Source organism: Leptodactylus fuscus, chromosome 1 (genome assembly GCF_031893055.1).
Source record: "Leptodactylus fuscus isolate aLepFus1 chromosome 1, aLepFus1.hap2, whole genome shotgun sequence".
In the NCBI taxonomy this organism is placed as follows: Eukaryota; Metazoa; Chordata; class Amphibia; order Anura; family Leptodactylidae; genus Leptodactylus; species Leptodactylus fuscus.
The window spans coordinates 137,026,218-137,157,302 of NC_134265.1; the positions used below are offsets into that span (position 1 = coordinate 137,026,218).

The following is a 131,085-nucleotide window of genomic DNA, read 5'->3' on the forward strand; positions in this document are numbered from 1 at the left end:
CAATCAACCAAAATCCGGCACTTCTGCCCATTTACCCATCCTTCAAGGGTCAACCCAGCAGTCTGAGTACAGGAAATATGCACACCTCCCTCCTTAGTAGGTTTTCTCCCTTTACCCTCAATAGACCTGGGGTTATTACTCTCCTTGGCGAACCATTCTCTGGAGGGGCATACCCTTGCTACATGTCCCATCCCTCCACACACAAAACAGCGTACTGTGCGGGACCCTTCACTCTTGGGTCTAGCACTTCGCACAGTGGCCCCAATCTGCATGGGTTGGTCCCCCGGGTCCTCTCTAAAAACGGAGAATTGAGGAGGGCTAAGCCCCCCAGGACTCTTGTCTCCACGCTCCCGGAGGCGCCGTCCAACTCTAATTGCCAGCTGCATGGCCTCATCTAGATCTCCCGGAACAGGGTGAGAAACTAGATGGTCTTTAACCTGGTCCGAGAGCCCTGTCTCAAACTGACTAAGTAGAGCGGGGTCATTCCAGTGTACTTCTGCTGCCCACCTACGAAACTCTGTGCAATATTTCTCTATAGCGTGATCCCCTTGCACCACACGTCGTAGGTTATACTCAGCCGTGTGTACCCTGTCTGGGTCGTCATACAGTAACCCCATTGTGGAGAAAAACGCCTCTACAGTTAGTAAGCAAGCTGAGTCGGCTGGTAACGAATGTGCCCAGATGAGGGGATCATCTCTCAATAAAGTAATAATAATCCCAACTCTCTGTACCTCAGAACCGGAGGAAAACGGCCGTAGCCAGAAATACAAAAGACAGTCCTTTTGAAATCGGAAAAAATCTGACCTCTTACCTCGGAAGGGTTCAGGTAAGCTGACTTTTGGCTCCAGAGGCCGACCCACAGGGGCGCTACTCACCTGCCTCTGTATGCCCTCCACCTGAGAGGCTGTGTGTTGAGCCAACTGCTGTAACTGAGATACGCCAGAAGCTTGGATGGCATCCATTCGTAGCTTGATCCCCTCCATCTCAGTGGAAATCTGCTGCACCGCCTGGTACAACTGTTTCAGGTCCGTCATAATGCAAACGAACCTTTTTTTTTTTTTTTTACCGGCTGAGTGTACTGTTATGTCAGTCCAGGTAGCTGCAACGGGGCTAAGGAATAGCAGTAGGAAATCTCGCCCTGCACTACTCCCACTAGCTATCCCGGTCCCTGCCTCACGGGTGTGGGTCGGCTGTACTCAGGCTAAGCCTGACCCCGACAGCTCCTCTCTCACTGATACCGTAGGCCTAGAGGGAAGTGGGAGAAGGAATGCCCTATAAGATCTCTAGGGACTGGAGACTAAAGGGGGTCACCCCTAACGAACAAGTGAAGCTGCTACTGACAGGGACTGACAAGGGTGTGCGCTGACTAACAACACAAGCAGCACACAGGAAAAATGTGGGAAAGGATTCCCCCAAACCAATATGGGAAGGAACCATACACTAGGAAACAAACACAGGGAAACTGAGTAGAAATCAAAGGATAAGGCAATTCACTCACACAGTCAATTATACACAGAGGGAGGATTGGTGAACACAGAAGGGAAAACACACAAACCAACTCGTTCACCCAAACCTCCCAAAAATCAACCACGGAACTTCCTCTATCCCAGATCACCACCTACTCCTCCTGCTAAGGCCTAGCTCTGTAAAAGAGACACTCAGCACAGAACCATGGGAGGCATGGGTTTAAATACAGAGTAGAGACCACTCCTCCCAGGTGCAAATGGGAGGACAGACTAATCAACCAGGAAATAAAGCTGCCTACCAGCAGTGCGCGCGTGCAAGTCAGAAGGTGTGCACCAATACCCACGACAGGACAACCCCGCAGCGCCAGGATGCCACCCCAGACACTGCGCAGCCAAAAACTCCCCAGGTAAGAAAAATAGAAAGCAATGAACCTAAATACTCCTAACACAAAAGTGTTGGAGAAGCCGATGCAGTGGGTGCAGATCTATTGGCTCTTACGTAGCACATTTCATTTTCAACAAGCCCCTGGCAGAAGAATGGAAACTTCTGGAAAAGCCATCGATCACCCTGGAGGCAGCAGCTTGAAAAAGGGCGTTGTGCTCGAAACGCGTAGTGTGTTCCTCTAACAGAAAATAAAGAATATTGTATGACCGTTGGCTGAGCGCGGTGATCCTTTTCGAAATCTGGTCCTCCCATATTGAATGACACCTAAGGTGGTACGGATCCTGCTGTCTCGTCACCTGGAGCGGAACCCTCCCTCCTCAAGTGGTTCAAAAGCCTAACTAATGGTTGTGTTATACAACCTTGCAAGGTGAGAAGCTCTCATACTACTAATTGAAATTTATCATACGGTACCTCACCATATGCAGCTCGGTGCTGTTCTCTATTTTTGTTTTTGCATTGAGACATATAAAGCTGTGGTAGAGAGGATTGTCAAAGCTTTACATACCCAGGTTGAACAAGAGCAATTGAAGTATGGTGCTAGCATAACTAGCGAGGAAAGGGCAGCACTAACATCTCTAAACAGAATTAAAACCAGAAGAAATAGGGAGACCCCTTGTGGTAATGGACAAGAGAGGTTATCTTGAAGAAATTCATACACAATTATCAGATATACTTACTTATAAACCCCTCAAAACAGACCCCACTTTAGACATTTCCCATAATACTTATGACGGATGTTAAGTGTCCGCAATTTTTTAATATTAATGTCTGTGGCTAGCAGACGGTAATGAATGGTTGTCCTGTCTGTTATTAATGTCCATTTTTTTCTGTGCTTGCTCAAAAAGTAGAACAAAAATAAACAAAAAAAATTTGTTTCAGGTTGAAGCATTTCGGTATGAATCACAACCTTAAATTGGCTTAAAGTATGGTGTAGACCACTATCAGGGTTCCTAGCTCTTTAAGGCTAACACAGCCAAAGTTATGCAAAAGTGGATATGACATGTATCTCTATGAAAAAAGGAATGGTAAGCAGAGAATATAAACTATGAATTTAAAGGGATCCTATCATTCACACACTATTTTTTTCTAGGCACCTCGTCGGAACAAGAAATACAGTATTGTAAGTGGCAATTTTCTCGTGGCCTGTGAGCATGCACAGTCTGCTCTGCTCATGGCCCAATGCCTAGAAGTTACAAGCCACCGCTGGAAGAAAAGGCTGAAGAGGACTCTCCTGACGAAGATGGAGGCGGCGCTGGAGAGAGTTCTCTTGCAGCATTAGGGACACCCCCAGTGCTGTCTGAGCGCTGGGGCCTGCCCCGCAGTGCTGCGAGAGAGCTAATTTGCATACCGACAAGAACCGGGATTGTGGGCGAATGGCGGCACGGAGAAGACAACGAAAGGTAGGAGACGAATAGCCTTTCTTAAGGCTATTCCAACGTAGTACTTAGAAAAAAAATAGTGTGTGAATGATAGGATACCTTTAAACATATGCTATATGTTTGTCATATAAAAAAGTAAGAATTTTGTAGAAAAATTAGCACGTTTGATGACTTGGAAGTTATACAGTCTTATTGTTATTTGAGAGACATATTTGTGGCTGTGAGGCAAGTTGAAAAAAAGTAATGAAGATTAGGCCAGACCACAGGGCATGTCTGCCTGAGTGGTGCAGCAGTGGTAACATGTGTAGCCATGTGACAGGCCATAATATGATGGACCAAGCTGCAGGACATGTATGTCTGAATGTTGGCAATCATAACAACATGTGTGGCAGTACATCAGTGAGTAATATGATGGACCAGGTCACAGAACATGTCTGCATGAGATGTGTCAGTGGAGGTGGCTGGGCAACATGTGTGGCAGTGTAGCAGGGCATAATATGATGAACCAGGCACAGGACATATCTTCCTGAGTTCTGGCAGTGGAGGTGGCAGGACTTAATATGGCAACATACTGTATATGGCAATGTGTCTGGGTATAAAATAATGGAACAGGCTGCAGGACATGTCTGGCTGAGGGGTGACAGTGGCAGAAGCTGTGATAACATTTTTGTCAGTGTGTCATGGCAAAATATGATGGATCAGGCTGCAGGTTAAGTCTGCCTGAGTTGTGCTAGTGGCAGTGTAGCAGGGTGTAATATGAGAGATTAGGCTGCAGGATATGTCTGCCTGAGTGGTGGAAGCTGTGGCCACATACGTGGCAGTGCTCCAGAGCATAACATGATGAACTAGGCCACAGGACATGTATGCTTGAGTGGCAGCAGCTGGGGCAACATGTGTCAGTGCATCATGGCATATTATCATGAACAAGGCCACAGCACATCTCTGCCTGAGAGGTCGAAGCTGTGACAATATTTGTGTCAGGGCGTCATGAGTAAAATGATGGACCAAGCCACAGGGCATGTCTGTCTGAGAGGTGGCAATGGTGATAGCTATAGCAACATGCATGGCAATGCATCAGGGTGTTATATGATGGACCAGGCTGGAGGACCTTTCTGTCTAAGTGGTGGAAGCTGTGGCAACATGTTTGGCAGTAGGTCAGGGCTGAAAATGATGGCCCAAGTCAGAGGACATGTTTTGCTGAGTGGTGGCTGTGGTGTTAGCTCGTCACAAGACATACCTGCCTGACTGGTTGCAATGGTGCTAGGTGTTTAGGAGTAGCAACCAGCATCAGCAGCAGTACAGTAAATGGAAGATGATGATAAAAGGAGACAGTGATATCACTTCATGCTCATTCATTTTGACAAAAGTAAGTTCTTCCATGCTAGACATGGACAGTTTCAATCTTTTTCGTGTTACAAGGCCAACAGCGACACTGAATACCCTCTTGGCCATTACACTTGAGGCAAGACAAGATAAAACTCCCATGGCAAACTGAGCTAGTTACTTCCACTGCTTTAACCTATTGGCCCAGAATTCCACAGGGTTAAGTTATTTGCTCGACTATAGGTGTACTCTAGGTATGACAGATGGGTGTCAGTTGCCTGAAAAATTTGTGGTTCATCACCTTCTACATACTGTACAGGACCTGTGTGCTGCTTTTACTCCCCCTGACACTGGTGGTACTGGCGAAAGAGGTGGGAGCACTGGATGAGTGAGGTGGACTGGGAGTGGGCAGAGGCCATCTGAGTACTTGTGTGACTGTCATTTGCAGTGGTCTCCATAAATACTGCAGCATGTTGGGTATACAACCTAGCCTGATAACATTCAATTGTTTTTCCATTTGGGAAGCGGGGAAGAATTCTCTTATTTTGAATTTATAGTGCAGCCAATAGTCTTCCCTCTGCCCTATGCTAATAACTCGCTTGTCGCGGTGTAATCTTGCCCATGAAACTGGGGGGCAAATGAAGGGGAGGGGGGAACGGCATGACACTGTGGAAGATGAAGGGGGTGGGGAGAGAATGGCATAACACTGGGGCAGATGAAGGGGGGGAGAATGACATTACACTGGGGCAGATGAGGGGGGGAGAATGGCATAACACTGGGGCAGATGAAGGGGGGAGAATGGCATTACACTGGGGCAGATGAGGGGGGGAGAATGGCATTACACTGGGGCAGATGAAGTGGGAGAATGGCATGACACTGGGGCAGATGAAGGGGGGAGAATGACATGACACTGGGGCAGATGAAGTGGGAGAATGGCATGACACTGGGGCAGATGGAGGGGGTGGGGAGAGAATGGCATGGACACTGGGGCAGATGAAGGGGGGGATGGCATTACACTGGTGCAGATGAGGGGGGGAACGGCATGACACTGGGGCAGAGATGGGGGGACATGAAACTGTGGGCAGTTGAAAGGGGGAGAACAGCATGAAACTGGGGACAGAGATGGAGAGGGGGACATGAAACTAGGGGCAGATGAGGGTGTATATGAAACTGGGGGAGAGATGGAGGGGAGGCATATAATTTACAGGTGACTGTAGGAGGATTATACTGTGTGGGAGCACATGAAAATGAATGAGAATGGGTGGAGTCAACAGAAAAGTGGGCGGAGCTAAATTTGTTGTGGCGCGCAGAGCAGAGGGGGCAAGTCACTTAGGGTGTATGGGGCCCCAAAATTCCTGGTGGCGGCCCTGGTCGCGAGGCCAGATGGAGTTGCCCTGTATCTGGGAATTTGATTGTCATCTGAGAGATGTGGCAATAATAAATGCACTGCTGCAGAAACCAAAACAAAATCCACTAAAACTTGCTGTATGGTGTGGAGACAAGAGAAGTAGTGCAAGCACAAGTTAAAACCAGGAGAGAACATAATATTCAAAATCAGAAGACGAAAACAGTATCCAGAAAACAAGCCAAGGATCAAAGCAAATGAGCATGTTAAAGCAGAATCAGGAGGCAAATATAGAATTCAGGGAGCAAGCCAGAGGTCAGTAAGCAAACAGGCATACCAATGCTTGCCTGTTTGGATTTTGGTGCCATCCTCAAGCTGCATGCTACGGCGCAGGGTGCGTGTCTGGCTATGATTCCTTGCTTTAGTTTATTCTTCAACTGGCTGAACACTGTCCTATTCTCTCACTTCTGTAATTGATTTTCTACCACACCCATCTCTTACACCTTTGTTTCCCTCTACTCCTCAAATAGTTAATCTCACTAATATTACTTATGTGACTGACATCTTTTCCTTCCAATCAAGCTTGGGGTGGGTTCTTTCCTCCTATATATTGTTTTCTCACACTACCCTTTGTGCTTGTTATTTGCCTTTCTCTGTGTGTTGGCTCAATACTATTACTGTTTGTATTTGCATTTCTGACCTTTGGCTTTTCTTGTGACTATTCTCGTGGATTTTGATTCTGCACTGCACTGCTCAACTGGTTCCGACCCCTTGTGGTTAGCTGACCTCCTGTTTGTTGTTGTTTATCTTGTCTGCATTCTGTGTTATCACCTATACCATAAGAAGAGTCTTCTGCCCAGTTGTCCTCTGCCACCTAGGGCACTGAGGCAAGTAGGCAGGGACAGTGGATGAGTTCACTGTCTTGTCGTTCCTTCCCTGCCAGGGTTCACAAGCAGCTACTGGGGAATTGTTCTTTTAACAATTCCCCCACATATACACAGATAGTATGGAGAGCCAAACTAGGAAGCAATCTAATTAGTTGGTGCTTGTCAAGAGGGTGGGGTGTTATATAGGCCTCCTCAGCTGCTAACTGGACCAAGCCAGGAAACCTCTGAAACTACAAAAGCTTCTCAGGTTGTCATGGTATTATTAAAGGTTCAGCAGCTGAATAGAGAATCTGAACACTCTTGGCCACACATTCCTTTATGGATGACTCATGTTGGCATTGAATAGGAGTAGGAGAAACAGATGGTGATGGTTGTGATAACAATGACTATGTGCCAGGTGTAGATGTGGCCTTCCTACAAGAAAGATCACAGGGAGGAGTAAGAGAACTGCCTTGTTTACTTTCCCTGCCACTGCCGCTGTCAAGTCTATTTTTCCAAATAAAAGAGTGATGTCTTTTCATTTGACATCATAGATCTATTGTTCCTACATTTGTTCCTGCACAGTCATGGCTAAGTTTCTGTGTGCAGGTCTTGCACATGTAATGGATTTATCTTTTGGCAATGAACAAAATAATTCCCACACTGGAGTTGACCGCATGTATTTGCTGCCAGCATCAACAACAATTGAAACATGTCTGCCACTCCCACCCCCAGTGCCACTACCCTCACCCTATGATGTCCACAAAAGTATCATCATCAGCAATGTCATCATCATCTTCCCTGCTGCTTCCCTGCTGTCTTTTTCCTCTGCTTGCAAACACTCCTGACTGTTTAAGCTTATTCAGTTCATCAAGAAGAGGAGTAAGACTGCTTTTACTTGGAGAAATAGATTGCTCAGCATGTGTCTAATCACTACCAGGATTTTGTGTCAGTGAAGAATGGTAAGGAGACATAGTTGACAGTCCAAAAAGGCCCCGTAGTAAATTACGTGTTATGTTGGAGGAGGAACACACAGAAATCTTATCACATCACTTCTGAATGAAATATCCTCCTGCGATTGAGAAGAACCAGATAAATAATCAAAAACTTCATCTTCATTCTTAGGAATTCCAACAACTACTGATGTGCCACCAAAACCAGAAGCAGTGTTGCTCTTGCCACTCACATTCTTAGTACTTGCACTAATGTATGATTATTGTCAATGAAAGGGTTAACAACAGCAGAAGCACAGATTCCCCCAGTCACTGTCTATGAAACTATCTTATCACTATTGAATTCTAGCACTAATCTGCTTGTGTAATTATTTGATTCTCTAAATTCTCCTAGTCCTCTAATCATGGCTGGATTTCCTATTGCTTTTTCTGAACTGCACTGTAGCCTATGATGCAGTAAGGTGGATAGATTTATTTGCATGTCCACCATTTACAAAAACTAAAGGTTGATCAACTGTGTATAAGCTTTTACATGACCTATGTCCTATGTGAAAAAGTGAAGGGTGTGGTCTGGGAAGACAGGTATGTCCCAGCCAGGCAGCTAAAGGGTGTTTGGTAAAGATTCACACCAGGGAGGTCAGCTGACTAATCAGGCCCTAATAACAGTCTTAGTGAGAAGACTAGCATTGTGGCACCACACTGAGTTGAACTGTCCAGACTGGACCTCCAAAGCAGGTACTGTGCCACCCATTGTTGTTGCCAAGGTGGGAGACTGGTAGCCAGTCTCCTGTATAGTCAGGGAAAAGTTTCCTTACGTTTAAGTTAGTTTCTCAGCTGAGAAGGGTTTTGTTTTGTTTTTTTCTGTGGCTTTGCAAAAGCAGTGTATGCGCTACATGTGAATAAAGCCTGAACTTGTGTGCAATCCAGTGTCTGTGTCCCTGTTTCCTGCACTGCTACAAGCATCTACCTGAGCGATTCCCCACACCTATGACATCAGCACCATGAGGTTCACCTACCATTGTGTATTGACTGAGAGGCTCTCAGGTGTTACTACAATGTCACAGTGACTTACAGACAGAGTCTGAGTTTTTGCACATGTGTCTCCCTTGAATTTCCTGGTCAAGCATGCAGCATCAGCCATTTTTTTGTAGTGTGGCCATTTTTATTTGTTTGAAGCGAATCACCATTTGTTCAATTGCATTAAAAAGTGAACAATGTGGAATATTCGCCTCAAATTTGGTTTGTGAGAAACTGGCTTGCCCCTCGCTATATAACATTAGTTTAATGTAAAGACTGACTTATCCGTGCTTTTTCATGAGGCCCTACTTGAATTTTTTTTTGTTTTTGGACATAGGTCTTGAAATTCTGCAGACCACTGTGGCCTTCGCTGTAGTTATCATTGAAAATCTCAGTGTCACTAATTGTAATGTGTTTTTACAGTCGTTTGCAGGCTATTTTAGAGGAAATTGCATTCTGATCATCAATCGTCTTACAGCATTTTGTTACTGCCTGAGGCCTGCTACTTTGTGGTACATATTCCTGGCTCATTGAGCTGGAGGGTCCTAGCTCACGGCAAGAGCCAGGAACCAGCCTACTGGTATGATCCCAGTACAGAAACAATGAGATGCAGCAACTCTACAATAGCCAACTGCTGAAAAATAAATTTATGTTGATGGACATTTTAGAAATTCGCCATTGAGTGTCAGGTAATATTTGCATGCAGTTGTTTGCACTAGGTTTCCCAAACTGACACTGTATACTGCACAGTCCAACATCTTCATAGTCCATCATCTTCTTTTCTTCGGATCAGACACCATTGTGGTTTTTAGTTTTATCTTTCTGTATACTATACTTTAATCCAATATAATGCATTAGAACAGCCCCACATGGGCAACATAAGGACAGTGCCATCTCTGTCTGCTGGGTGACAGGAGCACTTGCCGTACCTGTGATAGGAGTTTTAGTGACCTGTGTGTAACAGCCTTTCATACAGAATGTGAGACTGTAAACTGTAACTTTAGGACTACACAGACAGTAATCTTATGAACATTTACAGAAAGTCTACAAACATAGAAGGGGAAATACAGGCCTCTGGAAGTTGAGTAAGATGCCACATGATTTCTGCTAAAAGGAGCTACAAATGGATACTTCGCAGTCTCTAATTTGACCAGTAAATAAATATTCCATCAAATATTTCATCAAACACTTTTCATCACTTTATTGTGTCATATATATTTATATATAAAAAAAATTCAACAGGGAAATAGTCTGTTATATTTTAAAACATAACTATTGAGTCCATTATATAGAAATTTTCATCGCTTGTAAACTCTTATAGAGTAGCACAGTTTTTAGCTGTATAATTTACTTTATATTTCTAAAGCTTAAGTTTCATACAAAAGCAAGGCATGTAAATAAAAATAACCGTGTCTACATTCTTCTTATTCCGGGGAAGCAAATATGAGGAAGAAACGAGGTACAGGAAATTCTTACAGGAGCTTACTGAGCAATATCATAGTAGTAATTTCGGAGTTGAAGCTCAACGTTCACAAAAGAAGGACGATCTTCAACCCTGCAAAATAAAAAAGGAGAAATTAAAAATTAATTGTTTGTTCTGCTTATTTTTGCTTCACACATGCCTGTTATACACACACAACTCTACTACAGTACCTTCATGTTCTACCCAAACACAGCTCTGCTACCTCCACATACAATACCACAGCTCACATAATTTCCTTCCAGCACATACAGTCCTGCTATCTCTATGCTCTCCCTAAACCCACATTACTACTACTTTCCTGTTTCCTCACTGCATACAGCCTGTTCCCTCCATAAATTCAGCTCCGCTGCCCTCATGTCCCCCCACACACTCAGGGCTGCTACCTCTACATTTCCCTCTACAGCAGTACATCTTTGTTACATGCAATTATCCCATCATGGGAGCAAATGTGAAATCAAAATGGTTTTGGCATTGAAAGCTGCAATGGCACGTTTTGTTTTGTTTTTGGCAGTTGGACTTTTTCAATAGAACGTTATTATTTTTTATACCAACAATGGCACCAACAGTGTGGTAAAGTGCAATATGATGGAACATTTTGTGCTGAGTGGTGGCAATGGTGGAAGCTTTAGCAACCCTTATGGCCAGTACCAGCGCCGCACCTCCCATGAGGCGACCTGAAGCGAGTGCTTCAGGTGGCGCTATGCCAGGGCCCCAGGGAGGGCGGCATTTTTGATTACATAAGCCAGTCCAGGACAAGCTGTCCTGGACTGGCTTAGCACCGAGCGGTGGACTGGGAAGGCCACTGGAGCAGCGCTGCTCCAGCAGCCTCCCCTCACACTCAGGCACACCGATGAGCCCCGCCCCTTCACTTAGCCCCTCCCCTCCACTCCACCACGACCCTCCTCTCGGGGAGGGGGGGGGCGGCTTTCTGTCGTTCGACTCGGGCGGCGAAAGGGGCAGGTTCACCCCTGAGCAGTACAGCATGGAATAATGATGAAGTAGGCTGCAGGACATGTTTGGCAGATGGTGGCAGTGGTTGTAACTGTGACAACATGACTGGCAGTATAAAATGGATTAATGTGATTGATCGTGCCTCAAGAGATGATGTCCAGCTGTTTAGAAGTAGTAGGCAGCATCAACAGTACAGTACATGAAACATGATAGAGGGAGACAGAGGCATCAGCCGGAGTTGTGTAAAAATCCTCAGGGATCCATACCTGATTAATTTTGATTCAATTTGTTCCATACTAGTGGTGGACAGTTTGGTCCTTTTAGGTGTTACAAAAAAAATTTCAATTCTTACCTAAATTTCCACACTGCTATAGGCCTTCACATTACAGTCTGTCAATACATTGTCATACTAGGCTCAACTCCACATTGCTACACTACCATAAAATCAAGCTCTCCTCTGCATGTGACTTCGCTTCTTCATCTTCCTTACCCTCTCACTTCTAATATTCTTCAAATGATGTGACAAAATGATTTCAAAAATTGTTAATGCCAATTCGACAGTATTGAAAAGTGATAGGAAATTTGGGGAATGAGTTTTCAAAGAATGGACATTGTCTAGCAGTTTTAGTCAATTTAATGTGCCATATTTAATAAAAGGCAGGTACCTTTTAATACATTTGTTTTAAAATATAGCTTAGAATAATCTAAGGCCTGCTAGGAACTTATCCATCCAATTTCTAGCTCTCTAAGGCAAACACAACTGAGGTTATGTCAAAGTGAAAAGCGACATTGTTATTCTCTGGGGTCTCTTCATATCCAGAATATAATAGAAGGAGGCCCACAAGAGGTGTAAAAAAACAAACAAAAACGACAACGAAAAAATTCATACTCACCTTCCATTACCTCTCTTGGCCTTCCTTATGGGATCTGATATTCTTCTGTGATATCGTCCCAGGAGGCTCGGCTGAGGCCTGTGATTGGGCCTCCAGCAATCACGTGGGCATAGCGAGTGTTATGATGTCATGATACTTGGTGTGCCCAGTTCCCTGCTGAGGTCAATCATAGGCCTCAGCACTGAACCCTGGCCGATGATGTTACCGGACACAGTAAGGAAGCCCAAGAGAGGTAACATAAAGCGAGTATGAGTGCATTTTTATTTTTGTCACCTCCCCTGGGCCTCCTATTATATTCTGGGGTCTGAAGAGATGCAGAGTATAACACAGCAGCCATTTTAGTTCATCCAAGACAAATCTTCATTTGCTTAGTTTCATTAAAAAAAAAACAACTATTTGTAATATTCAGGATGAACCCACCTCATTACAAGACAATTTGCCCATCTCTAACTGTAATGCATGCCATTATTGGGTGCATACTCACTTATAGGTCCAGCATAATTTCATTAGTTCATAAAGTTCTGGTGGGCACTTGGGTGGGCACTCCATACGTTTTCCACTTTCAATCATCAAGGACACTTCTCCACCTTTCATTCCCTAAAGAAATACATTTTCAAATGAAAATACACACAGATGTTACTAAATGTATTGTATTTATATTGCAAATATAGATAGATTAGTATTCTTCATAAAATCCTCTCATACCCTCTTTTCTCAAGATTGTGATAAGCTATCAGAAAAATGACATTGAATGTCAATGTATCTGCAGCAGGACATCTAAATGTGGTGTTCGTAGGCTACTGGACCTGACATTCTACTAGAAAGTGTGTTTATTCATAAAACCAAAGGATTTGCATAATACTAAATATATAAAGTATGTGTAATGTCTCTGCCTGTTCTGGTCTCTGCGCCACCCTCCGCTCGCACACAGAGGCGCAGGAGGTGTGTTCAGTTTGATTCTTTGCTTAGCGTTTTTCTTTTCAATGATTTTTATTAATTTTCATTATAACAGACAAAACAAGGATAACATAGGTTACAGAAACGGGAGCACGCAAATAAGACTGTATTTGGAGAAATTATACTATCGAAGTATATTATTAGTTAATTTACGAGGATGAACAATTTAAGTCCATCAATCATCAAGTGGAGGTGTTTCGCGGTCGTTGAAAGAATATGGCAACCTGTAGAGTGAGGGTTAAGTGGGGAACAAGAAAAAACAAGGGGGATAAGGAAGGTCCATACCAGCTGAATGCGAAAGAATATTGATGTTTCACATTAGTGATATCCGATGCTCACAAATATTGTATGAAGGCATTAGATAATGTTGGCTGAAGAATTTACAATGTTGATGGTTAGTTATGAGGAAGGGAATGGTGTGCCAACCAAATTGACCATTGAGAAGAGAATTTTCCAATTTTACCTTCACGGCAGGCTGACGTGTTCTTGTATGCAATTGTGTGTCGTAATGGATATTATTTCAGTTAGTGAAGGTATATGAGAGGATTTCCAATGTCTAGCGATTAATAGACGTGTGGCGTGAAGGAAGTGGCATATGAGGGTACTGCATTGCGGGGGATATTTGTGAATTCCCAACAGGAGTAAAGCCAAAGGGGCGGAAGGGGGTATTGTATTTTGAGTATAAAAGCTAAGTGAACTAAAGGCAGCATGCCATAGTGGAATCAATCTTCGGGCATTCCCAAAATATGTGATATAATGAGCCAGTTTGACCACATCCTCTCTAGCAGAGAGCTGAGGTGTTTGGATAGAACATGGAAAGTTTTAGATGAGTGTAGTACCATCTTAGTAGGATTTTATGATACTGCTCCCAGTGGGAAGCATATGAGGTTGCTTTGTGGGCCCATGGTAATGCCTTGTTCCATTCTGTTATATCAAACCCACATCCCAGGTCAGATTCCCACTTTAAAATGGTGGGAGTCTTTGTAAAGAAAAGGTCTTTAGTTAATAAAAGACATAGGGGTTGTACGCCTTTAGTTTTAGAAGTCGATGAGGATTGTAGGAAGTCATTTAGGATTGTCGGGATGGAAGAAGTAGTTGGGAATTTAGATGTTTCTTGGAAATGTTTTGTTTGAAGATAACTAGGTAATTCCTGAGAAGGAAGTTTGTATTTCGATTGGATTTGTTGAAACGTTAGAACAGATTGATTGTGAAATATATCCGATACGTTTTGGATTCCGTAAAATGGCCATTCAGATATCGGATTACTGGGATTATGAAGTGATAAGGTCTGTATAGGAAGTTTTAAGTTTATTTTAGGAATTGAGGAGTCTTGTGCAGCGACTAGGCATCCTGCTTTCCAAGCTTCCAGTAAGGCTTTAACTGATGGGAGAATAAAGTTTGGATGGGGAATTTTATTGGAGGGTGTAGTAATAATGCTTTTAGGTCAGGTATATTGAGTATGTTAGATTCCAAAGATGTCCATATTTTTCCCTGGATGGTGTTCCACCAATGTTTTACATAACTAAGGCCGGGTTCACACGGAGTATTTTGGTTTGTAATGTGGAACGTAGACGCCGCGGGAGCTTTTGCGGGCCATATACGCTCCCATTGTTTTCAATGGGAGCCGGTACTGTATACGCGGCGCTATTTTGCGGCCGCCGCAAAATCACGGCCGCAAAATAGCACCGCGTATACGGTACCGGCTCCCATTGATAACAATAGGAGCGTATACGGCCCGCAAAAGCTCCCGCGGCGTCTACGTTCCACATTACGAACCAAAATACTCTGTGTGAACCCGGCCTAAGGGTGAATGCAAGATGATATTGTTGTAGGTTGGGAAGACCCATGCCGCCATGTTTATTATGTTTAGACATGATAGAGAATGAGACACGAGGTTTCATCTCTTGTCACACGAACCTGTTCATCTGTTTGTGCAATGAGGAAAATATTTTCGTGGGAAAGGGTATCGTTAGGGTTCTAAAGTAATATAGGATAAGGGGTAGTATTAGCATTTTGTAGAGGACAATCCTACCCATCCAGGAACATTCAAATTTGGCCAGTCTGGTTAGTTCGGTTTGGATGGAAGAGATGAGAGGGGGGAAGTTGGGGGGAAGTTGGCCGAAATTAAGGAATTTATCGAAGGGGTCAGGTTGATACCTAGGTATGGAATGGATTTGTTCTGTTGATTCTGTTTTTCATTGCATTGTATCTGTAATTGAATTTCCACCACACCCATCTCCTGCACCCTGTTCGCTGGTTCTGCCAGAGGCTCGTCTGTGAGGAGGCGGAGTCTAAGATCGGACCACAGCAGTCTCCACTCCTCACAGACGAGCCTCCGGCAGAACCAGTGTTGATTGGCTAAATGCTGTACACTGGCCAATCTACGCTGGTCAATGCATTCATAGGACAAAAAAGTCAGCTCCCTTGTAACAGCAAATTGCCAGCTCTCCCGACTAGCAAGGACGAGCCTGCTGCAGAACTAGTGTTGATTTGTCGCAGGCTCTTCTTTGTTAATCGGGAGAGCTGGCAGCTTGTGGTTACGAAGGAGATGACTTTTTATCAGCGCAACTGCAAGCTCTGTGCAGTTAAAGCGCACGGACCCTATAGACTATAATGGGGTCCGTGCGCTTTAACTGCACTTCGCTCCTCCTAAACACTCTCCTACTGCTCCTTGTGGACTTGGTGACTCTCCTTTAGTTGAATAGTGGTTTCCCCTGAAACGAGCATTTTTTCCTATAGACTACAATGGGATTCGATATTCGATCGAGTAGTCGAATATTGAGGCTCTATTCGAAACGAATATCGAATATCGAATATTTCACATTTTGCTCATCTCTAGAAATAAATCCTGTGGACCAATGAGGTTAAATAAAACTCTTTGGCCACAATGATCAAAGATATGTTTGGAGTAAAAAGGGTAAAGAATTTCAGGAAAAGAACATCTCCCCCAACCATTATGCATGGGGGAGGATCAATCATGTTTTGAGGTTGTGCTGCAGACAATGGCACAGGTAGAAGGAATAATTGATTCAATGAAATTTTAGCAAATTCTTGAAGCAAACTTAACTCCATCTGTAAAAAAAGCTAAAATAGATAAGGGCCCCTTCACACGGCGTAAGCGCTCGGCTCATTCCGAGCTGTACACGCGAGCGCTTTTAAACACTTGCCATTCACTTCAATGGGAGCACTCGTAAAGCCGGCTTTACGCACGCTCCCATTGAAGTGAATGGGTAGTGTTTAGAAGCGCTTGCGTGTACGGCTCGGAATGAGCCGAGCGCTTACGCCGTGTGAAGGGGCCCTAAGAGGAGGATGGCTTCTAAAAATGGTTAATGACCCTAAAGACATGTCAAAATCCACCACAAACTACCTAAAAAGGCACAAGCTGAAGGTTTTACCATGGCCCTTACAGTCCCCTGATCTGAACATCATTGAAACATCTGTGGCTAGACCTCAAAAGAGCAGTGCATGCAAGACCACACAGGAATCTCACAGAACTGAAAGACTTTTCCAAGGAAAAATGCATTCAAATCCCTTATAGAAGAATTGATAGACTTTTGTCTGGCTACAAAAAGCATTTACAAACTGTAATACCTGCCAAAGGGGTACTGCTAGGTACTAACCATGCAGGGTGCCCAAAATTTTGCATCAGTCTGAGTTCATTTCTTGCTATTTTTAAAAATATAAAATATGATTTTTTTTTTTTTTTTACAAAAAGATACATTGGGAATGTGTCATCATTGTTATTACTTTGAAGATCATTGTATCTTCAACTTGCTTAACTGTTTACAGTATCAGCCATTTTGACAAGGAGTGTCCAAACTTTTGTATGCCACTGTATAAAAGAAAGCAACAATAAGTCTGATGTGTCTGCTTTGTCAGATTTTGCATCAATTTTTGACAAATAAATTAATGTGATGGGTTTTTTGACACACAAGTCACGATAAATCTGACTCCATGTTTTTTTATTGTCATTCATAGCTGTCTCCCATATTATCATTCATAGGCACTGTCTCCCTATTTACATCTTGGGAGACAGATTTGCATATTCCCAGCTGTTACAGTGTAATAAAGTTACTATACCAGCCATGGTTTGGTATAAATAATGTATATACACTTTAGATATAATTAAAACTTACTTTATATGGTTTTTGTCCATATGAATATGCCTCCCACATAAGTACACCAAAACTCCATACATCACTCTTGCTTGAAAATTTATAGTAGTTAATACATTCTGGAGCATACCACTTCACTGGCCACTTTCCACAACTTTTTGCCTTTAAAAAATAACAGATAAACAATTGGATTAGACATTCATTTTTTCACAAATGTCTGTAACTATTCTCCTGGTTATTTGCATTTTACAGATATAATTACTAATACTGGGATCCTGTCTGGACACAATAGACACATTTGTAACCAAATGCATATCCAAAAGATTTGGAGACAGATCCCATTTTTTTTAATGTAAATTGTGAGCCCCATATAGGGATCACAATGTACTTTTTTTCCTATCAGTATGTCTTTGTAGAATGGGAGGAAATCCAAGCAAACACAGGGAGAACATATAAACTCCTTGCAGATGTTGTTCCTGGCAGGACTCCAGCGCTAAAAGGCTGCAGTGCTAACCCCTGAGCCACCGCATTGCCCCAGATTCCATTCTTATATATTGATGTGTGTTTTATATATGGATGAACATGAACATAGAATCATCAAACTATCACAATTTTACATACAATTGCAGATAGTCGTATGGGAAACAAGTACTAATGTAAACCAGTGATGTAGCTATAGGGTGTGCAATGGTAATTGGGCCCTGAGCCTGAGGGCGCTTAAGGGATTCTCTACAACATAAGAAGACATCATATGACACATCTTCACATGGCAAAATCAATTTTGTATGTCAATAACTGAATCTGTAAATTCACCTCTCATGTCTTTAATAGCACTAAGGTTTTAATTTGACTATGTAACCTCATATATCATAAATACTATTACTGTATGATACATTGAAACTCACTTTATAGTAATTTTCATCAGAGCCAATTGCTTTAGAAAGCCCAAAATCACTAATTTTGGCATAATGTTGAGTCACCAAAAGCACATTTCTTGCTGCCAAATCCCTGTGGACAAAATTTTTTTCTTCCAAGTACTTCATCCCCATGGAAACTTGATGGACGAGTTCTGTTACATTTTTTTCTGAAATGTCCCTAAATGGCACAATAAAAAAATATATTTTATTAAAAATGTAAAAAAAAATTATAGCTTTTTAATGACAAAACATATAAATGTTTCTTTTCATTAATATTGCATGCTAGCAGGCATTGTAACAAAGAAAAAATTACACCATATATCCCATTATATATTCCATTTCCAAATGTAAAATTAAGCAAAATGTTATCCTTTCCTCACAATTTGTATGAACAGACATAAAGATCGATAAAGCATAATTTTAAAAAATGATAGCAGAGGTAGGATACGTTCACACTAAAGTTATTAATATCCTTGTAGCAGAGTGGACACAGGCTCTGTCTGTTCCCGTTGAGTCTAATGTATGATGGATGCTGTCTTCTGCCATCTTTGTTTACTTTTTGAACAGAAGAAAAAGTCCTACATGCAGAAAAGTAAAATATATGATGGAAGAAATCTTCGGTTATGTTTATTTGCATTGGAGTGAATGCAGCCGGACACCCAATGGAGGGGGCTTCTTCTGGATTTGCCATTTAATGGCCATTGTTTTCATCCAGTAACAGAAATATCAACAGATTACAGCTATGAATTAATGTTTCATGTTTGGTGTACATACTGAGAAAGGGACCCGCTGACCTGGTAAGAATGTATAGAGTGTTGTTTTTCTTCTTATTATTATGTATGGAAAATTTAGCTGACTATATAATAGAGATTAGAGATGAGTGAACAGTGACATATTCGAAATTTGAAATTCAATTCGAGTAGCCGCTCAATACTCGACTGTTCGATCGAATATCAAACCCCATTATAGTCTATGGGGAAAAAATACTCTTTAAGGGAGAAACCACTATTTGACTCAGGAGCGTCACCAAGTCCACTATGACACCCGAGGAAATGATGCCAACACCCTGGAATGCAACTGGGACAGCAGGGGAAGCATGCCTGGGGGCATCTAACATGCCCAAGTCACTGTATTACGTCGGGATCCCTGTCAGCTTGCGATATTCGGGAGCTGACTTTTTCCCATAGGAATGCATTGACCAGCGTTGATTGGCTGAATGCCATACAGAGTACAGCATTCGGCCAATCAACGCTGGTTATGTCGGAGGCTCGTCTGTGAGGAGGCGGAGTCTAAGATCGGACTAGAATGGAGACTGTTGTGGACCGATCTTAGACTCCGCCTCCTCCAGCAGAACCAGCGTTGATTGGCCAAATGTTGTACTCTGTATGGTATTCAGCTAATCAACGCTTGTCAATGCATTCCTATTCTGAGATGTAGAAGTTCTGGCCATGCGCTCAGCTCAGCTACACCGGAAATGCAGCTGAGCTGAGTGCACGGCCAGCACTGCTACACCGGAAATGTGAACCCTTCTGCACACTCAGCTCTGCTGAATCAGAGATGTAGCAGAGCTAAGTGTGCACTGAACCCTGCTGCGCACTCTACTCTGCTGCATCTCAGCAGAGCTGAGTGTGCATCAGGGTTCAGCGCACACTCAGCTCTACTGCATCAGAGATGCGCTGAACCCTGCTGCACACTCAGCTCTGCTGCATTTCAGCAGAGCTGAGTGTGCATCAGGGTTCGGCGCACACTCAGCTCTGCTACATCTCCGGTGTATCAGAGCTCAGCGAACGGCCAGCTCTGCTTCATCTCTGGTGTAGCAGTGCTGGCCGTGCACTCAGCTCAGCTGCATCTCTGGTGTAGCCGAGCTGAGCACACGGCCAGCACTGCTACATCTCGGCATAGGAATGCATTGACCAGCGTTGATTGGCCAAATGCCATACAGAGTACAGCATTCGAGCCAATCAACGCTGGTTCTTCCGGAGGAGGCGGAGTCTAAGATTGGTCCACAGCAGTCTCCATTCTGGTCCGATCTTAGATTCCGCCTCCTCACAGATGAACCTCCGGCAGAACCAGTGTTGATTGGCCAAATGCTGTACTCTGTATGGCATTTGGCCAATCAACGCTGGTCAATGTATTCCTATGGGAAAAAGTCAGCTCGCAGATATCGCAAGCTGACAGGGATCCCGACCAGATAGAGCCCCAAAGAGCTAGGTGAGTGAAATTCCCACCTAAATAAAGGTAATCCCTAGCTAACCCTGCCTGTAGATCTATCCCTGTCTCACAGTAACATAGTTCACAGTCTCATATGAACCGGATATTAAATCTCCGCAAAAAAAGCACCAGGGAAGGTGGGAGGGGAATCGACTGGTGTTCGACTCGAATCGAACATCTCGAACAGCCTGATATCCGATCGAACATGTACACGATCGAATGCTGTTCGCTCATCTCTAATAGAGATATATCAGGGAAAAAAAAATGTGTTCTGCATGGTATTTCTTTTATTTTTTTTACAATGAGATTCTTTGGGTCACATACACCTTGGACAGAATGCTCAATAATAATGTAAACACCACTAAATTGAGGAATGCTATTACAGTTTTTAGCATTAATGTGTAAATAAAAATCTTTGAATCATCATTTTAATACCTGTTTTTAGTCAAAAATTTATTCAGGGGTCCAAGCTCTGCCAGCTCCATAACCAACATCCAGAACTCAGCTTCACAAATGCCAATCATTCTGACAATGTATGGGTTATCCAGTTGCTGCATCATTGTAGCTTCTCTCAGAAGTTCTTCTTGAACAGAAGGGTCGTTGCTTTCATTTTTAAGAATTTTAATTGCAACTTTTCTTTCAGATCTGTAGATATTGACAAAATTGTATTAACTCAGGATCCAACTTTTTGATGTAAAATCTAAACATGCAGCTGATAACTTAAAAGGGTTGTCCAGGATCAATTGATACTGGTGACCTATCCACAGCTGATGCCACTGTTGGAAACGCTCATAAATTTGAGGAAATATGGCATGATGACGGGAGACAACTTAAACTGCTTTGTAGGTGACTCAGACACTTAGATTTTTTTCTATTACAAGATTAACTTTGAGATAAATATTTTTAGATTTTAATAGTATGTTCATTTTCAGACATAGGGACATCTAAAATGTTTATTTCTTCTTCTTCTTAAATTTAGATTCATGAAATCTTTTTTCAGCTTCTCTAGGGGGCTTGAACTTGCGATCATTAGATGGCTTTTACCATAGACTACAATCTACTGTTATGCAGTCTATGGTGAAATTGCTATTTTATGTTGGATGTATTAAAGGGGCTAAAGTAGAAAGAAAGGCCTTAGCTTTAAATGTACCGCCCTCCTTCAAACCTTAGTAAAACAAATGTCAATAACAGCTATTTTTCTAATGGCAGTATGCTTGGCAGTGTAGTATATATTAGATACCTACCTTGTCAATTTTAAAGTCCCTTTTTTCACAGTTCCAAAGTTTCCAGAACCCAGTTCAACATCGTCCAAAGTAATTTGTTCTCGTTGTAGCTTGACTGTTTGAGCCCTTAGCTCATCTGGATCTTCATATATTCCACGATATACATCAGTGTCCATTGGCATTGAATACATTGATGAGTCTGTACCTGTGGGTGTAAAGGTATAAGCAAATTATAGGCAAACCTTCTTACTGTATATCTCCCTCTACTCCAGCACCATCGTTTTTTTACTTGGTTTACATTTGTTTGTATCTTTAAGTTCCTGGGCTCAAACTGTATTCTAAGCAAAATTTGTGAAAGACCCCTGCCCCCCATGTGCTATTTCTAACACCGATATCCTCTTATAAGTGTTTAAAGAGAACCTTTCAAATCCTTGGGCACCTGCAGTTTTATACACCGCTAAACTGTTCACTGAATTCGGCATTCCTGTTATGTGCCCCTACTGAAGAGCTATCGGTGCCATTACCATAGCTCTTCAGTGTCAGAAGAGCGTTTCTGATAGTCTGTGAGGAACACCCCTCCTGACAGTAGAGTCCATAGTGTTGTACTATGAGAGGGAGTGTTCCTTACTAGAGATGAGCGAACAGTAAAATGTTCGAGGTTCGATATTCGTTTCGAGTAGACCCTCAATATTCGACTACTCGAATCGAATATCGAACCCTATTATAGTCTATGGGGGAAAATGCTCGTTTCAGGGGCAGGCAATGTTCGATCAAATTATACTTACCAAGTCCACGAGTGAGAGTCGGGCTGGATCCTCCGAGAAGTTTTCTCCTTGCAGGGTCCCCGCGGCGTCTTCTGGCTCTTCATTCACTCAAGCGGACATGCGCAGTTGGCTCTACCCAGGCCCGATGCCTGGCAGAGTGAATTCAGAGCCGGAAGACGCCGCGGGGAAGCTGCACGGAGAAGACTTCTAAAGGTAGGAGAAGAACCAGCGTTGATTGGCCGACTATATAGCATTTGGCCAATCAATGCTGGTTCTGCATCGAACTTTTACATTCGAATAGCGAGTGGTACTCGATCGAGTACGAGTATTTCGAATACCATAGTATTCGATTGAATACCTACTCGATCGAGTACTACTCGCTCATCTCTATTCCTTACTTCCCAGCCATGACACTGAGCAGTGAGGAACGCCCTCCTGCCTCCTGACTGTACTCGTCCATAGACTAATACTGGAGGGGCATTCTGAATTCAGTGCACTGTCACCTTTCTAGTGGTATATAAAACCACAGGTGCCCGAGGATCTGAAATATCCTCTTTAAGGAGCCCATAGGCTCCTCTATGGATTGCTAAAGGGACATTAAACACTTGCTGTCAAGTTTACCCGCAAATTATTATTATTATTTTTTTTTTTTAAATGTAGATTGTGAGCCCCACATAGAGCTCACAATGTACATTTTTCCCTATCAGTATGTCTTTGGAACATGGGATGGAAATCCATGCAAACACGGGGAGAACATACAAACTCCTTGCAGATGGGTTTTTGCCCTTGGTGGGATTTGAACACCAGGACTCCAGTGCTGCAAGGCTGCAGTGCTAACCACTGAGCCACCGTGTGGCCCCATTTACCTGAAAATTAGACCTGATACTGAGGGATCCCTACAGCATGGGAGTGGCACGGCATGACCTTCAGGACCGACCATATTTAACAATATTTATGGACAAATAGTACCTGAAATCTACTCTAGCTCCTGAAGTTGGAGTAGATTTCAGTGTCTGGCACACTGATTTTCCAATGTACACCACAATCATTAAAGATAGACTGTCACCAGAACAGTCAATATTGTGCAGTCAGATAGCTGGGATTTACCAGAATAAAACACTTTTTTCCACTTCCCGATACCTCGGTTGCTGAGATATTTCATTTTTTCCCCCTTGTATGTTCGTGAGCTCCTTTGTGCAACAAGGGCATCACCATTGCTATTTCCCTGGTAAGATTGGCAGGACTAGGCACCATACATCAGTCATGGCACAGAGGAAGGAGGGATGGAGGGACTGGTCTGCCTAAGTACAGCTCTTTGGTGTTATGAGAGGAATGTTGAGGCCCTCGCTGTATCAAACAGCTCATAAGCATATCAGGAAAATGGATAATGTCTCCCAAATGATGGTACCAATCCAGAAGCAGAAATTAAGTATTCTATTCATGTCAGCCCCAGCTATCCAGCTGTACTTGTAGTTCAATAAGAACTGTAGTGGTGACAGGTTTCCTTTAAGAAGCCTGAGCGCATCTGAAGCCACTGGATCACAGAATAAGACAAGAGAATAAAACATTGGTCTACTGAATGGCCCCCAAAATGTTTTGTAGACATTACATGAATTTGTAGCCTACCTCTTTCAGATAGTCTTTGTCTGGAAACATAAGGGTTTGATGAAGATACACTTCCAGCTCGTGTAACATTAACGGTCTGGTAGAGTAAGTATAAATAGTGAGTAGTGTAATAATCTAAAGCAACATGCCTTAAATCATAAACATTATGGTTACATTTGAAAAATGTCTTATGTCTTGATATCAAATCTTACACCAAATATGTCAATGTACTTGAAAGGGGTTTATGGAGTGATGGTATACAAGCTTAGCCACACATATTTAGGAATTGTCATCCAACAATAAAGACATAGATTTGCAAACATGTTTTTTTTGTCAGTTTGTAAATATGAGCAGTGACTAACCCAAAACCTTACTTGGGTCTGGTGTAAAGTTCATGCTTGGCCACCACTCCATTCACTTCTACAGGATTTCCAGTGAATGCCAATTGGGAAATTCCAGTGAATAGAACATGTGCACCACGGATCCATTTACATTCAATCTATTTGCATGATTGCTGGGAATTCCAAAAGTCGGACCCCAAAGATTACTCACTTATCTCCCATTCTAAGGATAGAGGATAAGTAATATTTGTGGGAAAACCCCTTTAGGCCTTGGGTACCAATGACACTGTCACCAGTTCACCCGTCGTCCTCTCTTACTGGCCACTGTATACTGAGAACTCCACACAAGACCTGCCATTTTGGAAATACTCCGACCCACTTGTTTAGCCATCACAATTTGGCCTTTGTCAAGGTCACTCAATGTTATGACTCATGGGTGTATATAAAGCACTACATTTTAACCGCTTAGTTTTTTCAGAATGAAGTTTGCTTTCAGTTAAAAAGTTAACAATGGGGACCGAAAACCAGAAGTGGTCTACTCTGTATACAGAACTGAAACAGAACTAGATTTAAAGCAGTCCATATTATTATTTAAGTCAGACTCTTTCTACTATATCAGCTATCATACTACAAGATTTCAGGACACCAGTTTTTTAACACCATTTTTAAGGTCCTAAGATCTGTTTGTATTTGTTGTAAAGTAAATAACTAAAAACAATGTATACAATGTCACCATTTGGAACCTGCAAACAGTGTAAAGCAAAAAATCCCGGAATTGCGCGCCCACTGGCCGCTTGTGAACAAATATCAGTAGGATGATGGTGGCACTAGAAATGGATTGCCAGGGGGAAGATGGGGAGTATACAGTTTTTTTTCCTGTTTACATTTACAGGAGGACAATCCTTTTAATGCGTATATATTAAACAATAATATATAGTGAAAAATGTCAAGTGATATCATAGATTATTAGAGATGAGCGAGTAGTATTTGTTCGAATATCGAATCCTATTATAGTCTATGGGAAAAAACGGGAATGTTGTTCCGGTTTCCATGGAAACCAAAGTTCGACACCTTGGATCCTCCAAGTTCCGGAAGTAGCAGGATGAGGAGCATGAGGAGGTTTTTGCATTGAATTCAATGGAATTTTCCCGCGTGGTATTCGACCGATACGAGTATTCGATCGAATAGTATTATTCGATCGAATACTACTTGCTCATCTCTATAGGTTATAACTGATCACACCTTTACAGTACTATATACAGGAAATTATGTACACTCTCAAAACTTGAATACCTTTATACTGTACTTACATACCTGGTTGCTTGAATTCAGTATTAGTCATAGTGTAATGGAAATACAATAGAATAGTAATATTTGTAAATTTACAGGGACTATGAAAAGTATTCTCATCTATCTCATGGATTTTTTCCATGTTTTATTGTTAAAACAACACTAAATCCTAGTGCATGGAATTTGATTTATCTGACACTAAATAAAAAGAAAACGTCATTGGAGGACTTTACTTTTCAAAGAGAAGATAAACAAACAAGAAGAATTCTTCAATCTAGTTTTACATTTCAATGAATGATGACTGATGCTGACAGAACGTGCTCCATCTGCATCTGTCATTGAATTAGTTTAGCAGTCCGTTGTCCTTTTCCTATGAGGATCAATACAATGGGCTTAAAAGTAGCTGATATGAATTTAGCTGACTATCCCATATAGATCAATATCTGGTTTTCCTAGTGGCATTCTGGTTTGGATTTATTTCCAGATTATATCTCCTCCAGCCTGTACCCTGCCTGACATTGATGAAAGGCAATAACCTCGAAACTGTGGACGGGTCTCTCTTCCTTTAGGAGGAGATATTCTGGCTTTGCTATATCACCAGATTATTCCACAAGGTTTCAGGAAAACCCAGCATTCATATATAGGAAGCTACCTTCTAGCACCAAAAGTTGGTGCTAGAGCAAGTTCCCCTTTGGCACCAAGGAGGACTCCTGGACTCCAATCTGAAATGGATCACCTATGCAGCTTGTACCATTTAGAACAGTGGTATATTTTATGTGGTGGAGGGACCTTTGAGACCACAACAGTAGTAGCAATGACTACCTCTCAACCCCTTAAGGGTCCATTCACACAGAGGAAAATGGTGAGGAATTACTTTTTTTTTTTTTTTTTTTTTTAAGTAGATTGTGAGCTCCATATAGGGATAACAATGTACATTTTTTTTCCCTATCAGTATGTGTTTGTAGAATGGGAGGAAAGCCACGAAAATATAGGGAGAACACACAAGCTCCTTGCAGATGTGGTTCCTGGCAGAATTCAAACCCAGGACTCCAGTGCTGCAAGGCTGCCATGCTAACCACTGAGCCACTATGTTACCCCCTAAAATGGTGAGGAATTTGTTGTGGAATTTCAGCGCAGAAAAAAAAGCCTCAGATTGACTTCAATGGGTTCCTTTTTCTGATAGCAGAAAAAGGAACCCATTGAAATCAATCCGAGGCTGAATCTGACACGGATTCCACATCAAATTCAGTGCCATTTTCCTCCATGTAAATGCTCCCTTATAGCTACATTTCTAATACTCACCCAGTCAGGAGTGTTCTGTGTTCTGTTGAATTGTCTAATATAAGGCACCCCCAGAAAATAAGGCATACCCAAAACTCTTTGCAGCCGACTGACCACTGTGCGATGTGCTCGGTGTGCACAGTAAAGCCGGCTGCTGCCTCTGCTATTGTATCCACTGTCCCTGCTGCTGTAGGATTAGCTCTCCCAGCTCATCCGAGAGGCAGAGGCAGCAGCCGGCATACAGAAGAGGCAACAGCCGGCTTTCCTGTGCACACGGAGCACAGAGTACAGCATCCAGGCGGCTGCTGTGTCAGTGAAGTGATGATCACTAAGCCCAGCCAATGAAAGGCCCGCTAAGCCCCCCCTCTGTTCGCTAAGTCCTGCCCACCACTGCCGGGACGAACAGCAGCACCAGCGATACTATGGAGATGGGAAAGGTAAGTATGATACCTTCCTCCCCTCCCCTACACTACCTACAATCAACAGTCATGCTGATGCTCCGCTAAGGAAGTGCCGGCATGACTGCCAGTTGTCATAAGACGTCCCCCGAAAATATAACAGGTCCTATATTTAGGATGGCAATTTAATATAAGACACTGTCTTATTTTCGGGGAAACACAGTATGTCAGAATCCTCTAATGCAGAGTCCATCTTTCAACATTTTTATCCGACGATGTTGTTGATAAATCAGATGATCAACAGACCCCATACTTCATAATAGTCCTTGGGATCCATTGTGGTCTGTCAATAGATGGATCAATTTTATTGTTAAATTCATTCATCTGATCCTACACAGAGTAGAAGAATGGATTAAACAGTGCAGATGTGAACACATCCTTAGTAGGGTTGAGTGATCGAGATCGGAAAAGCTCGGATGCCAATCGGCGATGAAGTAAATTTCACAATCGCGATCGGGTTCCGATCCTGCCTAAAAAAAATTTTTTAATTACTACACAGTGTGGAGTCTAAAAATTAAAGTGTTAAATTTTTGGACTTCATGCTGTGTAGTGAATAGGATCGTTTTTAAAATATGATCTTCGATTATTAAAAAAATCCCATTGACTTGCATTAGGAGCGGAATTGGGATCAGGATCGGGTACGAAAGGAAAATGATCAGAAAACGGATTTTAAAAACGATCCTGAAATCTGAAGATCGGCTCAACCCTAATCCTTAGGTCTTCTTCGCTCTTCAGTGTTTAGGCCAGTGATTTGAATTGAACTGTGTCCCATTCCCTGGTTTTGGCTTAAACAATACATCAGAAATACATTGGAGATTTTTTAATATATGCTATGTGTGAAACCAGCCTAAAGAGGTTTTCTCTTTTTGAACAGTTCAATGAAAAGCCTTCAGAACATGCACTATGATTCAGTGTTGTTACGCAATGAAAAACCAAGCTGGTGAATACATTTTACAGACAATGTAGGCATACAAAATAAACCTTTAAACATAACAGGATCCCATTCACATGTTGCAAAAATTGGCTAATTGTATTTGAGCATGTTGAGGATTTTCAAACCTGCTGAAAGCACAATTCTGTGGCAGATTCCTTGTGGAAATGCTGTGAATTTCACCCATTGTATGGAAATGAGTGAAATATGCATCAAATCTATATCAAACTCAATATTTCTATTGCGGATTTTGAGCCTGATATAAGACATGTTCAAATATTGCAGATATATGGGACAGTTGCAGACATTTCTGCAGCAAATCTGCCATGTTTGAACGTATACTTATAGAGGATTCTTTCACAGCAAATTCACCACTTATGAATGTGGTCTAAAATATTTTTAAAGCAAGTTATTAGGGAGTCACAAGCTTAAGCTGAGAGGATTTAGTAGTAAACCACACGGTTAGTATAATTAAAGCAGCGTTGCTGGTTTCTCCAAGTGTATAAAGATTATAGTATTGCTTAAAGAAGCCCTTTCACCACCTCCAACAAGTCCAACTCTTCACCTCACACCCGTTTGTCAACAATCACTGCTGTTAATTTTGGTGCCTGATATGCTAGTAATGGTAGGTTCACACTCTCTGTTCTTTGGGTCTGCTTGGGGACCCGAAAAACAAAAACTCTATCCACTTAAAAAGAGGTTACTGATAGAGACCCGTGGACCCCATAGACTTTAATGGGATCAACTTGCAGGACAATCCACATATTTTAAGCAGAAGGAAGGACGGTGTCCCCAAATGGTAACACACTGCTAGTGTGACCATAGCCTTAGGCTTTGTACTATCAGGAGTGTAGAATCACACACCCCTGTTTGACACTGCCCTTCTGACATTACAGGTCTTAAATAGCACATTGGGCACCAAAACTACCTGTGCTTATTGCTCAGGAATGGAGGAGACTGAAAAGTTTCAACTGTGCTGGAATAAGTGGAGCAGGGTCTATGAACAGATTGGTGGAGGTGGTGAAAGGTCCATATTAAAATGTTCCCAATGTCCAGTATTAAACATTGATAAGATGTATAGAATCCACTGAAGGACTACCAGTGCTAATACACTATAAAATAATGTCAGAGATGACTACTTACTAAATATCTACCTCTTATGTTAATAGAGGAGCCACATTTATATACTGCCTCATAACTCATGTATCTTATAGAAGAGGCACATAAAAATATACCTTTCTTCTAATAAATTATTGATCTTATAAATTCCCATAAGATTATTTTCTCTAAGAACAGATCTTTTTTAAGTGGGCAGCTGAGCAGGATAACATGCCTTTTGGGTTAATAAAATAAATGTTACTTGTTGCATCTCCCGTTCCAATGCTTATCAGGTCCCTGTTAGTTTTTGATTTCATGGTCCCATTTCAACATTCAGTTAATGGCTGGAGATTACTCAACCAATTCATGGCTTCGGTAGGTCATCACTAGGGCCAGTGTTTGGCTTAGTGGACAGTCCCTGGCAATTCTAGGTTGTTAATCAGGAAGTTGAGTTAAGCAGGAACCAAGCAAGCAGTATAAGGACAAATGTGGGAAATCAGTAAGGTGAGTTTATTTTTATTTAATCCCTTTTTGACTATTAAAAAATATCCTGTATATGGTACACCCACTGTAAGAACACAAAAAGGTCTATAGAACACACCTTTTATAACAATGTACTATGTCCCATTTTTGCAATATATTGAGTTCCATGTGTAATTTTTGATAAATCCTGCAACGCTGCTTTAATGCAAGCTGTATAAGCAAAGCAGCCAAACCTGCTAGCAACTGGCAAAGCTTTGGAAGAGCATGAACTGTGCACCTTTTTGCTGCCAGCCTTGGGAAAGGAGTAGGATTTGAATCTTGAGATTATTCCACCTGCTGACCAATTCTAGAAACCATAATGTCAGAGAGGAAAAGTAAATGTGCTATGAAAACCCTTTTACAAAATGCAGTGTCATCACTATGGTAATAAGACGCGTCCAGTAATGTCTGATGTGTTTCTATTGCAGTATATAGTGTTTCTTAAATAGTTTTTAATAAGCCGCAGATTTCTACATGATAAAAGTGTGTAGGGGAGGGCAAAGTGTAGATGTGGAGACTGTAACCTAGACAGTTATAGACAAACAAAGATCCAGGGCTGGGCCAAGTGATTCCCCACAGTATGTTGCTGCGAGGTCGGGACTCTTAGCATTAAAGATAACTAGGATGCGTTATCCCTGTAATATCACTAAGTGGAGTCTATATGTGAATTAAAATCTCTTGATTTTTAATAACTCTGGCTCCTACTTTTTTGACCATTTAAAGCAGTGCTCAGTCATATCCCGTTTTTAACACTACATGTCTGTTTCTAAGCATACAAACATGCAAATGACATCTAGTTTTGTGATGATTTCTATCAGTATTTGACAGTCCTCCATCTATGGATGCGCATAAAGAGATATCTTTCAACCACTGACCCCCTCCCCCCCCCCATGCCCCCACGCACCAATTAATCATAGAAAGAGCAATGACATGTATTATATTTCTATTGACTCTTTCCCACAACACTGTATATCAATTTGTTCCGCTTCTCTCGCTCTGTAACACCCTGACAATTTCTTTTTATGAGGAGAGGCTTTAAGTGATAAAAGTTTAAGCTAACAAAACCCCCATTGTCTTCATAGGTAAGTGCATGGAGGCTGATGGTACAAACAGCCTGTTTAAAAACAGCAGACAATACACCAATTTACGGTATAATTTCTTGTAACTAAACCCTGAATTACAATATAACTATTAGCAATGCTGTAATAACTATTACTGTTCACAATATACGGTAGTATTTCTTATTACTAAACACTGACTTGCAGTATAGTGAGTAACAGTGATATACAGCTATTGCTCTGGTGCACTATTCCAATATACTGTAGTATTTCTTATTACTAAACACTGACTTGCAGTATAGTGAGTAACAGTGATATACAGCTATTGCTCTGGTGCACTATTCCAATATACTGTAGTATTTCTTATTACTAAACACTGACTTGTAGTATAATGAGTAACAGTGATATACAGCTATTGTTCTGATGCACTATTCCAATTTAACGTACAATTTCTCATAACTAAACACTGAAATGCAATATCATTAACAGTGTACATATACATGTAGCTTTGGCACAATAATCCGACTTGGGGCGACACTGTACTGTCACTTTCTTTTAACACAAATTGAATGTAAGAATTGTGTGATGGAGCAGCACTGACAATGGCTGCTTCCTATCGATCTCCCTAGAATCTGTAATATTATATCTATTTTCTTCTCTCCCCCCCCACTAGAGTATTATCTGTGATTGTATTTATTCTATGATTTTTCAGTCTATCTGCAGCTATCATATTCTCTTCTCTATTGTCTTTATGAAGGGCATAGTTATAGTAAGTGCAGAGCTAGAAGTCGCCACCAGGCCCTGGATCCTGAGGTGGCCCAATGGTCCCTCTGCCATATAAAATATAGCACTATTCTAAATGGCATGAGGCGGGTAGGGGTCTCATTACAGATTTTGCATTGTGACCCAGGAGCTTCAAATTACGACTCTGACCTCTATCCACAGAAACAGGCCACCTTCTGGTTGTGCTGTTATATAATAGGTATGAGTTATCAGTAACCTCTAACATACAGGCTTCCTGCAATATATTATGGTGAAGCCTGCCTAGTCCTCACGGTCATGTAATCTTTCTTCTTCTCTAATTTCCACAAGGCGATGACCAATTTAGGTGACTGGTGTAATGCATCTAATAATTATAACAATTATGTCACTTCGTATGACAACTACAGCCATAAGTATTGTAGTACGAATCAATCATGAAGACTCCACAGGGTCAGGCATGTTACTAGTATGGCATGCGTTGTATCATTATTACTAGTACAGTGTATGTTTGACCTTGGAATAACCACAAATCCACTAGATGTTTCAGTGACACAAGGTATTGAGTGCACATTGAGACATCCACTTGATTTTATTCAGTGGAAACAATAAGCAACAGTGTTTGATATCATGTATTGTAGCTATTACAATGAATACACAAGTATACACAAATATACACAATGGTCTACATTTAGATACTGCACATGATGTAGCAGGGTTCCATTTGTCATGTAATACTTTGGAGCTGCATCATTTATGCATTGTGATAGCAAAATCTTAGTGTCTATACTTTGATCTTTGTGTTGTGCATAAGCATATGACTCCAGTTTTGAGCTGAGTGATTAAAGCTGTATAGTAGCATCGGAAGAAGAGATCTTCATAGATTGCATAATTCAGTATAATATATGGACTGATAAATTCTTAAATTATAATCAATGTGTTCATATAGAAAGGGCTTACTTACAAACATATACCTTTAAAATTGTAAAAAAAAAAAAAAAAAAAACACTACTGTATTTGCAATATGTAAAATTCAATTCATATTGCGCTTAGGCCAGGCTACTCTGCAATATTTTGTAGCAATACTAATTGATTTCATCCATTAATGGAGTTTTCTTTCTCCAAATGGATTTTTGATACTGATGACCTTTCCAGAAGATAGGGCATCAGGATCTGAACATTGGTGGTCTTATACCGAGTCCCTGCATAGATGAGGTGTTTTGGTAGTTTCCAGATGCCAAAAGCTGCTGTAGTAGATGGGGAGCACATGCAGTCTACTCCTATTCAAGTAATAAGAGCTGTCAGAACAATTGATCTGTGTGGGGTTCATGTGTCAGATGCCCTCAGATAAATATGAAGAACCCATTTGGGGATGGAAAACCCCTTTAGGCCGGGGCCCCACGGGACGTAAACGCCGCGATTAGCCTGCAGCGGAGACGCTGCGGGAAAACTCGCGGCATTGTACAGTGCAGGCAAAGTGGATGGGATTTATGCGACTCTCATCCCCACTTTGCGGAAAAGATCGCAGTGCAGAACGCAGATCCGTTGCGGCTTTGCAAATCGCAGCATGTCAGTTATATCTACGGAAACGCCGGTGGCTTTCCCGTAGATATAATGTTAAGAGAAAGTCCGCAGAGGAAAACTCTGAACTTTCTCTTAAAAGTGCTGTGGAAAGAACCGCAATGCGTTCTCACGCAGCGGTTCTTCCCGCAGCGCTTTAGTGCTGCGGATACGGCCCATGGGGCCTTAGCCTTAAACTCCTTTAAATTACTATTGCACTCTGAAGTAATACATTGAGTGTATGCAATCTGGCAGACTGCAGCTAACACTCAATAGTTAAAATAGTTGCCTTCAAGGGGAGATTTGTAAAAATGTATAAAATTTAGAATCTGAAGTGCATTCAAAAACTCTGATCCCATGCATTCCATGTCATCAGAAAAGAAGAGATTGCAAGCCGCGATTGATTGTAAATACATAAAAGAATGCGCTTGCATGATACTCGAAAGTCACTCCGTGTTTCATCCAACTGAATTCTGTTGCAAGCTTGGTCTCAGTTGGTTGTGTGCATGGGTTCTCAGAGATGGTGTAAATGGGCAGGAGTTACATAAGATATACTATGTAAGAAATTGAAGTGTCCCAGCAAGCTTTCTATACCCCTTCCACCTCTTTAGCACCAAGCTTCCTACCTTAATGGCAGCTTGGGTGCCTGGGTATATTTGACAGACCTGTCACTGCCCAGTTGCTGAACAGCGCAGTGCTGGCACAGTCCTCCCCAGTAAGGCCGGGTTCACACAGGGCTTTTTGGGTTGGATTTTGACGTGGAATCCGTGTCTGAATCTGGCTCAAAAAACTGCCTCCCATTAAAATCAATGGGAGTCGATAATTTCCTTTTTCCGCAAGCGGTTTGTTCCCGCTCACGGAAAAAAGAAGCAATCTGCCCTTTCTTCAGACCTCCGCCTTGCGACACTTGCCCTGCGTCAAATTCTGGTCCAAAAAACTCACGTGTGAACTTACCCTAAAGTGCTGGCTGGGGAAAGCAGAGAGCCAGTCCTTCTGTTTCCTGACCTCACACCTAGCCACATAAAATGATATTGAGGGCTGGATTTGTCCCATGGCCTTGAATTCGACACGTGGCTAAAATCAATCAGTGGTGCTACAAAAGTCATAAAGTAGCTTAAGTCTCATTTTTAATTTGAAAATTGTTTCACCAAAGGTATTTTGTCTGTAAACTTGGATTGTGACTCACTTATTCCGATTGCTTATAAGATTAAGATAAAAGATGCAAGTGAAGAACAGAAGAAAGTTGTGTTGCTGGTTAATATAATGACATTTTGGTATACATTCAGTTGCTATGAACCTTGTGTACTGAATTTTTTTTATGTAGCTTACCCTTGTAGGCGGCCTAGGAAGCTGTTCACGGAAAGTAAAAGGACCTTGAAAACAAATGGAAACATATTTCAACATTTTTACTATTTTATATAATATTTGAGTTAAAATTTTAGATATTATTACATTATCAACATCATGTGATAAGAAACAGGCTATTGCCTAAAAGGTCAGTAATGATATTATGGGATCCTTACAATACTAATGAGTCTGCTAATATAGCCCAGTTACAGTGGAAAACAACTCTATATTTTTGAGATTTGTTATATTCAAAGCTGTATAGTAATCCATTTAGGAAAACCATAGATTGTGTGTAGATGTCACTAAGGATTCTTGCTTTGGTGTGCACCTATAACAACAGGCTATTGAGTGTATTTGATATTTAGGAGTGACTTCAGACCTTGTGTAGGGACTCAGTACTCGCTCATCTCTAGCAGGGAGGCCTCTGCCATACTCCATCCAGGCTTTTTTTACCAGCCTTAAATAATTGGAAGGGTTAACAGAGGAGGTGCTGGATGTAGTGTCTCTCAGAATAGGAGACCACAAGGAAAACCTTTCTCTGAGTGTTCCCTAGGCTGGTCAACACCCTAAGGCTAGGTACACATGTGCATTCGGTGACTGAGAATTCTGTTCCCCATTCTACTTGAAAAATGCAGATAGCAGGAACTTTCTCTCTGCATTTTTTGGGCAGAAACCGGGCGGAAACCTGACAGACCCTATCTAGTCTATGTGGTCCACAAGCTTCTGTAGGTAATCACTTTATGATTACAGTCTTTTTATGTCGCCAACTATTGCTTATTAACAAGCTGCTGAAGAAAGCTGCCTCATGTTTGTCTTATTACTTTTTGGATGTAATAAATAGAAGTCTTTGACTGTTTAGACAACCTGTGTCTGTGTTTCTGATGGCTAAACACATGTACTATTAATGAGCAAAAACCCTTGCACGGCTCCTAGATCTATTTCTGAACTTGCTGGGGCTACAATGAATACTCAGGAACAAGCCTGAGAAATTGGACACAGCTTACAAAACCCAGGCCCAAAAATGTTGGGCCTGAGTGTTTTGGGTGCAGTCCCAGTGTAGGGGCAGGGGTGGTCTGGTGGTAGGACTTCAAGATCTCCATTTTACAAATGTAAAAGCTGGTAGGTCTGCTCTACTACAGTGATGGGCATCAGTCACGTGGTTAATTAGCATTATAAATACAACTTGAATTATACATGAGCGCTCATTGAACATGACAATACTCTACTGGATGTTTATCTACGACAAATAGTAGAGCATTAGACACCTAGCTGGTTAATGTATCTATCATGTGTCATGTCAAAAGATTTATACCCTGACTGATCTCAAAATCTTTTACACAGCTGACAGATTTATTGTTGCTCTTCATACATTCTGTTATTTCTTCCATTACGTACAAATTAATGGTGACTTTATTGTTAGTATTACTAGGCAACTATACTAGTGAAATGAGATGTCTTGTAAGAAACATGCTAATCTTTCTTTTTAAGGGCCCCTTCACATGGCTGATACGCTGGCTGCTTTAGAACGTGTAAACGTTCTGTAGCAGCGGCGTCTAAAGCAGATCGCATTGTTTTCTATGGGAGCCGGCAGACGCGCGCTCGCCATAGAAATGAATGGGCTGCTTTTTCCATTCATTTCTATGGGGAGCGCACGTATGCCGGCTCCCATAGAAAACAATGGGAACTGCTTTAGACGCCGCTGTTACGGAACGTTTACACGTTCTAAAGCAGCCAGCGTATCAGCCATGTGAAGGGGCCCTAATAGTATCTTATGTACATTTATAGCATTAAATCACTTACCCGCAGCAATACTGTTAGCACCTGATCGTGGACATGGATTTGTCAGCACCCTTAAAAGTCCATCAGGTTTGTAGGAATAATGTTCAACCAACTAAAAAAGCAATACCATACACATACAATACATAGTAAGTAACAAAGACAATAAAAAATACTCAGTGGAAAATCAGATCCAATTGTAGTAATGCTAGCCACATTTTACTTATGGTACATAAGTCTGTTGTATTAGTCGTATGAACTTTGACAAGTACTATTATAAGTACTTACAGGGAACCTGTCAGGTGATTTTTCTACTATTAACTGGCTTCAGCATTTGTAACATCGAGTAATGACCTTTTCTATGGTCTAAACTTTCTGTTACTAAAAGTCAAAGTATAATCTTTTAAAACCTCGTGATAAGATGAATGTTTGGAATCCACCGTTGATCTCAGGTGCACAAAAAGGGTCCACGGAATCCAAGTCAGAATCCACGTGGAAAAAAAGCCTCCCATTGATTTCAATAGGTTCTGTTTTCCCATTGACTTCAATGGGTTCCTTTATCCACTAATGGAAAAAGGAACACATTGAAGTCAATGGAAGGCTTTTTTTCCATGTGGATTCTGACGCGGATTCTGCCTCAAAATCAGTGCCAAAAAACTCTGTGCGAATGGACTCTAAGAAATCTGACCTGGAGGTCCAGAATCACTTGATGTCTTTTGTGCCTATGTTTTGTAGGCTGCCGGTCAAATTAGTCTGTAGCCAACAGCATGCACAAGTCCCTGCACGCTGCAAAGCAGCCTCTTTGAGGTAACATCTTCTCAATAAGGGAGGGTTCATACAATGTCTTTTGGCTCGTAATCTGGCATGTCTATGTCACGGGAGCTTTTGCGCAAAGTCACGGCCGCAAAAAAAGTGCTGCGTATACGATCCACGCTCCCATTGAAATCAATGGGAGAGTATACGGCCCACAAAAGCTTCCGCGGCCAGAATCCTCCCTAAGACATAATACCCATTTTGACCACATCTAAGACCTCTCACGAAGCCGGCCAGCACCTGTTTTGCACTGATGAGAGGCAATAACCCAAAGACAGCTATCTGTGGGTTCCTCTTGCTTTTGGAGGAGATATTCTGGTTTGCTTTTATTCTCAGATTATGCTACTAAATTTCAGGAAAACCATGCATTGGTCTAAAAAGAGCCATTGTCCTTTTCTACTAAGGAGGACATATTTGTAATTTGCATATTGCTTTCCTTGTAGTCAGCAAGATACCTAAATGGGGAGACAGCAGAGGCACTGTATTTATTGCATTGCATGTCTGTATTTATTGCACTGTATTCACAGAATGATTGTATTTTGCAAAATGCAACTGGTATGTGATGACGATCTGGTTACTGTACAGTGACAATATTGGCTATAGTGGAGTTTATATAAGTTTATTTGGTGTTTACGTAGTAGAATAATTTGGCACTGTAAATGTATGACTTGAAGTGGATGCTAATAACCTCCCTGGAAAGATAAGGGCTTCCTCAAGAAATGTAAAAATTTAAAGGCTGGCACCCATAACAATTCTTATTGATAGAACACTCTACGTAATTTCATAGCTCCTGGGAAGGGAATCAACCTAAGCCTTTAAATGGTGCATGGATCATACTATTTTTTTCATGGGCTCTTAACGTTAAGACTCTTACATATTATGGCCATAATGGGCTTGATTGGTGCAACAATGGGGAGGATGGTGGGGGGGGTGTCTTTTCCATTATTATACTTTTGTTGTGCATATTAGAAAACAAATCTGACAAAAAAAGTTCAGGACAGAATTAGGTGTAGTTGTATTGTACTGCTAAACGTGTGTATGTAATCCTATTAAGTATATCTGCCTATCATACGTTCAATTCCTCTTTACTGGGAGTTGGGGGGGCATACGCCTTTGAGTGTGTTGCTCATCATCTTCCTACAACCTAGCAATGTCACTGATACATTCTTGGTTAAAAACAGTACACTGTAAGATTTCAAAGTGGAGTCATACCTGCCACAAAGTGTCAAATTTTTTTCCCTCTGGTATTGAAAGCTTTCCGGTTTTATCTCGATCAATGCGATAATGTGAAACCTTTCGATCATGAACCAAACACAAAGCATATGATCCATTGTTGTCCCTTTCTCTTATGCTAAAACAGAAAATACAAAACTAATGAAGTTATACAGTAAACTGCTTATAAATTAGTAATACTAATTTGTCTTAAAAATACATTTGCGTTACATAAAAACACAGGGTTATACCATTTACCTTGCATGTGTAATATGAAACTGGAAGGATTATCATGTGCTCACTAAGGGGGGGTTCACACTACTCCCACTGTCTGCACCAGAGTTTCCGTCTTAAACCCCGGGAAAACTGGACAGGGGACGGCTTGTCGGCGGTCAGCTTTAAATGGTTTCCAGGCGGAGAGGCTGCATACGGACACTGGCAGTTACCTTTAAAAACCTGTTCAGATGAATGGGTTCTACAGCTGACCGCTGACAAGCCATCCCCTGTGCAGTTTCCCCAGGGTTTAGAACGGAAACCATGGGGCGGACAGAGGTGGTAGTGTGAACGTTCCCTTAGAGTAAAATAAATACCATACGGTTATTTAAAAAAATAAATAAATAGAATTAACAATTAACACTATTGTACTGTTTTACATAGACATTTATGAAAAGCTGGCAACCTCTATTAAAGTAACAAATGAATGTTCCATACCAAGTGAATAAATTAAAAAAAACACATTTCAGTTCAGTAAGTCTTGGGCTTACATGTTGCGGTAAGATCACATTTTTCCAAAAATCATGTGAAAAATAGAAAGTCACCGCAACATGTGTACATACCAGTGCTTCTGTTAATGGTAGCCAGTAAGTAATGGAAAAATGCTATCTACAGAGCTTTGTTGCATTGTCTCACAGTCCTCATACATGTGATGCTATAGATAGTAGAAATAATAATTCCTGTCTGATGTGCAGAGATTAAAGTGTACTGCCATGTTGTGTGTCTGGAACATATAAGATAGTTGTGGCTGCAGACAGACCCAGCATAATGTAGATGGACTTGAATGCGCCGATGCAATGAATAATACTAGAGAAGGTACTTCTGTCCTTTGGAATGTGCAATGCATAATGGGAAGTCAGAAAAGAAGGAAATCCCAACATCTATAATGCTGCCAGGGTTCTCACTATATACTCCCTCCCACATCACACACCCAAGGGATGGAGAGGAGAGATGGAAGAATTCAATGAGATTAGTTTAATGTAAAGGGCGGTGTAAGTAAAAAATATAATGAATCAATGCACTTAACAGCACATAAGCAACAAACCTATGGATTTTTCTGATTTGAGCAAAATGAAGACCACTCAGTGAGCAGTAGACTACGAGTGATTATGAAGATAATCTTGTTTCCCTTAGTCCTAACAGCGGCACAATGTGGGGTATTTCTGCCCCTGTGTGCTGGTAGGACAGGCGGATATTTAATTAGCCAATCAAATGCGTGGCAGGCCCTATAAGAGGGCACAAGAACCTCCCCTCTGCGTGTAAATACAAAAGTACCTCCATTACATTTATATACAGTTTTATACATAAGATATGATTCCTAGGGTGGGAAATCTTGTGCCGCTGTTAGGACTAAGGGAAACAAGATTATCTTCATAATCACTCGTTCCCTGTCGTCCTCAACAGCGGCACAATGTGGGGATATAGCAAGCAGGTCCCCAAGATGGGTGGGATAAACCCATGACCGAACTTAAACTGGTCTGGGCAAAGGCAGTGGAATCTGCCACTTGGTCCTTCAGGCGGTAATGCCGAATGAAGGTGGATTCAGATGCCCAAGAGGCAGCTGCATATATTTGGTCCACAGACAAAGCACTTCTTTCTGCCCGTGAAGTGGACACTGCCCTGGTTGAATGGGCATGAAGGAAAGATGGAGCCGACAGCCCTTGGGCGGTATAGGCGACTCTAATAGTCTCGGTAACCCACCGTGATATTGTAGCTTTGGCGGCTTTGGCGCCCTTGTTTTCCCCGTGTAGCTGACCAACAGGTTTTCAGTCCACCTAAAGGGGCGAGTGCGCTGCAAGTAGATCTGCAGGCATCTAACCACATCCAGCTTGTGCCATCTTTCTTCTTCAGCAGAAGAAGGGAACGGAAAAAAATACTGGAAGGGAAATCAGTTGGTTCCTGTTTACAGCAGATGGCACCTTGGGACGAAACCCAGGGAGGAACCTAAGCTGTACATGGTCAGAAAAAAAGGTGGTATATGGCTCCTCAGCGGACAAAGCTTGTAGTTCACTAACGCGTTTGGCAGGTGTGACTGCCCATAGCAGCGCCATTTTGCCGGTTAGCGACTTGAGGGAGACCTCTTCCAGAGGTTCAAATGGCTGGCCACATAGGGCGTTCAGGACCGGAATAAGGTCCCATTGGTGGACAGGGGTGTTTACCACCGGTCTCAGCCTAGTTGCCCCTTTAATAAAGGTGCTCACTAAAGGATCCTGAGACAAACGCCTCCCCAGATAGGCGGACAGGGCCGCTACGTGTACCTTGAGTGTGGCCGCAGCAAGACCTCTGTCTAGTCCGTCTTGAAGGAAGTCCAGGATCACCTCCGTAGGGGGATCGGTGGAGTCCACTTGATGCTGCAGACACCAGGCATTAAAGATGTTACCTATTCGACGGTAGCTGTTAGTCGAATCTGCTCTGGCGCTGGATAGGGTCTTCAAGACGGCTTGTGACAGTCCTCTATTTCTCAATAGGGACTGGTCAACCTCCAGGCTGTCAGGTTGAGTCTCCTCAGATCCTGGCATCTCAGCTCTCCTTGGGTTGCCAGGTCTGGGAGTGGGGGAAGCCTCCAATATATGCCCTGACTCATTTGTATGAGCTGAGCAAACCAAGCCCTTTTTGGCCAGAACGGGATTATGGCTATTCCCGAGGCTTGGTCCTGTCTTATTTTTATCAATACCTTCGGTATGATTGGAATTGGAGGGAATATGTAAAACAGCCTGAACCTCCATGGGATGGACAGGGCATCCACCGCCAAGGGATTGTCCTCCTGGTACAGAGAGCAGAAGGTCCCCACCTTGGCGTTGAGTCGGGTAGCCATAAGATCGACCTCCGGGAGACCCCATCTCTGGACGATCTGTTGAAATACGTCTGGATTGAGAGACCATTCTCCTGATACGGTAATACCCTGACTCAGCTGATCCGCTACCATGTTCAGGGAGCCCTTTATGTGAACAGCGGATAACTGGACCAGATTCTTCTCCGCCTAGGCAAATATGAGATTCGTCTCTCTCAGCAAGGTTGGTGACCTGGTGCCCCCTTGTTTGTTTATATAGACTACCACCGTCATATTGTCTGACCGGTTTTTGACAGACTTGCTTTTCAATTCTGGGGCAAAGTGTACTAGGGCCAGGTACACTGCTCTGAGTTCCTTGAGATTGGATGACCCCAGCTCCGGACATCTCCATCGTCCTTGTACAGTTTTGTCTTGACAATGGGCTCCCCATCCCCACTGGGATGCATCTGTTGTCAACAGGGTCCACACTGTCGGGACCGTGGACCTTCCGTCTTTCAGGTGTATCCACCATCTGAGGGAAAGACGGGTAGCGGGAGAAAGGCAGATCTTCTTGTGCAATCCCCGTGGAGACCTGTTCCAGGTTCTCAACACTTCCATCTGCAGGGGACGCAAATGCCATAAAGTCCAAGGCACCGCCCTGGCCGAGGATGACATCAGGCCCAGGACTCTCATGGCGGTCCGGATGGTTACCTGCCGAGTGCGCAATAGGAATCGTGCACTGGCTTGGATTCTTTCCTTCCTTGGACTGGAGAGGAAGATCTGCATCGCTTCTGAATCCACTATAAATCCGAGGAATTTTCTTCAGGTGGATGGAACGATTTCGGACTTCTCCCAATTGATAATCCTAACTCCTGTAGGAAGTTGATGGCAAGGTTGAGCTGCTGGAGGAGAGCAGCAGGAGACTGAGCTTTCAGTAGCCAGTCGTCTAGATAAGGGACGATGAAAAGACCCTGAAGTCTGAGGGCCGCGGCGACCGGAGAAATCACCTTGGTGAATACCAGTGGGGCGGATGTGATGCCAAATGGCAGAGCTGTGAATTGATAGTGCTCCCTGTGGCCGGCCATAGCGACGGCAATCCTGAGGAACTTCCTGTGGAAATGAGCAATGGGGACATGTAGATAGGCGTCCTTCAAATCGAGGGTAACCATCACCTCTCCTGGCTGAAGAAACACAGCCACGGAATCCACGGTTTCCATTCGAAATGACCTCTTCCTGATAAACCGATTGAGGTACCTCAGATCTATTATCATCCTCCAGCCCCCGGTGAACTTGGGGACCAGAAAGACGGGGGAGTAGACTCCCAGACCGAGGTCTGAGGCTGGTACCTTCTCCAGGGCGCCCTTGGTAACATATTCGGCAACCAAGGCTTCTAGACTGGCCTGCTGAGAAGGTGGAAGAGTTTGGGTGGAAACGAACCGATCTGGAGGTGGAAGATGAAAGTCGATGTGATACCCGTGTTGTATGATCTTCAACACCCATGGGTCTTGGATATGGGTGAACCATGCTCTGGAAAAGGAGGAAAGACGTCCTCCCACAGGAAGGGGGGCCACAGGGAGCTGCCCCACGTCAAAACTCAGGCTTCCTCTTGGTGTCCTCCTTGGAAGCGCCACGACCAGCTCCCCTAGGGCGATATCTAAAACGCCGTTGTTGGGAAGGGCGTCTATAATTAGAGGAAGAACCTCTGCCTCTAGGGGGAGCACGTCTGCCCCTGGATGCTTGAGGTAGGGACCTTCCCCTACCTTCAGCTAATCCCTCCATAATGGCGTCTAAGCTTTGGCCAGACACCCTTCCCGGCTCAAAGGGGAGAGCACAGAGTGCTGCTTTAGACGCAAAATCTGCCCGCCAAGGCTTTAGCCAAAGGGGTCTACGGGCCGCAGTAGACAACGCCATAGATTTGGCGGAGATTTTAAATTGATGGCAGGAGGATTCCGCCAAATAATCTGCAGCCCTATGAACTCTTTTCATAGAGGCCAGAATCTCATCTCTGTCTACGCCCAAGTCTATATCCCGCTCCAAGGCGGCTAAGCGGTTGCGGAAAAAGTCACCAACCATAGAGGAGGCTATGGCCACAGAGGCTTGTGCGGAGGAAGCTGAGTAGACCTTCTTCAGAACGGAGTCCGCCCTACGATCCAGAGGGTCCTGAAGATTTGAACCATCTTCCAAGGGCACCAGGGTTCTGCGGGACAGCTTTGCTACGGCCAAATCCACCTTCGGGGGAGGCCCCCAGGAATCCCACTTGAAGATCCTGGAAAGCGAATGTCCTTTCTCTGGCTGTTTCCACTGCTGCACCATAAGGTCGGTCAGCGTGGCGTCCGCATGGAAGGCAATATGTCCCCCAGAGGCAGACGTGGAGGCTTCCCCGTCAACATCTCGGCCCACTGTAGACCGGATGGACTTCAGCAGCCTGCCCGTTTGTTCATAATGGAACGCAGTTCTGCTGGAATAACTGAGTCGTCCTCGGAGGAATCATCCTCTGCCACCCGCAGGTGTTACAAGGGGGGGGGGAAGAGACGAGGAACGGAGCTCAGAGCATGGTCTCCTGGTGAGCTGAGACAAGGTGCAATGGATCCCTTTGAGGGAATCATCCTGCAAAACAAAAAGGAGAGTACAAGCAAGGGAAAAACTATTTACCCAAGCGATGCCCAAACTCACCATCTCCTTGACCCATGCCATCATATCTCTGGGAGAGGGCTCCACAGGTGTAGGACCTCTGCACCCGCGACAACGGGCCCACTCATAGCCTGAAAATAGGCACGTTATAGGACCAGTAGTACCCCGCAGGGCACAACCTTTCAAGCCGCTACCTACCATCAGGGAGCGGTGTGTCGCAATCGAAGCAGGAAAGATGTTTCCTCTTGGAAGAGGTTTTCCTCCTACCATCCCCAGGAGGGGTAGTAGAGGATGACATATCCTACAGAGAGAGATAATAGACCATGCAACACTGTCACCATGACATCATACCAGCTTTTAAAAAAAGGGTAAATCTTACCAGGTCCTGTAGACCGGACAGAGAGGTGACTTGGCGCCCAACGTGCGACTCGAACCCACGACCTTGAGATTAAGAGTCTCATGCTCTACCGACTGAGCTAGCCGGGCTGGCGCTGTGAACAGGATCTGAACCTGTGCGGGGAGACCCCATTGGATTTCGAGTCCAAAACCTTAACCACTCGGCCATCACAGCCGGTTCCCAATAAAGTTTGCAAACTGGAAAAGAGTTCAAGATCAATGAACACCACAATCGCACGCCTTCAGCAGATACTGCAGGAAGGTCTCTGACACCAGGCCAGACAGCCTCTTAATTCTGGCCGGCTGGAAGTGGGCGGAGCCACAATCAAAGCAGGTGAGGCAACCTGCCCAGACAACTAACCCTGTAATCAGGGGTCTGCAAAGATATACATTCCCCCCCACCAAGAGGCCCTTAACACGGGCACTTACCCCCACATCTCCCCGTCTTTTCCGGCCTTTAATAAGGCCTGAATCTTCCCTGAGTGAGCGGCCACCAGCGCCAGGCCGTTGCCATGGCGCTATGATACTTCCGGCGAAACCGGAAGTGCGCGCTTACAGCGGGGAACAGGATACACAACAGTGTGGTTCCACCCGCCGGCAGTCCGCGCGGCCACCAGAGGTGGCATGCGGAGTCCCCGGACTCTCACCAAAATGTCAGGTAAGTCACAAGGAGCAGGGGAAGCGGAGGAGAGGGGGGGCAGGGGGGATAGAGGGGGGTAGCCACACATGGCTAACAAGCACCTTCTCCCCGCAGGGCACAGAAGGTGACAAGAAGAAAACAACCGCTCAGGAGGTGAGTGATCCTGCTGAGCTTCTCTAAGAGGACACAAGTCCTCCCACCTGTCCTCTGTCCACACAGGACAGAAAAAAACACGCAGAGGGGAGGTTCTTGTGCCCTCTTATAGGGCCTGCCACGCATTTGATTGGCTAATTAAATATCCGCCTGTCCTACCAGCACACAGGGGCAGAAATACCCCACATTGTGCCGCTGTTGAGGACGACAGGGAATAGTATTTATGCAAACAATGGCTTTGGGTTGGGGGATGGAGTGAGCAGAGCTGAGTGAGTGCAGCATGAGTTTAACCCTTGTGTGCAGGGCAGACTGTCAGTACTGTGCTGGCAGCTGCCTGCTGCCTAGGGATGAAGGGGTTAGTACAGTACATAATACTGTGCTACAGGGGCCACTATAGGGCATAACACTGTGTGCAGGGGCCACTATAAGGTATAATACTGTATACAGGAGCCACTATAGGGTATAATACTGTGTACAGGAGCCACTATAGGGTATAATACTGTGTACAGTGTATGGGGCATAATAGTGCAGGCAAGAACATGAGGGAAAAGGGGAGGTCGGCCGGGGTCTTTGGAGGGGGGCCCCATGTCAAAGGTTCGCCACGGGGCCCCGCCATTCCTAGTTACGCCACTGGGGGGAATCCTTTATAAATATCTAGTGCAGAAGAAAAAAAAATGCAACTCACACTATGTATCACCATAGGTTATGGTTCAATTGTTCATCTTTATCATAGGTTACAAGCCTTAAGTGGCCTGCAGCATATGACATTAACAGTAGTGGTAGGAGCCATAGTTTTCATTATCTTGCTGTAATAAACTGTATTTGCAGCTTGAGGAGAGCAATACAGTCAGTTGTCTGGTTAGTATAGATAAAGGCAGGGCCAATCTGCTGCCTAAGGCAAAAGTTAAAATGGAATCCCCCCCCCCCCCTCACTCAGATGGAATGTTCCCTCAACTAGGAAAATAAAAGTGTTCTACTCAATCTTCATGCAGATTCTGTTACTGATCAGCCAAAGAACATGCAGTGTGTGCCACTCTACTTAGATGAATGGGCCAGAGGGCCAGAAAATAGAGGTGAATCTGAGGCAGAAGTCTGCCGCAGGCCAGGGCCCCATGTGGCATAAACGCTATGGTTCGCATGCAGCAGAAATGCCACGGAAGACACTGTGGCATTTTACTGTTTTAGCAAAGTGGATGGGATTCCAGTGAATCCCATCCCCACTTTGCAGGAAAATATGTGTTGTGGAAACGCAGTGACTTCTAAGACCATCGCGGTTTTGGAAATATCAGCATGTCTACAGAAATTATAGATATAATTGAAGCAGAAAGTCTGCAGTTAGAAGCTCTGTGAACTTTCTGTGCAAAGCGCTGCCAGAAGAACCGTGATGCGATGCCCCACGGCTCCCCCTTCCCCCACATACTGCTACTATAATTATATCATACTTATAGATCACTAATACAGAACCCGGGACCTCTTCTAGCACACAGGATGTTAAGCTCCCTGAATCTACTCTATGATTCTGTTGGGACCCAAATGGAGAATAGAAGATGTACATTCTGTGTTGCAAAAGAGGTCCCAGCACCACATTAGTGATTGGTAGGTATAATATAATTATATTTTAGAGCACACAGTAGAGGAGTATCAGGGTAAATGTTCAATTCACGGCTTGGCAGCAGACAGTGGTACAGCTTGTTACTCACTTTCTGCCTTATCGCAAATGTGGCCCTGCATGCTGGTCACCAAACACTCACTCAAGGCTCAGAGGCTTGCATGATACTGATGGAGCTATATTTTTTTATTTGTTGTAAAAAAGAGATAGTTTCACTCTTACAAACTACTTACTAACCACTGGTCAGTACAGGATGTGAACTACAAACTCCTACCCGCTCACAAACCACAAGCAAATTCAGAGTATTTGAAGATCATGCAGTTTCTGGTAACCTAATGCTTGCAAATGCTATCAGTATATAAAAGCTGTTATGTATAGAACGGTATGTTATGTATAGAACTGAGTTGTAGGGAGATGTGGAAAAAATGTTGTAAAGTAAGAACCCAATTAAATAAATGAACAAAAGCTAAATATATATGAATGCAATATTTGTTGTGACCAGCCTTCGGAGAAGGAGTCCTGGAAGGATTATAGGAAAACTGAAGGAATTGTATAAGCCTACATCAACAAAAGATCTGTGGTTAGCTCTCCAAGATATTTGAAATGTTCCTTCAAAAACTGTGAGCAAGTGTACCTAGGAGAATCGATGCTGCTGTGAAGGCAAAGGGTGGTCCTAATATATATATATATATATATATATATATATATATATATATATATATCATGTTAATGCAACATTTGACATGTCTCTAAATTCCTATTGGAGTATTGATATGTATTATATATTAAGCCCTCATCTCTGCCTGCCTTTGTCTGTGCCACCTGTAACCTGCATGTTACAGTTATGTGCCAACTATCCAGATGTATATAGTCTGTGGATGGTTATCAAGTAGTTAATATAAAGTAAATGTTATATATGATTGAGACATGGCTATTATAATGTCCTTTCCAATAATAAACCATATCATGCACTGGTTATCTACAGTTGCTTCCACTCTCCAGTTTGTTTTAGTTGTTAGACATGGCTGGTCAAAGCTTGTCATCATGCACCATTAATCTCATAATATCTTGTTGCCACCATTTAAGGTTATATCATGTTTGAGACACAGTAGACACAGTGGTTTAGTGGTTAATACTGCTGCCTTGTAGCTCTGAAGTCCTCACTTTTAATTTGACCATTTATTTAGAAGGGAACTGAGTTTGCAGTACATTTACCAGCTGCTACACAGTGTAGGTGTCCTAATTCTAGCGCATTGCAGATCCCTTGAACAGTTGATTGTCAGCGGGGCTGAGCATTGGACCCCTGCTGATCTGATGATGACTCAGTCTTAAATAGGACATCAATATTAAAGTCCTTGAATAGCCCTTTAACTGCTATACCTCTGTGTACATGTGTTTCTAGATTGTGAGTTCCAGTAAGGACAATGAGTTATCTCCGTACAGCACTGCAGAATATGTTGGCATAATGTTAATGAATAAAATAAATAAGACACAAATATAGGTCTTGAATGATTTTTTGTCTGTCAGAGTAGAGGTGAGGACCAGCAGTTACCACTGGGTTCCAAGTCAGACATTGTGGATTATTTTATCAAAAAAATTTTGATTAATTCCTGTAAAGTTAGGTTCACACCTGCGCCCGATCTCCGTTCGGGGTCCTGCAAGCAATTTTTCGGGCAGAAACTCGGCATACTCCATTATAATCTATGGGGACTGCAAGTTTAAGTGGGTAACCTTTTTTTTAAGTGGATTAGGTTTCTGTTTGTGGGGTCCCCAAGCAGACCTCACGAATGGAAAACCAAATGCAGATGTGAATCTAGTGTAAAAGAAACCTTTTTGTACCGTGATGATGTTGTAACATAAATAGGTAACTTTTAGAGCTACTGAAAGCTATCCTGACAGTGTACTTGAAAACTACACAATACATTATTTACAGGCACGCAGCTAAGATTGCATTTTTATAAATAAACCAAATGCTGCCTGATGTGAATTGTCCACCACAGGTAAGAGTAACCTTCATTGAATATGCCATAGTTTCATCAGCCTGAAAAGAAAGTACGATATACTGTATATAAGCTCAGACTATCTCATTTCACATATAGTGTCACTGTTAAAGGTAACCTGTCAGGAGATTTTGGAAGACTAAACTTTCAGACCTTTTCAACTGGTGGTTCAGTGTCCCAAATTTTGCCAAAAATAAGCCTGTGTGCTCTAGTATTGTTTAAAAAAAATACTAACACTCACCAAGTGATGTGCTCACATATGCAGGATTCAGCTGAAGCCAGAGTAGTACGCCTCAGCTTTATTGTACAAGCGATTGATTTCAGAAATGCATATGTGTGGCAAGAACCAAATGTTTTGGCAACATTAGGGCTAGTTCACACGGAACTTTTTGGTAGCAGATTTTGAGGCAGAATCCGCCTGAAAATCCGCCTTCCAAAATGGCTCCTATTGACTTAAATTGGAACCGCTTGCTTTTTTTACCCGCTAGATAGTAGAGTAAAAAAGAAGCAAGATGACCTATCTTGCTGCGGATTACGCGGCTGACTCAGCCGCGGCGTCCACGCCTTGAGACTCCCTCCTGATTAGGCCCATTCATTCGGGCCTAATCCAGAGCAGAATGCCGCAACGCATTGGCATTCCGTTGCAGATAGCTGCACAGTATGTTTACACGTGGAATGCAAATTGTGAGCAAACTGCTCTCTTGCTTAGTAGTAGTTTATTTTTGTTGTTACCATATAGGGTTATTATAGGCAAGCTTGGGACACTAAACCACTTGTCCCAAAATCTGCTGGCAGGTTTCCTTTAACTATTCAATATTTCATTTTATTCTTTTAATTATTCATTCCACACAACACAGTTTATTTTTACTGGAATTACTGTAGTATATTAAATGTATAAGGTAACTAGTGATGAATGATGTATAATATTTATACACTTTCAAATACTTGTGCATGTAAATCTTGTATACAATTCACATACCACATGGTGTTATATCTAATATAACAATTTTTAATAAGTCAATGTCCTAACTTCATGTTTTTATCTAGTTACCAAAATACAAATGCCTTCGCCAAATACTGTTCTCATGAACCCCAAAGTTATTACTTTAGCCTCCCAAGTGTAAAAATCATCACAAAAGACAAATATGTTATTGAATATCAAATACTTTCAATAATCAGGATTACGATATTACCCAAAGTAATGACTACTTACAGAAAAGTGCCATTGGTCTTTACACCATTCAGCAGTAGTTGTTCCGATTCTTCTCTTGATATACTGCCATGGAACCAAGGCATTCTTTCATGTGCAGTGGTGGCGATCAACTTCTCTAGCTGAGGTTTCTGGCTGATAATAGCTTGTTCCAGGGCATCCCCCTGTAAATCACAAAATAAGCAGAATAATTTAGTATTAATATTGGGGTGTTGACTGCTGCACCTTCCTATGTTGCCAGAGATCCAGTAGTTTCAACGCTTGAATTAGGTTCTCCATAGCAATATTTGCAGTGGGTGCCATCTTAGATGGTCTGTTGCATGTCAACTTTTCGTGGTCCACATTACCTGCTCAAAATATCCTACCACAGCAACATATTTTCCTTGTAATCGTTCAGTTGGCATTTGACTTAAACCAAACAGGGGAGCACATTGACTCAATGATAGGAGATGTGGCATAAGGGGCCCCAAGGGGTTAGCTAGGGGATGTGACAACGACAATCTGTCACTATACAGCTAAATCAATTGTTAATTTTCACTCATGAGTAATCATTTTAGTTTAGATTGTCCATTTTGATCAATTTTAGATTACTTAGTATGGCCTCCTTAAAGAACAGATAACAGCTATATATAGGAAAGAATAGAGGGATACAGTAATTTGTGGAGGCCATGCGTCAGTTCAGGTTGTAGCAGGTTGTACAATAAGGCACATGTACACAGACAATGACTTTACCTGTAAATTCCAGGTCTGCTGTACATATTCTCTGATAAGATTTTCCTTGAGGTCTTCAAAAGGTCCTATTTTTGGTTGAACACCAGACGGGCGGCTGCAGGGTTTCTTTAACAAACAGACAAGTCCACTACTTTCATGAGTGTGGTAGTTACAGAGCTCAGTCGGAGAGCTATGTGATATTCCCCCAGTTATTGCATATGTTCCACTCAACTCTCTTTCAATTGTATAGTGGTAAAATTTTCGACCATGAGATACTGATAGCGCATACCCTCCAAGGTAACTCCTGCTCTGCCGCAACAAATACAGGCCATCACTCAATCCACCTTGTTTAAGATAGTTCTCAGCTTCTTCACGTGTTATATTACCAAAAAAGAATGGTAACTGGTTTGTGCCTTCTGCCATGTCCTCTAAAAATACTTACGACTTGATACCCAGTACAGATGTTGCAGCCTTTAACCTGTAACATAGAAAGAAGACATTTTAAGCATAATCAGAATCTGTATTTATATAGCTTAGAACAATTTTTTAATTACGTTTCTATGGAGATAGCTCTATACGACATTTCTGGAATACTAGACCCCATTCAGGGGCGTAACTTGAGGGGGTGCAGAGAGTGCAGTCGCATCGGGGTCCTAGAGCCTTGGGGGGCCCTTAAGCACTGGCATCACTATTGGAATTGTAGCTTCCATATTGGCCCATAAGCCAAGGAGACTCACAGATTACCCTACCCACACTAAGGTTGATTAGCACCCGTAACCATCACTATCAAGAATTCGTTGTAGGGATGAGACAAAATATTGCACCGGGGCCCAAAAGATTGCAACGGCCCACAAGACTTTAGTTTCACCACTGTCCCCATTACAAAGTCAACATTTCACAATTAGCAGATACAGTCCTATGAAAAAGTTTGGGCACCCCTATTAATCTTAATCATTTTTAGTTCTAAATATTTTGGTGTTTGCAACAGCCATTTCAGTTTGATATATCTAATAACTGATGGACACAGTAATATTTCAGGATTGAAATGAGGTTTATTGTACTAACAGAAAATGCGCAATATGCATTAAACCAAAATTTGACCGGTGCAAAAATATGGGCACCTCAACAGAAAAGTGACATTAATATTTAGTGCATCCTCCTTTTGCAAAGATAACAGCCTCTAGTCGCTTCCTGTAGCTTTTAATCAGTTCCTGGATCCTGGATGAAGGTATTTTGGACCATTTCTTTCTACAAAACAATTCAAGTTCAGTTAAGTTTGATGGTCGCCGAACATGGACAGCCCGCTCTCAAATGATCTGAAAACAAAGATTGTTCAACATAGTTGTTCAGGGGAAGGAAACAAAACGTTGTCTCAGAGATTTAACCTGTCAGTTTCCACTGTGAGGAACATAGTAAGGAAATGGAAGACCACAGGGACAGTTCTTGTTAAGCCCAGAAGTGGCAGGCCAAGAAAAATATCAGAAAGGCAGAGAAGAAGAATGGTGAGAACAGTCAAGGACAATCCACAGACCACCTCCAAAGAGCTGCAGCATCATCTTGCTGCAGATGGTGTCACTGTGCATCAGTCAGCAATACAGCGCACTTTGCACAAGGAGAAGCTGTATGGGAGAGTGATGAGAAAGAAGCCGTTTCTGCACGTACGCCACAAATAGAGTTGCCTGAGGTATGCAAAAGCACATTTGGAGAAGCCAACTTCATTTTGGAAACAAAGATTGAGTTGTTTGGTTATAAAAAAAGGCGTTATGAATGGCGTCCAAAAAGAAACAGCATTCCAAGAAAAACACATGCTACCCACTGTAAAATTTGGTGGAGGTTCCATCATGCTTTGGGGCTGTGTGGCCAATGCCGGCACCGGGAATCTTGTTAAAGTTAAGGGTCGCATGGATTCCACTCAGTATCAGCAGATTCTTGAGAATAATGTTCAAGAATCAGTGACGAAGTTGAAGTTATGCCGGGGATGGATATTTCAGCAAGACAATGATCCAAAACACTGCTCCAAATCCTCAGGCATTCATGCAGAGGAACAATTACAATGTTCTGGAATGGCCATCCCAGTCCCCAGACCTGAATATCATTGAACATCTGTGGGATGATTTGAAGCGGGCTGTCCATGCTCGGCGACCATCTAACTTAACTGAACTTGAATTGTTTGTCCAAAATACCTTTATCCAGGATCCAGGAACTGATTAAAAGCTACAGGAAGCGACTAGAGGCTGTTATCTTTGCAAAAGGAGGATCTACTAAATATTAATGTCACTTTTCTGCTGAGGTGCCCATACTTTTGCACCGGTCAAATTTTGGTTTAATGCATATTGCGCATTTTCTGTTAGTACAATAAACCTCATTTCAATCCTGAAATATTACTGTGTCCATCAGTTATTAGATATATCAAACTGAAATGGCTGCTGCAAACACCAAAATATTTAGAACTAAAAATGATTAAGATTAATAGGGGTGCCCAAACTTTTTCATAGGACTGTATATTGTTCTGTCTAAAATTAAAACAGCCTATAGCAAACAATTTCAGGGCGCCTCTTATTTTATATTTTACCTTATTAAAAAATAAAGCTATGCTGTGATTAGTTGCTATGGGCAATAAAGACAACTTTTCTTCCAGACTTCCAGACTGTTTCATAAATCTTTCCTGTTATGTTTTAGGTTTTTATTTTTTTTTTATTGCAAATTTATTTAATTCTGTTTTTTCTCTATATTATGGTGCCAGCCATCTTGCCTGAGATGCTCCTCTGGTTTGTGAACAGCAGGAATATGCATATAGACATTGGAAACTGGTGATTTAAGAGAGCTCAAAGGAAGACATTTATCAAGGTGTCAAACTATTGCCAATGCAGCAACCAATCACAAAACAGTTAAAAAAAAATTAAATGCACAGCTATGCCCAACCTTATGGAACATTTTGATAACACCTAATTGTAGTGATCCATACAACTCTGACCTAATCACCCGCTATCTCCCCAGATGTAATATCAGATGCAATGCTACATTTTTTTATTTTTTTTTTTAACTAAAATTGTACCCCCTTCAGCTTTGGTGAGATGATAAACTATGTGGTCATCTATCTTCACCTATCCCAAATCCTGCCCTAGTACTGCTTACCTAACTGTAGGGACTTCATATGTTGCTCCCTTTATGACCCTGGTAAAATTTCCAGTTTTGGATCCCGCTCAGAGTAAATTTGTTCAAATATTCAATAACTTCTATTTACAAGGCTATTTTATTGTATATGGGTGGTACTGAAAAAGGTTTCTCCTAAATCAATGCCAGAAAAATATTAATTCAGAGACACAAGTCCAACTACAGATTATCGGAAACATAGAAAATGAAAATTTGAGATTATGTGTGAGCTGTATGGTTGTTTACTGAATTATGATGTTTCAGTTCCTCTTTGATTTTACTGAAACTACTTATGATAACTCTTCTCATCTGACCCCTTGATATAGATCTGCCCTAATCTACCAATGCCTGCCCCATTCTCCTATCCTAACAAGATCATTTTCTCTTGTTGACACCATTGTCTGCAATATTTCTCATGTACATCTTCCAAGCCCTGCACACTAAACATTTTCCATCAGTAGGACCATCGCCCCTACTGTGCCGAAGGTTTGTAATCCCTGTTACACCGTTCAAAAGCAAGGATGTTTTCCCATTTTTGGGGGGTTGATTTTTCAATAAATTAGATTAAAATCACAGACAAACAATCCAAAACTGAATAAAAATAAACTGTAACTATTAAAAGTGATATATATCTATAGCTTTTAAGAGCCATGGACATACAATGTAGGTAATTAGAACTTCACTTCGTCACTGTTCTTTGGTTACATTTAAACATAGGCAACAGTTTATAAATAATTGAAACATAAAGTCCACTGCATATAACCTCTGTACCACTGAGCTTTGGTGTTGTTGCTCTACATTACAAATGCATACATCCATGCTGGGTTCAATAAAATAACTTGGACAGAAGTAAACCTTTGACCTGTTAAACCTGTTTGCAGGGGTTCCAGATGCCCTGCAAAAAAGGGGGGCAAATGTAAAAGCACAAGCCCAGGAACAGTTTGTCCACCATCGAGTACACAAGACATTTCTTCGTAGCCAGCAAAACAACAATGGTGCAGAGTGCACATATGTCTTAGGGCTCTAATAAAACTCATAAGCACCTAATTCAATGAGGTACAATATAAGGGCTCTTTTTCACCAGTTTACAGGCTCCCATATCAATAAGAACACATTCGTACCATTTACTGAGAACTGTAAAATGATAATTAAAATCAGAGTAATATTTGGCAATTTCAGTTTAAAAATATCATAGATCCATCTATTTTTTATTTTTATTTTTGGGCACTTGAGAAAATCCCTTATTATGGACCATCATTGAATTTAGAGATGGTTGGCTACAATGGATCCTACTGCAGAAACCCATGAAAATAGAACCTCTATGTTCCATCCAATGACTTGGTGACTATTGGTGTGTTATGAAATCTTGGCTGATTCCGACTCCTGAAACCACTTTGACTTTATGTACTAGTAAAGTATTTTAATGTTGACTCAGACGTTTTCAGGGGAAGAAAGTGAAAGCTCTCCTCTCCTTTCCTCCCTTTCAGTCCTTCATTAAATATTTAACTTCCATTAAAATTTGCCTATATATTAATACACAGTACAAAATGTTTAGTAAACAGCTTTGTGCTTATAGGCCTCAATTTCAGGCCTCACTGCTCTCAATATGACAAATAAAATGTATCGATGAAAGGCACGTATGAGGAAAACTTGTATTAATAACTGACATTGCAATGTCCCAGGGCTAGAAGTGTGGAGATTATGCCAGGGAGATGCATAAGATGGCAGCTACTCCACTCCACTCACTCCACTACTTCTTGTGTTAAGGAGGCTTTAGCACCAAATTCACCTACAGGTCTTGGGGAGGCTCAGTTATGCACCTGGTTGATGGTGGAGGGTTCCCCTGGAGCACACCCTGTTAGTCTTCTGACTAGTGGTGTTCTGGGGTGCCCTTGATGATGAGTGCAAAAGACATGCAGGAGACAGTTAAACAGGCATTGCTCACCCCACAGTTTACTTAGTCAAACCTTCCAGTCATAAGTAGCATAGAGGAACAGTACTCTTTAAACAAGCAGTATCCACATTTCACTCTACAAACATGGATAGAAATAGTTTCTGCTCTTTACGCCCACCTTTAGTCCAGTGTTCCTTACCACTGCGGCAAATCTGGAGCAACCCCTGCACTTGGCCATCTGTTTCACAGGCTAGAAGTACTGTATGTAGGGGTTGTTTTGGCCATGGATTCCAAGTTACTTTACTGTTAATTAAGGTTTCTTTCTCTGAGATGTGGGGCCTAATGTCATGGGGCAGCCTATTGCTTAACTACCACTAACTAGAGAGCTGAATGTGCTCTGCAAAATGTCTGCACTATACTGCAACTATCTAATAACCAAACTATTCTAACAGGCCGGAAGTAGCTATGGCTAGGGTCTGTTAGGTTACCAGATAAGGTTAAGTTCACACGGCAGAAAATAAATAGGAATTCCTCTTCATTTTCTGCCTGTGGTCTATGCGCAATGCAGGAGAATAACTGGAGGATGTGCAGAGGGTACAGTCACACCGGGGCCCAGGAGCCTTAGGGAGCCCAAAATCACTTACATCAGTATTGAGATTGAAGCTTTCATCTATCCCACAAGCCACAGAGACCCACAGATTACCCTAACCACACTGAAGTCGATTAAACTCTTTATCACCCGTAACCATCTGTAGGGATGAGGTAGGAGGCCCCGGACAAAAGATTACACTTTAGTTACCCCACTGACGCAATGGGATGCCAATGCAGGGTATCGGCATTCTGTTGTTGCTTTACGGTGCTGGTTAGGCCCAGATGAAAGGGCCGGGCCTAATCAGCAGACAGTTTAGAGCTGCGGAATTTGTGGCAAGATCGAGCAGGATGCTTATTTTTCAGTGTCCTGCTGTAATCTCTACCTCCCATTGAAAACAATGGAAGGCAGAATGGGAGATGGAATCTTCCTCTAAATCAGTGGTTCTTAACCTTGTTTGAGGTAGCGAACCCACCAGTTTCATATGCACATTCACCAAACCCTTCTTTAGTGATAAATCAAATATGATTTGTTTTCCAAATTCAACACATAGGTATATGTTTTTTACTGGTACACAAAATGAACCGTGCATAGAGCCTAGGGTTCGATCGAACCCTGGTTAAGAACCACTGATCTAAATCCACTGTACATTCCTCTGTATGAACTTACCCTATCTCTTACCAGCTTCTAGAAAACACTAAGAAAATGTCTTTCCTGTTTACACAGCAGCAAAGCAATGACGGATTAACCCTTCAGTAGCCATAATAAAGTTGGAAAAATGCAAGAACAGTTATAAACATTATAAAACAGTTTAAAACATGTGAAACACCATCATTACACATAAATACAATATTACAACGAGTATCCTTTTGGGACACTACAACATGGTAATGCTTTTTTATTCAGTCATCTTGACCCAAACTTGATTTATGTAAAGGTAAGTTTTTTGGTTAGCTGCTACAACCCACAGTAAAGAATTTAATAAATAATGCTTCACTCACTACAGATACTCTTCTTTAGGCTAGAAGTGACCAAACCACATGAATAATTTAGCTATTTCCTGTAGAAATACAGAAGCAACATGTTCTCTATATATGCTGTATGAACATACTACTAATGTACGAGGTTCTGCCCAATGTGAACTTTCACAGCCCGCTTAAATTTTCAGCTAAGGTGTTTCATCTAAACCTATTGGAAACAAGTCTATAAAATCAAACACACAGCCATGCCATCTCCATAGACAACACTAGTAGTAGCTGATCCAACTAGATACATAGAATCCCACCTTGGTTACAATTCAATTCATCTGCCCTGGTTTACTGAAAATACTCTTAAGTTCAGGTGGAAGCTTCTGTGTATAACAACAAGTAGTAGATCACGCACAAGTAGACAAGCAGGAGGAGTAAAGCGTGGTCATGAGATCAACAGATGGTACATCAGAAGAAGAGACCATCCAAGATTAGTTTAGCGGGTCATTACAATTATGGTGATACCATATTTATATTGGTTTTATTATAATTTATCAGTATTACTGAGTAAAACACCATTTTTTGAAAGTGAACAAATTTTTGACACCTATAATTTTTGAGAAGCTATGTTTATTTAGGGCTGCAGATAGGGTGTCCTCTACCTTTTATTTACAGTTTGCTAAATGCTTCTCCCCTGACGCTAAACTGGGCGTTATTCCACTTTCATCCCAGCCTAGTAAATTGACTGTTGAACATCCGTTAGTAGGGGCAGCTGGCAGGCTACCCTTATGAAACCTTCTTTGAATGTCTTTCATAGGATCTACCTGGCCCCCTATTGATTACATAGTTTTTGCCCCTCATTTTCGCCTCTCTGCTTTCAAAGCTGTAATGCCTTGGCCACTACTTTACATATTTAGTGGTCCTGACCTCATATTCATTGCTTCTGGCTGACTATTCATGGAATGGTGCAACGGCTCCTTCGTTTCAAACTGGCTAATTCCAAATATAAATTATTACAATACATCCTGATGGCTGCACGTATCCATATCACCTTCAACGGGAAGAAACCTTCTCTTTCAGTGACAGATGTTATTCAGCAACTTGATTCCATAATGCTCCATGAGAAAATGAATGCCACCATTTCTTATACTCTATTTGATTAAGTTTGGACACCCTGGATTACTAGATCCAATATCCCAGGCCAGTAATACTGTCTTCAACTATGAGAATGGGATTAAGTGTAATATATCCTCCCTTTTCCCCAGGCAGGGTCAATTCTCCCATTTCCTTTGTATTAGTTGTTTGTTTTTGGTTGTTATACCTTTTTACCCCTTCTGATGCTGAGTTCACACCAACACTTGTACTCTGTACGGGGATTATGTTTCCTTCTTTGCATGAAAGATGTGGACACAAAAGCGCTGCATTTTTCACCCTTTTCGGGCATAAACCGAGCGGAAACCACACGAACCCCATTATAGTCTATGGGGTTCGTGGGTTTCCTAAGGTAACCACTTTTTTATGCGGATAAGGTTTCCATTTAGCGGGTCCACAAACGGACCCCCAAACAGAAACCTGAGCGCAGGTGTGAACCTAGCCTTACCAGGTCAGCATACTACTTTTGTTTGTGTGTCTATTCCATCACTCTATGCTTGCCCTGCTTTGCATTACTTCCATTATTTGTGTGATTGCTTTGGAGTTTGATTTGTATTCTTCTTTGGTTTTTGTGTAATTTAATAAATTCCTTTGAAACTAAATTCTCTATTTTCTGCTGTGTGAACATACCTTTATAAATGAAAGTAGTATTTTCTTTCCTTTCTTGAGTATATATACAAAAAACAGTGGCAGCCAACCTGACTTATAGTTTTTGCAAGCATCAGTTTCATCATGTGATGGAATCTGGGAACTTACAGGAGTCACTCGATGTCACATGATCATATTCTGAGTTGCTGACTGTTTCAAAACTGTTTCAAAACTTCAAACACTGTGCCCTTTTTTGGCACTCAGTGTTTTTAGGGTTTTTTTCTTAGTACACTTGCATTCACTAGTATAATGAAGAGTACATTCCCAAAGTATATTTCAGTGCATAGTTAGAGGTACAGTACGTGCCAGAAGGATTTCCTGATAAATATCTCTCAATGCTTACACGATATGACACTGTATAGCCATATAAAGGTGCACATCACCCATAGAGTCTCATAATAAAAATAAGTATACTGAGTGCAATATATATTTTTTCATGGATGCTTTGATATAAATAGGATAATCAACTATTCTGTTTTATACAGCAAAAAGAGGTTGTATACCGGCCTAACAGAGACCAAATGAACATACTGAGAGCTTTTGCAGAGTACACACCCTAATGCCAATAAACTTTGTTCCTGAGCGTTTTTTTTTTTTGTTTGTTTTATTTTGCTATAGCAAGTGGGAGTCTGGGAGTTATGCTAGGTTCACACCTGCGTTCTTCTTTCCGTTCTGTGCTTTCCGTCTTCTGCATGCCAGATTTTTTATCCGGACACAGAGTACTGCATGTCCGACTCTGTGTCCGGATTAAAAAACCCCATTTCGCGGCGGAGAGCGCAAAACGCTCACCGCCGCTCACGGCCGGACATCTCTCTCACCCATTCAAATGAACCTAACAGAGGAGCATCTGTGTCCAGATGCTCAAACACTAGAGTCTCCTCCATCTCCGTTCGATTGGGTGGTGGATGACCAGCAACCCACCCTCATCGACGATGATGTGACGCAGTTGCCGTCAGGGCATCCAGTTGACCGGCGCATTGTGCGGGAGGAGGAGATGAGACAGGAGTTGGAAGAGGAAGTGGTGGATGATGAGGACACTGACCCGACCTGGACAGGGGGGATGTCAAGCGGGGAAAGTAGTGTGGATGTTGAGGCAGGTGCAGCACCAAAAAGGGTAGCTAGAGGCAGAGGCAGAGGTCAGCAGCTTAGGCGAAGCCAGGCCACACCCGGAATCTCCCAAGATGATCCAGTTCATACCCAGCCCCGAAAAACTCCCACCTCGAGGGCACGTTTCTCGAAGGTGTGGAGTTTTTTCAAGGAATGCGCCGAGGACAGATATAGTGTTGTCTGCACAATTTGCCTCTCGAAATTGATTAGGGGCTCTGAGAAGAGCAACCTGTCCACCACTTCAATGTGCCGTCATTTGGAATCCAAGCACTGGAATCAGTGGCAGGCAGCAACGGCAGGACAAAGGCCGCCTGCCGTTCACGCCACTGCCACTGCCTCTGCCACTGCCACTGCTGACTGTGCTGGCGATGCACTCCAGAGGACGAGCCAGGACACCACTTCATCTGCCTCCGCCACTTTGTTGACTTCTCCCTCATCCTCCCCTGTTCCTGTCTTATCTCCTTCTCCTGCACCATCAAAGGCACCATCAGGCGCTTCTTTACAACAACCCACCATCTCTCAGACATTGGAGCGGCGGCAGAAATACACTGCTAACCACCCACACGCGCAAGCCTTGAACGCCAACATCGCTAAACTGCTGGCCCAGGAGATGTTGGCGTTCCGGCTTGTTGAAACTCCCGCCTTCCTGGACCTGATGGCAACTGCGGCACCTCGCTATGCCGTCCCTAGCCGTCACTACTTCTCCCGGTGTGCCGTCCCCGCCTTGCACCAGCACGTGTCACTCAACATCAGGCGGGCCCTTAGTTCCGCGCTTTGCACAAAGGTCCACTTGACCACCGACGCGTGGACAAGTGCATGCGGACAGGGACGCTACATTTCACTGACGGCACACTGGGTGAATGTAGTTGAGGCTGGGACTGCTTCCCAAACTGGCCCGGTGTACCTCGTCTCCCCGCCTAACATTCCTGGCAGGGACACGAGAAGAACACCCCCCTCCTCCTCCTCCTCTACCGCCTCCTCCTCCGCCACCGCCTCCTCCTCCGCCTCCTCCTCCGCTGTTAGATTGACCCCAGCTACGAGTTGGAAACGTTGCAGCACTGGCGTTGGTAGACGTCAGCAGGCTGTGCTGAAGCTGATCAGCTTGGGGGACAGACAGCACACTGCCTCCGAGGTGAGGGATGCCCTCCTCGATGAGACGGCAATATGGTTTGAGCCGCTGCACCTGGGCCCAGGCATGGTCGTTTGTGATAATGGCCGGAACCTGGTAGCAGCTCTGGAGCTTGCCGGACTCCAACATGTTCCATGCCTGGCCCACGTCTTCAACCTAGTGGTGCAACGTTTCCTAAAGAGCTACCCCAATGTTCCAGAGCTACTGGTGAAAGTGCGGCGCATGTGCGCCCACTTTCGCAAGTCGACAGTAGCCGCTGCTAGCTTAAAATCTCTCCAGCAACGCCTGCATGTGCCACAACACCGGCTTTTGTGCGACGTCCCCACACGCTGGAACTCAACGTTTCAGATGTTGAATAGAGTGGTTGAGCAGCAGAGACCTTTGATGGAATACCAGCTACAAAACCCTAGGGTGCCACAAAGTCAGCTGCCTCAGTTTCACATCCATGAGTGGCCATGGATGAGAGACCTTTGTGACATCCTATGGGTCTTTGAGGAGTCCACAAGGAGGGTGAGCTCTGAGGATGCGATGGTGAGCCTTACAATCCCGCTCTTGTGTGTTCTGAGAGAATCCCTGATTGACATCAGGGATAACTCAGATCACACAGAGGAGTTAGGGATAGCATCCGATCCGTCACAGCTGGAGAGTAGGTCCACACATCTGTCCGCTTCACTGCGTTTAATGGAGGAGGAGGAGGAGGAGGAAGAAGAGTTGTCCGATGATGTGATGGTGATACAGGAGGCTTCCGGGCAACTTCGAATCGTCCCATTGTTGCAGCGCGGATGGGTAGACATGGAGGATGAGGAGGAAATGGAGATTGAACTTTCCGGTGGGGCCAGAGGAGTCATGCCAACTAACACTGTGGCAGACATGGCTGAGTTCATGTTGGGGTGCTTTACAACCGACAAGCGTATTGTCAAAATCATGGAGGACAACCAGTACTGGATCTTTGCTATCCTTGACCCCCGGTATAAAAACATCATCTCGTCTTTTATTCCGGTAGAGGGGAGGGCCAATCGCATCAATGCTTGCCACAGGCAATTGGTGCAGAATATGATGGAGATGTTTCCAGCATGTGACGTTGGCGGCAGGGAGGGCAGTTCCTCCAGTAGGCAACCAAGTTCTCACCGGTCCACACAAACGAGGGGCACACTGTCTAAGGTCTGGGACACCTTGATGGCACCCCCTCGCCAAAGTGCCGCCACGGAGGGTCCTAGTGTCACCAGGCGTGAGAAGTATAGGCGCATGTTGCGGGAATACCTTTCCGACCACAGCCCTGTCCTCTCCGACCCCTCTGCGCCCTACACGTATTGGGTGTCGAAGTTGGACCTGTGGCTTGAACTTGCCCTATATGCCTTGGAGGTGCTGTCCTGTCCTGCCGCCAGCGTCCTATCTGAGAGGGTGTTCAGTGCAGCCGGTGGCATCATCACTGACAAGCGCACCCGTCTGTCAGCTGAGAGTGCCGACCAGCTCACTTTGATAAAAATGAACCACCACTGGATAGAGCCTTCATTTTTGTGCCCACCTGTGTAAAGCACCCCAACATGAAACTCCATGTCTGTACTCAACCTCTCCAATTCCTCCGCATCCTCATACTCATCCACCATAAGCGTTGCACAATTCTGCTAATACTAGGCTCCCTCCACCCTGATTTCCCCCAACTTTGCTGGTTAGAGGCTCCCTCCACCCTGATTTCCCCCAACTCTGCTGGTTAGAGGCTCCCTCCACCCTGATTTCCACCAACTCTGCTGGTTAGAGGCTCCCTCCACCATGAATTGGTCCAAACTGGGCTGTTTATAGGCTCCCTCCACCATGAATTGGTCCAAACTGGGCTGTTTAGAGGCTCCCTCCACCATGAATTGGTCCAAACTGGGGTTTTTAGAGGCTCCCTCCACCATGAATTGGTCCAAACTGGGCTGGTTAGAGGCTCCCTCCACCATGAATTTGCCCAAACTGGGCTGTTTAGAGGCTCCCTCCACCATGAATTTGCCCAAACTGGGCTGTTTAGAGGCTCCCTCCACCGTGAATTGGTCCAAACTGGGGTTTTTAGAGGCTCCCTCCACCATGAATTGGTCCAAACTGGGCTGTTTAGAGGCTCCCTCCACCATGAATTGGTCCAAACTGGGGTTTTTAGAGGCTCCCTCCACCATGAATTGGTCCAAACTGGGCTGTTTAGAGGCTCCCTCCACCATGAATTTGCCCAAACTGGGCTGTTTAGAGGCTCCCTCCACCATGAATTTGCCCAAACTGAGCTGTTTAGAGGCTCCCTCCACCATGAATTGGTCCAAACTGGGGTTTTTAGAGGCTCCCTCCACCATGAATTGGTCCAAACTGGGGTTTTTTAGAGGCTCCCTCCACCATGAATTTGCCCAAACTGGGCTGTTTAGAGGCTCCCTCCACCATGAATTGGTCCAAACTGGGGTTTTTAGAGGCTCCCTCCACCATGAATTGGTCCAAACTGTGGGTTTTTAGAGGCTCCCTCCACCATGAATTTGCCCAAACTGGGCTGTTTAGAGGCTCCCTCCATCATGAATTGGTCCAAACTGGGGTTTTTAGAGGCTCCCTCCACCATGAATTGGTCCAAACTGGGCTGGTTAGAGGCTCCCTCCACCATGAATTTGCCCAAACTGGGCTGTTTAGAGGCTCCCTCCACCATGAATTTGCCCAAACTGGGCTGTTTAGAGGCTCCCTCCACCATGAATTGGTCCAAACTGGGGTTTTTAGAGGCTCCCTCCACCATGAATTGGTCCAAACTGGGGTTTTTTAGAGGCTCCCTCCACCATGAATTGGTCCAAACTGGGGTTTTTAGAGGCTCCCTCCACCATGAATTTGCCCAAACTGGGCTGTTTAGAGGCTCCCTCCACCATGAATTTGCCCAAACTGAGCTGTTTAGAGGCTCCCTCCACCATGAATTGGTCCAAACTGGGGTTTTTAGAGGCTCCCTCCACCATGAATTGGTCCAAACTGGGGGTTTTTAGAGGCTCCCTCCACCATGAATTTGCCCAAACTGGGCTGTTTAGAGGCTCCCTCCATCATGAATTGGTCCAAACTGGGGTTTTTAGAGGCTCCCTCCACCATGAATTGGTCCAAACTGGGGTTTTTAGAGGCTCCCTCCACCATGAATTGGTCCAAACTGGGGTTTTTAGAGGCTCCCTCCACCATGAATTTGCCCAAACTGGGCTGTTTAGAGGCTCCCTCCACCATGAATTTGCCCAAACTGGGCTGTTTAGAGGCTCCCTCCACCATGAATTGGTCCAAACTGGGGTTTTTAGAGGCTCCCTCCACCATGAATTGGTCCAAACTGGGGGTTTTTAGAGGCTCCCTCCACCATGAATTTGCCCAAACTGGGCTGTTTAGAGGCTCCCTCCATCATGAATTGGTCCAAACTGGGGTTTTTAGAGGCTCCCTCCACCATGAATTGGTCCAAACTGGGGTTTTTAGAGGCTCCCTCCACCATGAATTGGTCCAAACTGGGGTTTTTAGAGGCTCCCTCCACCATGAATTTGCCCAAACTCTGCTGGTTAGAGGCTCAATCCACCCTGATTTTCAAAACAAATGTTGGTGCCAACCTCAACTTACTACAAGGGCCAAATTCACTGCTGGTGACAAGCTCTCCTCACTGCAAGTGCCAAATACACATGTTTCAAGGTGTTTTCCTACTGTCAGAGAGGTGGTATTGAGTGTGTAAAGTGTGTAGTTGTTAGGCTGTGATGTTGGGGTAATAGAGGGTCTTTGGTGTGTTAGATGCCCCCAGACATGCTTCCCCTGCTGTCCCAGTGTCATTCCAGAGGTGTTGGCATCATTTCCTGGGTTGTCATAGTGGACTTGGTGACCCTCCAGACACGGATTTGGGTTTCCCCCTTAACGAGTATCTGTTCCCCATAGACTATAATGGGGTTCGAAACCCGTTCAAACACACGAACATTGAGCGGCTGTTCGAATCGAATTTTGAACCTCGAACATTTTAGTGTTCGCTCATCTCTATTCAACATAGTTGTTCAGGGGAAGGATACAAAACGTTGTCTCAGAGATTTAACCTGTCAGTTTCCACTGTGAGGAACATAGTAAGGAAATGGAAGACCACAGGGACAGTTCTTGTTAAGCCCAGAAGTGGCAGGCCAAGAAAAATATCAGAAAGGCAGAGAAGAAGAATGGTGAGAACAGTCAAGAACAATCCACAGACCACCTCCAAAGAGCTGCAGCATCATCTTGCTGCAGATGGTGTCACTGTGCATCGGTCAACTATACAGTGCACTTTGCACAAATAGAAGCTGTATGGGAGAGTGATGAGAAAGAAGCCGTTTCTGCACGTACGCCACAAATAGAGTTGCCTGAGGTATGAAAAAGCACATTTGGACAAGGCAGCTTCATTTTGGAAACAAAAATTGAGTTGTTTGGTTATAAAAAAAAGGCGTTATGCATGGCGTCCAAAAAGAAACAGCATTCCAAGAAAAACACATGCTACCCACTGTAAAATTTGGTGGAGGTTCCATCATGCTTTGGGGCTGTGTGGCCAATGCCGGCATCGGGAATCTTGTTAAAGTTGAGAGTCGCATGGATTCCACTCAGTATCAGCAGATTCTTGAGAATAATGTTCAAGAATCAGTGACGAAGTTGAAGTTACGCCGGGGATGGATATTTCAGCAAGACAATGATCCAAAACACCGCTCCAAATCCTCAGGCATTCATGCAGAGGAACAATTACAATGTTCTGGAATGGCCATCCCAGTCCCCAGACCTGAATATCATTGAACATCTGTGGGATGATTTGAAGCGGGCTGTCCATGCTCGGCGACCATCTAACTTAACTTAACTTGAATTGTTTGTCCAAAATACCTTTATCCAGGATCCAGGAACTGATTAAAAGCTACATGAAGCGACTAGAGGCTGTTATCTTTGCAAAAGGAGGATGTACTAAATATTAATGTCACTTTTCTGTTGAGGTGCCCATACTTTTGCACCGGTCAAATTTTGGTTTAATGCATATTGCGCATTTTCTGTTAGTACAATAAACCTCATTTCAATCCTGAAATATTACTGTGTCCATCAGTTATTAGATATATCAAACTGAAATGGCTGTTATAAACACCAAAATATTTAGAACTAAAAATGATTAAGATTAATAGGGGTGCCCAAACTTTTTCATAGGACTGTATATAAGGCTAATGTTTTGCGTCTTACAATGTATATTCAAACATAAATGTCACCATCTTCATTTACTATCCATCTCTCTCCTACTTCTTGCTGACATACTGAATGTACGTTAGTAAGAATCAGAGAAAAGAAAGAAAGACGTATGAATACAGGATCAGAAGGCACGTGGTTTGTTTGTTGTTGGCAACCACAGAAACTGTAATGCATCTTATCAAAGAAAAATGCCTCTTTCTATTAAGCTGTTTCCTGCTCCCTCTCCATCTACTAAACTCACTCTGAAATGCACTCCAAAAATTCTGCTATGTTATTTGTCTCACCAGGTCACATGACTATAGAAGTCTATGTCGAGGAGGGAGATGTAAGCATGAAATGTAGGAAATAAGAGAAGAAAGACAGGTTACGGGCCCCTTCACATGGAGTAAACGCACGTGCATTTTGGCAAAATACACGTGTAAAAATAAGACTCCCATTGACGTCAATGACATTTTACACATGTATTTTGACGTGTATTTTGATATGTATTTTGACGTATTTTTACATGTTTTTTACACGTGTAAAAAAATGCCATTGAAGTCAATGGGAGTCTGATTTTTTCACGTGTATTTTTACATGTGTATTTTGCCAAAATACGCGCGCGCTTACTCCATGTGAAGGGGCCCTCACTCTGAAGCTGGATCTAAATAGGAGCTTTCTTTCACAATCAAATTGTTTAATTCATGTACAGATATTATTCTTATATTATATATTTCCCTAATTGGCATATCATTAGGAATTGCTACTTAGATAACTTTAATACACTTATAGGAAATGGAAATGTGTCATCAGAAAATTGCTTATTGTTAATATGGCTGCTTTCCTTTAGCTGCTTCAAAACGTCCATTGGTCACATGGTTAAAACAATGGTACTGAGCTGAAGCATGGCCATGTGACCAATGGACGTGATGTCACTTCCTGAGAAGTCAATGTTTTCTAATAATGGATGACCTCTTTAAGCTAAGTCATGTTAGGAATACTTTTAGATTTTCCATGTTATATATTTTTTATAAAAAAATTCATAAAAATTGCAGTTTTCACACTGACCACTGAGCATCATAATGGGCCAACGTTTCATGTTAACAAGGTACTTCACTGCAATCACAGACCATATTACAATGTAAGATAACACCTCTATTATAAAGTTGTAAGCAGATATCAAAGGATGCAATATTCACAATAAGTTCACCTCCCAGGCCCCCTTTCACAAAACCTTTGCACAGGTTAAATAGCATACTCACAACACTATTCCCTAGAAGTCAAAAACATCTCTAAACTATACATCCACGGGTCCTATAATCTGAATGGTTGTATGACATATCTATAAATGCTGTTAGCAGCTCAGGATAGATGGTTTATCATTTAAAAAAATCCCTTAAACACTTAATCATTTAAATAAATTCTGCAATTACAAAATAAAACCAGGTGCCAAAATAAAACACGTCTGAGCTTGTACAATGTGACAATGAAAATGCCAAAAATCACTCTATAGTTAAAAGGCAAACTGGCAGCGGCAGGTAGGTAACGTATAAGGAGTTTATTAATTGTGCACATTTATATCAGAGTAAACCGCAGGTTCAGAGATTGCGAAAAGATCCCAGAAATGAACTCCAGGATACCTGCTTAATCATTTTTGGATTGTGTGTCTCTAGCTGGTTGCAACATATTGGACACTGACATGGCGGATCTCTGAAAAAATTGCAATTTTCTGGAAATTAAGTTAATGCAAAACATGTGGGCATAAAGTGCAGTTTGGGCACACAGAAGGGCATGGATGTGAAAGCGCGATGTGCTTTTGGAGAGCAGATTTAGATGATTGTTTTTTGAAGACACAAAAAGGGTCACGTCTTGGGGAATTCCAATTTACTGGCACCTCCAGGGCTGTACAAAAACAACATGGCCTACAAAAAAGTTCCTCTAAATCTATACTCCAAAAGCTAAAAAGTGCAGTGCTCCTTCACTTCTAAGCCCTGCTGGGTGCCCAAAATGCAGTTTACACCACATACATAACGTTTTTGTTTCCCGCAGTGCTTTTTGCTGCGCGACGCCACGTGGGGCCTTAGCCTTAAGGAGTTTTCCAGGAGAATACAATTGATGACTTATTCTAAAGTCGCTAGTGGCAGATCACTGTTAGTGGTTGGCAAGGATTCTGCTAAGTCCCATTCAAGTCAATGAAACTGAGCATGCAGTACTTTTCCTAGTTGATAGACAGTGTATGTCACTGTACTATTTTTGTTGTACGGTGGTCACTGATCAGCAAAGGTGCTTGGAGTCACATATCTGCTGATCTGCTATTGAAGAATTGTCCTAAAGACAATCCTTTTAACTTTGCTTTTATGGCTGTGCACATACAGAGCCAAAAATTTTTTAATGTGTTTTCCAGTTTATTATATTTATATTCGTTTACTTATTTTTGCATTTATTACCTAACAGATCCATGTAAAAGTTGTCAGTGAAATCTGTCTATGGATCCATAAAACAGCAGTAAACATAGATGCATTACACTACAGTACGAGGGCGGTCAGATGCCATAATAAGCAGTGGACACTGTGCTGCACGTATTGTAGTTCATAAAGCTAAAAGAACATATACATACAGATATATTCAGAATAAAACTCACTTGTCTTTCCACTTCCCCTTTCCAGAATGTGACAATATCTATATCTCGCTAACTGTGTAGTGACTACAGTATTAACTTCATATCTTTTAAAGGGGCTTTCCAACTCTACAATATTGATGACCTATCCATAGGACAGGCCATTAACATAACATGAATTGGGGAACCAACTCTCGAACACCTCATCAATTCAATCAGATCAGTGATGGGGACTTCTCACTGCACTGAGTTTTTTCTCAATTTCCTTGTTTGCCTGGCACTCTGCCGTATATTTTGTACTTTGTCTGGTACTGAAGCTCCAATATGATCTACAATACCTAACATGGCCACTATAAATTTCACAACTACCGAGGTAGCAGCAGTAGCAACTGCCACAGGGCCCAAGATATTCGGGGACCCGGCAACAGACGCTATCGCTGCGTTTTTTTTTTTAATAGGCTGTTACCTGTTGGAGGCTGCTGTGAGCAGGAGCCGGGATTGTTAAGGGAGGCTGCGGGCCCTACAAACACTATTATTATACTCCGGGCCTTTTCAGACCCCCGAGTATAATGATCGGAGGCCCAGGGGAGGTGAGGGAATATAAATAACACTGTTATGCCCTACTCAAGTGACGTCCTGTATGTCATTGAAGATGGCCGACATCAGCAAGGACTGCACCAGAACCAGGAAAAGGTAAGTACTTTTTATGTTTGTATCTTCCCCTGGGCTTTTGATTATTATACTCTGGGGTCTGAAAAGACCCCAAAGTATGATAATTATTCATGGGTGTCCACAATGGGGCATAATACCATGTGCAAAGGCCACATACAGTTTGTAGGGGCCACTATGGGGCATCATACTGTGTTCAGGGGCCACTATGGGGCATAATATTGTGTGCAGGGGCCACTATGGGGCATAATAGTGTGTGCAGTAATGCAGGGGGCGGGCTCGGTTGGTTGAGGCCTTCAGGGGGGGTCAGATGGTCAGGGTGTTCGTTGGGTGAAGGGGGCCCATGTAAATATTTCGCCACGGGGTCCCGTCATTCCTACTTACGCCACTGTGTACAATGGCTGCAATCAGATGATTGCCATTGCAATATTTCTGGATTACGTTAAGATAAGGCCCTCAATGTTGTAGTATAGTAAAGCCCATTTAGGCTAAGGCCCCCATAGTGGGCTGCAGCAAGAAAGCACTGCGGGAAAAAACAGGGCGGCAACACATCGCTGTGCATGTTTTTCTGCAATGTGCAGTAACTGTAAAACGCTGCGGTTTTTGCCAAGTGGGGCCCTGAGTTCAGCTGCATTTGAAAGCAGGAATGATGGGCAGCTCTACTTTTGTGCCATGTCATGGTGTTATACTATACATGGTACACATGATCTATGTATAGAATAAGTAGCTACAGTGCAAATCATTACAAAGCTTACATGCAGCTGTTCTACCCACCTTAAAAGAACAACATTTGATTTTAACCTGAAGAAGGGCTCAAACTACACATTCACCAACCTTATAGTGCAGAAGTGGGGGCCATGTTACAGGGAATACTGGCCCCATTATTGGTTGTTAAATCATTTACATGGTAATATATGTAGACAGAATATAGAAAAGTGAGAGCTGTATGGTCTGCATTCAGAGCATTTTATAGATTGGATAGTGGAAGATGGAAGGAATACTTGTGCTAGTTATCTTATGTCCTACCACCCTTAGGTCTGTAGTATCATATAGATCAGTTATGGTATAGGCTTTGGTTTCAATACTGAGTTCTGCTCTTTCCCTAACATCTCTCTATGAAGAGAAAGGATTGCAAGCACCAATCTGAGTGGCATAGCATTATACAGTGAACATGGTAGGCGGGCTTCCCTGTTACAGCTAGAAACTTCACATTACACTTCTGAACCTCTCTATTCACTTCTATAGGGAAAGCAGTTATGGGACCCCTATTTTCCCAGTAGGTGACTTCCCAGAATTGGGATCTGCATTTATGGAATCTCCTCTACAGATACAGCACCATTCATGTTAAAGATGGGAATACTCATTTATTTATCTATCATTTTCTATAAATACATTAAACTAAAATATAAGACATTTCCACATTTGTGAAAACTCACCCATGCCCTCTTGGGAATAGATCAATGTAACATTGTATAACAATATGAGTTATTATTCAGGGCGAGATGAATGCAAACCATACTGATAGGCACAGTTCTTTCACATTCTGTGTATATGTACGGCAGTGAGCAGTAGTTATAGTATTACACTAATACATATCAAACATGTCAATACAAACTACAGATTAAGATGTCCAAAACATAGGGAACTCAATTGCAAGTATCATCATGAGAGGGTACACATGTTACCAAAAAACAGTCCTTATTCTTATAAATAATATGAATATGAAAGCTATGAATTAGAATTGTGAATGGTCCGAAACAGGGACTGTTAGTAAGATGTACATCCTCTATTTTTTCAAAATGAGTTGGGTTTCAATGAGTTTCTTGCGCTGGAAACCTCCTCAAGAATTCTCTCGCTCTATTGCCAACAACCTAGTTGGCATCCACTTCAGTCCAACATATACCTATCCCTTGGTGACAGTGAGCTCATTCCGTTTTCTCTTCAAACCCATAAATTGTAGCATGTTACAAAAACATAAATTTATGTTGTTAAATATACTAATAATTAAATAATTACATATGTATTAAATAAAAAAATATATTAAATAATAAGATCATTCTTTATTAATCAAGATCAAAAATATATACCATAAATATATACAATTTGTTGATCAACACAATGGAAAGACAAGGCAACTCCCTGGGAAATCTATAAAAAAAAAATAATGTGCTGTATGTTCCTTATTCTACTTCTTTCTTTTTCCTGCTCATTTGCCAAAACATTCTGACACTATAATTTTTATAAATTTCAATTTTAGTCACAAAATCATGTTTTGAAATCTTAACTTAAATAAATGGAATTTTATGTAAAGATGAACCAGGCAAAATCTTTATACTAATTTTCTGTTGCATAGAATTATGTATAGTACGTGGTGTAGATCTATAAAAATTTTCCAGTAAAATAATATTATAAATAGGAAAAGATAAACTCTGGAATGTGAGGACTTCTAGCAAAATTCACTTGCCTATTAGTCTCCATAAATTAATTTAGCAATGCTGAGAGGATATAATAGTCTTAATTCACACATGAAGAAAGTCTCTAAATAAAAGAAAAGTAATTCATACTGATATCATAAAATACAGCCAGAATATGCCATGCAGTAAATCTTCAAGGAAATATATTACATTGATTTAAAAACTGAAGATAAGAATAATCCTTATTAATATTTTAAACATTCTTATTATTCTAATTCATGACGATCTCATGGCAGCTTTCTCTTAACGATAACTGATTAATAAATAGCTCATAATTAAAATTATGTTTAATATTTTTACCTTTCAAGTATAAATTTCCATTCTATTTCTATAGTTATAGTAACCAGCTTGGTGTCTAGTTCAATGTCCGAACTAGACACCAAGTGTAACACCAACAGGCCAGAAAGACCAGAGGACACTTGAAAGTACTGCCACAACTGCCTACTGCAACAAGGTTGGGCAAGACAAAGGAAAAATTAATTCTGGACAACACTCCTTCCAACATTTTTTACTATACTTTTGAGAAAACATGTGATTAAGACACATCAGTTGAAGGATCCTAAAAATTCCTATGGGACAAATCACTGCCGAAGCCACTATCAGTAACCATTTTAATCTTTACCACTGCTTTTCATATTTTCAACTCTATACTTGAGACAGGAGTTCCTTGGACCACCCAGAAAAAATACAGGGCTATTTCTTCATCTATATAGAAAAGGTGCAACCCCATTACATAGTAAGCATTTACAATATTATTGCAGACAGTGTGTATTTCATTCATGAGACCAATAGGTTATTTTACCTATTGGTAAGTGAGAGCTTTAGATAGGGTTCTCCTCTGCTGCCTCTTTGGTCCAATTACTTTATTAGAACTGGGGATCACCAGGTTACTCTAGTGGACTAGCTCAACAGAAAGTAACAAGCCTTAAATAAAATCGTAGTTACCTAGTTAGATAGTATGGTTGAAAAAAGATATATGTCCATCAAGTTCAACAAAGGGATGGGAAAAGTCATGACACGCTACAAATTTCCATAACCATCAATACTATTTTGCTCTAAAAAGACAACTAATCCTTTTTTCAAGCTGTCAGCTCGTGCTGCTGTGGCCAGCTACTGGAGTAGGCTATTCTACAGATTCACAGTCCTTACAGTGAAGAAGTCTTGAGATTAAACCTTTTTTTCTCGAGAAGGAGGGGGGATACCCAGAAGAGGTGACGTAAGGTGAGTATAAGTGTTTAGCAACCCCAGTGTATAATATTACTAAAACTAATTGGAGTGTCGACCCTAAGAAGGACTCATAAGGGGGACTCTTGGTAGCATTTTGTACTGTGTGGTGCCATTCAAGAGCATATTATACTATGTGGGGCCACTGTGTGGCATATTATACTATGTGGGGCCACTGCGGAGCATATTATACTATGTGGGGTCCACTGTGGAGTATGTGATACTTTGTGGAGTCACTGTAGAGCATATTATACCGTGTGGGGGCCACTGTGGAGCATATTATACTGTGTGTGGGCCATTGTGGAGCATATTATACTGCATGGGGGATATCATGGAGCATATTATAATGTGTAGGGCAATTATGGATCGTATTAAACTGTGTTGGGGTCAATATACATCATTATACTCTGTGGGAGTCACCATGGAGCTTTTCATACTGTGTGGGGGTGTTAGGATTGTGCAGTAACTGTGGTCATGATATGGGTGTCTCTGTCAGTTCCTCTGCACAGTCCAGGGTTGCAAGGGTTAATCTGCCTTGCAGCAGCCGGGTGTGGTCGACTGGGTGATCAACATAGGAGTCGACCAATAGACGCTCAGATTGGGCAGCTGGGCTATTTGCTGGTGACCGCCCCTTGCCTATATAAGGGGGCTGGTCTAGACGCCCGGCGCTCTATGATCACATTACGTGCGTGCGTGTTTGGGTTCCTGCCTGAAATACTATTAGTTTGCCCTAGCTAGTAAATGACCCCTGAGCTAGCAATGCCACTGGTAGTCAGGCAGCATGCTGCCTTATGTGTGTGGTAAAAGTCTGTAGGGTCAGCTAGCAAAACTTCCCAGACAGGGTGACTGGGAGTGGGCTTGGCAGTAGTTGCCTGGGTGGTTGGGTGGAACTACCACACACAGGGTTTACTTGGTCTCTGGCTAGTCCTGGAGTTCAGGCTAGCCAGTTTGTTTATTTGTGCGGCTGCTCTGACTGCACAGGGCTCTGTGAATTGCAACAGAGCACACCTGGTCATTTAATGTAGCTGCAGTGACAGGAACTGTTAGCCTTTGTTCACACCAGGTTGGTTAGTAGTCAGTGGCCCAGAGGGCTCCGTGGGGTTTTCATTTAAGTTTTTTTTAATAAACCCTGCTGACCATAACAGGGGGCTATGCTGAAACACATTACACTGTGTGGGGCTCCTTCATTATTTAAATCACACCCCATCTTTTGTATTGCAGACATGTGATATCACAGGCTGTAATTACATTGCATGGTCACTATAAAACAGATCTGTGCAATGTAAATAGTGAATAAATGAGGACGCTTGCAAAACTACCATGGTCCCTTCACGCAGTTGATAGGAAGGAGCACTGGGTGTTAGACACCTACTGATCTCTTAGATTGTTAGCAACAGGCAGATCAGATGTTTCCCAGAAAACACAGCTCTCAGTATTGTTTCCATGTGGGAAGTTGCTAACTCACCATATTCTTGATAACTGCAGTTATATGGACCATGTTAATGTTAATAATTCCAGGAGCAACGCTGCTTGCTTGACATACATAGTGTAGACAATAGAAAATCCCACTGCGTCCAGCACAGAGTAGACTCAGGAATCAAGTAAAACTTAAACTTTTAATAGCTGAACATCACTACATCACTTTTCCTGTTCAATATGAAGTTTTTTCCTCTGAGTTTTTTATTATTATTATTATTTTGTTGATGTTCACCTATAAAAAGTTAAGTTTTACTTAATTCCTGAGTCTACTGTGTGCTGGACACCGTGAGATTTTCTATTGTCATCGTTTTGCCGAGAAGGTTTTGTCCGTGCATTAAAGAGCCTTAGTCTGACACTGCTTTCGAAGTATCCGAAACTGTAAGTAGGGCTGGGTGTTTTCCATTTTTCTTACATACTTATCTTAATGTTATACTGGTTTCAGAAGAAGAAATTTAAGGTTTCGCATCTGATTTAGACAATGTATTGAGCTCTCTGTTGAACTCTATGAAGGTTAAAGAATTGTCTAAAGCTGGATTCACATCTGCGTTGGAGTCTCCATAAGAGACTCCAACTCATTTATCCAATGCGACAAATGAAATAACAGCTGCTGGGGCATCTATTAACCCCAAGAATGAACATGTGCCACATGAGTGTCTGTGTGTCACTCTCCACTGAAGTGAATAAGAGTTATGCAATTATCACAATTGGACACCATCAATCACACATATCAAAAAGCGATTTTTTAAATTTAGCGATCTTCTCCACTATGAGAAGATGGCAGGTGAGATTCTGGAAAGGTCACTATGTCTCTCCCAGATTCCTCACTTATGTGTGGTAAGTGAGGCTACAATTCAGTTAACACCTTAGCTGTGAAATGGCTTCTTCTGTTAACTACCTCGTGCCCTATTAGGGAGGAGCCTTCGTACACAGGTCAGGTCAGAGCTGGGAGGTTGTCAAGACCCCAGTCCTGGGCAGTTCCTGGGGGAGAGTGGAGGAGTCGGATTCTGTCCTAACACTCCGCAAACAGGTGAGAGTCTGACCTGTTGCCATTACTGTGCTCTGTGTTGACCGTGGGGCTGAAGCAAGCCTCACGTACAGTTAGGGTTTTTGCTGTATAGTTAGTAGCTCAGATAAGCAGGATTTTTGTTATAGTTTTGCCTAAAATTAAGGCTTATTTTGTTTTGCCGTTTTTGCAGCATCAATGTACAAGGTAAAACCTGTTTGCACCAGAATTTTTGTCTGTCTCTGACTGCCTGGGTCTGCTGCTGCTACCACTGAGACTTTCCTCCCACACAACACAGAACAAGATGTGTTCCCTAACCATTGTTGTATATACAAAATTGCCTCATCTGTAAAAGTAAAAGATAAATCGAAAAATGCTTGTGTCTGCCACCTGGCCGGCAGACTGGGTTATTGAGACATCAGGGCGTCTCAACTTAAATCCAAATTAAGGTAACTCTCTGATAAGGAGGGGTCACTGAATAAGTGGCCATTTAGGTGACAGGAGGTAAACTTGGGAAAGGGAGGGGGTATATGTATTAGTTAAAGTTACAAAATGTACAATTTGGCAATGGCTTTCTGAGCACATAAGATAGCATAGGGGGCAGTTGTAGCAAAGTTTAGCTTAAAATATGAATACCTAATTGTTAAGCTAAACTTTTGTATATCTGTTACGTCCTCTGTTAGTCCTCTGCACAGTAAATGGGTTCAGCGGTTTGCTTATCTTCAATTATCCAGTGTTGGAGAGTATATAAGTACGTATCATCACTCATCCTTGAATTTTGCATTAATTATTAGAGATGAGCGAACAGTGAAATATTCGAGATTCGATATTTGTTTCGAGTAGAGCCTCAATATTCGACTACTCTATCGAATCCCATTATAGTCTATGGGAAAAAATGCTCATTTCAGGGGAAACCACTCTTCGACTAAAGGAAAGTCACCAAGTCCACGAGTAGCAGGAGGAGAGTGTTTAGGAGGAGCGCTGTGCAGTTAAAGTGCACGGACACCATTATAGTCTATGGGGTCCGTGCGCTTTAACTGCACAGCGCTTGCAGTTGTGTTGATAAAAAGTAAGCTCCCTCGTAACCGCAAGCTGCCAGCTCTCCCAACTAGCAAAGACGAGCCTGCGGCAAATCAACGTTGGTTCTGCAGCAGGCTTGTCCTTGCTCGTCAGGAGAGCTGGCAGCTTGCTGTTAAGAGGAAGCTTTCTTTTTCTCATAGGAATGAATTGACCAGCGTTGATTGACCAGTGTACAGCATTCGGCCAATCAACGCTGGTCCTGCCGGAGGCTTGTCTGTGAGGAGGCGGAGTCTAAAATTGGACTGCAATGGAGACTGCTGTGGTCCGATCTTAGACTTCGCCTCCTCACAGACGAGCAGAACCAGCGTTGATTGGCCGAATGCTGTACACTGGTCAGTTCATTCCTATGAGAAAAATTCAGCTCCCTCGTAACAGCAAGCTGCCAGCTCTCCTGACTAGCAAGGACGAGCCTGCTGCAGAATCAGTGTTGATTTGCCGAATGCTATACACTGTATAGTATTCGGCCAATCAATGCTGACTCTGAATCAAATATTTATTGCGAATAGCAAGTATTATTCGATCGAGTACAAATATTTCAAATACCGTAGTATTCGATCGAATACCTACTCGATCGAATACTACTCGCTCATGTCTATTAATTATTATTATTACACGCAATTTTCTTTCACATTCTACTTGAGTTACACCTATAAAAGTAATATGCAATAGAGCTAAAAAGCTAAAACTGTAGAAATATTTTCAAAATATAATAGTCTTCTTATACCAAACACTAAAACACCTAGACACAGTAGAGGAAGTGCTGCCATGTGAACATCAGAAAGTATTCTGATGTCCTGATCAGTCTCTATTAACATGCCAGAAAAGGCGCTGATAATATTCATACATGCATGCAAATGCAGTTACATGTTAAATATATTGAAAAGATGGTTAACTAGTAAACATAATACATTAATTGTGAAATATTACACAAGAATAAAACCACAATGGACATGTAGACATAAATGCAGATGTGGAAAGTTATACAGTATGTGGCTGTAGCTGCAAATACACTTTTTTGTTGTTGTTTCCTTGAACATATGGGCACTCTCACTCAAACAGAAAGAACCTGTGGAGTTTTCCCATGCCTGGTAAATCATTAGTGTCCTTTATTTGTTTTATAAATCCACAGAGGAGAAATCTTATCTCATACATTCCAAAAGAAGGACAAACATCAGGCTTTGTCTTACCACATGTCAACCTACAGAAAATTTGCAGAACTCAATTCAGTGAATCCCACTATTATCATTAATTAATATGCGGAAGATAAACTAGTTTTTTTATTATTTTAATTTTATTAACAGCTTTGATATACTATATACATACTGATAGTTGGCAATTCTCTGCAATGATGTGCCTGCACATCTGTGCAGAGTTAGAAGCTACATAAGATTGTGCAGCGGTAGGAGCGGGCAGCTGGCGGACAGTTACAGCTGGACTGTCAAAGAGAAGCAAGAGATTATTTATTACCATCCTTGCCTTCCTCATTAATGTATACACAGAGTTCAATGAGTGCTCTGTTTAAAGCTATGGAACTCGCCATGATGTTGCTCCCTGCTGGTCTGGTGCTCATGTGATCCGCTGGGTGCTGGGGAACCAAATGAGCTGATGAGTCCTAAAGGTCAAATCAGAACAGCTCTGCTGCCATACTGTGCTCCTGGACACATACATGTACCACTAATTATGGATCTGTACATGAACTTTCATTGCTTAGGGGTCGCCAGCCTTACAATTAATGACTGGCACTCCGAGGACCTCTTCTGCGATTTTGTTTCAATTAAATCGGCACACCGAGCAAAAAAGGTTGCCTACCCCTGTTCTATTACTATATTCTAAAAACTATATATTAAAATAATAACACTTGTATAAATGTTAAGGTTCTCCTAGGGTCCATTATTGCACTTTCTGTGGTATTTTAGGTATACCTGTGAGAATCATTTATAATAATATAATATAATAAACTCCATTAAAACCTCTTTTAGGTACCTCCATTTATATGATGTCAATGAAAAGTTAAACATATAGCTCCAAAATCTAAAATGTATCAAATTCTAAGAAAAATAGTATTTGTGAAATACTATAAGTTCCACAGTTCTGTCTTATGAAGCCACTTACAATATAAGAATTTAATATCTGGGGCCCATTAAGTGGGAAAGGCACAAGTCACCTTGGTCTCCTACTTTCCAGAGGTAGAGGTACTACCACATTTAAAATGTATTGATTATAGAATATTTGATCAAATGTGCTTTGAGTCCATCCTTGTATACATCTTTATGTATTACCTTAGAGGGTCAACTGGGCTCCTGTGCAATATGTACAAGAAGCTGCACCAAATGTCATATGCTACAGTAGTTATAAACCTAGAACTACACTTGGGGGTATTTGGACATCCATACACATCTCTAGCTAGTAAAAAAAATTAAACATAGCTTTTTTAGCTTCTATCTTATGTACTGTGGGAAACCGCTCAGGTAGATGCTTGGTAGCAGCGCAGGAAACAGGGACACAGGACTGGGTTGCACACACGTTCGTTTATTTCACTTGTAGTGTATAAACTGTCTTTGCAAAGGCATAAGCAAACAAAACAAAAACCTTCTCTGCTGAGAACTAACTAAACATAAGAAACTGCTCCCTGACTATACAGGAGCCTGGCTGCCAGACTCTCGCTCTGGATACATCAACGGTGGCACAGTACCTGGTTTGTAGGTTCAGTTCACACAGGAACTCTCAGCTTTGTCAGTGTAGTGCCACCACTTCTAGCATTTACACACAACCTAATATCAGGCCTTAATTAGACAGCTGACCTCCTCCTGTAGGTCTTTACCATACACTCTTTAGATGCCTGGCTGGAACATACCTGTCCTCCCACACCACACCCTTTACTTTCTCACAGTACAGATAGTTAATATTCCACTCACATTGGGTCCTTCAGAGCCCACACATTAGTTCTAATTGTCGACGTTTAAGTGCATTAGAATTTCTGTGATCATTATCATACACAGGCAACATCAATAATATACATGGAATTTTTACATAATACTAGACGTCAACATAATAATAATCCCAGTAATATGCTGCACTTTTCAGCTTCTCAGTGTCTTGCATACTGCTAGACTTTCTGGCTCTCCTGAGTTCAGTTCTCATATCAAAACTACATATAAGGGTTTGTCTGGGGTCCTCTTCCTGATGGGTGACTTTACACCTAACTGATATACAGTATGTTGGGTTACAGCCAATTTAGTTTACTTTCACACTGTTTTTTGTACTTTTTCTTTATGCACTGGGAAAACTGAAAAAAAGATGTTAAAGGGGTGTTCCACTTCTTAATTGAACCACATAGCTAAGCTTAAAGTAAAAAAATACTATATACTTGTCTGTCCATTTGGCCGGGATCCAGTGGTGAGTCCCCACTCTTTGTATACAGTCTGCCTGCACACGAGCACATCAGCCAATCAGGAGCTGAGCACTGATGCACCATTAGGACAGACATCGCTGCTTAGCCTGTGATTGGCTGACTCACTTCTGTGCAGTTCAAAGGTCAGCAATACTAGGGACCTAAATAAAGACACTCAGCTGGACAGGTAAGCATATAGTGTTTAAGGAACACCCCTTTAAATGTATCTATATACTTCAAATATCTGGACAAGACCTAAACAGTGTCTTCTTCTTTCTTGCAGTCAGGCTGGAGTACATTGTTATACCTTTTTTCTGTTGTATAGAATAGTTTAGTGCACAACACTATTCCACACTGGCATACAGTAAAAATGAGTACTATATGTGTTTTCAACATGGAAGCCAATGGGTGACACCATGTTGCCATGATGGCAATGCATAGCTATAGAGTGACCCTAGTCTGAGACATAAATTGGAGGTATACATTGAGAAATCCTTGCAATATATACCACCAATAGACATTTTAAAATGCAACACGGAAGAACCACTAGTCATCAAACGTCAAGTAAATCTGCCTAGTAATACTATTATACATTCACTATTCCTAGCTTGGTTGGTGGAGTGTTATAGCATTGTATAGTGAAAACATACATACACAATTGTATTAAATGTAATTGCATTATTATTATTATTATTATTATTATTATTAATTATTACTATTACTTTTTGCCAGTGGCTTGTAAACAGGCTGTGTCCTGAACAGGGACATAGAAGCTTAACCCAATACTTTTCTATGGAAGTCTGTGGTGCCATAAGTGCAAATTTCTGCACCATTTTGGCATTATGATGGCCTGGAAGCTCTTGAAGATTTTTTCTGAATCCATTTTTGATGGTGCCTAAACCTCCGACCACGACAGGCACAATTCTGGCTTTTATCCTCTATGTTCTGCTCACTTTAATCTCAAGATCTTTGTACTACATGAGTATATCTGCTTCTATTTATTCTTATTCTCATTGCAATGCTGTTCACACTATGGTTACAGACTATATTTTATACAAAGTATTATTATTGCCTTTTATTCATTATTTACCAATTAGAAACATAATCATTAATAGAACTTGGTAAACTTGTGTAGGAGGAGGATATGAACTCTCTGAGATGAAGGAGGATATTATTTAATTATATTTAGAGCTGCTTATTTTACAGTATAATGGATTTTGTATTAGTTTATAATAGTTTTCTATTTCAGAGATTTTTTCTTTAAAAGAACAATTTTTATGCCCAAAAACAAATCAAAAGATATGATTCTGTATTGGAAAATATTTGTTACACGAGCATATAAAATGTTCTCAGGTGCAGTAGTCTACGCGCTGCCTAAAATGCTGCATTGTATTGTCAGTGGGGGTTTTAATGCTTTTGTATGCATTAAGATCCCCTTAATATGATTCATAATTGAACGATTGATATGTACTATGATATTTGTTCTAGTCATTGCCAATAGGCGGCACCATCGTTTGGAGGGAAGGTAGCTGAAATAAATTAAGGTCTCACGCAGGGAAACTTACACTGTCCAACCAGGCACATATGCTTTTCAGGTCTTTAGGAAAGCTGTGTGACAAGCCCTGCGTTAGCTGCCACGGTGGTCATATTGGTCATCATCTAACCAACAGAACACATACATAGCTGATAAGGAATATCTAACAATGTGACATAAGAGGAAATTAAGAACTTATTTAGAAGACATTTCAGATATTAGGGCAGACTGTGACAGTCTTGGAGACGTGAACAACAACATGCATTGTTGTGTCCGATATGGGTAATTTCTATAGAATGGTATGTAAACATATCAATGTGTTATTATTAGATACATTTGTGTAGTTGATGTATTTTAATAAATTGATCCCTTTCATTCCAGTTCTATATTAAAAACCAATTACATATCTATAATGAGAATATATACTGCAATAAAGTATCTGGACAATAACATGCCCATTGTCTTATAAGATGTAGCACCATCTTTGATATGTCTGAAGCCCTATCCACAAGCCAGTATGTACATAACTGTCTTGAATCATACCCAGATGCAATGTAATAAAAGAAACGACTTCCAAACATTTCTCCACAATGTCTGTATAACTCATGCCATACAGTCAGTATATTAGCACTCACCTGTTGGTATCGAGTAGTTGTTTTCTTGTCTTCTGGGAGTGTCTCCTCAAGGTACGTTTTAAGTTAGAACTTTATGAATATCCATCTCTCTCCAGAAATCTCATTTAAGTCTATCAAAGTAAAATTATTAAAAATGATTAGAAAAAACCCCCAAACAATCGTCCCTTGTGTTGAAGCTTAATAAAAGATAAGAGCTGGGCGCTGTGTGTAATTATGAAGCCTACAGCAAAAATCTATCAACTGGAACTGAGTGGCTGCTTCCTCATTTTCTCATCTCGTTCTGTTTGCACCGACTTCCTTAACGGCTGTTTGCCACATTACTTCCTTTTACATTCTCTGTATACTCTTTTATCACAGAGGGATTGCATTGCATAATAACTAAACATGTCAGTGAACTCATGTCGACAGAAAGGCATTGAATACTGTTGAAATGTATGTGTTAGAAGCAGCAGAACAATATTGTATATACACATGGGCTACATCCACTTTCAAAATAAAGCTTTTTACCTCCAAATTTTTGCTGTTGCACTATATTATAATGTTAAAATGTAAGCCTGAGGGCCAGTTCACACGGAGTTAACGGGTGCGCATTCTGGCACGTATACATATATCAGAATGTGAGCGCTTAAAACAGATCACATTCATTTCAATGGGTCGTTACGGGTGTATAACGCACGTAATTTTGCGTGCGCAAAATTACGCGGGTTATACAGCCGTAACAATCCATTGAAATGAATGCGATCTGTTTTGAGCGCTCACATTCTGACACGTTATACATGCCAGAATGCGCACCCATTAACTCCGTGTGAACTGGCCCTCATTCACATCAGAGCAAAGATTTGTAGAGACATTTCAGGGCGTGCCCAAAGGATATCCCAAAAATGTCTGATAGATCTGGGTTCCACCTAATTCCTTAACAAGAATCCCCATCCTTCTTGATAAAGCCAGGTAAGGCCATCAGTTTTGACAAATTTAGCAAAATCTCATTTCGACCTCAGCCTAATGCCGGTTGCACACGACCTGTTCCATATTTTGCGGACCAAACTGTCAGCGCGCACGTGAGACTGTGTAATTTATAGTCGTGTAATTGAGCCATGCGTTTCATCATAAATTAGGTATATCAACTTTGAGAGTGTGAGATATCAAGAACAGCATGTTAACGCTTTAGGCCAAGGTCCCACGTAGCGGGCCACAGTAAAAAAGCACTATGGGAAAAACTGCTGTGGAAATGCTTTGTGGTTTTCCCCGCAGCACTTTTCACAGGAAGACCACAGAGGCCATAGTTTCTGTAATTATAGTAGACATACTGCAATTTCCAAAACTCGGACGGTTTTGGAAACTGCAGCGTTTCTGCTTTGAGTATTTTTCTACAATGTGTGGATGGGATTTGCTACATTCACAACCTTGCAGTGACTGTGAAATTGTGGCCAAGCCAATGTATTTTTTTATGTAGATTGTGAGTTCCATATAGGGATTACAATGTACTTTTTTTTTACCTATCAGTATGTCTTTGTAGAATGGGAGGAAATCCACACAAACACAGGGAGAACATACAAACTCCTTGCAGAGATTTTTCCTGGCGGGATTCGAACCCAGGACTCCAGCGCTGTAAGGCTGCAGTGCCAACCACTGAGCCACTGTGTTGCTCCTGGCTGGGCCACCATGTTGCCCCTGGATAAGCTACTGTATTGTCGTCAATGGATCATGCCTCTTCCTGGCGCCTGTCTTGTGTGTGGCTGCCTGTGTTACAGCTGCTACAAACTAAACTGATCTTTCTCTATCCCGTCCTTTTTCTTCACTTCTTTTCTATTACTATAAGGAACATTAGTACAAGAACTTACCGTGGGCTGGAATTTGATGCAGAAACTCTTTTAAAGAAATCCTTTTTGAGCCTTTTTGTCTGAAGTATGCCTCCACACATACAAGGAGACTGGTGTACACAAAGGAGACACTGGCACAGCTTATGCCTGCAGGAAGCATTCTACAAGACAACAAGCATGCTCTCACCATCCCCCACGAACTAATAAGAAAACTTAAAAAACTTAGAAAACGCGGAAAACGAGCATACTGAAACGCGAAAGAAAAAAACGCAAAAAGCACGTGATTCCGGCCATCATTATGGGGAATGTGAGATCAATTGTGAATAAGATGGATGAACTGACAGCACTGACCAGACATCAACAGGAGTTTCGTGAGTGCAGTATGATGCTGTTTACAGAGACTTGGCTTACTGAAATCACTCTGGACATACTTGCCTCCGTGGAGGGCTTCAAACTTCTTCGTGCGGACAGGACACTGGAGAGCGGTAAGCGCAAAGGAGGAGGGCTTGCAATATTTGTGAATGAGAGATGGTGTAATCCAGGACATATTGTAGTTAAGAAACAATTGTGTGGAAAGGATATTGAACTACTAGCCGTGAGCATGAGACCTCATTACCTGCCAAGGGAACTATCACATGTTATCGTACTAGCTGTCTATGTCCCCCCTTCTGCAAAAACTGATGCTGCCTGTGAAGTCCTCCATGCTGCTGTGAGCGAGCTGCAATCATCTCACCCCCATGCCCTGCTCCTAGTGTCGGGAGATTTCAACCATGTCTCTCCAGCATCCACTCTACCAGGCTTCACACAGTATGTAACCTGCCATACAAGAGACAACAAAACACTGGACTTGCTCTTTGCCAATATAAGGGATGCATATAACTCATCTGCCCTACCGCCCCTAGGCAGATCAGATCACAACCTGGTACATCTGCGACCCACATACACTCCACTGGTGCGCAGAGAATCGGCGGTTACCCGTACAGTGAAGATTTGGTCAGAGGGAAGTGTCGAGTCTCTAGGGGACTGTTTTAATATAAGATTATGGGAAGTGTTTCAAGACTCATTTCCAGAGGACATTGAGGGACTCACACACTGCATAACAGACTACATTAATTTCTGCGTGGACAGCATGGTACCAACTAGGAAGGTGAGGTGTTTCTCCAATAACAAACCATGGATCAACTCTGAAATTAAAACTCTTCTCAAGGAAAAAAAGAGAATTTTTAGGTCTGGGGACAAAAATAGCCTGGGGGCGGTGCAGAAACAGCTAAGACAACTGATCAGAGAAGGGAAAGCCAACTACAGGCGGAAGATGGAACTACAGATGGGGGAAGGTAGAATCTCGGAGGTGTGGGACAGCCTTAAGGCAATATCAGGACACAATAAAAAAACAACAGGGCATCAAACAGTAGGAGACAGGAAGTGGCTTAACGAGCTTAATCTATACTTCAATAGATTCGACTCCAAGCCAATGCTCCCTCCACCAGCATGTCAGCCAACCCCCCTCTCCTCACACACCAAGACCCAACCCCCACCGACCTACGGTCAACTGCAATCTGACTATCTGATCCTCAAGGAGTCTCTGGTGTGTCGGGAAATGGAGAAGATCAAAGCAGACAAAGCTGGAGGACCTGATGGTATAAGCGCAAGAGTTCTTAAAATGTGCAGTGACCAGCTAGGTGGCATTATTACACACATGTACAATATGAGTCTAAAGCTGGGAGTGGTACCTCAACTGTGGAAAACATCTTGCGTGTTACCAGTCCCAAAGAAACCCAACCCGATGGGCTACAATGACTACCGACCTGTAGCACTGACATCCCACCTGATGAAGGTCCTAGAGAGACTGGTCCTGACACACCTACGCCCCCTAGTGAGCTCCGCTCTAGACTCCCTCCAGTTTGCCTATCGGCTGGGCATTGGGGTGGATGACGCCATCATCCACCTTCTTCATAGAGCTCTCTCTCACCTAGAGAAACCCGAGAACACTGTGAGAATAATGTTCTTTGATTTCTCCAGTGAATTCAACACCATTCAGCCTGGACTACTGAGGGAGAAGCTGAACCTTGGTGGTGTGGACCAGCACCTGTCCAACTGGATACTAGACTATGGAATAGTTTGTTTGCACAATATCAATAAATTCCTACAAATATATATTCACAGTGGAAAAGTTGATCAAACCTTTCATAGGAATTAAAAAATAACTTTTATTAAGACCTTTTAAAACTTCGGTACTTCACAATACAACACATACCCTATTTGAGAAAAAATTTTTTACAACTAGGAAGTTGCTACCATTGCTGATATTTTCCCTAATAGCAACTAACTCCCTACATAGTAACAATGCGGTCTTCACTCCCCATAGAGGTCTGTCAACAGGACTGTATTTGTTTAAAGCTCAGTGTCTTAATCCCCACCATTTGGAGGTTACTGGCCTTGTGCCACGCCAACCAAGGGGGTTGGGGGTCACTGGCTTAGTCCCTGTTCAGACCTTTACTATGTGAGGTCAGTTACCGCTATGCTTAATAGAATTCTGACCCTACGCGTTTCGTTCAACTCATCAGGGGTCTCTTTTTTCTTTCTCAAAGTAATAGCAGTAATAACTGCTTTGTTTGTCTGGTAGTATGGGTGGTTGATACGCTGACTGCCAGAAGGACCGCCGCTCTGCTAATCTAATTAAAATAAAAAAAAGATTTATGATTCAGACCACTACTACCGTAAGTATGAAGAGATAAAATATCAAATAATATTACATGTAAGTGATAAGATTTTTCTTCCAGTCTTATAAATGACTCGATTACTTAAACTGGACATTGTTTTTAGAGGAATAAGAAAAAGTGACTTTTTATAGAGCGCATGGTTAGGAGATAACGTGATCCTCGCATACTCAGAAAATGCAGCTTTGCTATTTTTATATATTTTTAGCTGTGGCATAGGGAGAATTTCTTGACTCAGGGTAACTTCCTGACTGTCCACTACAACATGACAGCTGTCACATTCAGTCTATTTTGCAGGAGAAATTTCTAAATGTTTTTGGTAGGAACAAGAAACATTCTGTGCATATATAGACAACTACCTAGCAGCCTATGACACCCCACACTTATTTCTACATTCATTTCCAAGATTATAGAAGGAATATTATATATATATATATATATATACAGTATATATATATATATATATATATATATATATATATATATATATACAGTATATATATATATACAGTATATATATATATATACAGTGTATATATATATATACAGTGTATATATATATATATATATATATATATATATATATATAATTTATTTTAAAGAAAAACACTTGAGAAAGGTTCCGCTGAGAACCGATATGTGGTGTACTGCTTTTTCCAATGAAAGGACATTTTTGCATCCATGCAGGTTGCTGCCAGTCCGGATTGTTATGTGTGTGTGTATATGTATATACAGAATATTTGCATAGTGAGAGCATACCTCCAACTTTCCAGAAATGAATATTACAGGTTAATATATTAAGAATTGTAATATATTATTAAAGAAATATGCTTTTTTCCACTTTTCAAGCTGAGTTGCTTTCTACATATTTGTCTATGAAGAGAGGAGGGGGAATAGAAAAGACACTAAAATAATTGCTGCTGTTACACTCTGCTATGCTGTGCACTTTTAACACTAGTAAGTTGTAATTAAGAGGCTTCTAGTGCACAGACTGAGGCAAGAAATCAATTAAAGAGGACCTTTCATCAGATCGGGCACAGGCAGATCTATATACTGCTGGAAAGCTGACAGAGTGCTGAATTCAGCGCACTATCAGCTTTCCCGATCTGTGCCCGGTGTAAAGCGCTATCGGTCCCAGTACCGTAGCGCTTTAGTGTCAGAAGGGCGTTTCTGACGCTTAGCCAGGGACGCCCTTCTGCCAGAAGCGCCTATAGCGCTGTACAGTGTGAGCAGGGAGGAACGCCCCCTCCCTCTGCTCACACAGCTCGTCCATAGACGAGTGTTATCAGGAGGGGAGGGGGCGTTCCTCCCCAGTCTTAGAGCACAGCGCGATAGGCGCTGCTGGGCAGAAGGGTGTCCCTGGCTAAGTGTCAGAAACGCCCTTCTGACTGTAAAGCGCTACTTTACCGGGACCGGTAGCACTTTACACTGGGCACAGATCGGGAAAGCTGACAGTGCGCTGAATTCAGTGCACTGTCAGCTTTCCAGCAGTATATAAAACTGCATGTGCCCGATCTGATGAAAGGTCCTCTTTAACCAGTGGGCAAGAAAATCATACTCCACCCATGCCTTTTCCATAGAGCTCTGTGTGTGTAAGGCTCAATTTGGAGACAGTTATAACGTAAACAAGCAGTCAGATGGAAGATGAGGAGCAAGAGAACAGCATTGTCGGAAAGGAGACAGATATCCTTAAGATATATTACAAAGTTTAAAATGCATTATTCATTTCTGAAACATTGTTTATAACTAGAAGAATTTAATACACTGGTTAAAGAATTCTGAGTTCCTCAATTAGGTATGTTATCACCAGAAATGAATGACTCAGGCTAAAGTCCCACATAGCGAACCACAGACAAAAAGTGCTGTGCAAAAAAACGCAGCAGAAACACATTGCACTTTCATAGTTTTCCTCTGCAGGCTTTCTGTCCCTAGTATACCTATACAGAAAACGCCTGCGGATATTTTTATGCAATGTGTGGATGGGATTAATTAGAATCTCATCCACTTCGCAGGAACTGTAAAACGCTGCAGCTTTTGCCATGGTGTTTCTACTGCAGCTAAATTGTGGCGTTTTTGCAATGTGGGGCCCCGGCCTGACTAAATTTTTAACCTTTTCAGCACTCTAAATTCTAAAGATTTTTAGAAATCTGCTTCTTGTCAACCTGCTGGTCGGTTACCTTATTTGTCTGTCTCTATCCCTGGAAAACTCATGGTCTTTAGGTTTTTCTTATACTTTCCCATTTTTCCCATTGTTTTCTGATGGCCAGAATAGTACAGGATGCTGCAGTATTCTATATACACTACCATTCAAAAGTTTAGAGTCAATTAGAAATTTCCTATATTTAGGACGAGAATTTAATATAAGACTCCTATTTTTGGGGAAACACGGTAGGTGTATGGACGCCCATTTCCAGCAACCATCACTCCAGTGTTCTAATGGTACATTGTGTTTGCTAAGGGAGCGTTCACACTACCGTCGGTATCCGACAGGTAGTGTCCGCTCAAAATCTGTCACGGACATTAGGAGCAGACACTAGCTGTGTCCGTGACACCTGTCATTCATTTCAATGGGCATCGGGTGCGTTCTTTTGCACTCCGTGCCCATCCTTTCCTGTCCGCTAGTGAAGATGTGTTCTTCTGTCCGCTTGAGAAGTCGGACATCTTCACTTGCGGACAGGGAAGGACGGGCACAGAGTGCAAAACAACGCACCTGATGCCCATTGAAATGAAAAACAGGTGTCACGGACACAGCTAGTGTCCACTCCTAATGTCCGTGACAGATTTTGAGCGGACACTAGGAGCGGACACTGCCTGTCGGATACCGACGATAGTATGAACGCTCCCTAACTGTGTAAGAAGGCTAATGGATGTTTAGAAAACCCTTGTGTAAGTATGTTAGCACAACTGAAAACAGTTTTAGAGAAGGTATAAAACTGACCTTCCTTTGAGCTAGTTGAGAATCTGGAGCATTACATTTGTTGGTTCGATTAAACTCTCAAATTGGCCAGAAAAAGAGAACTTTCATGTGAAACCTGACAGTTTATCCTTGTTCTTAGAAATGAAGGTTATTCCATGCGAGAAATTGCCAAGAAAAAGAAGATTTCCTACAATGGTGTGTACTACTCCCTTCAGAGGACAGCACAAACAGGCTCTAACCAGAGTAGAAAGAGAAGTGGGAGTCCCTGCTGCACAACTGAGCAAGAAGACAAGTACATTAGAGTCTCTAGTTTGAGAAATCGACACCTGACAGGTCCTCAACTGGCAGCTTCATTAAATAGTACCCACAAAATGCCAGTGTCAACGTCTACAGTGAAGAGGCGTCTCCGGGATGCTGGCCTTCAGGGCAGACTGGCAAAGAAAAAGCCATATCTGAGACTGGCTAATAAAAGGAAAAGATTAATGTGGACAAAAGAACACAGACATTGGGCAGAGGAAGATTGGAAAAAAGTGTTATGGACAGACGAATGGAAGTTTGAGGTATCTGGATCACATGGAAGAACATTTGTGAGACGCAGAACAATTGAAAAGATGTTGGAAGAGTGTCTGACGCCATCTGTCAAGCATGGTGGAGGTAATGTGATGGTCTGGGGTTGCTTTGATGCTGGTAAAGTGGGAGATTTGTACAAGGTAAAAGGGATTTTGAATAAGGAAGGCTTTCACTCCATTTTGCAATACCATGCCATATCCTGTGGACAGCGCTTGATTGGAGCCAATTTCATCCTACAACAGGACAATGACCCAAAGCCACCTCCAAATTGTGCAAGAACTATTTAGGGAAGAAGCAGGCAGTTGGTATTCTGGCTGAAGTGGCCAGCGCAGCCACCAGAACTCAACCCCATTGAGCTGTTGTGGGAGCAGCTTGACTGTATGGTAAAAGTGCCCATCAAGCCAATCCAACTTGTGGGAGGGGCTTCTGGAAGCATGGAGGGAAATTTCTCCAGATTACCGCAGCAAATTAACAGCTAGAATGCAAAGGTCTGCAATGCTGTAATTGCTGCAAATGGAGCATTTTTTGGGGAAAGCAAAGTTTGAAGGAGAAAATTATTATTTCAAATAAAAATCTTTATTTCTAACCTTGTCAATATCTTGAGTATATTTTCTATTCATTTTACAACTCATTTGATAAAATAAAGTGAGTTTTCATGGAAAAAACAAAATTGTCTGGGTGACCCCAAACTTTTGAACGCTAGTGTATAAAAGAACAGAAATACAGTGAAACCATTAGTAATCAATCCATATATACACTCACCGGCCACTTTATTAGGTACACCATGCTAGTAACGGGTTGGACCCCCTTTTGCCTTCAGAACTGCCTCAATTCTTCGTGGCATAGATTCAACAAGGTGCTGGAAGCATTCCTCAGAGATTTTGGTCCATATTGACATGATGGCATCACACAGTTGCCGCAGATTTGTCGGCTGCACATCCATGATGCGAATCTCCCGTTCCACCACATCCCAAAGATGCTCTATTGGATTGAGATCTGGTGACTGTGGAGGCCATTGGAGTACAGTGAACTCATTGTCATGTTCAAGAAACCAGTCTGAGATGATTCCAGCTTTATGACATGGCGCATTATCCTGCTGAAAGTAGCCATCAGATGTTGGGTACATTGTGGTCATAAAGGGATGGACATGGTCAGCAACAATACTCAGGTAGGCTTTGGCGTTGCAACGATGCTCAATTGGTACCAAGGGGCCCAAAGAGTGCCAAGAAAATATTCCCCACACCATGACACCACCACCACCAGCCTGAACCGTTGATACAAGGCAGGATGGATCCATGCTTTCATGTTGTTGACGCCAAATTCTGACCCTACCATCCGAATGTCGCAGCAGAAATCGAGACTCATCAGACCAGGCAACGTTTTTCCAATCTTCAATTGTCCAATTTCGATGAGCTTGTGCAAATTGTAGCCTCAGTTTCCTGTTCTTAGCTGAAAGGAGTGGCACCCGGTGTGGTCTTCTGCTGCTGTAGCACATCTGCCTCAAAGTTCGACGTACTGTGCGTTCAGAGATGCTCTTCTGGCTACCTTGGTTGTAACGGGTGGCTATTTGAGTCACTGTTGCCTTTCTATCAGCTCGAACCAGTCTGGCCATTCTCCTCTGACCTCTGGCATCAACAACGCATTTCCGTCCACAGAACTGCCGCTCACTGGATGTTTTTTCTTTTTCGGACCATTCTCTGTAAACCCTAGAGATGGTTGTGCGTGAAAATACCAGTAGATCAGCAGTTTCTGAAATACTCAGACCAGCCCTTCTGGCACCAACAACCATGCCACGTTCAAAGGCACTCAAATCACCTTTCTTCCCCATACTGATGCTCGGTTTGAACTGCAGGAGATTGTCTTGACCATGTCTACATGCCTAAATGCACTGAGTTGCTGCCATGTGATTGGCTGATTAGAAATTAAGTGTTAACGAGCAGTTGGACAGGTGTACCTAATAAAGTGGCCGGTGAGTGTGTATATATATATATATATATATATATATATATATATATATATATATATATATACCGTATTTTACGGACTATAAGGCGCACTGGACTATAAGCCGCATTGCCCATGAGCGCCTTATAGTCCGTCTCGGTTCATATATAAGGCGCACCGGACTATAAGCCGCAGTCCGGTGCGCATTATATGTTATTGAAAGCGGCGGCAGGCAGACTTTGCCAGCGGCCGCTTAACCCCCCGCGTGCCAGCCGCTTCTATTGGAAGCGCTCGGCAGGCGAGGAGGGGCTCTATCAGCAAAATCATGCTGATAGAGCACAACCGTAAAAGTTAGATTAAACTATCCCCCCCCCCCCCCGTTTTAAAATAAAAGCCTGAAACAGAATGTGAAACTTACCGAGCGGTGCAGGGTGGGCGGGCATTCAGGCCTCCTCTTCCTCCGATGTTTCGTCCTCCTCCTCCGCCGCTCGCTGATAATGGCCTGGGCGCATGCGCAGTAGTAGAAGCATTATGATATTGCGCATGCGCCCAGGCCATTAGTTCGCGAGCGCCGGAGGAAGTGGTCAGGACATCGGAGGAAGAGGAGGCCTGAATGCCCGCCCGCCCGCCCTGCAACGCTCGGTAAGTCTCACGTTCTGTTTCAGGCCGGCGTGACAGCAGGGCTGCCGGACACTTCCCATTCATTTCTATGGGAGCCGGCATGCGAGCGCTCCCCATAGAAATGAATGGACTGCTTTTTTCCATTCATTTCTATGGGGAGCGCTCGCATGCCGGCTCCCATAGAAACGAATGGGAAGTGTCCGGCAGCCCTGCTGTAACGCCGGCGTGTACGGCTGTGATACACGCCGGCGTTCCGTAGTGTGAATGCACCCTTACGGTGCCTTTTATGTATGTATGGAAGCGGCACGCAGACTTTGCCGCCGCTTCCATCCATATATAAGGCGCACCGGACTATAAGCCGCACTTACGATTTCTGAGGATATCGTAGGTTTTTATGTGCGCCTTATAGTCCGGAAAATACGGTATATATATATGGCTCAAAATCTGTAGGAGTCTGCCCTATACAAATCCACAGTTCTCGCCCGATTTAGCTGAAATTCCTCCCCCCTCCCTCCACTCACAGGAGCAGAATACTGCACACGTTACATCTCTTTAGTGTCCCCCCATCATGAGATTGGGGCCCCAAAATTTAGGCCCTATGCATATAATGGGGAAAAGTGAAAGTGCTGAGGGGTAAACAGTTGTGACTGACAGGGACGTATTATAGCGACGGCGCCAAAGAGTTGCTGCTAAAGGGGCCGCACCACCAAACACAACACACAAACATGTCACACACATCATATATACATCACACAGACAGCACACATACACCAACCAACAAGCAAAACGCCACACAAATGCCACAACACCACACACCAGACTACCACACATACAACACAAACACCACCCCACAAATACCACATGCACACCACACATACACATACACATGCACACGCATGCACGCAAGGACCACACGCGTACTCAAATACACTCCAGTGGATGCACACTATATACACGGACGAACAGAGCACATGTGTACTCACAAACAACTACCGCACGCATGGACACTTGATCTGTGATACACACAGAAACACATGGATCACACGTGCACACACACGCATACATATACACGGACCACACACGTGCATGCATACATACACATGGATCACACATGTGCACACATGCACAAAAACACACATGGACGTGCACAAACATATACATATATACACGAACCACACACATGCATGTACACACGCATACATACACATGGATCACACATGTACATACACACATGCACTGACAAAACATGTCTGTTATCCTTAGTGGCTGCTTGCACACTATAGTATTTTTCACGGGCCTCCAGGCCATGGATTTGGTGGTTCCATAGATGACTTTGTGTACAAAGCTGTAAATTTTGCAGGCTCCATAGAAGTCTATGGAGATGCAGAATCCATGGCCCAGAGACTGTAGTGTTACTGTAGTTTGCAAACAGCCTTACTGAGCAGCAATATTGGTCAGGCGAAAACTGCCTCATAGTAATATTGTCATTATTGCTTACTATACAGGGAGCTTTCATCACTGAAGCCCTACAATAGATAGTTGTTTAGCTACTATAGATGTTAGTTCAGTCTCCCATTAGAATGAATGGAGGCAGCCGGTGCGCAGGGGGTTAAGGCTGTGTGCCGGCTGTTCCATTCATTCCTATGCAACCGCAGTGGAGCCTTCACACTGAGTATACACTATATACTCAGTGTGAAGGCTAAGCAAAGCATTCTGGGAAATAGTACCAATCTCAATCCCACCTAAAAAGATAGTGTTCGGAATTCTGATCGCGATCGTGAAATTTTCTCGATCGCCGATCGGAATCTGATCTTTTCCGAACACGATCACTCAACCCTACTAGATAGGCATTAGCTTCTAGTAGGCAGGGAAAAAAAACGAAGAACAACAACAGATCTTGACATTGGCATCTGAGGATGAATGGCCTTTGCTCTATGACCAACAGCCCCTCCCCCCCATTTTCACTAAGCTGTGACCCCACACCTTCCCCCCCAACATACCATCCCAACCTTCACCCCACATCAATTAAACCCCCAAGAACGACACACACACAGAGGTTGGATTAATTTTGGCCACAGCAGCCATTTTATTAAACAAATAACAAACAGTTCTTTAAGATACCAAAATATGTAAATACCTTTTAAATAAATAACCAATTATACGGTTAATTAATTACCAAAACATACCCCCAAATATTAATTATCCTAACTAGCTAACTAATCAGAAGGAGAACCAATGAGGGAAGGTCCTTGGAGCTCCAAAATGTCTGGCCGCCAATCTGTTCACCACGCTAACATTACCCCCAGTCGTTTGTAATGGCTCTGAGGCACCATATTCACAGATTGACAGTTAAATGTAAATTACTCCTCGGGATACTGACCCAGCAGGAGTCCAAACACCACCAGACTACAATCTGAACTAAACACAGGGGGGAAAAAACATTGCACTGCAATTTAACATCAACTCCAAGGACCCCCACCCGCCACAGTGAGCATCACTTGAACACCTCAAGTATGCTCACTCCCCACCAACAAAAGAGCCCGCTCAATCCCCCCTTGCAAACCTAACGCCCACATATCAATCCCCACAGCGTTCAAGTGCACCCCATCAGCCAACCAAAACCCACCCTCCAGGTCTTCCAACTCCGAATGCCGAACACACACCCCCCCATGACGGACCACAAACGCACTAACCACCCGATTCACTCGACCGGGCTTTATTAACTTTAGGGACCGACCGAGCACCACGCCAAGTATGCCGCGGCACAATATCTGACCACACAACAATCAGAGACGGATAGTCCAACCATAAACGAAGCAAGTCATGCTTCACATCTCGAATCAGCAAACGAAAAGGCCGTGCAGCAAGGTCGTTACCCCCAAGGTGTAACACCAAGACATCCGGGGGACGATCCAACCGGACAAAGCGGTGAAACTCACGCATCATATGCCCCCAAACCAAACCCCGAAACCCCAACCATCGCACCTGCACGGCCGAACGAGGAAAACCGAGCTGACGGCCATCCGGACGCAAAACAGCCCGGACCGTACCCCAGTGGACATAAGAATGCCCCAATATCCAGACCAGTTGAGGAGACGAATCTGCAAAAGAGGAAACAAGGAAAGAAAAACAACAGTAGAAAAAACTACAACAAATGCGGACGAACATAAGACAAAAAACGACTAGACTCCCATCTACCTATGCGCCAAACCATATCCGGGCCCAAACCCCAAACAACCGCCTCAGTAGCCGCCCCTATTCGAAAAGAATGAGGAGCGAAGGCCCGGGAATCCAAACCCAGCCGATCCAGACATCTACGAAAAACCGCCGTGAACTGATAGCGGGACATGCAATCCCCGTTAAGGTGGCGCAGGACGGGGCCGGAAGAAAAAGAGCACATCTCGCGAAACCGACGACCACAACCAACCGGGCACATCGAGGAACCCACAACAGGACCCAGGCGAACCACCCTACCCCTACCCAACTGATCGGTCTTAGACCGACGAATCACAAACTCCACCCCCGAGACCCCAAAAGATACATCCTGCCAAAGAACTCCGCCAGGACGCGACCGAGTAGGAGACACCAGCTCCCCAACACGAAGAGCCTCAAAAAATGCCCAAGAGAAATCTAACCGAAACAACGCACACTCAAAGGGAGACTCACAAACATCACCCAAAACCACCCCCAACCTATCTAGCAAGCCAAAGGAAACAGGCCGCCGTCCATCCGGCGGCGACCTGCCCCTCCGAAAACCCCGCACAGCCTGGCGAACCAAAAAATCTTTCGTGACATCACACACCCCCCGAACACGAAAACCAAACGCCAGACCCGCCAGCAGACGAGAAAGCCGAGACACTGACCACCCACTTAGGGAACCCCGACCAATCAGAACCAAAACCGCCGTCCGACAAACCTCCACAGACAGCGAACCACCCAACTCACCCAACACCAGCTCAAACTCCCACCACGCAGACTCGTAGGCCGAACGAGTACCTTCAGCCAAGGAGCAACGGATCAATTCCCCCGCCGCCTGGAGACCACGTCCCATAGATGTGCTGGGCACGGATGACCCTCCACGTCCGCGTCCGGAGCCACCGCACGAAATCTCTCCCACTGAAACCGAGACAGAGAATCAGCGATAACATTCGACACCCCAGGGACGTGCACAGCCACAACCCAAGCATTCAAAGACAAACATTTAAGAACCAAATAACGAAGCAAACAAACAACCGGAGGAGAAGAAGCAGTGAGACTGTTAATAGCCGAGACCACGGACTGATTGTCGCAGTGAAAACGCACCTTCCTGTCCCGAAAGCGATCCCCCCAAACCTCAACCGCCACCACTATGGGAAAAAGCTCCAGAAGACAGAGATTACGAACCCACCCCAGCTCCACCCAGTCCGACGGCCACCGCCCTGCACACCAGGCCCCCCCAAAATACGCACCAAAACCCACCGAGCCAGACGCATCGGTGAACAACTCCCAATCCACCGTGCTAACAGCAGGAGACATCAACAAGGAGCGGCCGTTATAAAGCTCCAAAAAACTGGCCCACACCTCCAAATCATCACGATGGTCCCGCGTCAGACGAATAAAATGTCGCGGAGAAGAAACCCCAGCCATCGCGCCTGCCAAACGCCGACAAAAAACCCTCCCCATAGGCATAATCCTACAGGCGAAGTTGAGTTTCCCCAACAACGACTGCAAGTCCCGGAGCATGATCTTACGCAGCCGACAAGCCCGGCCCACTTCAATACGAAGTGAAGCCAGCTTATGCTCCGGCAAACGACATTCCATCCGCACAGTGTCAATGGTAATACCCAAAAAACTAAGGGCCCTCCGTCTTGCCCGGCGCCAATGGAACACCAAAACGAACAGACACCCACTCCAAGGTCCGGAGCAAACTAAGGCAAAGCGGAGAGTCAGCTGGGCCAACACACAAAAAATCATCCAGGTAGTGGATGACGGATCCAACACCCGCCAGATCCCTCACCACCCACTCCAGGAACGAGCTGAAAGCCTCAAAATAAGCACATAAGATCGAACACCCCCATAGGAAGGCAGCGATCCAGATAGTACGCCCCATTCCAAGTACACCCCAAGAGCCTCTGACTCTCAGGATGTACAGGAAGGAGGCGGAAAGCTGACTCGACATCCGACTTGGCCAGGAGAGCGCCCCGACCGTACCGACGAACCCACTCCAACGCCGCATCAAAGGAAGTGTAAACAACAGAACTCAAGTCAGACGGAATACCATCATTAACCGACCCACCTTTAGGATACGATAAATGATGAATCAATCTGAACTTGTTAGGCTCCATTTCAGGAACAACTCCCAACGGGGAAACAACCAAGTCCGGAACTGGCGGAAAAGCAAAAGGACCCGCCATACGCCCAAGCGCCACTTCCTTGTGCAACTTCTCCGACACCACGGCAGGATACTGCCGGGTGGAGATCAAATTACGAACAAACAAGGAAGAACCAACCCGAGACGAAGGGATCCGAAAACCGACCGAAAAACCCTCCTCCAAAAGACGAGCCGCCACACGATCAGGGTATCTATTTAGATACGGTACCATCTCGTGCAGAATCACCGGCGTCAGACCCATGACTAGTGGACCCCCCTGACAGCTTCCCTTTTCCCCTTCTAAAGCAGCGGGAAGAGCCATGGGTGGCACCCCCACAGACGGAGCAGGAATGTTTAAACTTACAGGAGGCACCGAACTTACAGTGGCCCTCGTTGTACTTCCAGCACACCCCTTTCAAGTCCCCGCTGCCCTGGCCGGGGGAACCCTGGCCGGAAGAGCCGGACGAGCCGGCAGCTCCGGGAAAGGACTGGGAAGAACGAGAAGGGGCCGTAACCCTGAGCCACAAAGCAATGTCCTTCTGATCCCAGCGGATAGAAGGACGGATGGCTCGGCGCTGACGAAATTGTTCGTCGTAACGCAGCCAAGACTGCCCACCGTACACCCTATAAGCCTCCCCAATAGAATCCTGGTAGCAAAACAACCCCGAGCAATGCTCAGGGAACTTCTCACCTATGACACTGGCCATAATAGAGAAGGCCTGCAACCAATTCGTGAAGGTCTGAGGAATGAGGCGCCAACGCCTCTTCTCTTCCTCCTCCTTCTTGGTATCATCCCGCTTACCCTTGTCCAGATTAAACTTGGAAAGGGGGAGAAGAGAAAAAATCTCGACATATTCGTCCTTCCAGATTTTTTCCCTCACCTCCTTTTTCAAATGCGCGCCCAAGGGGCCCTCATAACAAAGGTAAACCTCCCCCCTTGCCCTGTCGTCCAACCGAACACCGTCCCCTTCACCCTCAGTCTGCATGGACACCGCCACCCCCGCTTCCCTATGCAACCGAGCATCAGACGGCAACAAAATGACCGGGGGAGAAGGAGAAGAGCCCACCCAAGCCGGAACAGGGGATCCCCCAGACCCGGGCCCACCCCCCGAAGGCGCAAGGACCTCCCTCAAACTGCCCAAAATCTCCCGCAATTCCACCCCAACACCCTCCGTCGCGGCACCACTCCCGACCCCACTAGCTCCCACCGGCTCAACAACCACCCCCGACCCCTGAGTACGAAAGATAGCAGGTATAGATGAGGACAAAGACAAACACTCACCTGGCTGCGCAGAAGCTGTGATTCCGCCAGCCGCCAGTCCGGAATCCAGACGCAGGGGGTCCGACTGGCCCTCATCATCAGACAAACCAAGATCCGCCACCGGTGAAGCAGGACGCGCGCCAGAGGAACAGGAGGGGCAGCCATGTCCGGAGGAGGGGAGACGATCAGTAGTGGACCGGCCGGACGACCGTCCGCTGGAAGCAGCCCCGGAGGCCCGAGGCGCCAACCCACGCCCAACCACACTAGCCAGCCGGCGTGTAGGACCAGGAACTCCAGAAGAATCATCCACATGCAGGCAAGGGGCCCCACCGACCGGAGCATCGCCAGGTGGGGTCCCCGGAACCACGTCGGAGGAAGCAGGGGGCGTGTCTGGCACGAAGGAGGCGGGCCGCAAGGACCTGTGACTCCGCCCCCTCACTGCCGTGGATCCGGCCCGCGGCGTAGGATGCCTCCCAGAGCGCGTGCGGCTACCCCTGGAGGTGGGGAGCGCCCGACGCTCTGGAGGGCCCCCAGAGGGGCTCCTTAAGCGTGGCCTGGATCGGGGGGCAGCATCAGGACTCAAACGCTCCGGGGGCCGCGTCCGCCGCTGCACGCGAGACGAGGCCCCGCCCACCGGAGCGCATGGAGAAGCCGGAGCAGGCGCCGGCAGCAGGGGAGAGGGAGAGCGCCGAGATGCAGAGGCGGGAGCCCCAGGAGCAGCAGCCACAAGGGCCCTCACCTGCTCAGCAAGCCAGGCAGGATCTGTGGAGCCAGCGGCAGCCCGAAGTTGCCCTAGGAGGATGTCCAATGGCGACGCAGGTACCCGACGTAGCACCTACAACTTCTCCTTCCCTGCGGCGGTCTAACCGCCAGGAGGGAGAACGGGAGATAAATAACCTCCCATAGCAACCCGCGCCACGCTAGCCCCTCCCCTAACTACCAGGCCTAGTTCCCCTCAGGCCCTGTCATGGCGGCCTCCTTCTACCGCTGTGCTCCGCATCCGGCCTTACTTTTCAGAGCTATATACTGCAGGAAGAGGAGTCCAGCTTTCCACGGACGGTGTAAAACAGGGATACAGAACAGTTACTTGTTGCTATATATGTGACAAATAGCTTTTCTCTTGGGTCCCCCCCAAAAAATAGCAGGTAATCCACAGCAGGCAGTTCTTGCTGTATACATGAAAAACAACTTTTCTCTGGGGTTCCCCCCAAAAAATAGCAGGAATCCACAGCAGGCAGTTCTTGCTATATACGTGAAAAACAGCTTTTCTCTGGGGTGTATAGACCATAAAAAGGGCATTAGTATACCTCAAAAAATGCGTAAGGCTAGCGCTAGGGGACGAGGACGGGGGCGTGGAAATGCAGATGTGGAGCAAGGTTGCGCTCAACCAACAGTGTCTACTGTGCCTACTGCTCTGCGGCAGCAAGAATTGCGCTTCCCCACAGTCTCCGGCTCGATGGCCAAATTAAGTACAGTGCAGGGTACAACCCTAACCAGGCCCGAGGACCAGGAAGAGGCGTTACAATGGCTGGTGGACAATGTTTCCAGCACATTCTCCACCAGCCAGTCAGCCTCTACCTCAACTCCTCCTCCTACCCAACAGTCTGGTCCTCCTTCCTTACAACATGCCCAATCTTCCCAGCAACCTAATCCCACCTTTCCCACCTCCCAGGAGCTGTTTTCGGGTCCATTCACTGTCCCTCTCTCTCTGTCCCACCACGTCCGGAATCACCAGAGGTAACAGGTGAGTTGCTGTGTCCTGATGCACAAACACTGGCGCATCCGTTATCTCCTGTTGTTGACCAGCAATCGGCCCTCAGTGATGACGATGACGACACAGTTGCCATCAGGGCAGCCTGTTTCCATATGCAGTGTGCAAGAGGAGGAGGAGGAGCCGTCAGAGGAATTGGAAGAGGAGGTGGTGGACGACGAGGACACTGACCCGACCTGGACAGGGCGAATGTCAAGCGGGGAGAGCAGTGTAGATGTGGAGGGAAGTGCAGCACCAAAGAGGGTGGCTAGAGTTAGAGGCATGTCCAGAGGCAGAGGACAGCTGCTTTACCGAAGCCACGCCACAGCCAGCAGGGCCCAAAATGTTCCCTCTTGTAGCCAGCCTAGAAAAACTCCCACATCAAGGCCACGGTCTTCAGTGGTGTGGAATTTTTTTTAATGTATGTGCGGCAGGCAAATATACAGCGGTTTTAACACTCTGCAACTCAAAACTGAGTAGGGGCTCTGAAAAGAGCAACCCTACAACCACTGGCATGTGCCGTTATTTGGAAGCCAACCACTGGGCTCAGTGGCAGAGAGCAAATGCAGGGCAATTGTTGTCCAGCGTTGCTGCCACTCCCTCTCCCACTGTTGCAGTTCTCTTTTCTTTTTTTTTTTTTCTATGTAGATTGTGAGCCCCACACAGAGCTCACAATGTACATTTTCCCTATCAGTATGTCTTTGGAATATGGGATGGAAATCCATGCAAACACGGGGAGAACATACAAACTCCTTGCAGATGGTTTTATGCCCTTGGTGGGATTTGAACACCAGGACTCCAGTGCTGCAAGGCTGCAGTGCTAACCACTGAGCCACCGTGTGGCCCCGCCAGTGCTGCAGTTCTGACCAGCAGCTAGGAAACCTCCACATCTGCCTCCACCACTTTGGAGACTTCTCCCTCATCCTCCCCTTTTCCTGCCTCAGCTCCTTCTCCTGCCTTAGCTCCTTCTCCTGCCTTAGCTCCTTCTCCTGTACCATCATGCGCCTCTTCACAGCAACCCACCATCTCCCAGACTTTTGAGCGCAGGCAAAAATACAGCACTACCCACCTCCATGCACAAGCCTTAACCACCCACATCTCCAAATTCCTGACCCAGGAAATGTTGCCGTTCCGGCTTGTGGAAACTCAGGCTTTCCGTGACCTGATGGCAAGTGTGGCACCTTGCTATGCCGTCCCTAACCTAGCCGTCACTACTTCTCCTGCTGTAACTTCCCCGCCTTGCACCAGCACGTGTCACGCAACATCAGGTGGGCCCTAAGTTCCGCGATTTGCACAAAGGTCCACTTGACCACCGACGCATGGACAAGTGCATGCGGACAGGGATGCTACATTTCACTGATGGCACACTGGCTGAATGTAGTTGAGACTGGGACCGGGTCACAATCTGGGGCGGTCTACCCAACCAACATTCCTGGCAGGGGCTCTGAATCACCACCTTCCTCCTCCTCCTCCGCCATCACATTGACCGAAGCTACCTGCTGGAAACGCTGCAGCACTGGTGTGGACAGATGTCAGTAGGCCATGCTGAAGCTCATCAACTTGGGGGACAGACAGCATACTGCCTCTGAAGTGAGGGATGCCCTCCTCGATGAGACGGCAACATGGTTTTCGCCGCTGCACCTGAGACCAGGCATGGTCGTGTGTGATAACGGCCGCAACCGCGTAGTGGCTCTGGAGCTTGCCAATCTCCGACACGTTCCATGCCTGGCCCACGTGTTCAATTTAGTGGTGCAACTTTTTTAAAAACGTACCCAAATGTACCCGAGCTTCTGGTAAAAGTGCGGCGCTTGTTCGCCCATATTCGCAAGTCCACAGTAGCCGCTGCTAGCCTCCGAAGCCTCCAGCAACTCCACCAGAACACCAGCTGATGTGCGACGTCCCCACATGCTGGAACTCGACGTACCACATGTTGAGAAGAGTGTGTGAGCAGCAGAGACCCTTGATGGAGTACCATCTCCAAAACTCAAGGGTTCCTCAGAGTCAGCTCCCGCAGTTTCTGCACCATGAGTGGCCATGGATGGCAGACTAATGCGAGATCTTGCGTGTCTTTGAGGAGTCAACCATGAGGGTCAGCTGTGACGACGCACTCGTGAGTGTCATGATCCCGCTCCTGTGTGTGATACGAGAATCCTTCATCGCCATCAGGGATAACACATTGGACGCTGAGGAGTCGGGCATAGGAGCACAACCATCCCAGCAGGATAGTCAGGGCACACTCCTATCCGCTTCACAGCGTATATTGAGGGAGGAGTAGGAGGATGACGAAGTGGCAGATCTCATTGTCACTCCAAGGGCCAAAAGCACTGCTTTTTAAAGTAACAAGAAAAAAAGCGTTTCAGCTCACCCTGTAACATATTGTAATGGCTTCTTGGAGAGCACGGCTTGTGGGCGGACTCCAACCCTCTGATACAGCAGTAGACAACAATAAGAGATGCCAGCTGCATCCAAGGTGCCAATTTAGAACAAGGATCCACGAGGTTAAAGGCTCCAAGAAGAAGGCTTGGCCGAGAAGAAGGGCCGTATAGTGCCCGAAACACGTAGCCTTGTACTAGACTAACCTGTACAGTTACATCTGTAACTTTTTTAATATGGAAGAATAAAGAGTTAATTTTTAACCTCGTGGATCCTTGTTCTAAATTGGCACCTTGGATGCAGCTGGCGTCTCTTATTGTTGTCTGCTACTGCTCTACTCACTCCAAGGGCCAAAAACACTGCTGTTTAAAGGCTCTACTCACTCCAAGGGCCAAAAACTAAATCTCTGCTATTTACAGGCTCAACTCACTCAAAGGACCAACAAATCTGGTGCAAGGCTGAACTAAGTTAAAGGACCTAAAACTCTGCAGGTAAAAGGCTGAAGTCACCTGAAGGGCCTCAGTCTCTGCTAGTAGCTCAGTTTAAGGGCCTGTAACTTAATTTGGAAGGGCTCACGTGAAGGGCCAGAAAAGTGAATTTTTGAAGGTCTCACCACATCACACACACATCCACAATGACAGTTAAGGGTGGAGGCTTTTGGATTTCCCATTTCCTATTCCATCTGTGGTTGTCATGGGCAACGTGATTTAAAGGGGTGCTTGTTAATGTTTCTTTAGCTTTAAATTTGGGTTTCTGTCCATCCAATTGGGGAGGAAAGAAGGTTTCCAGGTATTATTCCACTTTCATAGTGGTTTTTTTGAGTGTGGAAAGTGTGTAGTCGATAGGCTGTGATGGTGGGGTAAAACTGTGACTTGGGCTTGTTAGATGCCCCCAGACATGCTTCCCCTGCTGTCCCAGTTGCATTGAAGAGGTGTTGGCATCATCTCCTGAGGTGTCATAGTGGACTTGGTGACCCTCCTGAGTCAAATGGTGGGATCCCCTGAAACGAAGCATTTTTCCCCATAGACTATAATGGGGTTCGATATTCGATCGAATAGTCGAATATTGAGCGGCTATTTGAAACGAATATTGAATATTGAATATTTTACTGTTCGCTCATCTCTAGTTACGACAAATTAGTAAAATGCCAAAATAATAAAAAATATAAAGTGGAAAAAAAAAAATTTAATGTAGCTCTGAAAATATCAACTTCACTGTGACACTGAAAATTTTACTTCAGCTAGCATAGCCAATAATTTAACATATTTTCCACGAGAGAAGCTACGGGGATTCTACTAGTAGAATATATTGATTAATGGATCATAACAGATTCCTTATATGCATCATGGGTTACGGTCTTGTTATCTCTAATATATGAATGAAGCTTGGCCACGCAGAAGCAGGAATAGAAGACATGTACTCCTCACGAATTGCAAGAAACTGATGTCCACATCACTCTTTCCTAAAATGATCTTTTATTGAAACGTATTTAAATTATATGAAAATAAAATGTTAGATTTGGTTTTGTGGGCACTGTTTTATCTATTTTATTAAGATTTTCTTTGCTTGGTCTATAACATGCCTTACACCTACAGTATTACTTGCTTCTTGTTCTATCAAATTAAAACTTTTTCCAGTATAATGAATTTTCATACTCTTTATGATAGCTGACGATGTCTATGGAGAAAAAGTCAGATATCCACAACAATCTCAATATATTGTTAGTTTCATATTAGTATTTATTAATAACATATGTTGATCATCACGTGGCAGTATGGCACAAACATCTACTGCATCATACATATTCAGTGGCGTAAATACCGGGGTAGCAGCGGTAGTGGCTGCCACAGGGCCCAGGACATTAGGAGGCCAGGAAAGCCCCGATGTTGTTTTTTATTTTTTTATTATTATTATTTTAATAGGACGTTACCTGCTGGAGTAACCCCAGAAGGTAATGGGCCCTATTTAATTACTGATCCCCACTCTTGCTCATGGCCGCCGATGCTTCCCCTTCTTCAGAGGCGGCTGTGAGCGGTAAGTGAGGCCGCGGGCCTATGAACCCCAACACACCCTACTATCATTATACTCGGGGGTCTTTTCAGTCCCCCGAGCAGTGCCGCACCTCCCATGAGGCGACCTGAAGCGAGCGCTTCAGGCGGCACTATGCCAGGGCCTCAGGGAGGGCGGAATTTTTGCTAACCTAAGCCAGTCCAGGACAAGCTGTCCTGGACTGGCTGATCACCGAGCGGTGGTTTGGGGAGGCCGCTGGAGCAGCGCTGCTCCGGCAGCCTCCCCTCACGCTCAGGCAGAGAGCAGGCAGTCTCCGGGCCTACTCTCTGCCGGCGAACGGGGCTAAGCCCCGCCCCTTCACTCGGCCACACCCCGATCCAACCGACCACGCCCCCAATCCACCCGGTCACGCCCCCGATCCGCCCCCTCCTCCCGGCGGGGGGGGGGGGGGGCGGTTTTCTGCAGTTAGCTCGGGCGGCGAAAGGGGAAGGTTCACCCCTGCCCCCGAGTATAATGATCGGAGGGCCAGGGGAGTTAGGTCTGGGTCCCACAGGTTGGAAGCGCCGCGATTTGGCCGTGGCAGAAACGCTTCAAGAAAAATCATGATATTTTACAATACTTGCAAAGTGGATGGGATTCATGTGAATCCCATGCCCACTTTGCGGTGAAAACCACAGCGCAGACACGCTGCAATTTCTAAAATTGGCTCAGTTTTGAAATTGCAGCATGTCAATTATAACCACGGTAATGCTGGTGGCTTTCCCGTAGATATAATGGTAGTGGAGAAGTCCATGAAAGTCTATGCAGGAAAACTCTTTGAACTTTCTGCTCAAGCGCTGCGGAAAGAACTGCAATGCATTCACGCAGCTCTTTAGCGAGGCATTTCTGGCCCGTGGGGCCTTAGCCTTACTTACCTCTCCTGGGCTCTGGCAGTCTGTGGTCTTGTTTGGTGAAGTCCCAGATATCATGTGGCCAAGCCGACAACATTATGTGTCGTGACACAGGCCAGGACCATGTGACTGACATCTGATAGTGGAGAGAAGTAACATTGTTTTTAATGTTTGTAACATCCCTTGGGTCTCTGCTCATTATACTCTGGGGCTTGAAAAGAGTATAATAATTGTTCATGGGTCGTTCACAATGGCACGTAATACTGTGTGCAGGGTCCACTGTGAGGCATAATACTGTGTGCAGGAGCCACTGTGAGGCATAATACTGTGTGCAGGAGCCACTGTGGGGCATAATACTGTGTGCAGGAGCCACTGTGGGGCATAATACTGTGTGCAGGGGCCACTATGGGGCATAATACCGTGTTCAGGGTCCACTATGAAACATAATACTGTGTGCGGGGTACTTTTATGGTTTTTAATGTAAATCATAATAGCATTCATGTTTGGTCTGCATAGTGGATTCATGCATATTGTATTGTTAAGATTGTAGGAGTTTAGGAATGTTACTATTTATACAAAGAGAGAATTCAAAGTAATAGTAGTACTACTACTAATAATAGACTACTACTACTACTACCACTAATAATAATAATGCTATTATTAATAGTAATTAAACTAATGTTATACTACTACTACTACTACTAATAATAATAATAATAATAATAATAATAATAATTCTATTATTAATAGTAATTCAACTAATATTATAATACTACTACTACTACTACTGCTACTGCTACTACCACTACTAATAATAATGATATCATTAATAGTAATTAAACTAATGTTATAATACTACTACTACTGATACTACTACTACTACTACTACTACTACTGATACTACTAATAATGCTATCATTAATAGTAATTAAACTAATGTTATAATACTACTACTACTGATACTACTACTACTACTACTACTACTACTAATAATAATAATAATAATAATAATGCTATCATTAATAGTAATTAAACTAATGTTATACTACTACTACTACTACTGCTGCTGCTACTACTACTACTACTGCTGCTGCTACTTCTACTACTACTACTACTAATGCTATTATCTTTTCCGTTGCAGGTTCCTACGCGGCAAGATCGCAGGCACTGATTTGTTCCCATGGCAGCCTGAAGTCTTATGTAGGCCTGTCGTAGGTATATTACTATTGAGGCTGGTTTATGGCACAAATCTCTCATAGCCTTGGACTTGCAATCAAACAATTACAGGTTCAAGCCCCCTAGGGGGTTTAGTCCTATCCTACTAATACTATAAATGTGAAAGTTTGGATGTTTGTTCCTCGATCTCGCAAAAATGGCTGAACGGATTTGGATGAAATTTGGCACATAGATAGTTCGTAACTTTCAACACATAGGCTACTTTTTATCCCAGTAAATGACATGGCTTCACGACTGTTATGAATTTATCTTCACATACTGTATTAAATTGGTCTTACCAGCAGCTTATCTGAGGTTCTGATAAAGCCAGGTCTGTTATCTCTCTATGTAAACACTGAACTAACTCTCAGTTCTTTGTGTACCTGCATTTGCATATTATCCGATCTGCTCCAGGCAGTGTGCTGACACACTGGATAGGAAAACACCTTTAATCTAAATTGGCAGTTTGCCAATTTTAAAGATGCTGGGAAAAAGAAAATCTAATTTGTCACAAAATTCTAAAACAACGACAGCTATGAAGGTAGCCAGAAGTCACAGATGTCTCCTGAAGCGGAGCTGAGGGGGGGATCATCGACGCCAACAACACACTCATTATATGGCGTCCCAGCAAGCTGCTGAGATGCCGTAACAATCACAGGCACGGTGCAAGGAACAAGTTCAGCGGCAGTCCAGCTTGAGAGCTGCCAAAACACTGGAGCTGAGGGGGATCATCGACACCAACAACACGCTCATTATATGCCATCCCAGCGAGCTACTGAGATGCCAGAACAATCACAGGCACGGCGCGAGGAACAAGTTCAGCAGCAGGACAGCTTGAGAGCTGCCAAAATACTGGAGCAGGCAAACTATCGACGGCAGCAATTTGCTGAATATAGGCGGATCATCGACGCTAACAACACGCAGACAAAGTCGCGGACAGAAGCTAGTAAAATATAAAAAAGTTATAGGTGTCAAGGGGTTAAAATGTAAATAAAACTATATAAATTTAGACTCCTCAGACTTTTACCAAAACATAGAATACAAGTGACATGTCATTTTGACTTCTCAGTAAACACTGCAAAAACTTGTAAGAAAGTCCACCCCAATCTGATTTTTTTTCTCTAGTTTGCCAGTACATTGTACAGAATAATAAATGGTAGCATCACAAAGAACAATTTGTCCTAAAAACATTAAGCCATCCTATGTTTGTGCAAATGGAAAAATAAAAAAAAGTTATGGGATTTGGAAGACGGGGATTTAAAAAATCAAAAAATGCCATCAGTGGGAAGGGGTTAAAACTAAAGTTTTAAAAATGCACATATGCTTTAAAGGGATATTTCCATCTGAGACATTTATGGCATAGATAGATAGATAGATAGATAGATAGATAGATAGATAGATAGATAGATAGATAGATGATCCTATCTATCTATCTATCTATCTATCTAATTATCTATCTAGTAAGGTACAGATAAAGCATTGTTTAACTTGACTTACTCCAGTGTGATAACTTTCTGTGCCATGATATCCTTTGTCAGAAGACAACAAAAGCCATTGCAAAACCCTTGGATGAGTTTAAACTCTGTGTCATTGGTAATTTGGCTATGAGTCATGCTAACCTTTGCTACATCTGTACGTAGTAATATCCTCGTATTCACTGGCTATAGTAAGACAAGTTACTGGATACAGTACCTAAATACAATTTCAATAAAATGTATTAGTAGGGGAAGGAAAGTCAAAGTGAGAAATCCTAAATGGCAGGTGTGTCGCTGTGAAAGAAGTCAGGACATGGTTCACTGGCACGATGGCAGTAAACAAAGTTTAAGGAAATAAGTTGGCTAATGCTGAAGTCAGAAGCTTAAGGCACAAATAATGCTTTGTCTGTGTCTATCCCATAGTAACATAGTTTCATGTTGTAAATGTTTCATACCTTTTCTTTTACTTTACAGCTGTGTCTTTTCCATATGCCAAGCATATCTCGCTTCCAGCATTAAATCAGTCTGACTCCATTTTTTTCTTTCATTCTCAAGACATTAGGCATGTTCAAGCAGGAAGGAAACACAATTGCATCAAACCACTCCTACTGGATTGTCTATTACTCAATATTAGTGGCAAAATGCCTCGAATGGTTTATTATAATGTAATGGTTGTCAAATGAATAGTAATAGTACATAGAGTGATATAAGTGGTGTACAATGTGAATGGTAAAGCTGTAAAACTGTGGTGTTAACCAGTCTACCACTTCCCCCAAACATACTCAATTCCCACCACCATGTTACAGAGCACATTACAGTGACAAACAACACATCTTTGTTATGTCACTTTTGTAGATTTGGAGAAGTCTTATGTAAAGGAGACAGTTGCTGCATGCATGTGGTGAAGAAGAAAAAAAACAGAATTTTACCTGCAGAAGTGTAGATGGTTTCTCTATAGATTTAATAAGAGGAGAAAAACCGCAGAGAAAAACACAGCAAAAAGGCAATGAGAAACTCTGTGCAAAGAAAATGGAATATGTTTTCTCTGCAGCATTTTTAGCTGCATTTCACTATGTGGGTCCTTAGACTAAAAAAGTTTGTGATGTGACCAATTGCAGGTACTCTAGATATGGAGGCCTTAGCCCTATAGTCACATAACAGTGAATAGCAGCTGTGTGACGGACATTTTTTTAACACATTATTTTCTCTATTTTCATGATATTTTGATGGTCCGTTATAAAGGACAGTCAAAATATAAGTCATACTCTCATTTTATCTGTTTTCTAGGATCCCTCCATACACTGCAATGGGTGAGGGATCCATGTAAACAGGCGCCCCTTGTGTGCAATACATCTATTTTTCATGGCCGTTTTCCACCACAGTCATGTGAATGTAAGATTATTCTTGAATGTGACCTCATGGGAAACACAGTAGTATGGATAGAAAATCCACATGCATTTAATTGCATTTGGTCCCCGACTACATCAACCTAATTTAGACACTGTAGCATGTGGCTGTGTCCTAACAGTTGCGAAAAAGCATTGGATGTGTCTTTACTAGATGCGATATCTCTTTCATTCTGATCCAATCTAGCCAGAGAGCTCAATCTGCTCCAGTACACAATCTGTTCTGGCCATCCTTAGTGTTCTCAGGTCTAAATATAAACCTTCTTAACAAATGCACACTATTTCCAGGCTACGATTTATGCATCTTACTGTAATAAATGTGCTCTTAATATCCACTGAATATACAAATAATAACAGGTAGAATTCATAGGATAAGAAACAGGATCAACAATGAAGAATTTATGCACACCGTAAATGATATCATCGCGTCTTCTTGTGACTTCAGTAACTCATTTGCACAATGATCATTTTTCATTTATTAATGTGTGATATGCTAAAAATGTGTTAAGTGCATTTTATTACAATGAAAAAAAAAAAAATACTTGTGAAAATGATGACATACAGCCTAAGGTTACATGTACACGACTACGCTAAAAATGGATAAAAGTCTGCGTTTAATGGACATTTTGCATATATGGGGCAGCCGATTTCACAGATCTTTTATAGTCTATTGATGGATCTGTGAACGCAGCCAAAAAAAAAATTAAAAAAATGAGACAGTTTTATCAATCCCTATACACCAGTTTTCTTGCATAGAGAGATGGTATTGTGGCACACAATTGGGGCAAGGCAACTTTGCATGCCAAAAGTGTACCACAACCCATATCCAGAACTACGCTCAGCACATTGTGTGAATGTGGGCGGGATACAGGGCAGACCGGGATGGGGACACTGGCGAAAAAAAAATGTTATGTTGTACAGTACCAGCAACAGTACACATTGTGGAAAAAATTGCTACGGAAAAGAATGCAACTTGTCAATTTTAGATGCAGAAATACAAGTCTTTTCACTATATATTTAATAAGGGAAGAAAAACACAATAAGAAACATTGCATAAAAAAACGCAATACGTCTTTGTTTCATTTTTCCCACAGCGTATTGTAAGCTGCGGTTCACTGCATGGGCCCTTGGCCTTAAAGAGGTTTTTCCGAACTAAAAATATTGATGATCTATCCTAAAAACAGGTCACTAAAATCTGTGGGGGACCCAATGACTAGTTGTTTTCAGCAAGTGATACACATAGAATGGAGAATGGACCCCCACCAACCTGGTATTGATGACCTCTTATTAGTATAGATCATGAATACTTTTACCTTAAGGGTAAGTCATTAATGTCTGTAACCCGGAAAACAATCTTAACTTGTACTCAAGTACTCTATCTTTTTATAGCGATGTATGTGTATATTACATATTACACTATACAGAATTGTTGGTCTTGGACTACTGGTACTCAGGCGTGTAGTTAATAGACAGGATGTTTTCTGCTACCTGTGTGCCCCACAGTCCAGATGTTGCTTGGCCGATGGTATACTTGGCTGCCCAGTAGGTTTTCGTACTGGTGCTTTCCCGAACTTGAACATTGACCAGGGACAGGGATTGATTCCCGTGACAGGAGTGATGCACACATCAGGAGATCCAGCACTCCTTTACTGTGACTAAAGTTTGATATATCTCTCACTTACAAAAATCACATAACATAGAATATTGTTGCATTTACAGCATAAGAAATCACTTCATATTTGAGGGATGGGTGCCCCCTCCCCCATTTACACTGTGAAAAAGTTTTCAATAGTTTCTGCTCCAGTGTTCAGTCCAATGTTTCTTACGTATTCTGGCCATCTGACCTTACGCTGTCTTTCTGATGTCATTCATTACTTCTAGGTCCTCTTTGTTTCTTCTGCCTCCCTGATACTGAGGTTCTATCATCCATATAACTATTCCTGCCTTGGTGATCCTATTTTGTTCCAGTAACCTTCTGATGCTAATCTACAGCTGCGTCCACTTCCAGTTCTTCTCTTTGATTGCATTTTTGGTGAATTTCCATTCTTGTACACTGCATTTGAGCCATGACATTTGTGACTTCTGTACAGTATGATAAAGGGGTTATATGGTTTCCAAACATTTAAATCTAAAATCACAGGTCATGGTGCATGTGACCCCCTTCACTATTTACATTGCACACTATCTTTTTATTGCTGTGGTCCCTTCAAAAAACTGATCAGCAGTGGTGCCTGACCTCTTATTAATGAGCTATCCTAAGGATAGATCATCAGTAGAGATGGGAGAACCTCCCAAGATTTGTTTTGTTTTGGATGGTCTGGGTCCCTAAATCATGTCAGGGCAAACAAGTTGGGTACGGACTGGAAGTGAAATTATTATACTTTGGGGTTCCCTTCAGACCCCAGTCTCTTCATGACATCATGGCGCTCGGCATGCCCAAGTGACTGCTATGGTCCAATCATAAGCCTCTGCAGTGACTCTGGGTGCATGATGTCACTATGAGAGCACTGGACACCAGGGAAGGCAGAAATACTGTGATTTCCAAATCATCATGTTTTTCAGGAATCAACAACTTGTTAATCATACCTATGGAAACACTGGTATAGGTATAATTGAAGTAGAAAATCCACAGAGGAAAACTCTGTGGACTTTCTGTAATAATTACTGTGGGAAAAACATGATGCGTTTCCGCTGTACTACATGGGGCTTTAGCCTTAAAGAGGTTATCCACATTTAAAAATTGATGGCCTATCATTAAGATAAGCCATTAATTTTAGATTGGTGGAGAAGTGACTGTTAGGACCCCCTTCATATATCAGCTGTTTCCCAGAGCAAGCAGCTCCCTGTAAGGCTGGTCTTACACGAACGTAATGCATTTGCGGTCCGCAAGTTGCTGATCAGCAACACTAGTTGCTGATCAGCAACTTACACTCCGCAGATTTCCGTGAGCTGCCGCACTCGCCCATAGAACTCTCCGTGCAGTGCCGTGAATTGCGGCCATTGCGGACATGTTCCAAAAAGTGTGGACCTCGGTTGCGGCCCGGCACACCACGGATAAAATATCCGGTGGTGTACGAGGCCGCATTGACTATAATGTGTCCGCAAATGGTCTGCTATTGAAAACCCTCAATTGCGGACCATTTGCGGACTTAAACTACGGTCGTGTAAGACCAGCCTAATGTTTACATGGCGCGCGCTGTACTGTTCACACATTATATTCTTCATAAATACAGTTGTTGGTCCTATAGCACCCATAAACACCACTATCAGAACTATGCTGTAGAAATGGTGGATGTAGAGGTTTAGTACAAGAATATTCTCAAGCTGTAACAGGAAAAAGTTGTTCCATAAATAAAAGTACAAAGGTCTTCTCAGTTTTGAAGCCATACTTGCTGTCCTCCAGTTACAAACCTGACAATATCAGCTCTGCGATAATACATGCAGCAGTTTATATACAGAATACTGCAATTCCTGCTGATGTCAGATATTAAAATACCAAATTTTTCATTTTTCATGTTTGCTTTTAGGAGCCATAACTTTTTATGGGTCAAGCTGTAGTTTTTCTTGGTGCCATTATGGGGTACATAGAACTTTTGGATAACTTTTTTCAATTGTATGAAATGGTCAGGGAAGTGACCATAGAACGATGTTTTGTATTGTGTTGCATCTAATACGGCATTCCCCGTACAGGATAAATACTTTTATATTCTAATAGGTCAGACATTTTCAATACAAAATGTGTTTTTGTTTCAAATTGAATACCTTTTTTCTTTTAGTCACCCCGATGGGTATGAACCTGCACTTGTGTTATACTCTGCCATCCGGAGTATTCGGAATTTTTAGTTGTTTTTTTTTTTATTCACTTTTACACAACGAAACATACTTTTTGGAAAATATTTTGTCATCTCTGCTTTGTAAGACCACTTCATGTTTTTACTTTTCCATCCAATGAGCTGTGTGAGGGCTTGTTCACAATTACTGTCTCCCCCCCTCTCCTTCTGTCTCTACCCCCCTTCCCTCATAGATTGTAATTCCCTCGTGGGCAGGGCCCTCTACCCCACTGTGCCAGTCAGTCATTGTTAGTATTATATCTACCTGTATATTTTGTGTATTGTATGTAAACCCTCAAATGTAAAGCACCATGGAATTAATGGTGCTATATAAATAAATATAATAATAATAATAATAATAATAATAATAACTTGTAGATTTCATTTCTGTGACTTTGGGGTACATAAGACTTTTCATTGTATTTTTTGGGAGGAGTGAAAATAGCAATTTTGCCTTTCTTTTCTAATGTATATATTTTATAGTGCTCATCCTACATGACAAATAATTGGTTTACTTAATTGCGTGGGTTGTTAAAAATGGAGCAATACCATTTTGATTGTTTTTTTCTTCTTAATCTACGTAAAAATATTTCAACATTTATTTTTGTATACCACTATGCTCCCTTAGTGCCTCCCACAATATAATTCCCCATAAGTGCTTCCCACACAATATTATGTACCTATAGTCTTTCCCATACAGTATAATGCCCCCATAGTGTCCCCCACAAATGTAGTGTCCTTAAAAAAAATATTCACTATAGCAGTCTGCGGATCTCCTCTTGTCTAGAGGACTCTGCATGCACGACTACATCACTGCACCATGTCTGCCTGCACTACTCCACAGATATAGCATGGGTCACAGAGTAAACAGTGGAGCAAGTATGCAAGTTACACCAGGTAGGGGCCCAGGTGCAATCTTTTGTCCGGGACCCCTACTTCCTCCCTACATTGAATTCTTGATAGAGATGGTTTCGGGTGCTAAGGAGTTTAATCAACCTTAGTGTGGTTCGGGTAATCTGTGGGTCTCCTTGGCTTATAGGACAGATGGAAGCTGCAATCTCAATACTAATGCCAGTGCTTATGGGCCCCCTAAAGCTCCTGGGCCTGGTGAGACTGCACCCTCTGCACCCCCTCAAGATAAGCCCCTGGAAATAGGTGTACACAAAACGTCAGCCAGGACAATAGGAATACAAATATTAAGACTATCTTACTGGATGATTGGGAGACATGCTTTTAATGAAAAGGGGGCTTGGGTTACTCCCCTACCTCTTTCCAAAGTTTTTTTTTTTTTAAAAGTTGCTACAAGTTGCTACTACTTAACATATACTACATGTTACAAAAGAGGAGGAAGAGATTGGTAAATGTTGTGTCAAAGCTACATATTGCGTTTTTCCATGCAGTTATTGTGCCAGGCAGCAGAATTTGTGCCCACTGCATGTATAGTTAGTCACTGACAGAGATGGCCGTTGACAACAACTGTAGAGAAGGAGACTTCTGAGAATGGAGAATAGAGAATCTGAGGGTAAATGCATTGCGGCATGACACAGGGTATTGTATTGTTACTTTATTGTGGTGCATTGCAACATCTCTTCTCCCTGCCAAGCAGCCTCTGTAGTCAGGTTACAGGGAGTCAGTGACTCACGTATTTGCACTAGTAGGTAATTTGGTTCTATTATTGTCTGCTGCAAAGTCTTCAATTGTCAGAACTCAGAAGGACAGAGAAACAGGAAGGGCAGCATTATGGCGAGGAGGCCGTGGATATGACAGCTAGTCTACAGCTAGTGCAGAAGTCTTGTGGTGTACAAGGTTGCCATTAATTCTTTAATAAGGCTGTTCCATTCCTGCACCCCCCATATACTACTGACTACCAATCCTAATCCAGCACGCTCTCTCCTCCTGCAATGATCTGTGCCTGCACACCACTGTACTCCTTAACATCTACCAATCATTCTAAGTAAAACATAATATAAACATAGGACATTTTATTCTGCCGTCCTCTTTACCTATTGCTGCATTGACTATCCAGTGTTCATGGATGGGAGACTGTGTTGGTTGCTGCACTGGTCCTTGAGGATGGGTATCTCAAGTTTGCTCCTTCCCTCCCCCACCGCCACCAACGGAACAAACAGGACGCCTTGAGGGCAAATTTAGGGGGAACATAATGAAAGGGACCCATAAAACTAGGGGTAGATAAAGGGGGGACGATGATATAAAAATTGGGGTAGAAATGGAGGGGGGAACATGAAACTGGGAGTAGAGATGGAGGGGGAGATGAAACTAGGGGCAGAGATGGAATGGGGAGATGAAACTAGGGGCAGACATGGAGGGGGGGGTATGAAACTGGGGGCAAAGATGGAGAGGGGAGATGAAATTAGGGGCAGACATGGAGGGGGGACATGAAACTGGGAGCAGAGATGGAGGGGGAGCATGACACTGGTGGCAGAGAGGAGAAGGGCATGAAACTGGTAGCAGAGATGTACACACGCCGACTCCCTCCTTTCCCCACCGCCACCAACGGAACCCGCTAGGGGCCACGCAAACTTGAGATACCCATCCTCAAGGACCGGTGCAGCAACCAACACAGGCTCCTGTCCAACCTTCTCCTTATATGGTACCCAGCTGGGACCTAGCCTGGATGACACATTGCATACAACTTAACACAGGTCTATCCAGTCTTTCATAACAGTAATCACACCCTGTGACTCCGGGACACTAAGAACCACTTACCCAAGAAGGTTACACGACACACTCATCCCATGAGTTGGATGCAACTATCCTCAGTGGAAACACTCGGATTACACACCACATGACTCTGATTACTGAGGTATCCTGGCTTACTACACTCCGCTAATTTCTTCAAGAGCTATTCCCACTACGAGCTTGAGAAAGGCAGATATTGCCGAAATGTTGCTCAAACACATACTCTGCATAGCCACGTGTGGCACAGTGCATCCTAAATAAAAATCTTTGATACCTTAACCATCCCTACTAGGATCTCTTTATTATATATGTTAAACCGGGTTGGGACCCTATCCTAGGGGCAATTGTAGGTGCTGGTCACACCATCCCTTTAGTATTATTTGAGCATTACATGGAGAAATTATTACTTGCGCATATTATGGAGTAAAGCTAATATGTCATCTATTCTGTGCAGAATTGTATCGATAGTTAGATGTTAAAGGGGTTATCTAGTTTCTACTATTGATGGCCTATGTTTAGACTTCATAAACTCATACCTCCCAACTGTCCCGAATTCTGCAGGATGTTCCCGGATTCGGGTCCTGTCCCGCAGTTCTGGTCGGTGGGAGGTATGTCCCGGTTTCAACTCATCTGTGTCCTTGAATACACAGGCGAGTGAAGTAAGAGCCGTCACAGCTCAGCTCCTGTATCACCACTACGCTCTGACTCCTGGAGATGTAGGCGCGATATGATGACGTCATTCACATCGCGCCTACAACTCCATGACTGAGACTGCAGACAGATCAGCGGGGGATCGAGGGAAGGGAGAGTATCACTATGTTTTATGTTAAACCTTGAGGGCAAATTTAGGGGGAACATAATGAAAGGGACCCATAAAACTAGGGGTAGATAAAGGGGGGACGACGATATAAAAATTGGGGTAGAGATGGAGGGGGGAACATGAAACTGGGAGTAGAGATGGAGGGGGAGATGAAACTAGGGGCAGAGATGGAATGGGGAGATGAAACTAGGGGCAGACATGGAGGGGGGTATGAAACTGGGGGCAAAGATGGAGAGGGGAGATGAAATTAGGGGCAGAGATAGAGTAAGGAGATAAAACTAGGGGCAGACATGGAGGGGGGGACATGAAACTGGGAACAGAAATGGAGGGGGAGCATGACACTGGCGGCAGAGAGGAGAAGGGCATGAAACTGGTAGCAGAGATGGAAGGGGGACATGAAACTGGGGCAGAGATGGAAGGGGGACATGAAACGGGGGCAGATGTAGTGGGGTTATGAAACTGGGGTGAGATGGAGGGGGACATGAAACTGCGGGCAGAGATAGAGGGGGAGATGAAACTTGGGGTAGAGATGGAGGGGGACATGAAACTGTTGGTAGATGAAGGGGGCACTTAAACTGGGGGATATTAAAGGGGGCATTACACTGGGGACAACTGGAGGGGGACATTAAACTGTGGGAGTAGCTGGAGGGGGACCTGTCTGCCTCTAGTTGACCCCAGTTTAATGTCACCCTCCAGCTACCCCTACAGTTTAATGTCCCCTTCCAGCTACCTGAGTTTAATGTCCCCCTCTAGTTGCCCCCAGTTTAATGTCCACTTCTGCTGCCCTTAATTTATTGTCCCCTCCAACTACTCCCACTGTTTAATGTCCCCCTCCAGCTGCTCCTGTTTCATGTTCCCCTCTAGTTATCCCCAGTTTAAACTGGGGCACCAGGAGAAGGACTTAATACTGTGGGGCAGTTGGAAGGAACACTATAATGTGGGGGCATATAATGTACAGATGACTATAGAAGCATTATACTGTGTGGGGGCACATGGAAAATGAATGAGAATGGGCGGAGGCAACATAAAAGTGGGCAGAGTTAAATTTGCCATGGAACGCATAGTGCGTTGTACATTTTGTCCCTCTTTCTGTTCTGCGAAAGTTGGGTGGTATGTAAACTATATAGACTTCAACAGGACAGCACTGCAGTATCTACAGCACATGGCACAGTTTGCATGACGAGTAAGAAGTATGGCTCCAAGAAAGTAAACATTACCAGGAGCCAAACTATTGTGGTACAGCTAATATTGATGGTCTATTCTAAGGACTGATCTGGATAACCTCTTTAAATAAGGTTCTCTGCCTTGGTGCATTGTATGCTGGTAATATTTGAAGATTATATGAAATTAATATTTGAGCATATTATGGAGTATTATTATAGATAATCTGTCACTCCTGAAATGTTTATATATATATCCCTAATTTGACACTCTATAAGCAGTGTGCACAGTGTGAAGCTTTGTAGAAACACAGCCCAGGAATGGTAACAACCAGTCATCAGCTTCTTCATGAATAACAGGAGGAATGATACAGTGTAGTGTGAAGGCAGTCCACAATTTTTTTTTTACGTGCACATCTCTTTTTACTAAAAGAAATGTGCTAGGAGTGATGACATACTCAACTACAACCAGGTTACAGAGTAATTTACAGTAAATTACAGTGATAAATAACTCTCCTTTGTTACGTCACGTTTGTAGATTTGGAAAAAACAACAACTTTGAAGTCATACAAATAAAGCAGTTAGCGCACTGGGGGTGGGGCTTCAGCTCCGGGACCGCTGTTGTTACTGCCCAAGTAAAATGGGTGATGTCATAGCAGTGGGATCATCAACTCTTACTGCATGGTGAGGAACAGGAAGGAGATGGTAGGGATCTGAACAGTAAGAGCAGTGCCCCAGGAGCTAACCCCTAGTGCACCAACTGTCTCACAAGACTTCAAAGTCATTTTCTCCCCCCCCCCCCCCTTAAAAAAAATTAAAATGTTGTTTATCACTGCAATGTGCTCTGTAACATGGTGCTAAATTAACATAATGATAATAGATAGATAGATAGATAGATAGATAGATAGATAGATAGATAGATCATTTGCACTCTTTCATGTACCATATACAATGTTGTATTACTAAACCATTTTATTCAAAGCATCTGTGCAAATTAGTTACAGTAGTGACTGTCCCAGAGCACAGGGAGGATTTACAGATCAGTGAAGCAAAGGTCCTTTCAGGCTAATGTTGTATTCAAACCACTAGATGGCAGAAAAGAGCAAATCAAACTATGAAGCCGCACTACACATCTTAGATGTATCGTGTTATATATGTATAGATGTATTGTGTATTGTATTATATACTGTATACAAACATGCATTATTTAATAGTAGGCTTATTTACAGTTGTAACATGGGTGAATTTGTTATTTAAGTCTTAAAATCAGTACTAAGATAACTTTTAACTACAGGCCTAAGTGAAACCGCAAATAGAATATAATCTATCGTGCAAAAGAATGACTTTCTTTTGCTGTATTTGACAAACTCGCCTGTGATTTATTCATATTTCGTGTTTTTTGTATATTTTATGCTATAATTATAGTTGATTGTCAGTTTTTCCTGATGTAATAGCTGGAGCATCTGACTAGGCAAAGGCACATGAAATGATCAGTGTTGCTATAAACCTAATTCACTGTGTAATACTAAGGCAACAGTCATCAGATTCGCTGGGAGTTTTCAGTTCAGTTTAATCAGAGCGGATTTCAGTGTTGTCTACACATTTATAAATCTCCAGCATATGTAGTACATATCAGAACTGCAGGCAGTTTTAGTGGATACCACCATACAGAATGCAATGACCGGGTTCATAAGATTATAGAGAATCTGTCAGTATGAATCAGTCATAACCTAAACACACAGTACTGTTGCATAGTGCACACAGATTTCAGTAGTACCTTTTTCATTGTGATCCTATGTAAGGCTGTATTCACACAAAGTAACGCCAGGCATTTTTTGTGTGCTTTTTGCACATAGCGCAGCGTTAACGCCGCACTATTTTGCGGTGGCGTTGACCGGCGTTAACACGGCGTTAACGCGGCGCTACGCGGCGTTAATGCGGCGCTATGTGCAAAAAGCACACAAAAAACGCCTGGCGTTAATCTGTGTGAATATAGCCTTACAGTCCCGATTGTGATCCCAAGCTATTGTCCTCAAATACTAATTGGGGTGTTTCCTCAAGGGCATTCTGTGCGTACTATGTGTTTAGTTGATAACTGATGTTCCTAACGAAAAACCTTTTCCATCCCTGCTCCTGTACACAGCTGCCTTTGCTTAGGCCTCTAGGGGGCGCTGAACATTGTTGCAATGTTGAGTACTGATGCAATTCAGCGTGATGATGTAATATGTTGTTCCCTCCTAGAGGCCTAAGCGGAAGGGGTATGGGTAATACCTGCTGGAGTAATCCAGACGGTAGCCACCTAAAGTGGTGGACATTATATTTGCAGCATATCAGAAGGGATTCTGTACAAGGTGTTTGTCTATTGTCTCATTCAGAGACAGCCCGGGGACAGGGTGTTCGCTGTTGTACCTCTGAGAGAAGATTTGCCAGCCATGCCAGGAGGAGCAACGGAGGGACTGACAGCTAAAATTTGCTCGGGCCTAGTGTTCAGGTAACCAGATCCCAATCAGGACTCCTTGCCCTACCATAACTCCCATCATCCTAGTAGAAAGTGGCACGAGAGGAGAAGTAGTCTTGGACTTTGAATCTTAGAGCCTGTTACATCTCTGGGCAGCCTCCTATAACCAAGGCAGGGAATTGGACTGTGTATCACTACCCCCATCTGCAAGCTGCTGGTTGTACCAAGTGTTCCAGTTAATAAATGGTTACCAGGTTTTCATTGCATCTCTGGACTCATGAGTTGTGGCTGCATCACCAACAGGACCCCCTTGACTGTGTCCAACCCTGGAGTAGGTTTGGAGTGTGTGAGGAGTGTCCCCGGCCTACCAGGTGGCACAGCCAGTGTCACCTCATCCTCCAGTCTCCTCCACTGGGTTGCGGTATATTGTGTGGGTGCCAGTAAAGGGGCCCTTACTTTATTGAGGCCTCTAACAGATGACCTTACAAATTTGGCGTTTCAAAGCATTGCAAATATTGTATCAGTCTCACTCAAGTAGGTGATGAAGAAAGTGACGTAACATGTTTCGAATCAGTGATGCAATGTGGATCTATAGCAGATGAAAGATGTATTAAATGGACTTTGTAACATTGAACAACTATAATATGTGATTAACTAAAAAGTCACAGATTACAAAGATGAACTATAAGTCTGACCTGATGTGATCTTTTTTTTCTCTCCGCGTGATAAGCCTGCAAACAACCTGTGTGAGTCTGGTCCGCTGTACTGTGTATCAGAGTCTAGGAGTCTTGGTGATGCACTAGAAACCATGACACAAATTGTTTACAGGCAATAACAGGAAGTACAGAGATAAGAATGACATCTTTGGACGCTGCGTCGCTCCAGTTTTCCAGGCATTATAGTAATACTGGGCCATGTTTCCTGGTGACTGACTCTTTGTAAGGATCTGTGTATCAAAGACTGTAATATGGTCATGCAATAGATTCAAAATAGAATGTGAAGAATTTTTTTCTGGATGATTTACATTTGGTTCCACATGCATAGCAGGAAAAACTAGAGTTTGGGCATTTCAGTGGTACATTGTGGCACAAAACCAAGTATGCTCAACAGAAGCTTCAGTTATGATGGCGCACAGTTTGCCAAGCAGCAGCCATTTATGAATGACCCCCATTATATAACTATACAAGTGGTTTAAGGAATCTCTGCCAGTTTTCATCATCTGGTGTCTGCTAGTTACGATTTTCATATCAAAAGACCTATTTTCCCAAGTGCTTTTGCATGCTCGAAGCCAGCTTCCTTCACATGTTCATTGATATGCAATAGCTATTATCAGGAGCAGTATAATTTAAGAGGCTTACAATGAACTGTGCTTTTTCAGCTAGCACACATTTTTATTCTTTTTTTATCACAATTTGGCACACATTCTGCTTGCTGTGCATTCATTAACAGAGTCAAACATAATTACAAAATATATCCTTTTCTGGCTAGCTCTAGGAAACATGCTGACAGTATTGATTATGTCTTCCTATTGCTCTGTAACTGCATCTTTTGCTTATGCGTTAATTCCTTTGCCATAATCAGTTAATTGCTAAAGACCACAGATCTTTATGATACTATGAATATTCTAAATAACATCAATGTGTTTTCACAGTTTTTATTGGGATTAGTTCAACTTAAAATGTATGATCCTTAGTAATAATGATTAGAGATGAGCAAACAGTGAAATATTCGAAATTCAATATCCGTTTTGAGTAGAGCCTCAATATTCAACTACTCGATCGTTTCAGGGAAAACCACTATTCCAGTAAAGGAGAGTCACCAAGTCCACGAGTAGCAGGAGGAGAGTGTTTAGGAGGAGTGCTGTGCAGTTCATTATAGTCTATGGGATCCGTGCGCTTTAACTGCACAGCGCTTGCAGTTGCGCTGATAAAAAGTAAGCTCCCTCATAACAGCATGCTGCCAGCTCTCCCAACTAGCGAAGATGAGCCTGCGGCAAATCAACGCCGGTTCTGCAGCAGGCTCGTCCTTGCTAGTCGGGAGAGCTGGCAGCTTGCTGTTACGAGGAAGCTTACTTTTTTGCCATAGGAATGCATTGACCAACGTTGATTGGCCAGTGTATAGCATTCGGCCAATGAACGCTGGTCCTGCCAGAGGCTCGTCTGTGAGGAGGCAGAGTCTAAGAGACTGCAGTGGTCCGATCTTAGACTCCGCCTCCTCACAGGAGGCTGTACACTGGCCAATCAACGCTTGGCAATGCATTCCTTTGAGAAAAAGTCATCTCCCTCGTAACAGCAAGCTGCCAGCTCTTCCGACTAGCAAGGACGAGCCTGCTGCAGAACCAGTGTTGATTTGCCGAATGCTATACACTGTATAGCATTCGGCCAATAAACACTGGTTCTGAATTGAATATTTACTGTGAATAGCTAGTAGTACTCGATCGAGTACGAATATTTCGAATACCGTAGTATTCGATCGAATACCTACTCAATCGAATACTACTCGCTCATCTCTAATAATGATATTTATACATTGATTATGTAGATGATAATGTGGAATAATACGCCATGAGTTATAAAGTATATTAAAAGTATTGGGAAAGATACAAATATACATTTTATACTTGCGCCATATATATGGATGACTTTCTGGCTCCATATCTCACATCCACTAAAACTTCCAACATGAGATTACCATCATTTTATAGACAATCATCTTGCCTATCTCATAGATAAATTTGACTTGTAACTATTTAGTATATGATTAGTTATTCAGATTCTTGTCATGTAACTGCATTGTTACTGTTTTGCTCCTGGTAATGGAAAAATCTTTTTCTTCTTGTATACTACAAATTACAGTCTGTTCTCACATTCCCTAATTGCTCAGTGTGTTATTAGGTTGATACCCAAGTGAAAGGTCACTGTAATTACAGCTACATGTCTTTTGGGGTATGTCTCTACCAGCTTTGCACATCTAGACTGAGATTTTTGCCCATTCTTCTTTGCAAAATAGCTCAAGCTCAGCCAGATTGGATGGAGAGCATCTGTGAACAGCAATTTTCATGTTTTGGGATTTAGGTCTGGTCTTTGGCTGGGCCATTGTAACACATGAATATTCTTTGATCTAAACCATTCCACTGCAGCTCTGGCTGTGTGTGTAGGGTCATTGTCTTGCTGGAAGGTGAATCTCCTTCCCAGTCTCAAGTCTTTTGCAGCCTCCAACAGGTTTTCTTACAGGATTGCCCTGTATTTAGCTCCATCCATCTTCCCATCCACTCTGACCAGTTTCCCTGTCCCAGATGAAGAAAAGCCTCCCCACAGCATAATGGTACCACCACCATGTTTCACAGTGGGTATGATGTGTTCAGGGGGATGAGCTGTGTTACTTTTCCACCAAACATAGTGCTTTGCATTTAGACCAAAAAGTTCAACTTTGGTCTCATCGGACAAGAGCACCTTCTTCCACACATTTGCTGTGTCCCCTTTATGGCTTATGGCAAACTGCAAACAGCACTTCTTATGTCTTTCTTTCAACAATGGTTTTCTTCTTGCCAGCCTTCCATAAAGGTCAGATTTGTGTAGTGCACGAACTATAGTAGTCCTGTGGACAGATTCTCCCACATGAGCTGTGGATTTCTGAAGCTCCACCAGAATGACCATGCACATCTTGGCTGATTCTCTGACCAGTGGTCTTCTTGCTCAATCGGTAAGTTTAGGTGGACAGCCATGTCTTGGTAGGTTTGCAGTTGTAGAATACTTTTTCCATTTTTGGATGATGGATTGAACAGTGCTCCATGGGATGCTTAAAGCTTGGGATATATTTTTAGAAACTAACCCTTCTTTAAACTTCTCCACAACTGATAAGTTCCTTGGTCTTCATGATGCTGTTTGATCTCTAGTTTCTCTAACAAACCACTGAGGCCTTCACAAAACAGGAGTATTTATACTGAGACTAAATTACATCCATCTTTATTAACTCATTAAGTGACTTCTGAAGGCAATTGATTGAATGTGATTTTTATTTAAGGGTATCAGAATACAGGGAGTTGAATACTTTTGCATGTCACACTTTTCAGATTTTTATTTGATTAAAATATTAAAAACCAGGTATAATTTTCCTTCCACCCCACAATTATCTGCTACTTTGTGTTAGTCTATCACTTAAAATCTCAATTAAATACATTTAAGTTTGTGGTTATAAGGTAAGTGACAAAATGTGAAAAAGTTCAAGGGGTATGAATACTTTTGCAAGCCACTGTACATATATATATATATATTTCTCCAACCTTGAGCAAAAAATAAAGAGGAATCCAGGGCAGATGTCCGCCTCAAATTTTTCTTCCGGCATCTGAACAGGTTGTACCCACTTGTATGTTATGGATTGTATTACAGTTTCAGTACAGTAGGTCTGCCTTAGCAAAAAGTAGGCAACCAGGCACCAGTAGGCAATCTGCAAGAGAGGCTGTGGGACTATTTGGCAAAAGGTACTTTTAAAGGAACACTCCAAGCAAGCTGATTCACTGTGTAGCTGTTTACCTTGTGTAGGGACTGAGGGGGCAGAGCATGATGCATAGATTCAAAGAGCACTAAAGAGAGAATCTTTGTGACGTGCTCCACATGGTTAACAATTTCCGTAGTCAGACTGCCTTTGAGTATGCATCTATTTTTTTGTACACTAAAGTAAGCCATATGACACTGAAATAAGTGTTTTGCTGTATCAGACCCTTATGTCCGTTCGTGTGTTTAGTCAATTTCGTTGTGAGCACTATAAAACCATGTTTAATTTTATTTCTGTGAAGCAGGATCGGGGACAATGACTCCTTGTATAAACATTGTGTTCTGGAAAAGATTTTTCTTTGTAATATCCATCTTGCTTTGCTTTTGTGTTCTTGTTCATTGACTGAGGAATCTTCTGCGGCAGTATAATTACAGAAGCTATGGTATTTACATCTTTATTTCAAGTCAGTGTTTCCACATTACCTGGGAAAACTTGGCAGGTACATTGTGCATTTCTCTACAAGTACATTGGGATGCACCATATGGTGATTGGAGCCAACCACCACCAAAGTCACTTCTAACCCCATATATGGAGTTGTAGGGCCAGTTAGTGCCATAATGAACAAGCCTTGCCCCTGAGAACTTCAACAGATTTGATCACATACCAGCTCTGCCCACCCCAGCATGTCGTTCAACACCCCCCATTCCAGGCTCCCCCACCACCACCTGCTTGCACTCAGCTGCCATCTGGTTGCAACCTGATCTTCACAGAGTCTCAAGTGTGTAGGGAAATCAGGAAGATAAAAGCGGATAAGGCTGGAGGACCCGATGGCATAAGCGCAAGGGTTCTTAAAATGTGTGGAGACCAGCTGTGTTGGGTTATTACACACATGTACAATATGAGCCTGAAGCTGGGTGTGGTGCCACAACTGTGGAAAACATGTTGTGTGGTACCAGTTCCAAAGAACCTCTTCTGAAGGACTTCAGCGGCTACAGACCTGTAGCACTGACATCCCACTAGAGAGACTGGTCCTGACACATCTCCGACTTCTAGTGACTTCTGCTATGGACCTCCTCCAGTTTGCATATCACATTATGAGGCATATCGGGCATTGGGGTGGATGATACCATCATCTACCTTCTTCACAGAGCTCTTTCTCACTTGGAGAAACCCGGGAACAATGTGAGAATAATGTTCTTTGATGTTGTAACACCATTCAGCCAGGGCTACTGAGGGAGAAGCTGAACCTTGGTTACTAGACTACCTCACAAACCGACCTCAGTATGTGAGAGCCTGGGGCTGTGTGTTTGACACTGTGATCTGTAATACAGGGACACAACAAGGTACAGGTACACAAGGTAATACATTACCTCATACAGTGCAAGTACATCAAAACACATGTACAACATAAGAAATATACTATATTATGCCAAACTGTGACATACTAAGTTTACTAAGGGCTCGTTCACATCTGCGTTGTGAACTCCGTACTTGAGGTTTCCGTTTCCTGCCTAAAACAGAGGCAGGAGACGGAAACCTGCAGGAGTCTCTCTCACCCATTCATTTGAATGGGTGAGAGAGATGTCCGGCCGTGAGCGGCGGTAAGCGTTTTAGGCTCTCCGCCGCGAAACCGGGTTTTATAATCCAGACACAGAGTCGGACATGCAGTACTCTGTGTCCGGATAAAAAACAATCCGGTTTCGCGGCGGAGAGCATAAAACGCTCACCGCCGCTCACGGCCGGACCCGGTCTGAGCTTTCCGACTTCTGGCATGCAGAAGACGGAAAGCTCAGAACGGACAGGTGAACGCTAGTGTGAACCTAGCGTAAGAGTGCAGTCATGATCTGTGCTGTGTTTTTCCGGTGCAGACTCTGTTCCTAATCGGGGATGAAAAAGCCTTGCAAGCAATGTCAGGGAGAATAGTCAACACACGTGCAGAGCACTGCGCATGTGCCGGCCACCGAAAAGGGCGCGCAGTTAAACACTGCCACCAATGAGATACATAGCACCCTCTTTTGTTGGCTGGATAAGCATCCAGCTCAAAGTAAAGAAGGTGAGTGCTATTTTTGGGCTCTAATATTGGCATCTATATACAACTTACAAGCGATTTAATGTTAATCACCATTCTTATAACGGCAATAGGATTTTGGCTGTAGTAGTAATTTTGGGATATGTACGGTAATTGATGCATATAATCCTATCCATATACACCTCTACCTATTTGAAAGATCCTTGATTGGTTGATTATTATACACATACACCATATTACTAATGTTGATCCATCTTCTGTGAACTTTTTTTGATCAATACATCTTTATTTATATATATGTTTATTTATTTATTTTTATGTGGATACTTTTTTGCTTAGGCAAACCCAGAAATATATGCTTTTGTGAAAGAAAGGGATTATAGATGGCAGAATCATAGCTACCATAGAAATCATGATAGTCTAGGTCTGCACTATTTTACTTCTTGTATGCATTATGCCCAGGGGTGAGCCTGCTCCTTTCGCCACCCGAGGCTAACTGCAGAAAGCCACCTCCCCCCCCGCCGGAGGAGGGGGCGGATCGGGGGCGTGGCCGAGTGAAGGGGGCGGGGGCTTAGCCCCGTTCGCCGGCAGAGAGTAGGCCCGGAGACTGCCTGCTCTCTGCCTGAGCGTGAGGGGAGGCTGCTGGAGCAGCGCTGATCCAGTGGCCTCCCCAAACAACCGCTCGGTGATAAGCCAGTCCAGGACAGCTTGTCCTGGACTGGCTTAGGTTAGCAAAAAATGCCGCCCTCCCTGAGGCCCTGGCATAGTGCCGCCTGAAGCGCTCGCTTCAGGTTGCCTCATGGGAAGTGCGGCACTGATATGCCACACATCTTGTAAAAAATTGGTATGACATATAAATCTTCTTCAGTTTTTGTGTCACTGAGATGAAATTTAAAATACTCCATATTTGACACACAAACCCATATGACAACTGTACAATGGATTATGTTGCTGTGATGCACTCCTTGTTTGTATTTTGCTTTTATTATGTAGTTCATACACTTGAAAAAGGTTGGAGAGCCCGAAACGCATTGTGTTTATTGGACATAAAGAATACTTACCTTAATGTGTGGCTAAGCACGGTGATCCTTATCATTTGGTCCTACTGGCATGTCAGGGAGAAAGAAATTTATACCTGACAGACCCTACTATAGTCATAGGGGTTTCTTGGAATGTGTTGTTTTACCTTAATTTGTAAGGAAAGCCAAAAGGTACAGTATATATTGTGAGAAGGTGTCAGGAAAAGTTCTGGAGTCCAGGTATATCAGCCTCAGATTTCTGACATATATGTGCTCCAGGGTGGATCTGGAGTAGGCCTCAGCCCAGGTGTAGATCCTGGGCTCATTACTGACTCATAAAATGCTGCAGAGCCTGCAGTTCATGGCAGTTCCATGAGGTGAAAAGAGGTGTGTGGTTCTGTCCTGTAATCCTGAGTCCGGTGAGACTATGTTGCTCCTGTTTTGTTTGTGTGGCTGGAAGAAAGCCACACTTATAGTTAGGTTAACCCGCTATCTAGTTAGTACTCAGACGAGCAGGTATTTATTTTGTTTTTTGTCAAAGTTAAGGCTGTGTTTTGTTTTATTTATTTTAGCTTCTACCGAACTAACTTACCCACAATACCTAGTGTTATAGGAGCATATTGGCAGTCTTGACTGATCCAGGTGTTTCATCTGCTTGCCATGTTAGCCAATTTATGGCATTAAGATATAATTGTATGTAGAATGTAATGTTTTCGTGTACTTGAGCCTACATAAAAAAATTTAAGTTAGGGCATAAAACAAAAACCACCGTTATGATAACCTTCTTGCTGTGCTTTTTTAAAATAATTTCAGTGTGCCATAGTCACATTGCACTATATCTTAATAATTTACAGTCAAGTGACACATTTCCGAAGAAGCAGAAGTGTGTTACAGCTCTCAAGACTATGTCTAAGTCTATTAGCAAGAAAGTTCTCAGAATTGAACAAGCATGGATTTGCTGACGCAGCTCTTCAACCAAAACTGCTTTAAATAGCCAGAGGAAAGACCAGATATATTTTCTACTTAACTTACTGGTAAGAATAATTGATGACCTTTCAGAAGTAATGTGAAATGTTTCAGTTCACTGTATAGGAAGGAAGCTTTGCATGACATGCTTGGGATAATTGAGAAGGTTTGAGCAGCTTGCTGCCAGGAGCCTTTTAACTTGCAAGAATAAACAGATAAATAGAGGGCACTTTTATTCCGAGCAACAGGAAAAAAGAACATAAACCATCTGTTGTGCAATGAAATGTCTATGTGGTGTTTTAATGCTGACAGTATTTGTATATGATTGGTTCAGAACAATATGTATTCAGTTATCCGTCCACTGTCCCCTTAGGACATTCAATGAATGACTTAATCCCTTGGACAAGCACAAAGCACACATAGTACTGTATTTCTGTGGGCTTGATTTCATACACAATCATATGTACTGTACATTGAAAGTAATCTAAAAATAAAATGAAAAAATACCAACAACATATCTTTATTGTATTGTACTCAGCAGAGTTACCATTAAGGATACATACATTACACCCAGGTCCAGGTTCCTGAGGGGGATCCTGAAATCCATTTGACTTACATCTTGAAAC

General features: G+C 43.2%; 1 protein-coding gene and 1 non-coding gene across 3 annotated transcripts; both read right to left on the reverse strand.

Moving 5' to 3' along the window:
* Nucleotides 1–10,036: 10,036 nt before the first annotated feature.
* SYK (spleen associated tyrosine kinase) lies at nucleotides 10,037–82,868 on the reverse strand. 2 transcript variants are annotated; one of them, XM_075276879.1, is made up of 14 exons: nucleotides 82,665–82,868; nucleotides 50,774–51,230; nucleotides 50,045–50,205; nucleotides 38,360–38,498; nucleotides 36,359–36,449; nucleotides 34,541–34,584; nucleotides 30,073–30,141; nucleotides 23,935–24,010; nucleotides 21,566–21,749; nucleotides 20,757–20,966; nucleotides 18,099–18,288; nucleotides 17,215–17,355; nucleotides 12,606–12,718; nucleotides 10,037–10,349 (listed from the first exon to the last, which is right to left on the reverse strand). In XM_075276879.1, exons 2-14 carry the CDS (start codon nucleotides 51,173–51,175, stop codon nucleotides 10,277–10,279), a joined length of 1,893 nt encoding a protein of 630 aa, XP_075132980.1. In that variant the 5' UTR covers nucleotides 51,176–51,230; nucleotides 82,665–82,868; the 3' UTR covers nucleotides 10,037–10,276. The 2 variants fall into 2 exon arrangements, with proteins under 2 accessions (XP_075132980.1, XP_075132988.1); XM_075276887.1 differs by lacking the exon at nucleotides 30,073–30,141.
* TRNAS-CGA (transfer RNA serine (anticodon CGA)) lies at nucleotides 44,523–44,604 on the reverse strand. Its single transcript has one exon. It is a non-coding gene; the product is annotated as a tRNA-Ser (tRNA).
* Nucleotides 82,869–131,085: the final 48,217 nt, after the last annotated feature.

Coding starts and splice junctions, on each gene's coding strand:
- SYK (XM_075276879.1), bottom strand. CDS start 51,175: ATGGCAGAAGGCACAAACCAGTTACCATTCTTTTTTGGTAATATAACA. Junction 21,750..23,934: donor ACAAAGACTATCTGAAAGAG/GTAGGCTACAAA, acceptor TTACACCCACAG/GTACAGACTCATCAATGTAT. Junction 12,719..17,214: donor ATGGACAAAAACCATATAAA/GTAAGTTTTAAT, acceptor GTATTTCTTTAG/GGAATGAAAGGTGGAGAAGT.